This window comes from Equus quagga, chromosome 8 (assembly GCF_021613505.1).
Source record: "Equus quagga isolate Etosha38 chromosome 8, UCLA_HA_Equagga_1.0, whole genome shotgun sequence".
In the NCBI taxonomy this organism is placed as follows: Eukaryota; Metazoa; Chordata; class Mammalia; order Perissodactyla; family Equidae; genus Equus; species Equus quagga.
Window position 1 is genome coordinate 127,679,949 of NC_060274.1, and position 128,049 is coordinate 127,807,997.

Consider the following 128,049-nt stretch of genomic DNA (forward strand, 5'->3'; position numbering starts at 1 on the left):
AGCTAAGAAAGACGTGAATGCCACAGCCCAAGGACATAGGAACCAAAAGACTAGCATTTAAGACTATAGAAATCTTCCCCTTTCCCCACACCTTACCACCATGTCAATAGGCTCCCGTAGAAAAACAGTGGAAATAGCTGAAAGAGCTGCAGGAATAGACTTCAAGAAGGAGTCTCTAGGGAAACCCAAAGCCAACAGGGGAGACAAAATCAAAGACACGAGAGGAAATCGAAGACTCAGTCACCTACGACAACAGCAAGCATTCTTAGCCAGATTAAATAAAAACTCACACTAAAAATCTACTTACCTCCGTTCCTATAACCCCACATATCACGTCTAGCTTTCAATAAAAAATTAGAAGGCATACTAAATGGCAAGAAAAAACCGTGAGGTTGGAAAATCCCAGGAATGAATATAGACTATGACAAAAGAATCTAAGTGAATTACAAATGTATAAAGCAACCTCACTGAAGGGGATTGGGGCAAAGGTACACCCTTAGTAACTTTGGAAGTATCTGTTAAGACTGAAAGCAAAGGGTACTGCACTTGAGTATCATCTAGTTGATAACATTGTTTCCCACAGGGGTCTGGTTTAAATTTATGGTCCTGCTATAGATGAATGTATATATACTGGAATTGAATGGTTAAGTAAATGGATGGCAGATGGTGGCAGCCAGGTTTCTTATTGTTGGAGTGATTGATGTGGTAATGGATTAGAGTTGGAGACATTAGTAAGAACTCATGTTTAGGTTAATATAAATACAGATGATAAGATAAATAAGTATTTATAGAGATGTGTGTGGAGATACATATATGAAGAGAGAGAGAGAGATTAGTATACTCATAAACGACGGTCTGAAAGAAATGACACTATGGTAGCAATGAGAACATATAGCACCCAGATCTGCTTTTCCTGTAAAAGGAACCAGAGCTCCTTGGAGAAATGGCTGATTCTGGGACTATAGCAGGAAAGATACAAAATGAGCCTGGAGTGTCTTGTAGTGTTAACAGTAAGGAAGTGCTAAAAAAAAAAAAAAAAAAAATCCTCACATTGATGGAGCTATGCGAAAGGTGTACAAGAGGCAACTGAAGAAGCTCCCCATGGCCCAAGCTGGAACAGTTTGAGTGATAACATAAACAAGTAGTATTGGATTATAACCCAAAGTATAAAATAAATAGCCATGATTCCATAGTGATATAAATAAGTGATTGAATAAATTAATAATTGGAGTGGAAAAGACATATCTCCCGCACAGAAGGATTCCAAATAAATTATGGAGATACTCTTCTCTCAGGCTGTAGCATATCTCCCCACCTTTTGAGGCTGTGCATAGTGACTCCCTTCTGAGAGGCCGGTAAGGAAAGAGGGAAATAAAAGAGTCACTTTCCAGTGGAGAAGCCTGACAAACACGCCCTCAGCCAGGTGGTCAAAGTCAACATCAACAGTGATGTCATGCTGATAGTGTGCACCCTTATGTGACGTGATGAGAATGGCGCTTTACCTCTGTGTTCTTCCTCCACAAAACCCATAATCCCAGTCTAATCCTGAGAAAAACATCAGGCAAATTCCAGTGGAAGGGCATTCTACAAAACTCCTGACCAGGATTCCTCAAAACTGTTAAGGTCACCCAAAACAAGGAAAGTCTGTAAACCTGTCACAGCCTAGAAGAGCCTAAGGAGACATGATGACTAAATGTGACATGGTTTCCTGGGCGAGTTCCTGGAACAGAAGGAGGACAGTAGGGAAAACTAAGGAAAATTGAATAAAGTATAGATTTTATTTAATAATAATATTTTAATATTGATTTATTAAATGCAGCAAATATACCAAACCAATGTAAGATAATAATTGGTGAAACTGGGTGCTGGATGTATTGGAACTCTTTGTACTATTTTTCAATTTTCCTGTAAATGTAAAGTTATTAAAAAAAATAAAGCCTATTTAAAAATACATGCATACAAGGATGAGAATTTCATGGATAAAAACATAGTATCTGAAGTGGTAATTTAGTGTGTTTTATCACCTTTCATATTAAAAAAAAATGAGGGGTAAAGTGTGACAAATATCACAGTATGGTTACTAGTTATATCAGAAAATCCCAATAACTTTCGTGCTAAAAGTTAAACATTCCATATAAATTGTAAGTTCCACATAATTTATAAATTTATTTTTAAACTATTAGTGCAAAGAATATTCATTGCCTTGTTTAGATAAAGTGTAACAGAATTGGGAAGCTCATTTTTACCCACTTTAGACTCAAAAGTATTTTGTTCCTGCTAGTCTCCCCAAACCTCCTGTCAAGTTGAAATAGATAACTTTTCTTCATTTTTGAACTTAGCATTTGTAAGGGATAAATAATTGATTACCACAGGAATTCTGGGAATATATTCAGCTTCTGCTCAGCACTAAACTGTTTTTAAATGTCCTTAGGCATCAGCCCAAAATGTACATCAAAAAGATGTCAATTGGAATTGGGAAGTGAAGTGACATTGTGGATTAGAATTATGAAATGTGAAACGCAAGAAGAAGAACAGCAGTTGTCAGTTTCACTGCTAGTTAAACAGTCAATGTACCCTGCTATTAAAAAAAATCTCTAACTGTCTCTCTGGTAAGACCATAACCCCTTTGAGGGTAGAATCTTCCCTTCTAATTTCATCTGGTTAAGAGTAGAAACTCCAAAATGAATTGAAGAAGTATAATTTTAAAAAAATTATTTTATCATGATAACCCAACATGAGATTCACTCTCAACACATTTTTATGTGTACAGTACAGTATTATTAATTATAGGGACAATGTCGGGGGCTGGCCCAGTGGCACAGCAGTTAAGTGCACAGGTTCCACTTTGGCAGCCCCGGGTTCACGGTTCGGATCCCGAGTGTGGACATGGCACCACTCGGCAAGCCATGCTGTGGGAGGCATCCCACATATAAAGTAGAGGAAGATGGGCACGGATGTTAGCTCAGGGCCAGTCTTCCTCAGCAAAAAGAGGAAGATTGGCAGCAGATGTTAGCTCAGGGCTAATCTTCCTCAAAAAAAAAAAAAAAAGAGACAATTGCACTACAGAGCTCAAGAATTTATTCATATTGCATAATTGACACTTCATGTCTGTTGATCAACAACTTCCCATTTCCTCCTCCTGGCAGCCTCTGGCATCCACCATTCTGCTCTCCAATTCTATGAGTTTGACTATTTTAGATACCACATATAAGTGGAATCATGAAGTATTTGTTCTTCTGTGACTGGCTTATTTCACTTAGCATAGTGTTCTCAAGGTTCATCCATGTTGTCACATATTCAGAATTTCCTTCTTTTTTAAGGTTGAATAATATTTCAGTATATATATATATACACCACATTTTCTCTATCCATTCATCCGTCGATGGACATTTAGGTTGTTTCCACATCTTGGCTATTGTGAGTAATGCTGCAATGAACACTGGAATGCTCATACGTCTTCTAGATCCTGATTTCAACTCTTTTGGATAAATACCCAGAAGCAGGATTGCTGGGTCAGATGGTAATTCTATATTTAATTTTCTGAGGAGTCTCCGTACTGTTTTCCATAGTGGCTGCACTATTTTGCATTTCTACCAACAGTATATGTCTAAGCGTTTCCTTTCTCCACATCCTCACCAACACTTATCCTCTGTTTTTTTAATAATAACCATCCTAACAGCATGAGGTGATAGCTCATTGCGGTTTTGATTTGCATTTCCCTGATGAATAATGATGTTGAGCATCTTTTCATATATCTGTTGGCTATTTGTATGTCTTCTTTTGAGAAATGTCTATTCAGATCTTCAGCTCATTTTTTAAAGCTCTGCAACATTGTTTTTGGCAATGATTTCTTGGATATGACACCAAGAGCACAGGCAACAAAAGCAAACTAGACAAGTGGAATTATATTAAACTAAAAAGCTTCTGCACAGCAAAGGAAACAATCGATAAAATGAAAAGTCAGCCTAGAGAATGGGAGAAAATATTTGCAAACCATATGTCAGACAAGGGGTAAATTTCCAAAATACATAAGGAACTCCTACAACTGAAAAGTCAAAAAAATAGTAATCCAATTTAAAAAGGATAATTTTTAAAACTTGAATTTCTATACATTTATGAAAGAAGAATCTGTCTGAAAATTTTTCATTCATAAAATTATTTTTTATTCAGTTCCAAAAGTCCCAGGCCCCACCCAGGGTGTGTTGGTTTACAAACTGGCGCCATACCAGGAGAGATCAAAGAAAGTCAGCCCACTCAGAAGGGTAGGTGGCAGGTTTAAAAAGCAGGGAAACTTACTTGTGAGGTTTGTCTTGAGTGACCACAAGACAAGTAGATCTCTGCACTGCCTGCCAGAATCTTACAAGTTCATATAGAGACCTTAACGAGTTCAGGCAAGTATACCGTCTAGAAGGTGTCAACATACATTGTTCTCTCAAGGCTGTGTCCTTGAAAGGGTTCCCACTGTGGCAACAGTGGGCAGAAAGTACACTTCAAGGACAGGGAGGAGCCTCCAATTGCCCAGGGCCAGCTCAAGGGTCAATTGGTGGTCACATCCTCTCGATGACCTCCTCTAATAGGGTGTAACTGAAGTAACGCTATGAATACCTTAAATAGGATGAGCCTCAGTTCCCACATGCTCATGAAATAACCAAGCATCTTTTATTCCTCCCACCTCCACTCCCCAGGACATTTCTGGAATCTCTCAGGGTTGTGTCACGTCCTCAGAAATGGGTTCAGTCAGGCTCTTCTGCCTAGGTTCTTGTTGAGGGATCTTGCCCTGCCTTTGCTACGGGTGCCTTTGTTGAGTGCACAGCTTGACTGGGTCCAGCTGTCCCCTGCAGGTGGCCACACTGAGCCCTCAGAGGGCCGAATGTGCAGACCACGGGGGATTGACTTCCCAATTTTGCGTTGTAGTCTGCCAGCTGGCCCTCAGGACCACATAGCTCTCACCCAGAATTTTATCAGCTAGAGCCTTTTGGGACACATCTCTGCCACTTTCGGGCCTAACCCCTCAGTCAGTAGTGGCTGGGGACATGTGCCGGGCCACCCTTACTCTTTTTTTTTTAGGAGGATTAGCCCTGAGCTAACTGCTGCCAATCCTCCTCGTTTTGCTGAAGAAGACTGGCCCTGAGCTAACATCCATGCCCATCTTCCTCTACCTTTTTTTTTTTAATATGTGGGACGCCTACCACAGCATGGCGTGCCAAGCGGTGCCATGTCCACACCCAGGATCCGATCCAGGAAACCCTGGGCCGCTGAGAAGCAGAGTGTGCGAACTTAACCGCTGAGCCACCAGGCCGGCCCCCTACCCTTACTCTTTATCCTCATTTTACCTGTTCTCCCAAGGCATCCATGCACCCCCAACCCTTGTGCCCGTATCAGCCTCACAGACTAAAGCCTCTGTTCACACCAATTCATGCCAATAGAGCACCAGGAGGAAGCTCCAGACAACCTTCACCTGTACTCTGAATTCTAGTTTGAGCAGAGCTAGGACTTGTTATGCAGTTTTAAAGCAAAATCTTATTTTCTAGTTGTGCTGGAGGGGGACTAGACTAGCTCATATCATTGACCTGTATTCATCAATCAGTAAGTATATACTTAGCCTACCAAATGCGAGATTTAATTGAAGGCATAGGGAGGAATCTGAAGAGGACTATTTCATTATTCTTATCCTTGAGTATCTTAGAGAATATATGGAGTGGCACAAATGTAAAGAATAATTGTCATCTATCTATATGTTAAGTGCCAAGTGGTGGGGAGGTACTCCTGCTTTGAGAAGTCTGGAAGAAAGCCCTCCTAGCTCCACCCATAGCCTTCTGAGTACACGTCTATCACAGCGCTTTTCTCATTTGTAGTGAATGCCCAGTTCTTGAGCTATATCCTCTTCTTTCAAACTGCCCCCCCTCATTATTTATAGGGTTGATTTCCTAGCAATCATGTTTGTATTACCTGACCTCACCATTTGCCCCAAACTAACCATACCAGAAGTGAATGTCTGACCCAAGTAGGAATTTTAGAATTGGCACCTGTAAGATTGTCATTTAGTCCCTGTGTATGGCTGGACCATAAACTGTAAATTCAGAAGGTAGTGGGTGGCCACAATTGGCCTTGTAACTGGAAAAAAGAAATCAGTCTTCAGAAGGATAGAAGAATTAATGAGGAAAAGGGAAAGACAGTAATTTGTGGGTTCCTAATAATTTCCTTTATTCTATTTTGATCGTTTTCCATGCACAATGGCTTTCCATGGCATAATCCTTTTCCATAGCTTAAAATAGATGCGTTGTTGTCCTTGAGTTCCTTGATATATGCCAGTGTCTTTACAAAAGTCCTACTTTCTTTTTGCTCAATTTACATAAAGTTCATTTCTGGCACTCGTAATCAAAAAGCCAATTTTTATTAAGCAGTTAGTTAATATGCCAAGCTGTGTATGGTACTAAGTGTTTCTATATATTCACTGAATCTTCACAGCAACACTGAGATGTAGGGAGGTTTGATGGTCCGATACTGCATTGTAATTAGTGATTTCTTTTGGTTGTTTCTCTCGTTGACTGTAAACATCTTGAGATCAGTGACCAGGACTTATTTATCTTTGTCCTCACAGCACAATGTTGAGTGAATGGGTGAATTAATTGATTATGGCTTCACTATTTCACAGTGCAAATGTTTGCATCTTCTCTCCGGATCCATCAGTAATTCTCAAGTCCTTCAGGGGGCGAGGGGAGAGTATCCTATCGTTTGGGAGATGCCTTTCAAACTACACAGACTTCAAGTTCTAACTTGTGCCCTCTACTCCCACCTTCGTCGAGGAGCTCCCTAAGGAAACCACTGTTAATGATGGGAATGTGTCATACAACTCAAGTGTAGTAGAGTTGTTGAAGAAAAGGTTGAGAACCCTCACTGAGCTTCTTGCGGGAAGCACTGTGCCTTTTCTCTGCTAGCTCCCTGGCACATAATGGATGCACGATGGTTGAATGAATTCATAAAGTTTGCTTTTTATCAGATGGTTTCTAATTTATTCTTTTTACCACCTCAAAGATATTTCATTTCTTCTGGATTCCATTATTTCTATGGACAATTCTGCTGTCAGTCTTATTGTTTTCTTTTGGTAGTCCTTTTTTCTCTGTCTGCACTTAATATTTTTCTTTTTGTCTTTGGCTTTCAGAAGTTCTACTGTGATGTATCTAAGTAGGATTTTTTTCTCTGTGTTTGTCTTGCTTGGGGCTCACAGAGCTGCTTGTATCTGTAGCCTGATATCTTTCACCAATTTTGGAAAATTCTCAGCCTTTATTTCTTCAAATATTGCTTCATCCCCATTCTCTCTTTCCACTCCCTTGGTACTAGAATTACGCATATTTTAGTCCTTCTCTCTCTCTCTCTTACTTTCTCTTTTATGGTTTCCATCCTTTTGTCTCTCAGTGCTTCCTACTAGATATTTATTCCTGACCTATCTCCTGATTTATTTATTTATTTTAAAGATTGGCACCTGAGCTGACATCTGTTGCCAATCTCCTTTTTTTCTTCTTCTCCCCAAAGCCCCCCAGTACATAGTTGTACATAGTTGTATACTCTAGTTGTAGGTCCTTCTGGTGTGGGACTGATGTGCGGTGCTAGGTCAGAAGATATATAATTCAATCTTTATTATAATTTTATTCTTACCAGATAAGCTAATAGTAATATATATATATATATATATATATATATGTATTTTTTTTTCCCCCCCCAAATGTCATTTTCTGTTTCTTTACTCATTGGTAAAGATGTATTAAACCACTTTATAAATAACCGAGACACAAGGCAGATGGCCAAAGAAGATAAAGGAAAAGATCTGGTTAATTTCCAAACTGTGTAGTTAACCTGAACAATGGAGATAAAAGAAACATTCCCCAAATTAGGTTGAACAGACACTCTGCTTTTCAAAAGGCAATCCTATTTTCAGCATTTATGTGTTATTTGTTCCCTGAAGCAAATTTATCTTTATACAAAGCATAATGTAATCAGGTATTTCATCAAGTAGGACAGAACTTGTTTTTTACTTCCTGGATGACCTGGGGTTGTCCATACCATATGTCATGCCAGGAGTATAGGCAGCACCAGGTTGAAGGGGCAAGCAAGGCAGGTGACCTCATAAGAAAGATTGTAGCCAAGCCAGGGATCAATACTAACTACATCAGTCAAAGCCTGGGCCAGGGCAAGTCAGACAGGGTAGACATGCGCTAAGGAGGTGAGATGGCAGTGGCAGTCAGCAGGTCACGGTGCCTGGGGGAGGTCGGCAGACCTGAACAGGTCAGGAACAGCTGGCAAGGTCTGGTGAGGCACCATAACTGGGGCAGTCTGCTTTAATTTCCTTCTTGTCCAGAGCCAGCCTCCTATGGAAGAGGATCAGCCCAGAGGAATGCAAGGGAAGAGAATTTCACACTGGTTTCTGTGGGCAGAGAGGGAAGCGGAATTTTATACCTCTCCTGACAGAGGCAATTACAGCCACCAGAAGCAAAGCCCAGGCGGTATTTCCCCAGAGTTGATCCTATTTCTCTCCTGGGTTGACAACTACCTCAGGACAGGGATAATGGTTGTTGATAATATCTGCCACTGTGCTGATTTGAAACTAAACGAGGGATTAAATATACAAGCAGAAAAGCATAAGGAAAAAATCAAGACAGGCCTGTGGGCTTCTCTCTGCCTCTGATAACCACGGCTGATTCTGTGTTGCTGTGCATCTGAGAGGCTGACGCCCCTTCCCTCCTGGAACCTGGAAGGAAATGGGGGTGGATCAAGCCCTCCCTGCTTTCCCTGGCTCTCTCACCTCATCTACCTCCACCGACTAACCTATTCTTGGAATCTCTAAATTCAAAGGGAACTTAGCGATCATGTTGTGATCCTGTCCTTACCCAAAGCAGCAATTCTTTCCAAATATTGTTATCAACTGGTTGACAAGACTCTGCATAAGCACCATCACTGTCAGAAAAATTGTTAGGGCATTCCTTTTATTTTCATTTTATTGTCTATTAAAACATGTGCAGAACAGGGGCCGGCCCAGTGGCGCAGCAGTTAAGTTCGCATGTTCCGCTTCTCGGCGGCCCGGGGTTCGCTGGTTCGGATCCCGGGTGCGGACATGGCACTGCTTGGCAGCCATGCTGTGGTAGGCATCCCACGTATAAACTAGAGGAAGATGGGCACGGATGTTAGCTCAGAGCCAGGCTTCCTCAGCAAAAAGAGGAGGACTGGCAGTAGTTAGCTGAGGGCTAATCTTCCTCCAAAAAAAAAAAAAAAAAACATGTGCAGAACAAAAGCGTATGCCGAGCAGGGTAATTCTCCATCCTGCTTCAGTCCTCTCTGCGGCAACCATTGTTAAGTTTCCAAGCATCGTCACGGGAGGGTTTTGTACATGTGTTCATATGCCTGTAGCAGCCTTCCTTCAACCAGCACCGCACACGTTTTTATAAGAACGACAACACAATTCTGTATTACATTCCATTTTGAGCACTCTAATCGACAGAAAGTTTTATCTAAAACTGAACTGGAATTTTTGTGGATTTCAAACGGTGAAGTCCTTGTTTTGGTTTCTAGAACTTCACAGAATGAGCTGAACTCTTCTACGCAATGATAGTTCGACAATAATTTCAAGACAGCTATCACTTATCTTCACCAACCCTCCATCTCTCCCATCACCCACCCCTTTACCACACGATTCATTTCCGGCCAAAATATTGTGACTTTCTTTCTTTCTCCTGTGGCATTGTAGAATTAAAATAATTATATGTATTTCTTGCCAAAGAATAGCATTGAGAGTAGAAGGCTTGCTTTCAGTTAAGCAAAACAAGTTAAACACTTCTGGTGAAAGTTTGGTTTGCTTGTTTTTGCTATTATAGCATTAGTATGCCATTATATAGTATATATTATGCTATTATAGCATTGGGTTATAGACGATTACCTTATGAAAACTTTATGTATCTCAATTATCTGAATTTCACTTGTGACAAGTAAAAATGGCAAGCAATAGGATATATTGGAGAATATGAGGAAGCCATTTGGTATAAACCTAATTCGGCCTGACCTTGTCTTTCCAAAAGGGCCTGACCGAGGCCGTTGAGCATGCATTGTATATCTGCTTTAGAGATTCCCTAAGGCAAGAACAAAAGCCCTTGAGATAAAGGTGCAACTTCCCTCCCCCTCCCAACCTTGGCGGCTCCTTAAGGATTAAGCATCTTTCCTTGGGCTAGGAACTGATTGCTGCGCTCACCTGTGACCACCCAGCTCGAGACAATAGACTTGTCTCCTGCTACGCCCTCGGAGATAGCAGACCCACTACCTGCTGTGTCCATCAAGTGCTGTGCTGACAGGGCAATCTTGTGACTATTGTGCGAGGGACATTTCAATCATATGTGAAACACCCTGTTTGGGGGTGTATAACCACTCTGTGCACCCCACTTCTTCGGTGCCCTTTCTTCCTTTGGGAAGAAAGGCCCCGGGCCATGGTCCTCAGATTTCAGCTCAGGATAAACTCACCCAAATTTTCATTTATAGATTGGTTATGGATTATTTTCGTCGACACTTGCATAAGTAAGATGATCAGATACTCACATGAATTTATTTGCAGCTGGAAATGTAAAGTTTAAAAATCAAGACAACTTTTTAAAAATGTGTACAGTATATCTCCTAAAGTGGAAAAAAGTTTAAATGCATTTTATTGTATAGCATGTTTATAGATGTGCCAATGCAAAATTACCAATAACCATTCTATAGATAAGAGAAATAAGGTGAGTTTTACTTGAGCCAGAATGAGGATTATAACCTGAGAAGGCCTTAGAAAACATTCTGGAGAAGCGTGGTTTTCAATACAGCCTTATATTGTTTCAGAACAAAAAACACACCCAGGATACATTTTCATCAAAGTTTCAAAGAGGTATTTAGGTGCGAATTAGCAGGTCAACACGACCGTGATGTTGGGAAAGGGACCAAGCCAGTCTGCATTCTTACCTAGAGAGAGCGCACTCTTTAATGGTTAAAGCAGACGCACCGTGTGTTTGATTGGCCATAAGTCAGCCTTCTTCATTTCAAGCCAAATCAGCTGTGAACCCCAATACTTACCCCATATCCCTCAACGTGTGAAAATCTCTTGTTGGGTACTATCAAATTTACCTATTGAAATGAAAATAAAGGGATTAAACTGAAAGACGATTTAAATCCCCAGCTGTATAAAATCTCTATTAACTGGAAATTGGTTAACTGTAATAATTAATTAGGTTTCTTCCTCAGAGTTATGAAAATGGAGCTACTACAGGATTTATATTTATGAAAGAATTTATGCTTTGACTTAAAGATCAAAACACAGGATTATAGGAGATATTTTAGGATGGGAGGACTTTTCCAAATTCTTAAAATGTATGTGCAAGGACGAAAAACACTGGATGAGTCAGAAGACGTCGGTTTGTGTCCCAGATTTGCCTCTTGTTAGTTTTTGATCTGTTTGAGCTGCAATTCATCATCATGTAACCACAGGACCAGGTAAAGGACTTGCCACCCTAAAATATGCTTCTTTGGCATAGGGCTATCTTGAGCTGATAATTATTAAAAAAAACAGCAGATACAGGAAAAGCTCTGAAAACCTAGAAGTTACCCTTTTGTAAGGGAAATGTACATTTATAAAAGAAATCTCCATTTGTAAGGGGGCCTCCCTCCCTGTGCCAGGAAAAGGAGGATGACTCAATCTCTAGAAACTCTTATCAATGGAGAAGGCATGACTGAAATCTGCATGACAACTTTAGCCTGGTTTACCGTGCTTTTCCTGGTAACCTCCCTAACTGATCCCATCTTAACAACGTGATGTTAAAGCTATCTTTCAAGGGCGGAGAGCCAGCTAGGAGTGTGCACAGAAGACAAAGTTTTGATCTGCCAATCGAAACTCCTCCAGCCAGTGGTTCCGCATACCAGTGGGCTCTCCTTCATCCCTTAAACCGGGATTCCCCTCTTCCCTGCACCCGGGAGACAGATTTGAGAGCCGGTCCTCCTGTCTCCTTGCCAATTGATGGTGCAATAAAAGCCCCTCTTCCCTCAGACTGGTGTGCCATGGTATTGGCTGCCGTGAGCATATTTAGGAGCGTTTACTCTATGTCAACCCCTGTACAAAGTGCCTCACATAGACGACCTATGTAATCTCTGCATCAACCGTATGGTGTTCATGCTCTCATTAACTCTGTTTTTCAGATGAACAACAGGCTCAGAGGGGTTGACTAGCTTGCCTAAGTCACACAGCCCAAAGTGAGGGATTTGGAATTCACCAGCAAAGAGCCTGAGCCTCTCTCCCCTGACTCAGCTGTGTTTTGGGGATATTTCTTTTTTTTTTTTAAAGTGTTTCCTTGCTTGTATTTTCTTCTATTTCCTCTGTAGAACTTCCTACAAGATACTTCTCGGATACTTCTTTTCTAAAAGTCTTAACTGGCTCTTGACTTGCACACGTTAAACCCCACATTTTCTAAACTGACATCCAATGCCTTTGACAGTATGCTACAGCTCATCTTTCTAGACAGAGCTGGGCTTTACCTCCCACTGCCCCTTTAATGAGTTATGCTTTTTCTTCTGTTCATTTCCTCTGGTCTCTCAGGTGTCACCCTTTTGTGAAGTCACATTATTCCTGTCTGAAGGGATCTCTCCCTACCCCACCTGGAAATCCTATGGCATGGAGTGTACAATTCATATTATTTCCTAAAATACAACGTCAGATACAGTTGTTTGTATACGTGAATTATCTCCTTTAATATCCCTCAAGAAGATAAGAAACAATGTATAGCTCCTTCTGTACCCATCCTAGGAACTCAGGTATTTCCAGCAGACACAGATGGCTGGCTTTTTCCCTGAAATGGGATCAGGAGGGGTTTGTGTGCTTGTGAGGGTGGAAGTGCAGCCTGCTCCAAGCTCTGAGGAATAGCCTTGGAAGCTAGACTATTACTAGCTTTCTTCATTCTACTTTGTTTTAGCAACAAAGGAAAACTGTTAAGCCTCGGGCCTTAGGAATCAGGTAGAAACTTCCCTCTAGTCAAAGTCAGTGGCTTGGGCTTCATTGCATTGCAAATTTACCTGGAAAAACCCCCGAGCTCTTCTTCAGTTCCAAGACAGTTATTCACTAGAATCTCTTTTCAGCCTGTCTTCAAACTGAAATTCGACCCTGTGGTTTTAAATTGAATGAATTCTGTAATCAGTTAATAATGGCACCCTGCTGTCAAAATTACCTTTGCATTTTTCTTTTGCAGTGTCCTTCCTAAAGCTAACGTATTTAAATTGCTATGAAGTAGACGATTAAGAGTGTCCCCACACCTCTTTACAACAAACGTTCAAAGCACTTTAGCAAGCGGAACTGAGATAGAAAAAAAATTCCCTGAAACGTCTTTACAGACAACTAGACAACACTGCCTCCTAGTGTCTAATACAGACACTGCCTAACAAATGTGGTCGCGAAGCCATGGTGGGTCGGAGGGGAGGTTTTGGAGTAGGGGTGTGTGTATTTACCGGTCAGCATAAACCTTATGGATGTAAAAGTTGAATCACAAAATAATTCTAAACAAGGAACTTTTGACTTTTCATGACCAGGATTCAAACCAAGTCTACAAACTGATATGCTTTCATGAGCCTGGCATGTAGGAGTGAGGTCATGGGAGCTGTGGCAAAGCCACACCCCTCATAAAGACATTCACTTTCCCCAATTTTTAAAATGTCATGGGAGCCCAAAAACACGTTTGAGGACCACATCAGACTCTAAGTCATCAGTTTGCATAAAGGAGTCTAAATGGGAGAAAAGAGATTTTCTTTCTCTTGGCGTTTCTTTTTTCTTTTCTTTTTGAGAAAGATTAGCCCTGAGCTAACATCCGTGCCCAGCTTCCTCTACTTTACATGTGGGATGCCTGCTACAGCGTGGCTTGGTAAGCAATGAGTAGGTCCACGCCCAGGATCAAGGCTGGCAAACCCTGGGCTGCTGAAGCAGAACTTGCGAACTTAACCACTGCACCACCAGGCCAGCCCCTGGAGTTTCTTTTTTAGTCTACGAGGTTGTCAGAGCTAGTGAACTGGGCAACAGAGCTTGCAAATACAGGCTCCTTGTTTTCCCAGTGAGTGTATACCACAGCACAATATGGAAGACTGTGGTTCCGTAGCCACGGCCAGCTTCACAGGTGCACAGCTGTACAAACAGGGCCCTGCACTTAGGTGGGGTCCCATACTTGGTTCAACACTGTGGACACTATCTTGAAATCCTTAATACTTTCTGAACCAGGTCCCTCACATTTTCATTTTGCCCTGGGACCTGAAAATTATGTAGCTGGTCCTTCATTTAATAGAATTTGTACCTTTGCCCCTTTTCTCTTCTCCCTCTTTCCTGTGCATACTCTATGTTCTTGATGTCATTCTATGCCCTGAATCTGGCCAAGAAAAAGAGAAGTCTTGGTGGCTGTAGCCTGGACCCATCTTTTGGGTCCCTCCTGACCCCAGCATCTGAGACTAGGAGTGTGTGTTGACAAATAAAAATGGCAAGTAATAGGATATATTGGTGTATATGAGGAAGCCATTTTGTGTAAACCTAATTCGGCCTGACCTTGTCTTTCCAAAAGGGCCTGACCGAGGCCGTTGAGCATGCATTGTATATCTGCTTTAGAGATTCCCTATGGCAAGAGCAAAGGCCCTTGAGATAAAGGTGTAACTTCCCTCCCCTCCCAATGTTGGCATTTCTTTAAGGATTAAGCATCTTTCCTTAGGCTAGAAACTGATTGCTGCGCTCACCTGTGACCACCCAGCTCCAGACAATAGATTTGTCTCCTGCTACTTTCACCAAGATAGCCGACCCACTACCTGCTGTGTCCATCAAGCTCTGTGCTGACAGGGCAATCTTGTGACTATTGTGGGAGGGACATTTCAATCATATGTGAAACGTCCTGTTTGGGGGTACATAACCACTCTGTATACCTCATTTCTTTGGTGCCCTTTCTTCCTTTGGGAAGAAAGGCCCCTGGCTATGGTCCTCAGATTTCAGCTCAGAATAAACTCTCCCAAATTTTCATTTATAGATTGCTTATGGATTATTTTTGTCGACAGTGTCTTTTGAAGGGCGCCTGCAGTGGTCACTCCACACCCCGGACGGTGAGGCGCAAGCCTCATCATGGTTTGTTTTATTATCACTTATTGGATCCTGTCTCACTCTCATGGTTATTCTTGCTCCCCAGCTGTATCTTTGGTCAGTAACCCTGCTGGCAAGCCCAGGGATCAGGTACAAGAGAACCTGGGGCTGATTGCTGTTTGGCTTAGGGAATCATTCTGACACACGTCCTTTTGATCACAAATTTCCTTGCACTCCTCATCGTATCTTCTCTCTCTGCCCGTGTCTGGCAGGTTTCTGCTCTCCTATATGACCGTCTCTTACCTACCTACCTACCAACCATGCTGCCTGCCTAACTGTCTACCTGTCTCCCGTCCCATCTTCTTCCTACCTAACCGCCTATAAGATCACACGTTGAACACCAACTGTGTGCCAGACACTATTAACAGGTTCTATACATACACACCCTTTAATCTTCAAGGTTACGGTTTGTTTCTTCATTTTCCACTTGGCAGAACTGAAACTTGTAGATCGGTTAGGTGATTTGACAGTGCTGGAAACCGCTCGCAGGTTCTCCTGAATCCGGAGCTCATACTTCCTCCCATACACCAGGGGTTTTCGAAGTGTGATCCCAGACCGGCGCCTGGGAACTGGTTAGAAATGTGAATCCTAGCCCATGCTCCAGATCTCCTGAATCTGAGACCTTGCGTAGGGCCCAGCGCGTGGTCTGAGCAAGCCCTCTGGGTGATTCTGACGCACGCTGGAGTTTGAGAACCACTGTTTTACAGCATGTCGCATCCCATTCCTGTCTGCCTTCCCGCCTCTCTGCATCCTCGAATTGCCAACCAAAATTTGGGACCCTCAGACGCCTCCTAAGTTGAATCACGTCCTCTTCACCCTCTTCACGTCAGGACACGTCCACTGCAGAGGGCACACTGGACCCTGGGTCCACGTCCCTGCCTGTTTGTCTTCTCTCTACCTGGGTGTCCGCGCCTCTTCAAGGTAACATATCCCAAACCCAAACTGTCTTTTCCCACCTCAAACACGCCCCTCCCGCTGGTTCCTGCATTTTGGTTAATTATTTCATTTCTCTCTCATGTGCCCAAACTGAAAGCTGAAGTTCTCTCTAACTCTGTTGCTTTTGCTGCTCCATGTGGATCGTCTTAAAACATCTCTTTCATTCGTCCCTAATCTTCCAGCTCTAATAGCATGGTTTTCTAGTTTTCTCAGGTTCTCATTACTTCTGGCCTTCTCCCTCCTGTCTCTATTTTAATCAATGTAACAAACAGCTATAAGAATCATCTTTCTAAAGAGCAGTTCCTGAGCCCCCCAATCAGACATAAAAAATTTCAGTCTTTTGTTTCTCCCCTCCCCCATAGCCCTTTATACTTCCTTTCTGGCACCTTCCTTGAATTATAATAATTTGTATGCTTGTCTGATGTGATGACACAGTAAGAAAATGAGACTGGTTTCCAGAAGCCGTTCAATATAATCAGCTTCAGTTTTTTTCGTATGGTCACATCAACTGGCTGATTAGACATCTGCCATTGGAAGAGAATTTGATGGGCATTCCCAACATTTTTGCAGACCGATAACAAACATTCCCAATGACCCAGAACAAACTCCCAGTAACCCAGAAACCACTTTTCAGTGACTGCAATAAGAAAAGCTCTATGGTTGAAAGCGGAAAGCTTTTTTAATGACCATAGAATCACCTTTGGGAAAGCTGCCTTAGGGCCAATATAAGAAGTAGACAGATTCTCAGTATTAGGGTCTTAATGACACAATTACCACCACCCTCCTTATTTAGTCTGATTCATTAAGCCCTTGGGTTCCATTAACTAAATCCAGTCCTTTTGTTGCTAGTTGAGGTAATAAATAGTGAATGGCACCTTTCTCCAGCCACCCATTTGATTAGCTTAAAATGACCTCATACCAGTTTTACATACTAGCATGACTCAGACTGATGTCATCAAATCCTGCTAAATGACTGTTGATCCCCACGGCAATCAGCACCTTCCCAAAAGCTTCAACAGAGAAGATTCATAAAAGCCTTTTGTTCTTTTTTTTTTGGATGTTGTACAATGGGTTTTAGCCTTGAATTAATTGTCTCTGTTGACATATTAAGTCTTTAATTTTTAGTGTCTTGCATGCAAACAACTTGTTGAGAGTGAGCCACCCTTACATTTCCAGCTTTTAGTAAAAGCCGTCTTCTAATAAGACTCAATGGAATAAAAAAACCTTAAATCTAAGAACCAATTTACTCTGGTTAGAGAGTATTAGTCGGTGTTTCAGTTCATGAATTATTAATAATAACACCTGACATTTGTATCTCTCTTCTCATTTCGTCAGAGCACTTTCACATTTATTATCTCATTTGACCTTCCAATCATCCTTTCAGGTGGGTAGGGAAGGCATCGTTAGCTCCCCTCCTTGACGGCAAGGATGAATGAGTCGTCGATGGGGTCAATTATCTAGTGAGTAGCAGAAGGAGAACTCCAGTCTTCCTTCTACTTAAGGACGAAGTCAGTACTAAGAAATTTTTCTAATTATCAGTAAGTAACACCTTAAAATTTTTGTTAAGTGGACTGGTGATCCTGGGAAACTGAGGAAACAGGAGATAAGAAAAGGAGGAATGAGGGAAAAACGGAAGGAGAGAATGGATGAGAGAAAAAAATTCTATTCATGACGTCAAATCTCAACTCTGTGAACCAGTAGAGGAAATATATTAGCTGGTTTTACGAAATTAACGGGCGGCAGTTGTTTCAAATTTTCAACCTTCTCTTTTTACAGAAAACTTCTGGATTCTGTTAATATTACCATAGAGAACAGCAAGAATTTAAATGGTGGGGTTATTTTAAAAGTTAAGACGTATGAAATCAAAGAGACAAAAGCCGCACACGGCAAAAGAACATCTCTGTCCAACAGCCAGTCAAGTGACCTCAAGGGAAAAATGCTGCTCTGCTCCCTAGGGTTCCATCCACGGACTTTCAGCACCCCTGGCTGCTCCCATCTCTTTCTTCTCTGCTGGTACTAACCTGCGGTGGGGGCGAGAGTAGCCTTCCACCCACACGGCAGTGCCAGCTTATTTCTCTCTGACTTAATGCTGCGTGTCCTGGCCCATCACCCTGTTCAATAAATTCATCGTGTGTTTGCCTCTCATGTAAAAACTCTAAGGTTGATTTGGAACCTTAACAACCTCGACAGTTTGGTACTGGTGTTGACAATGAAATGTTTAAAATAAGTTTTACTCATTAGGTGTCTTTTTAGAGGTTCCTGAAGCAGCCTAGCTAGCTGGCCAGTGTTAATCAATTATTCAGCTGCTGATGAACATTTCATCTTGTGTTCTATGTGGTAACAGGCACTAGTTATAAAAGCTTACATTTGACAAGTGCGTCAGTGGTTTCTAAAGCATGTTTGTAATCGTTTCCCCACTTAATCTCATCGCCTCTGAGAGAAGTTGACGGCGTAGCTATTGCCCTCTCCCTCTGGCCTGGGAGGAGAGAGGCACACAGGATGAAGGCACTTGGCTAAAGCCTCCACTTGCCAGTTATTCACCAAGATATGCCAAAATATGAGCATGTCTACGACTTCCAGGGCCTGGGTGCTTCACCTAGAAAGGATGTTTTCGTTTTGTTTGCTTTGCTAGTCCTGGGATCATTTATACCTAAGGGGACGGGGAGGAAATTGCAGACTGTTGTTTCAAAGGGAAAGATAAGACAAATTGTAACAGAACTTTAACCCAATTTGTAGACAAATTTGTAGGGTAAATATGAAATGATAATAAAGAAATGAGTAAGAATGTATTAGCACGGTAGCTGAGGATTGGAAACTGTGGGAATGTATATTTAAATTCATTGGTTTTGATTTATACTTTCTTGTTTGGATATAACATACATTCAGTATAAACAGTTCGATGAATTTTTACATATGTGTACAGTGGAGTAATCACCACCCAAAACAAGATGTATAGACTATTTCCAGTATCCGAGAATGTTCTCTTATGTTCATACTTTTTGTGATGAGCTTCTTTTGCTCAATATAATGTCTGTAAAATTAATCCATGTTGTGTATAGCAATAGTTGGTACTTGTTAATTGTTATGTAGTATTCCACCGAATGACTACACCATTATTAATTTATCCATTCTACTGTAAATAGGCATTTGGGTTATTTTCAGTTTTTAGTTATCACAGCAAAGCCATCATGACCATTTTTGTATGTCTTTGGAGGATATATGTATTACTAATCTTGGATGTATACTTAGGAATGGAATTGTTGGTCACAGGGCAGACATATGTTAAACTTTAATCAATACGGTTGAACAGTTTTCCAAAGTGGCTGTACCAATTTACACTCATACCAGCAATGTATGAGATTTCTGGTTGTTGCGCAGCCTCCCCAACACTGACAATTGGATCCAGATGCTTGATCTGACTGAGATGTGATCCCTTTGGCAAGACTAGAGGTGATGTTGTGTTCTTTCATCAGGACACACAAAATTTCTGCTTTTCACTCTTCTTTCCTGTTAGCAGCCATTAATATGCAATGCCTAGATCCACTAATTCTTTAGAAGTTGCAAAATGATGATATTCTAATTTTATCTTTCGTTTTAATTTATAAGCTGACCCGCTTTCGTAAGAAGCCACCCCTCATCTGCTATTAAGTAACCCATTAGTAAAGTTCATACAGGAACGTCAGGATAAATGCTTATTTCCTTTTATTGACTCATTTTCCAAATAATGAGCTGGTTTCCTGTCATCCTCAGAAGATAGTCAATTTGTTTTTTAAATATTATTATGAACTCGTGAATTTAAGCATATTTGATGGGTTTTAATTCATTGTAATTCCTATCTTTGTTGAAACTCAACTTGTCCCATCTCTGGCCAGTGGGGGCCTCTTTAGATTGACTCTTTTAAGTCTTTTAGCCATAACCCTAAAATCTTTGATAGCCTCTTTGCTTTCTAGTATGACAAGCTATCTGCGGCTGATCTTGTACATTTCCTGCCCCACACCTAAACCAGGCATTTCTCCACGAAGCTCTGATTGGTTTTAACAGGGAATGGTTTTTGAAGACTATGATATGAGAAAGACGCATGCTCTTTGCTGCTGGGTTGTTCACAGTTTCTGGACTTTTACATCAGACAGAGCTAAGATTATATATTTAAAGATAAAATACCTTATGAGTTCATACTGGTATTTCCAATTCAAAATCAGGACTACAGGGTTTTCCCTTAATCTCTTCTATATTGCATTTGTATTGTATTTCTTCCACAGTGAGAATTTTGGTTCTCAAGGGATGGATGGAATTAGAATATCTCATATCTACTCCTGGAACCAACATACCTCATAATTACACACAACACTCTCTAAACAACAATAATTCTTCTATCACCAATCATGATTAATAAAACGGTAAAGAAATTATTTTAACCTCGACTATCCCAAAAGTCTCCCGAATTCCTCCCTTTTCAACTCACATTTAGTCTTAGTTCTACAAGTAAGTGTATAGTTAATGCTCACGATTCACTCCCATGTCTACCTCTCATCCAAAACTTGGAAATAGGGTCAAGAGGCAGTGGCATGTCCTTTTGAAGCCACAAAGGGGAGAAACTCTTCCAGGGGTTTTCTAGGAGAATGTTCTCTGACTCATTCTTCCTATAGATTACGCTTGAGTAGGAGGCACTGTAATAAATGTTTGGCACTTTGCAGGAATGTGCACTTAAAATTTTTCTTCAATTTCAAGGTATCATTTTTTTCACTCATTAAATTTTCTAAACACTTTACTTAAGGCAGTTATTTTTTTTTTCCAAAAGCTGTTATAAATTGATGGCGCACCTTGTGATTAAGGAAATATTGTACTATTTTAGTTGAATTTTACTATATCCTTGTAAGTATTCATATTAACTAATCAAATCTTCTAATTTTCCGTTTATCCTTCTAAGACATTGACCGACGGTGGAGTGATATCAATGGCTGACACCAGTCAATCAATCAATTATAAAGCATAATTATGAGAACAAGGCCCATAGGTCCTTTTTAATTTTCTTCTCCAACAGAGTGACACAGTTCCGAGTGCTAGATATAGTGAAGCAACAGACATGCAATATTTTGATTTTCACGGAGCATTTAAGTTTCATATTTTGAATAACACAGTTAGCAGCAGGCATAAATAAAAAATATACATATTAAATGCCTCCGGGTACATCTCTTTGTTCTAGATGTCATGGCATCATAAAGTAAGGGGAGTAAATGGTCCCTTGACAGTTACACTTGTTGATTTTGAGGCTGATTCAGGCTCCTCATTTCTCTTCCTCTTAAGAGCCAGCGGGGTAAGAGTCTAAAACCATTAGGACTTCCACTTGAACGTGAGCTGAGAAAATACAATAAAAGTAATTGAAAATTAACCTTAGTTTATCTTGCTGCTTTTTAATATTTCTGAGAACAGATGGTTATAATAAGCGATCAGTTAAAATGCATGTTTCTCCACCATTCCATGTTGATAGTGGAAAATGAGCTGTAAGGTTGTACACGTGTGAACATATTCCTGGTAGAAGGGAGCATTCGAGCAAAGACCTACGATTGCTTGTTCAGTGTTTATGGGCAGAAATGAAACCAGAGCCTTCGGGAAGTTTTCTTTCAGGAGAAGAGGAAAAGAGACTTGAATGTCTTTGTCCACATCTTCCCCAGGTTGTTTTTGCCCCGTCAGAGTGAGATGCCTACGCCTCCTGTGGACGTGTGGAGTTTCTGGCGGCAGCTCTGCATGAACTCCATGCCAGGAACTTGTGGTGTGCAAGACGCTGCAGGACGCTAGCTATTAGGAACCCAAAGTGGGAGGAGTTGGTGCTGACAGACAAATGCTCTGCTTACACTAAGAAAATGAGGAGAAAGGGTCTAGCTAGAGATTACGGTCCCGTCCACTTAACGTCAATTCTAAACATGTTCAGAAAGCCACCTGCAAAAGTCTTGGTTTTATAAAGGACCCTCTTCATCACACTGACCCTAATTTTCTTCTACAATAGTGACTAATTACTGGAAGAGCTGAGAACAGGTGTGCGATGTCGTTTATAGCAAACTTTTGCCTTTAAATTCTGAATAATACAAGTACTAGTAGGTTGTGAAATACTTGGAAATTATTGCTGTTAGGTTGATTTACACCACGGAAGAAACATTACCTGGGGAGTTAGCATGAGTGAGGACAATCCTTGCAGCAATTCTGAAGTCCAAAAGAGCTCTGAAAACAGGAGGGTTTTTGTGAAGTACGTGGCAAGCTTTTCTGGCTTGACCTGAACTGATGTGAGACTATTTTTAGTCTTTATCCTACTTAGCGTGAAAATTCATGTTTCACCACAGAAATATTAATGTGATTGATGATAGGGTGCTGCTCCAGGCCCTGCTGACGTGGCGTGACAGTCTGTGTGTGCACCATTTCTCTCGAAATCCACACAGTTCTGAATTCTGAAGTGCGGCTAGAACCAAAGGGTATGAATAAAGGACTATAGAAAAGTATTAAATATTTTCTCTTCGCTTTTTTAAAATAAAAGATTAAGAAGGCACAAATAAAATTTATGAATAATACTGAATTTACAGAGGTAGTTAGTATTGATCACCTTTTTATTTTGTAGACTTAAAGGATTTTTTGAGAAGAATCACCCGGTCTAACCCTTCATTTTTTCGTTTTTTGCCTGTTTTCTCATTAAAAAAATTTTTTTATTGAGGTTATGATAGTTTACAACGTTGTGAAATTACAGTTGTACATTATTATTTGTCAGTCATCTTATAGGTGCACTCATTCACCCTTTGTGCCCAACCCCCACCTCCCTTCCCCCAGTAACCACTAATCTGTTCTCTCTGTCCATGTGTTTATCTTCCAAATATGAGTGGAATCATACAGAGTTTGTCTTTCTTTGTCTGGCTTATTTTGCTTAACATAATACCCTCAAGTTCCATCTATGTTGTTGCAAATGGGATGATTTTGTCCTTTTTCATGGCTGAGTAGTATTCCATTGTGTGTGTATATGTGTATATATATATATATATACACCACATCTTCTTTATCCATTCATCACTTGATGGGCATTTAGGTTGCTTCCATGTCTTGGCTATTGTGAATAATGCTGCAATGAACAGATAGATGCATGAGCCTCTTTGAATTGCTGATTTCAAGTTCTTTGGATAGATACCCAGTAGCAGGATGGCTGGGTTGCATGGTATTTCTTTTTTCTTTTCTTTTTTTTTTTGAGGAAGATTAGCCCTGAGCTAACTACTGCCAGTCCTCCTCTTTTTTTGCTGAGGAAGCCTGGCCCTGAGCTAACATCATGCCCATCTTCCTCTACTTTATATGTGGGACGCCTACCACAGCATGGTGTGACAAGCAGTGCCGTGTCCACACCTGGGATCCGAACTGGCGAACCCCAGGCTGCTGAGAAGTGGAACGTGCAAACTTAACTGCTGCACCACTGGGCTGGCCCCATCGCATGGTATTTCTATTTTTAATTTTTTGAGAAATCTCCATACTGTTTTCCATAGAGGCTGTACCAGTTTGCACTCCCGCCAGCAGTGTATGAGGGTTTCTTTTTCTCCACGACCTCTCCCACACTTATTATTATTATTATTTTTGGTGATTATAGCCATTCTAACGGGTGTAAGGTGATATCTTAGTGTAGTTTTGATTTGCATTTCCCTGATGATCAGTGATGATGAGCATCTTTTCATATGCCTATTGGCCATCTGTGTATCTTCTTTCGAGTAATGTCTGTTCATATCCCCTACCCATTTTTCAATCGGGTTGTTTGATTTTTTGTTGTTGAGTTATGTGAGTTCTTTGCATATTATGGAGATTAATCCTTTGTTGGATATATGATTTGTAAATATTTTTTCCCATTTGGTGGGTTGTCTTTTCATTTCAATCCTGTTTTCCCTTGTCTTGTAGAAGCTCTTTAGTCTGATGAAGTCCCACTTGTTTATTCTTTCTATTGTTTCCCTTGTCTGAGGAGACATGGTGTCTGAAAAGATCCTTTTAAGACTGGCCTGGTGGCGTAGGGGTCAAGTGCACACATTCTGCTTCGGCGGCCCAGCGTTCACCAGTTTGGATCCCGGGTGCAGACATGGCACCGCTTGGCAAGCCATGCTGTGGTAGGCGTCCCACATATAAAGTAGAGGAAGATGGGCATGGATGTTAGCTCAGGGCCAGTCTTCCTCAGCAAAAAGAGGAGGATTGGCAGCAGATGTTAGCTCAGGGCTAATCTTCCTCAAAAAAAAAAAAAGTACGAATCTCAGAGAGCTACTGTGGGGATCAAATGAAATTGCCCACATAAAGCATTTAGCAAAGTGATTAGTAAGTGTCTAATAACGTTACCTATTTTTATTAGACAGCTCTTAACTTAGACATGGATTGAGTTCCAGAAGTATATTTTACATTCCGTTGTTTGAACTCAAAACATAGTTGTGCATGTAAAGAATATCAGACGTTCTGTTTGATCACTCACAAATACTGTCATAGTGTGGCCGACCGAGTACAGAGGACAGGCCTGGATTTGTGTCCCAGAGGCTGGCGCTCTGCAGGATGGGAAGGGAGCAGAGCCACAGCACAACCTCCCATGGCCCCAGGTTTTCTCCTCGGGCGCTGAGTCTGGAGCCTCGAGCTGCATCCGGTGCCTGTTCTAGGGGAGGTGTTCTGCTTCAACTTTGTTCTCTTCCTGCAGCAGTAATTCATCACGCAGTGCCTCTGGCCGTCATCCAAACCTTACGAAAACAAACTGCCTCCTTCTCCCCGTCACCCTTGCCCTCTGTGCCCTGCATCAAACACCCCATTTCCTCGGGAGCTGGCTCAGGAAAGCAACCACTAATTTATGATGATATGTGAATGCCCTCAATCCCTTAACCTTCCCTGAGTCGTTTACATTTTAAAGAAATGGAACCTACAATTTCAGGCGGTGAACCCAAGAGCAATCCCAGAATCTGTCCCAGTGGGATGTTAATAACGCCCTTCTTACAACGTTGTTTTGAGACTCAAGTGCTCCTCAGACAGGACCAATTGCTCCCTCTGTTTTCTTACAGAACACCATTACTGCCGAAGGTGCTTTGAGGCAGACCAGCTGTACCTGGAACTTCGACCTGGGATCCTCTCTCTTAAGCTCATCTCGTTTTCTTCGTGACTTCTTTCCTTCTTCCATTGCTTAGGCCAGTTTTTCTAAAAGCCCTTGGACTTTTTCAGAGATAGTTGCAAGGTGGAGGGACTCTGGTAAAAATTGGGATGTCTGCTGGGTAAGTGTCTTTTCAGTGACTAAGTCAGGGGTTGTGTATTATTTGTAGGAAACAAGAAGTATGTGCAAACCAGTAACAGAAAGTGTGGGTTAGGGATAACTGATGACTAAGGTACTCATATTGTCCAAGCCAAAAATTGTCACACATAAGCTGACAAGTACAAATAAATTTATGGGGACAATGGGACTGAATAATTGAAACTGGGATGCTTGCCAAAGATACGGCAGCTGAAAGAGCTGGGCAGACAAACTGGAAAGAGGAGACTTGCAAGTGCAGCGGGAAGGGTTTTGACATTTCTATATCCCTGTGTCACAGACAAGGACAAAGATGAACACCCAACAGCTCACCATGCCCCTTCCAAACACGACAGAGAGTTTGTAACATCCTTTTTATGGTCCTGGACCAGCAAACAGTGTCTGCCCTCTCTGCTCAGCTCCAGACCAATGTTTCCAACTGCTTCTTGAGCGTCTTTCCCTGGATGTTGCTAGAAGGGACTCAAAAGGAACCTGCTGGTCCTTGTTTGATCTCAGATCATGGCTTCGTCATGCACACAGCCATCCAAGCAAAAAGTAGCAATTATTGTGTCTTCCTCATATTTTTTTTAATCCAACTGGTCCATGAGAGCTTTTCTTTCTGTATTTCTACCACTGACATGTCTTTTCCATCCCTATTGCCATTGTGACTCTCTATTTGGACAACCTCCAGTGTCCTCTAACTAATTTCCTCCCATCCAATCTCGCCCTGCCCACTCCCTTCAATCAGACACACACACACTTCCCTCCCGAAAAATCTCTGGATATTTATTGTGTAGAATAAAGTACAAGTGTCATAGGTTAGTGCTGAAGCTTTTTCCCAATTTGATCTCAAACCCTTCTTCTTAACTTCCTCTCAACCAATGCACCCTGCTTCAACTCTGGGCCTTTGCAAATGCTGCTCTTCTTTTCCTACTTCTCATTATTTTATTTTTAAATGTTTCTCCCTCTGTTGAGCTTATCCCGGGTCTCGTAGTCAGAATTAATGTTTCTCCCCTCTCTGCTCCCTCCAGTGTCCCCTCTCTGTCCCAGCATGTTTACAGACTGACTTGCACAGGCCCCCTCCTCTACACACCCTTACAGGGGTTCGTCCTTACACTCCGTTACTTAGCCCACTGGCACCACCTGAAATGTACTTAATGACAAACGTGTAGAGTCAGAGCTGAAATCCAAACCCAGGCAGTTTGGCTTCAAAGCCTGTACCTTTTACCAATAGAGACCAATTAGGTCTGAATTACAAAATCTTCAGCAACATGACAATTAAGAGTCCTTGGTCACAAGGGAGAACTGGTAAGCGGACACGAATGAGTCAACACAGCTCACCTCCACTAGCAGAAAAACATCTCAAATCTTAAGTAATAGTAAGGATCGATCTATTTCAACCTTATTGAAAAAATTCCTTAATTATAATTCAAATAGTCAGAATAGAGCTATGTGATTGTGGCCACACAAATCTAAAGTCAAGAGAGCCACAACTAGAAGGACCCACAACTAAAAATACACACCCGGGGGGTTTTGGGAGAAAAAGGAAAAATAAAATCTTTAAAGTCAAGAGAATTACTAATCAGAGGAAAGCAGCTGCTGAGAATCAAGGCAGTAATGAGATTGAGCACTTCCCATGTTACAGTGCCTGGTATTTTTATAAGCTAACTTTAAAACTCAGAAAAATCCACCCATACACATAAGGAAACTAAAGCTCTGAGATATTAACTAACTAATGCAGAAACATATCTAAATTCCTGAGACAGGATTTGAACACAGTTCTGAAAGACTTAAAAATCTGCACACTTTCCATACCCAAACAAGTAAAATTAATTTTATAGTTTTTTTTTTTTTGGTATAAATGAATACAACTCAAAATGCCTGGATCAAGAATGCAGTGTGATTTTTAGCCTAACTGATAGCTATTTATCCTCAGTTACAATGATCAGGAACACAGTGACTACGTTTTTCTGCAAACCACTCTTGCTTAGAATTCATCTTGCACCTTGATGAGTAAGGAAGCACGAGAAATAGTAAGCTGAGGCGTGGAAACATTGTAATTTTGTACCCAGTTGTCAGATGCACATTGTTGCAACCCGAGTTTCAGCTGGGTGAAGAGACTGGAGCTCAGTAGGCCTGGGTTCTCCCTCTCCACCCTCCTGCCTGTCACTGTTCAGCTGTCCCACCTCGTTCGCCACCACCTCTTCGAGTTTCCCTGCACAATTTCTCCTGTCCAAAAGGACCAAGTCATTATTCGGTGATGCTATTTTGAAATGGCACAGTCTTGGTTCATTCATTCTATTATAATTACATAAGAGTTCTTGCTGTGCTGCTCTAAAAAAATGTTCTAGAATGAACATCAATAAGGAAAAGAGAGGCCCCTGGGAAGCCAACTCCTCCAAGACCTGTTGCTTGTGAGATTGCACAATGGCAAAAAACATTTGGACCTGGCTTTTGGCAGTACGCTCTGTCCAGATTGCCTGGCGTCCAATTACAACACTCAGCAGTTTTATTCCTATTGGCAAAAGAATTAGATTTTTATTGGATACCACTCAGTCTCTAGAATATATAGTGATCGCCTAATGGGAGTTCATGGGCATTTGTTATTGGAAATAGAAAACATTCAAGGTGAAGAGTTCACAATTTTCAAAGTATCTTTGAAATTATCAAAGGACCGGGTTTGTCTGAAGGACCAATAGCTGAGATTCCTTCTGTCTCTAATATACATCATACCTATGCTTCTCAGATGTTGGTTTTGCAACACTTTAGCATTTTCCTGTTTTCTCAAGAGGGCCTAAAGAAGGTGCCCAGAACAAAACTAGATTTTTAATATATTCTAACTTGAAAAGTAAGAGCCTCAGTTTTCTTATTTGACTGAGAGGTATTTATAATATCTACCCGATGGGATTGTTATGAAGATTAAATGTGATGATGTACTGAAAATGCTTTGTAGACTAAGGTATTATTGTAATTCAGTTCTCCCTAAGAATTGGATAGGAAATCGTTACAAATAAAACCGTAATACTGTTTAGAAAAGAAGACCTTATTTAAACGCATAGCTCCAGATTGCATTTCTAGATTCCGACTGGTCGACAAAAAATTAATGATTGATTCTGATTAGAGGTACAAAGAAGCAATTATCCTGTTTTGTTGAATGAATAAATGAAGTGGATTTGAATTGAAATTGGAAGGATGAGTGAGGTTTTTTTTTTTTTTTTTTTTTTGAGGAAGATTAGCCCTGAGCTAACTACTGCCAGTCCTCTTTTTTGCTGAGGAAGCCTGGCCCTGAGCTAACATAACATCCATGCCCATCTTCCTCTACTTTCTATATGGGATGCCTACCACAGCAGGGCGTGCCATGCTGTGCCATGTGCACACCCAGGATCCGGACTGGCGAACCCCAGGCCGCCGAGAAGCAGAACGTGCGAACTTAACCAGCTGTGCCACTGGGCCGGCCATGAGTGAGCTTTGAATGGAGTCTTGAAGGATGAGGAAGATGGAGCAGGTGAAGAAGAATGTTCTAGACTGAGAGGCCTGCATGAAGACTTGACAGTACAGGGCGTTGGGTGCATGGTCTGGTGTGCCCAGATGTGTCAAGGGGCATAGTGTGAGATGAGATTAGAAAGATAACTTGGGAGCAGATCACAGAGCACCTTGAATGCATAATAAGGGTTTGGATCAAATTCCATAATAACAGGGAGTCATTGAAGGTTTTGGGAAAAGGAGACTGACACGATGTATAAACTTCCTGTGTTTTCACATGATGCCACTCACAGGAGTATAATTTGCCCAAAAGATGTCCTGGATGGGCAAAAGCGAGGAGACAGGGTGGCTGGTGGGAAGCTATTGAGTAGTTCAGCAAGAGCGACAATAAGAGAAAAAGCAAGGCTGTAGACTCAAGGGAAGTGGTGGGATCAAATGAACAGGACTTGGCAGCTGAGTGGTGCAGGAGAGGGAGAAGAGGAGGGGAGTCAGGAGCAGTTTTTCAGCCTGAGTAATTGCCACGGGTGGCGGCAGAAACACAGCCGAGCTGATCTGAACACGGTCAGTGCTCTAGGTGATTTCCCTACCAGCCTCGTGGTTCTGGTTCCGGCATCTGCTCTCTGACACACTCTGGCTGGTCAACTCCAGCTTGGACCCTTTTCTCCCAGTGTTGCCAAGACCTCAGGGAGGTCCATTGAGTGCAGTGACAGGCCCTTCCTCTTAAAGGAGAATGCCAGCTACTTTCAAAGGAATGGGGCACTAATTTTTTGGTACTCCCTTCTCTATTTGCATCCTCATGGCAACAGAGAACACACAGATCGCTCCTGCCTACAGCTCTGCCCTTCAAGATTCACAGAGCTGCTGGGTGGGCAGTCTTTGAATACAGCATTCAGTTTTTGTGTTCCTTTTCCTTCTTGGCCCGGCACAACTAGTTAAATGCAGGAAATTAAGATCACATTGTCCGAGTGCTCACTGACTGAATCCTATTAGATTGACAAGCTCTAAGCCGTGATTTTGTTTTTAAGTTGTCTTCATATGCATAAAAACACATCATTACCAGCATCAAAAGGTGTGTCTTAACAGTTCATATGAGACTGGTGCTGGGTTATGCTCACTCAAGGTAGTCGTTATGAAACCGTCATACCATGTGCCACAGAAGGGATGCTGAATTCTATACAGGAAGTTTTCCAGTTTCCCTGTTTCTGCCTGTTGGGAGGGGTGGAGTAGGAGGGCAGTGTTGGCTAGAGGCTCAATAAAGATGCCTCTTCCTGCTAAAGAAAGCCCATTGAAACATTCCTCTCGTTACAAGCAGAACGAATAGAATTTTGCAGAGGATGTTGGAAGGAGCAAACCTCCTCAGCAATGTAATTACTGGAGATTGTACTTGAAGTGCTTCTAACAGAACGGGAGGTTTATTCTCCCATGGGGGTTTTGCCCTAGGCACTGTCAAAAGCGAAGCAATCCATCTTTGATCTATAGGAGTTTATGATCTCAGAAGAATAACAGAAGAACAGGTTGAGAATGTATAGAAAAAGGATAGAAACATTAACACAGAAATTATACATAACATTCATGTTATTTGCTTCATGATAACCAAAAAACAAATAAAAGCAAATGTTTTGTGTAATCAAGAGGTTGAAAAACTGCCTGATGATTTATTTATCCAATAGCCTTTCATTGAGTGGCTACGAGATGCCAGGTAGCGTCTGATGAACTGGAGATATAAACATGTAAAAGACACAGTTCTACCCTCAGGGAGGTCCTGGTGTGCGGGGGTTATAGAAGGGTAACCATTCTGATGCTATCAAATAAGAGCAGAGGTGGAAGGGTGCCTGAGGCTTTCTGGGCGTGCAGAGCGGTCACTTTTCTACGAAGTTAAGGGAAAGCTTCACAGAGGTGGCAAAGCTCCGGCTGAGTCAGTAAGGATGAGTGGTTTAAGTGACAATTCCAAGCAGAGGCTAGTGGAGTGAAAGGGCATAGAATGAGTGAGAATATATGATTTAATCAGGAAAATTACCACTGAGGCAGAAACTATTTGTCATCATTCCCCTTCTTGCTGAGCAAACCTAAATTCCAGCCAAGAATTGGCAGCCATATGCCCCAGACGACATGAGGCCCTTCTCCAGCCCATGCGAGTCATCTTTAATAGTCTAAGCCACTCGCTGTACACCAGCTCCCCTTACCAAGGGCTGCTTTTGGCATAGGCTGATGCTGAGTTGAACTGCGTCCCCTAAAAAAAATGTTGAAGTTCTAACCCCTGGTACCTGTGAAAGTGACCTTATTTGGTAACAAGGCCTTTGCAAATGTAATCAGGTTAAGATGAGGTCATTAGGGTGGGCCTTGATCCAACATGACTGGGTCCTTATAAGAAGAAGAGAACTCGATGTGAAATGCAGACACACTCAGGGAGAACACCATGTGACAGCAGAGGCAGAGACTGCAGTGTCACATCTATAAGCCAGGGCACGCCAAGGATTTCTGGCAACACCAGGAGTTCAGAGACAGGCATGGAACAGATTCTCCCTGGAGGCTTCAGAGAGGGCACGGCCCTGCCAACACCTTGACTTTGGCCTTCTACCCTCCAGAACTGTGAGATAATAAATGTCTGTTGTTTTAAGCTGCTCAGTTTGTGGTACTTTGTCACAGCAGCCACAGAAACTAACAGAGCCGGTTAATAAAACAAGGAGGGAAGCAGCTGGGGACTTCTGGGAAAGGGTGCCTCCCTCTCCCTCTTAGAAAGGAATCAAGATGGGGCATCTCCCCATCTGTCCACTACAGTCTTGGAGTATGGAGCAGCTGTAGCCATTGTGCAGGGGGACAAGCCTCAGGACAAAGGCCAACACGCAGAGCCTGGAAGAACAGAATGTCCAGGCCCACGATGACGTCATAGAGTGGGTGAATTATCTTGGAGTTTCCGGATTTCCTATCATATAAAATACTAAAATTTGCTCATTCCTTGTGCCATTTCTAGTGAGGTTTTCTGTTACCTGCAAACAACATCTCAACTGATACATAAAGGGTTAGCAGTGTCTAGAGGAAAATACTGAAGTCAGGAAATCTTTTACTTCCTACCAGCTTCTGACCATGGCCACCATTCCCAGTAAGTCCTATGTAGACAGGATACTCCCCACAGAGGAGATACTCCTTTATTACTGGCCAGTCCCAAATTCCCATAAGGGCTTCTTCCTTGGTGAAGTGGATTGGGCCACATGTGAGTGTTGATGTCCCCCTGGCCTTTGTACATGTTTCCCATCCTGGAGACACTCTCCCACTCTACATTCTCCTCCATCTAACTACTCTCTACCTACGCTCTGGGTTTCAGCTTAGAGACCAATGCCTTGAGAAGACTTCACTGACTCCTACGTCAGGGTTAGGTGCCCCCTTCATGGCTTTCTGGGCTCCCTGGACTGCCCCATCCAAGCATTACCACCCTGGACCACCGGGTCTATTTACTGTCTTTGTCTCTCACTAGACTCTACAGTCTTGGTGGCAGAGACTGTGAGTGTCCTGTTTACTGTTTCAGGCCCAGTCTAATACCAGGCCTGCCTCATCGTAGGCACTTGATAAATAAGCATCAAGTGAAGGAAAATAAGAAGCATGGCAGTGCTGATCTTCAGCAATCGAGAGTTCATCTGCTACATTCTGACTATGGCCATGAAAAAGTGGGAACTGGGCTGGGCCTGGGGGAAACACAAAGTAGGCAAATGAGTCTTTGCCCCTGGCCCCAGGGTCCCAAATGGGATTTTGTCCACACTCCTGACCTTTCATTTTCCTCTCATCTTCTACTTCTCTCTCCAGTTCCTTTGAAAATTTTCTAGGTCTGGGCCATGCTCGATGCTATAGGTGAAAAAACCCACAAAAACCAAAAACATAAAACTAACAATAATGGGTTACCGAGAGTGATAAACTAATCTATTACTTCTCCTCGGGGAAAACACAATGCTTTACATACCACTTAAACTACATGGAATTTCGTATCCAAAAATCTCCTAAAAACTAATGTCAAGAACTTATGATAGGGCAGGGGGCAGGAAGCAAGTGGGACTTTCAGTATCTATACAACATAGTAGGCAGGTGCTTGCCTACTTTGGTCCCTAGTGTTGGTAAGAACTTTTGGACGATCATCCCATCTTTGATACTTGAAAACATTTTCCCAGAATAATCTTGGTGTGGTGTTAACTCAATCTAAGGTCATTGATTCTTTACGGCTGGCCATGCATTTGTTTTGCAGATTTTTCTCCTATAGAGGAAATTTTGCAGTGTTCTGCTAGTTATAAAAATTCTAACAGTAATTTTTTTTCCTTTATGGTGTTTATTCATTTATTGGACAAACATGTGGGTTCTTCCCATGTATGCACCAAACACTGTGCAGTACTAGTCAGTAACCGGTAAGACAGACACGAGCCCCATTCTAGAGGCGCCTATAGTCCGGTCGGAGAGACTACAAATAAATATATATATTAAAAATTTGCTCCAAATGTTGCGAATGAAAGTATAGATTGTTGAACAGACGGTAAGGTGCGGGGGGTGGGGGGACTGGAGAGGAGGTAGGGTGAACAGGGACAACTTCCCTGAGAAGGTGACACTTGGCCGGAGACTTAACGGATGAGAAGGAGCCGGTCTCGGAAACCGGGTCAAGTTCACTGTAAGTCAATTAAAAATAACCCCCAGTCGCTCCGACAGCAAGGTGGGACCTACGGGCGAGAAGGCGTCGCCGCCAGCACTAAAGATGGCGGGCGCGGGGGCGTCCCCGCGCGGTGATTGGCCGGCGGGAGCGGCATCACGTGGGCGGCAGCCGAGCATCCGGGCTCCCGGCGGCGGTCTGCGAAGGCTCCCGGGAGCGGGCGGCGCGGGGCGAGCGCGGCGAGCGGACGGCGGCGGGGCCTCTCGGGCCGCCCGCGTGGCCGAGCGGCGCGGGTGCCGAGCATGGCGGGCTCCCTGCCTCCCTGCGTGGTGGACTGCGGCACCGGGTAAGAGCCGCTGGCGCCCGCCCCGCTCCCGCCGCGGCCCCGCTCCGGCCCCGGCGCCGAGCACCTGCCCCGCGGCGCGCCCTCTCACCTGGAGGCCGACCCGCGCCGCGCCCGGCGACCACCTGTGCAGGTGGAGGCGGCCGCCCCGCCCCCGGCCCTGTCCCGCGCGCCCGCCGGGGTCACGCGCGGAGGTCGCTCCCCTGGACAGGGAGGGAATGAGGCGGGGGAGCCCGCCGGCTCGCCTCGCCCCCGACCTCTGCCCTCGGCCGGGCTCCCCCGATCCCGCAGCCCCCCCGGGATGCCAGCTTTCAGGCGGGTTTCTGCAGACCCTCTGACATGTCTTCCTTTTACCCACCCAACGGTGCCCTTGCCTTCCTTCCAACATTCTTAAAACTGGCCCTCGTTCCGGGCCCCCCGTGCATGTCGTTTCCCCCTGCTGATGTTTCTTGACCACTTGTGGAGGCTTTTACATCCGTCTCCCCACTTGACATCTTTTTGCAGTCCAGTCTGCTCACTTCCAGTATGAATGGCTCACTCAGGCTAAGCGCTTGCTTTAATTTGCGTAGACTGGCCTTTGCACTTAAAAAACGATGCTAAAAAGACTCCATTTTGAAAAACAGTCTAAATTTGGGGAAGCCTATTTGTGGTGTAGTTTTTCCCCCCTTTACTTTTTGGGTGTGATTGCATTTTGATGTTGCTAAGATATGCATGACACCATAGGGAAATTCTCTGTACTTTGAGTGGCCCAAACTTAGCTGGTTTTAGGAAGGTGCTTACTCAATCCGTCTAGCTGGTAGTTTGGAAATTCAGGCTTACCTGCTCCCATTACAGGTGAAGTACTTAATAAAACAGCCTGTAAGTAAATTTAGCCTCGTAAAGATTTTTCAAGACGGGATTTTAATCATTTTTGCTTCAGAACATTCCATAGCATGTTCACCTTAGCCTCGATTCTTTTCCATAGAAAAATGGACTTGGTTTGGTTTCCTTGACAACCTTGTGGGGGTGTCTTTAGTTTGCTCCACTCCGTCTCCTCCTGATGGTTCTTTTCTTTTGCTGCTGAAGCCACTAGTAGTGGTTACAGGCTGGAAAAAACTGCCTCTTGGTTTGTGCTAATTCTTCTTTTTGAAATACATATTGTAGCAGAAGTTTTGTGGCTTTTTATTTTGGAAGTTGCTTTGCCACCCAGAACACAAGCCAAAATCAGTATTGATATGAACAACTCCCAATGGCTGGCTCTCTTATGCATCCCCTCCCCTGACAATCTGTGTTCACCCCATGCCCGCCTGAGGTCTGCTTGTGCCGAGAGTGAAGGCACCGGCTAAAAGTGTTTTTCATTTCCACATTTGCATGTGAGATTTCTGTTTCTGTGTTTTTGGTCTTGTAAAATGATTGAAATATAAAAGCATTTCTTGGTACTAGCAGTAAGATAATGCCCACAGAGTTTGTCATCCCTTTAATATTAGTAAGCCGGGGGCGTTACTCATCATTCTTGCTATAAATATCTAAAATGTGGTGCTCAGTTTTGACCTTTTGAGGTGAGTGATAAATGTAACTGCTCACTTGGAGATATAACATCAGTATATCGTTGTTTTTTTGGCCCAAAGTCATGTTATTGTCTTCAGGCTGTCATAGGCCTTGGACTTAGAAATGCTGGCAGGGAATCTTCCAGAGGGTTTTTCCTGGACATAGTCTGTCCTGGAGAGGACTCTGGTTAACCTGAGTCCCAGTGTTCAGTGTATAGCCAGAAGGAGCAGGCGAGAAGAGCCTAAGTTTATTTAGGCATATTAGTAGTTCTTATGTTTCCCAGAGAGCTAAATGGTTTTTGGGTTGACTTTTACCTCAAAAAAGGATAAAAAGAGGTAAAATGCAGGTAAAAATAACCAGGACCAAGGGCAAGAATGGGCCTGGGGAGTCACCCTCGACTGTAGGCCAGTGGTTGCTGTAGTGGGACCTCTCATTGGCCCTAGTCTTTCTGTCTGACAAAATTCTGAGAGTCGTTGTCAGTTATCTAATTCCCGTCATCTGGGAGGAAGAGAAATAGCTGTTTCTCAGGGAAAAACGCTTTTTCTAATTTTTAAAAGAAAAATTCATGTTGAATTATACATAATGGACATTAATGATTTAGTAGAAAATGCACTAAAATAGCAGATTTCATCCTGGTGGTTTAGCATCCTCTAATAAACCCTGAGACCAACTCAGTGAGCACAGGTGTGCTGGGGGCTGGGATAATACAGACAGAGGGATCTGCTTGATCCAAAGATAAAGCTTCGTTTATTTAGAGGAATTGCTAGGTTGCATAGTTTTCAGGGAATATTCCACAAATACTAGTCTCACTTCTCTTTTTTTTTTTGAGGAACATTAGCCCTGAGCTAACATCTGCTGCCAATGCCCCTCTTTTTGCTGAGGAAAACTGGCCCTGAGCTAACATCGTGCCCATCTTCCTCTACTTTATATGTGGGACGCTTACCACAGCATGGCGTGCCAAGTGGTGCCAGTTCCGCACCCGGGATCCGAACCGGTGAACCCCGGGCTGCCGAAGTGGAATGTGCACACTTAACTGCTGTGCCACCGGGCCAGTCCATAGTCTCACTTCTCTTAACCAACCTTTTTAGATGAGAACTTTTGTATTTTTTAACTACTGAAAAGCTGCAAGGAGCGTACTGAAAAGACAACCATATATTCTTCATCCAGTTTCACCAGCTATCAACCTTTGCTTTCTCATTCTCTTTCTGTCTGTACCTATTATTTTTGTAAACTGTTTGAGAGTAAGTTACATTGTGCTGTTTTATACCAAAATACTTCAATGTATACTTTCTGAGAACAAGGACGTTTTCTTTTATAATCACAGACCAATCATCAAAATCAGAAATTTAACATTTCTACAATGGTGTTATCTAATATGCAGTTTGGATTCACACGAACAGTCCCTTTTGTATCTTAAGGACTCTCACCTCCCTCCCTCATCTGCCACCATACCTGTGTTTGGTTGTCCTCACGTCTTTTAAGTCTGATTGAACTGGACCACTTCCTTAGCTTTTTCTGTCTTTCAAGACATTGACATTTTTGGCAGCCAGTTGTTAGGGATAATGCCCCTCAATTTAGGCTTGCTGGTGTTTCTCCGTAATAGATACAGCGTATGCATTTTTGTCAGGAAAACCACAGAAGTCAGGTTGATCCTTCTTTGTGCCTCCCATTGGAAGGCTTCCCCCGACCCTCAGCTTTGTTGAGAGGTAATTGACAGGCGACATTGTGTAAGTTTAAGGTGTACAAACACAGTAATTTGGTACATTTCTGTATCTCAAAATGACTATTGCCATAGCATTAGCTAACACCTCCAGCACATCCCATAATTACCGTTTTTTGTGGTGAGAACGTTTAAGATCTACTCTCTTAGGAACTTTCAAGTATATAACACAGTATTTTAAGTAAAATCTCTATGCCATCCATTAGATCCCTAGAGCTTATTCATCTTCTCAGAAGGCTTAGCATAGTGATTTGCCTCATTCTTGGTGATGATCTGGATGGGGCGGCGTCCACCAGATTCCTCCACCATGTGGTTACTGTCCTCTTTGTAATTGATGTCATTTGTGGAGAGAGACTTTGAGATTGTGTATATACTCTGTTCTTTCTTAAACTTTCCCCCATTAGCTTTAGTATCTGTTGGTGATTTTTGCCCTAATTGATTATTACAGTGATGGTTGCAAAATTGTGATTTTTTTTAAAAACTCCAGCGTTACCTGTATTTATTAATATTTTACCATAAGGATGCACTTTTCTATAGCCTCTGTCATCTGAGATATGGGTTATTATTTTATCCCAAGGGTTATAATCTAGTACGTCATTCTTACTCTAATCAATGGGTGATTATCTACTGCCATTATTTGTGTTGATGCTTAAATTGTTCCAGATTTGCACAACAGAAGCTCGTTCTAGATGTTTCTGGTGTTCTTTAGACATGTCTCCATCATTTTTTGAGCATTTTGCTTTTATCGAAAGACTGCAGTGATAGCCTGTGCCATGCATACATCTTTTTGTATTTTTTGCTGCAGTGTCTTTGGAATAGATTTCCAGAAGTGGGATTTCTGGGTCAAAAAGTAAACGCATATATGCTTTTGCTGGACAGTCTCAAATCCCCATTAGTAGTATGTATCTTCACCAGCAATGTATGGAAGTGATGTCTTCTTACAGACTTACCAACAGAGTATATTGCCTTTTTTAAAAAAAGATTTTTACTAATCTAGAGAGTAAGAAATGATATCTTAGTTTAGTTTTAATTTGAATTTCTTATATTATTATGTGGGAAGATGAGCATCTTTTTGTATGCTTAAAAGGTATTTGCATTTCTTTTTTCTGTCTTGTCATTTCTCTAGCCCATTTTTCTGTGGGTTTTGGTTTTCTGTTCTTTTATTTTTATTTATTTTTTAAATTTCAGTAACATTGGATTATAACATTATATAGCTTTCGGATGTACATCATAATATATTTTGAATTCTGTGTAGATTACATTGTGTTCACCACCCAAAAACTAATTGCACTCCATCCCCTCACATGCGAGCCTAATCACCCCTTTTGCCCTCCCCTCTTCCCCTATGGTAACCATGAATCCAATCTCCAGTGCTATGTGTTTGTTTGTTGTTTTTTATTTTTAGAAGCTCTTCATATATTAGGATGTGTTTAGGGTCCCACAGACCACTTCCAGGTTCAGTGATTTGCTAGGAACAATCACGGAACTATTGCAAAAAGGTACAAAGCAAAAACAGCCAAGGGAAAGGCACATGAGGCAGAGTCTGGAGGAAACCGGGAGCAAGCTTCGAATCCTCTCCCAGTGGAGTCACACAGAATGCTTGCTCAGCATCCGGTTGTGACAGCACAGCTGGGAAAGCTCTTTAGAGACTCATTGCCCAGTATTTTTAATGGGCTGGTCATGGCACCCTCTGCCTAGCGTATACCAAAATTCCAGAGTCCCAGAGAGGAAGCAGGTGTTCAGCATAAATGGTATTGTTTGCATGGCTTAGGCAGAGTGAACCACTCTTACCATTTAGGGAACAGCAGGAACCCTCCCGAAATCTAAGTTCCCAGAAGCCAGCCAGAGGCCAAGCTTGCAGGTAGGCCTTTCTAAGGATGGCAGTCTTAGGCTTGTTCACTCTTTTCTGCACATAGGGGTATTAACCCTTTATGATATAAGTTGCAAATATATTTTCCCTATGTATCATTTGTTTTTTGCCATGCAAAGATTTTTTTTTTTTAAAGCAATTTTTAAAGATTTGTTTATTTTTCCCTCATTGTTTCTGGATTTTGAGTCATAGTTAAAGTCCCCACCCCCATTCCCAGATTGTATGGTGGTTTGTAAAAATGGTTTCATTTTTTCGTTTAGATCTCCATTTGGAACTTTTCCTGGGGTATCGTATGAGGAATGGACCCAGTTGGAGCCAATTCTGTCTTTTTTCCTTTTAGCTATCCTGTTTATCTCAACATCATTTATGAAAAAACCCCCAGTGCTCGGAGATGCTGCCTTTATCATGCACAGATTTGTCCATGCAATTCTGTTTATTTCTGGATTTTGTTTAGAGTTGCATTAATCTGTCTGTTCATACACCACCACAGAGTTTTAATTACTGAGGCTTTACAATGATTTAATATCTCATGGGGCTGGCCTCCCCTGCCCATCCCATTCTTTTTTTAGGGTTTCCCCATCTGTTCTTGCTTCTTGTTCCTCCAAATGAACTTTATAATCAGCTTCTCTTGTTCCAGAGGGAAACACCTGATGGCATTTTTATTTGGATTGTATTAAATTTATAAGTAGTTTAATGAGGACTGTCATCTTTATGATGCTGAGTCTTCCCATCTAAGACCATGGTATTTTTCCATTAGTTCAAGTCTATTTTGTGTCTTTAGGAATATTGTGTTTACCTCAGGTAGACTTCTGAAGGAGTATTGTGTTTGCCTCAGGTAGATTTCTGAAGTTTACACCTAGGTATGTGGTTTTCTTTTTTGCTATCATAAATGGTGTCTTCTTTTTCATTATATTTTCTGTTTTTCGTGAATACATTGACTATTAGTTTTTTTATGTTGATTTTATAACCTGCTACTTTACAAAATGCTCTTTGTTTGTATGAATTTTTCTCTTGACTTTTAGGGTTTTCCAGAAACAAAATCTTGTCATTGGCAAGTAGAAATTGTTTACCTCTTCCTTTCCATTTCTAGGGACTCTAACTGCTTTTTTGTGGACTCACTGCGGTGGCTGTTACCTCCAAAATAATGTTAAATAGGAGTGGAGTTAGTGGGCATTATTCTTTTGTTCCTTGCTTTAGTCGGGTAGCTTCTGGTATTTCCAAAATAAGTAAGATGCTGGCTTTCAGGCGGCTGTGTGTGTGTTGCATACATGCATGCATACACACAAATATACAAACATATGCATACATGTGCATATGTGTATATATAGCATGTTAGGAAAGTACCCACCAGTTTCTGTTTTTTGGAGTGTTTATAACATGAACGAGTGTTGGATATTAGATACCTTTATCTTAAATGGAATGTGGTTTTCTTCCTTAACCAGTTAAATATGATGAATTAGATTAATGAATTTCCTAATATTGAGCCACTCTTGCATTCTGGAATAGTCCCCACTTGGTCATGATGCATTATTTTTTGATGTGTAGGTAGATTCTGTTAATATTTTATTTATTTTTTTTTTTTAGGTATTTTTTTGGTGGGGAAGATTGACCCTGAGCTAACATCCGTTGACAGTCTTCCTCTTTTTTTTTTCCTCCCTAAAACCCCAGCACATAGTGGTACATCCTAGTTGTAAGTCCTTCTGGTTCTTCTATGTGGGATGCTGCCACAGCGTGGCTTGATGAGTGGTGCTAGGTCCACGCCCAGGATCTGAACTGGTGAACCCTGGGCCTCCGAAGCAGAGCACGTGAATTTAACCGCTCCACCACTGGGCTGTCCCTCCTTTGTTTTGTTTTTGAGTAGGATGTTAAATTCACTTTTATTTTTCCTTTATATTGAAAAGGTATTTAATACTGAAAAATTTTTGCTGTTGCACCTTTACCTTTATGGATCTGTTAGATTTGGGTATATTTTTGCATTATTATTTTCAAGAAATTTTTGTATTTCTGTTTTGAATTTTTCCCTTAACTCAATATTTCTTTTCTTTTTTTCTTTTAAAGATTAGCACCTGAGGTAACAACTGTTGCCAATCTTTTTTTATTTCCCTGCTTTTTCTTCCCAAATCCCCCCAGTACATACTTGTATATTTTTTTTAATTGTGGGTCCTTCCAGTTGTGGCATGTGGGACGCCACCTCAGCATGGCCTGATGAGTGGTGCCATGTCTGCGCCCAGAATTCGAACTGGTGAAACCCTGGGCCGCTGAAGCAGAACCTGCAAACTTAACCACTCAGCTGCAGGGCCAGCCCCCCTTAACTCAATGTTTCTGTACCAGCATGTTTTAAAATTTTCAGATGGAAGGGCCTTTTAAAAAAAATTTTGTGTGTGTGTTTTTTTAAGGAAGATTAGCCCTGAGCTAACTGCTGCCAATCCTCCTCTTTTCACTGAGGAAGACTGGCCCTGAGCTAACATCCATGCCCATCTTCCTCTGCTTTATAAGTGGGATGCCTGCCACACCATGGCTTGACAAGCAGTGCCATGTCCGCCCCCGGTATCTGAACTGGCGAACCCCAGGCTGCCGAAGTGGAACGTCTGCACTTAACTGCTGCACCACTAGGCCGGCCCCCCAAATTTTGTTTTTAATTTCTCGGTTTATTACATCGTGGTCAGAGTGCTGTTTGCAGTTAATTTCTATTCTTTGGACTTCACTGAGTCTAAGATATGGTCAATTTTGTGAATGTCGTGTATGTACTTGAAAAGAGGTATGTTCTCTGTTAGTGTGTTCAAAGTTCAACATATATCCACATGAGCTATCTTAGTAATGATGTTGTTTAGGTCTCCCGTTTGTCTTTTGTCCACTTATCTCTCTGGGAGTGAGAATGGTGTCTTAGGGCCTCCTGTCATTAGTGCGTTTCTTGTTTATTTCTCCTTGCGTCTCTTGTAATTCTGCTTTATGAAAGTTACTGCTCTCTCACTGAGTGCCCCCATGCTAAAACTTGTATCTTCACTGAGTTGTTGCTTTAGCATTGTGAAGTGTCCTCTTTTCAGTGGTTTTTAGTGTGAATTCTACTTTGTCAGAAAGTCAAAGGATGGTCAAAAATATGCCAAACAAATGCAAACTGAAACAAAGGAGTATTGTTTACATGCAATGCAAAAAACTTTAAATGAAGCAAGTGGCTCATTTATTTATCTTTTGATTCACTTAAAATTTGTTTATTTTATCAAAGTAATATGCACACTACTTAAAAAAGTCAAATACTGTTCAAAGGCTTTTGTGAAAATACACGGGACTGTTCTCCCTACTTTTTTCTGTCCTTCCCCAGAAATAACTACTTTTACCTTTTAATTATTTGTCTTCTGGCATTTATAGATTTCCATATTTCTAAGTAATATGCAAATAATGTGTCTTTGATTATCAGTTTTTTGCATTATGTGTTGATTTACTGTTAGCTGAGGATTTAATTCTCTTCACTACCTTCCCCCCTGTGTCTCCCTCCCCGTTCTCCCAGTAGAGATGTAGTTTTACATTTCCCAGTGAAATCTGCGATCAATGTTTACATTATTATGCTTATGCAAATGCACTTCCTTACTCATTGAAGTGCACCATAATGATTTTTTCTCTTAAATTTTGTTTTTACTGAAGTTAACGAATACCCTATTTGTGCGTTTTGTTTTCTGTGTCCATTGCTAATTATTTTCCATGTTTTCGAGTAGCCGACCTCTCAGTACAAGTTTCTACAAGGTTAGTCACATTCAAGACTCTGTCAGAGTTTGTTTTCGGAGTCATCACTTTTGCAGACATCTGTCCTTCTGTCTGGCTGGTGGCATTCCAGCCCTGCCACACAACTGGGACTTCCCTTGCATTCTTCTGGGTATTTTCTGTGCCTGTCTCCTGGCCTGAGTCTCTGTTGCCTGCTTTCCTCCCTTGTGCTGGTGGTCCCCCAGTAAGCAGCTTTGTTGGGTGAAAAAGGTGACTCAGTGGTACAAGGCATCTTGGTGGCTGTCTTTGACATGTCTGTTCCCTGAGTCTCACGTCCTGTCTGGGGCACCTCTGTCATCCTGGGGTCTCCTCCACCATCATTCTGGGGGTTCACGAACACCTCTCCTCTTTAGTTCATGTCTTCTTCTTCCCTGGTTTTAGCCTTTGTTTTGGTAGAGGGCATCCTCTGGTAACTTTCTGAGAACTGCTATGTGGGAGGGAGGTAAATTGTTTTATTTCTTGTTTGTCTGAAAATGTTTTTTTTCTACTCCCTCGCTTGGTTGATCGTTGGGTGTAGTATTCAGGGTTGGAAATAATTTTCCTTCAGAATTTTAAGACACTGATTCTTTGTCCTCTTGCCTCTGATTTTGCTGCTGAGAAGTCTGAAGCCTGTGTGAATGACTGACTCCCCCACCCCTTTCCAGAAGCTTGTAGGGTTTTTTTGGTTGCTGATTTCTGATATTTCACAACAGTGTGCCTTGAAGTGGGTCCATTTTCCTCCATTTTGCTGGGCATTTTGTAAGCTCCTTCCATCTGAAAACTAGTGTCTTTGAATTTGGGGCAATCCTTTGGAATTACTTTTTCCTCTCCTCTGTGTATCTTTGTGTTGTCTTTCTGGAACTCTTGGATTCATGTGTTGAATTCTTGGGCTGTTTCTCTGATTTTCTTGTCTTTTCTGCCTTATTTTCTCTCATTCTTTCTTTTTTCTTTACTTCTAGGATATTTCCTCACTTTATCTTCTAGCCTTTCTCTTCAGTGTTTTTCATCCTTGCTCTGAATTTTTAATTCAGAGTTCTTTTTGTTCCCTAAATGTTCTTTTTTTATAGCATCTTGTTCTTGTTTCTTGGACATAATATCTTCTCATTGGCATGGATGCTAGTGGTGTTTGTGTGTGTGTGTGTGTGTGTTGGCATTGGTGGGTTTCCCCACGTGGCTCCTGTCTCCTCCAGGGTGACTTTGATGTGTGTGTTTTCCTCCCTGTGTTCCCTGGTAGAGGCCTTCCTCAGATGTTGGTAATCTCTGGCTGCCTGCTCATGGTTAAAAGTCAGGAAATTGAAAAGCTTGTTGGACTCCCTGAATGTGTGGGTTTGCCTTCTTGATTTTGAGCTTCACAAAGGGTGTTACAGGTGGGCTGTTTGCAGGGGACTCTCCTGGTCTTAGGGTCTTTAGGTGTTTCCTCAGGAACTGGCCAGTGCCCCTGCGAATATACCTCTGATCTGCTTGGAGCGGCGGGTCTGGTGCTGGTGTTCTGAGAGCTGAGTGGGGGAGAGAGGGGCCTGCGAGAGGGTGTCTTAGTTGTCAGCTTTTGTTGTGTGTTTGGTGAGGTAATCCCTTTGTTTTCAGAATGGTACTGTAGACTTCGAGTCCAAAGACACTTTGCTTTACACTCTGCAGAGAACTGACTTCTGGAGAATGCTGGGGTCAGGGAGGAGCGGTACCCTATCGGTGTGGGGCAGGGGAGGGGAATCTCCCCGAGGCTCCATGGCTTGGGCCCTCCACCCTTGCTTCTCGGCCCTTTAATCCCAGTTCCACAGGTGCAGTGCAACTGCCAATTCCGGAGCCTTTAAAGATCCCGGGTGTGTGTGGGGCTGGCTGTCAGCTTTTGCCTCTGCTGGTTTTCTTACATCTCCAAAGTCAGTTACCACCGAACCTCAACTATCCAGGGGCAAAAATTTGCTATTGCTTCATCTTCTTTTCTCTCTATTGCTGTGGTTTAATATATCTTAAAAAAAAAATCATTTTGCAGTTTTAATGGGGCCTTGGGACAGAGTGAAATTAGATTGTATGTTTAATCCACCATTTTAACCTGGAAGTCTCAGTTCACTTGATAATGCTCAAAATCCACAAAGAGGCCATACCTCGTAATCTTATATTTACCAAACAACATAGAGCAAAAAATGCTGCTTATAGAAGGAGAAGTGGACAAGTATATTAGGTAATGTAAAATTTACAGATGAAATAGACCAAAAAAAGGGTACTGATAAAATAATTAATAAATTTGAACTTATACAGTGAACTCTGTGTCCTATAAACAGAGACTGCCCTTCTCTATATGAAAACCCAAGGAACATTTGAAGAACTTGATCATGCATTAATTTACAGTGTGCAGTGTAGGGAGTGTGTATAATTTAGAAGTCTATCATTGGGATCTGGGAACAATTTTAGTTGTGTCAAAATCTTATTCTAAGGCAGTTGTCACATTTTTTTTTAACTGAGAAAGTCTTGGGATGGAATAGAGCTATTCTGGTTGCAGTTTGGGGTTTGAGACTGGACCTCCTAAGGGGTCTCAATCGAAAGGCTCTCCGTGCAGGATACAGTTTGGAAACACTGTTGTTCTAAGATGTGACATTTCCACTTTCAAACATAAATTAATTGAGCTTACATTGTCACCTTCTGCTCTAAACACATGGTTGTAGGAGGAATTTCAACTGTATATAGATATGTTTAGTTGACAGTAGTCAGATTAATTCTCCTGACTGCAGAACCGAAAAGTCTATGTCTGCTGCTGTTGCAAGATAGTGGCATTTAGCACGAAGAATTAAAGAAGCTTTGTAGAAGGACTGTTGAGAATGTTTGAGGCAAATAAGGATATATTGTATTTACAGGAAGTGAAATGGGAAGGATCCACAAGAAAAGGAGGTGGGTGGAAGGCAGAAATGGGGTGGCCGGGCGTAGGAGAGCGCGTGAGACTTCTTGACTCCCTTTTTATAGTGTTTTGAGGTTTGAATTATGAGAACATATTGGTTTAAAAGGAAAATAGTTGTAAACCATTGGTATTGCTTTATCAGCTGTTGATTCTGTTTCCATATCTTCTGTCTGTCCTGATTTCTATATGAGAAAAGGTCTCAGGTCAGGGGTTGCCTGGAAGGGGGCGTTGAGTTCGAGAATGTGGCTGGCAGGCTGTAAGTATAGTTTATGTATTTTTGAGAACAAAGCCTGCCTCCACCATGCTGCCTGTCCTTTTGGAAGATAGTATTCAAACAAACAAACAAGGGCTTTTAATGTAAAAGTTGGTCTTGATTCCTTATGTACACATGTTTGGGAAAATGTGGTTGATAGAGCTCTGAGTGAAAGATATACATAGAGCTGGAAGAGAAACAATTCGAAATTTTGGTATAACGAGGGACTTCAATTTAGAAACGATGAAGGAAATTATTCAGGAAAATAATTGGTAGATTTATCGCCTAAACTGTTTAAAACTTATCTTTCAGAAAATGTATAATTGAAGGTAAACCACAAAGTGGGAAAAATTAATGACACATATGAGCAAACATTAATATCCTCAGTATGTGAAAGTGCATACAAATTGATAAGATATTAAAACTCTAGTAAAGGGGCCGGTCTGGTGGCGCAGCAGTTAATTCGTGTGTTCTGCTTTGGCGGCCCAGGGTTCGTTGGTTCGGATCTCGGGTGCGGACATGGCATTGCTTGTCAAGCCATGCTGTGGCAGGTGTCCCACATATAAAGTAGAGGAAGATGGGCACAGATGTTAGCTCAGAGCCAGGCTTCCTCAGCAAAAAGAGGATTGGCAGCAGATGTTAGCTCAGGGCTAATCTTCCTCAAAAAAACCCAACCAAACAAACAAACAAAACTCTAGAACAGTTCATGCAAGAAATACAGATCTCTAGTATACATCAGATAACATTCAGTAAGTAGTAAAGTAAATAAAATTATTGAATAATGAGATCCCTTTGCTTTTTTTTTTTTTAAGATTTTATTTTTTTCCTTTTCTCCCCAAAGTCCCCCAATACATAGTTGTATATTCTTCGTTGTGGGTCCTTCTAGTTGTGGTATGTGGGATGCTGCCTCAGCATGGTTTGATGAGCGGTGCCATGTCCGCGCCCAGGATTCGAACCAACGAAACACTGGGCCTCCTGCAGCGGAGCGCGCGAACTTAACCACTCTGCCACGGGGCCAGCCCCCCCCTTTGCTTTTTGAATTAGGAAATATTGTCCAGAAGTGGTAATGTCTAACATCGAGATAGGGATCATTATTATTCACCTTTCATGGATGCAGAGAGTGAAGTATGGAGCGATTAATTTACTTGCCTGGAGTCACGTGGGTAGTGCTGCATTTTGAACTCCCTCAGACCGTAAATATATACCACTTTGCAACTACTTTCAAGCTATATTATAAGCTATTTATGGCAGTAACTATAAATTGGCTTCATTTTTGATGGTTGTATAGCATTTTATTGAATGGCTATAATATAATTTATTTAATATATCCTCTATTGATGGCATTTGAAGGTTGCCAGTTTTTTGTTGTTGTTTTGCTGTTCTGTGCTGTAGCCAACATCTGTTGTGCATATCTTAGCATACATGTAAAATGCTTCTGTGGGTAAATTCCTAGAAATGTGCTATTGGGGCAGAGGCCATATGCACTTAAACTATTTGGACTATGGGTATGTGCACTTAATATTTTGATAATGTGATACTTTCCTTTATAATGACTCTTCAACCTTTTACTAACACCCGTTTACTACCACCTTCTTCAGTATTGGCCCAGGTTTTGAATGGTTTTGCATTACATTTATAGATAGATTTAGTGAAATTTGATGTTTCTTTTAACATATTGACTCTTCCTATGTAAAAGTAAGGTATGTCTCAGTTTATTTGACTCCTATGTGGAGCTTTCTTCACACATATCATATAGTTTATTCTTAAGGGTAATATTGTTCTGTGTTGTTGCCATTGTGAATGGGTTCTTTTTATCCAGTATATATTCTTACTTGTTATTGTTAGGTAGGAAAGTTGTTGATTTTTGTGTCTTTGTTTAGTAACTGGCCATCTTACTGAATTCCCTGTTGCTTTTAGTTTTTCGCTTAATTTCCTTAGATGTTCCAGGTGTGAAATGATCATTTACAAATAAATTTTTGTCTCCTCCTTCCCAGTATTATTCCTTTTATTTAGTTCTTTGTGATTTGTATTGTCTGGTTTTTCTAAAACAGTGTTAAATGGGAGTAATGATAGTGGGTCTCCTTGGCTTAATTCTGACTAATAGGGATCCTTCTAGTTTTTCTCTATCTTTTGGTTTGAGAGATTTTTTTCCCCATGATCATCTCTTCCTAAGGATTGAATGTTTTTGTTTTGCGCCTGGGTGTTTTTCACTACTCTATAGAGCCTAGTTTTTTTTTTTTTTTTTTTTGCTAAGCATTTCCATTTGTTTCATAGGTGACCCAAATACACAGTGTTCTAAATAATAAGACTATAGTGGTACATTTGAGTACTTTTTTCTGAACTTCTGACTAGTATTAAACTTCAGTATTGTCGGTACATTTTATTTGGTAACGTGGTGGTGGTAGGTGATGTGGTTAGAACATGGACGTGAGGGTGGGGAGCTTGGATTCTATAGAACTTTTAAAGTGGTCGCATGTGGTGGAGTGCAGTCAGCGATTCCTGAGTGCGGTGGTCGACCGTCAGAACCATGTGGGGACAGGCAGGGAGTGTTAAAGATACGGATGCCCAGATTCCCCTTAGTGATTCAGGCTCAGGCCCTGGGAATCTGTTGAGAAGCTTCCTGGGGGATCTGATCAGCCAGGCTTGTTGCGTTCTTTCTCAAAGCCTAATCTTAAACATGCCTGCCAGATAAAGTAGGTCATGCTACAATGAAAAACTCCATTTGAAATCATGTTTCTAATAGGTGAACGTTTGAGGAATACTTCGAGGCTTGGGGCCATGCCCCCCCCCCCGCCCCCCTCAGTATCCTGGGTATCCTCCCAGTATGCCTGCTACATTGTTTCTAGCTAGTAAACTGGTGGAAATAAAGAATGCTTCTTTGTTTTTATAAATGGCGTTTTGAACGGCTTTCCACATTTACAAGTTGTGTTTTACTTGTTGATTTTGTTTTGGCTCTGCTCTTCATGTCGTTGAGCTGTTGTAAGGCCATCTCTAACGAGGCACGCCAGACTCACACTGGACCGTCTGCCGAGGAGACAGTTTAGGATGAGCACTTGTTAGGTCTCATTGACAGTTTTTATTTAATAGGCTCTCAACTAAGTTTGATAGGAGCCTGTATTGATGAAGATTTATTAAAATTTTAAATTTGAATGTCTCTTTTTAAAAAATCTTGTTAGACATTGATTACATTGTGGTCACTCAAAGTAACAAAACCTCAGCTGTATTTGATGCTGTTTAAGGAATGGCACAGGAAAATTTAAAGATAGTAAATCACCATTAGGTGATCTGAATAGTTTGTGCTTTTGCTAGTGGCTTTTTTTTTGTTCTTTTGGTGAGGAAGATTGGCCCTGAGCTAACATCTGTTGCCAGTCTTCCTCTTTTTGCTTGAGGAAGATTGTTGCTGAGCTAACGTCTGTGCCAGTTGTCCTCTATTTTGTATGTGGGGCACCACCACAGCATGGCTTGATGAGCAGTGTGTAGGGCTCCTCACAGGATCCAAACCCCTGAACTGGGCCGCTGAAGCAGAGCATGCGAACTTAACCACTACGCCACCAGGCTGGCCCCTTTGCCAGTGTTTTTAATAGTTTCAGTTTTGCTGGGAGAGTAAGGAAAGATCTCACAGTAGGTTGTTAATACATAAGAATATTAATATATCCCAGCGTTAGTTTGCCTCAGTCATGAAAATCATTGTTTGCTTACTGTTACTGGTGCTACGGTCCCCGAGTGACTCTGACAGAAGGCCTCCTTTGAGGGCTGTGCTGTCTCAGGGGTCACTGCGGCTTCAGCATCTGAACGCCCCAGCAGCTGGTGCAGAGTGGCGGGTGGTAGCGGCATCCTCAGCATTCAGTTGAATTTTAGAGCTGTGGGGCTGAACACGCCCCCGTCCACTTCTGCAGTGTGACCGTGTGCTGCTGTGGGCCTTTGCTCATGACATCAGGGTCCGAAACTTTGAGATGGAGATGAGACGTGGTTGTTGAAGGATGTCTGGTATTTACTAGGGCCACCATTTGTGCATTTTATTTCCACCGCTTCAGAAATCAGTGTGTCTGTGGTGTATGGAGTGGTGTATGACAGAAAGACTGAACAATATGACTTGGGACACAGAGCATACTGTTTTATTTTTTTTTTAACTTTTCAAAATTTTAAATTTTGAAATATTTCAAGCACAAGAAATAATAGTAAAAAAATAATGAAAACATATAGATAGCACTCTTCTAGTTTTTTCTCTATATATTTACTTATATATTATAGATATTACTCACTAACCCCTAGGAGGTAGGTTGTATTATTATCTCCATTTTACAGATGGAAAAACTAAGATAGAGATGGGTAAAGTAACTTGCCCAAAGTTATACACCTGGCAAAATAACAGAGCTGGGATGCTAAGCCAGGCAGTTTGGTGCCAGAGTGCATGGTCTTAACAATGCAATACACTCGTTTGCCTTTCAGAAATGCAAAAAGTTATATAACAGACATGAGTGATACTTAGCACCTAATTTTAATAAATGTTAACATTTTTCTGTATTTGTTTCAGGTTTTTTTTTTTTTAACTGTATTACACAAAATAAATATTTTCTCATGTGTAAGTGAGAGATTGTATTAGACAATGTCTTTGGTCTTTTCTGGTTCCATCAAATTGGTTTTCTGACTTTCAGTGTCCCCCTTTCAAAGCTGGTCCTTTCCCCAGCACTTTGACGGTGATGACCTGTCCTTACATTTGGTAACAACTCATTCAGCAGATACGTATGGAGTGTCTGCCACGTGCCAGGTGCAGTGCCGGGAGTGGAGATATAATCAAGAAAAAGGACCCTATTCTGGTCGTCATGCAACTCATAATCTAACACCCTGGGAAGGTGGATTTATTTAAGTGCAAGGTGCATACTTCTTTTGGTGAGTGGGTAATGTGGCCTGTTAAAAACCCAGACTTAGATCTGGGGTTTTTAGTGACTTCTGGCCTGCTCATTACATTTTGTAGGCTTCTTTAGCTTTGGGTCAGTAATTCAGTTTATTTATATTTATTGTCTGGAATATACTGCCAGAATGATGGTTGAATTGGGGATGATGCAGAATTTTTAAAGTCTGGTCTGTGTTGCCCTCCTGTCAAGCTCCGGTGCCCTGGGTTGGCTCTGAAACCTCCTGGTGAGTCTGGAGAGCCCTGGAGTGGGAACTCGTGGGTCTACTTGGTTTGTGTACTCTGGTAGCTTGTGGGGCTTAGGGGGGCTCTCAGATGGGTCTTGCCTTGTAGAAACTCCTTATAGGGCCCAATGGGTCTCAGGGCCTGGCCTTCCCCAGGGTCTTGTGGCACAAAGACTTCAGAGCCTTAGAGACACAGCAGTAAGGCATGATTTAAGTGGAGCTGATTTGTTCTTTTTGTCTCTTCAGACCTTACGTTCACTCTGTGTTCAAAAATAGTAAAATTAGCATATGGTAAGCTATATTTAAATATCATAAAATTAATTTATTAGAATTTGGAATGTATTACCACATCAAAACATGTAGTATCAAGCATCTTGACATAATTTGTAAAATAGAGTGAATTAATAAGTTACTTTCAACACCGCCAGGAAGTGTTTTTATCCGCTGAGGCATTGCTGGAGAAGGCTGGCGAGCATGCCTGCTGCTCGGCCGGTGCGGTGGGCCTGGGAGGGAGGAAGGGCCCACGGGTCTTTTCAGTTTTTAGTCTCCAGCAGATGGTTCTGAGTGGTGGTCCCTCCCCCCCTTTTTTATATATTTAGGAGATTAGCAGATGCTTTTGGAACAGATACTAGTATTTTGGCATTTGTTTTAGTTAAGACTTTTGGAATTCATCATACAGACTGTCTTGACAGAAAATGGGCTCGTTCTGAAATGAGATGATAAAGAGATGCTCCTGTCAGATATTCTCAGGAGGTGGCAGTAGCTGTTTCTAGACATATGCCATGACATTTTAAGAAAATTATATAATCATTTCCTAACCCCCCCAAAAGTTCATGAAGTTTCAGAAGTAAGTGCACTTCTCTGAGCGCCAGCCCTGGAATTAGAGCCTGCATATTTAGATTTGGGTTCTTTTCCTGTTCACTGGCTGGCTGGCTTCGGGCAGCTTAATGAACTTCTCGGGGGCCTCATTTTTTTCTTCTGCAAAATAGAGATAGTATTTACTTTCTTCACAGCATTTTTGTACAGATTATGAGAGTATAAAAGCACTTTTAAAGTTATTAGGGATACACGAATGTCATTTATGTATTAATATATATGTGCAAGAATTTTTCCAAAAGAACCAAGCATAGTATTTTAAGTTTTAGTAACTGCTTGCTTATTTGAAATTAGTGTTTATTCTTAGTCAACAAGTGTTTTCTCTTTTTTTAAAAATTTCAAGGGACTATTATGAGGCTTGATGTTTGAGAACTTGGAGAGCTTATAATAAATGACATGAGTGGGATACAGAGGCGAGTATTATTGTCTAAACCTGTGTTGATGACTTTGTGCTTTTAGGTACACCAAGCTTGGCTACGCAGGCAACACTGAGCCCCAGTTCATTATTCCTTCATGTAAGTAAAGCTGCCCCGCGGGTTTCTCAGGGATGGTGTTTCTCGGAACTGTTCTAAGCATTCTCATTCTGTTTTTCAAGGTCTATTAATTTACTTGCCGTCTCCTTTTAGAAGATTGTTCTGGTTACCGGGGCGGGTTATTTATTTTGACACCTCGTTCTTGAATATTGCAGTAGACTGTTGCTGTTACTAAAAACCCCACCTTTGTAATCCTTGGATTTTCTCCTGACACAGCCGTCTGTCACTGACACTGGAGTGTGAGCTCGGGTGGTGAGCAGGGGCCTGTCCGTCCGTCATCAGTGTCTGAGCTGCTTTGAAGGAGTGTGTCTGGTTCTTTAAGGTTGATTTGTAATTTTAAGTACGCTCAGTTTTTTAAGTTAGCCGCTTTGTGGACTGACCGTCCATTGTCCTGACTGTTTACTCTCTTGAAGGACTTTTTTTTTTTAATTGAGAGGGCTGATGACTGTTTTATTATGTTCAGAAGTGTTCTGTTTTTGTTTAAATTTTAGTCAGTAGAGAATGATAACCTTAAAAGAAGAAATGTCCTCACATTGGCAGGAGTGCACCCTACCCACTCCTTATTTCCCACAGGAGTCTCCAAGGTCAGGTCAGTTTTTTCTAGGGTAGAATGCTTCTCTGAAACTATTTACATTCTGGGTCACTATTTGGAGACAGTTTACCGAACAGTAGTGTAATCAAGAGTCAAGTGAAACCCTGCCTCCTAAATGTACCTCTGGTAAGATAAATCATGCTCTTAGAATCTGTAAGCTGTTACAGGGCTGGTGACATTGTAATGACAGGCTCTTGTGACCAGTGTGGAACCTGGACAACTGAGGAGAGCCGGAGGGAGGGAGCTTAGCAGGTATTTATTCACGGGAAGACCGAAGCCTTATTTGGTGACTATGGGTGTTCAGATCACCAGAAAGTGTACTCCAGATTCCTTGAGAGCATTTAATTCACCTCATTCCAGTCCTTTCTTGCCGGATAGCTGATCCTGAATTTGATTTTCTAGATCTGAATGCTTTGATCCTCCACAGCAGGCATGATGGTCTGCTGCATTTTAAATTCGTGGCTGGGTACGTTAGTTGCTAGGGCTGCCGCAGACTGGATGTCTTCAACAACAGAAATTTATTTTACCACAGAATGGAGGCTCCAAGTCCAAGACGAATGTGCCATCAGGATTGGTTTCTGGTGAGGCCTCTCTCCTTGGCTTGCAACTGGTGCCTTCTCACTGTGTCTTCATGTGGCCTTTTCTCTCTACAGGGCCGAGAGAGAGCTCTCTGGTGTCTCTCCCTCTTCCTGTAAAGACATTAGTTCTGTTGCATTGAGGCCCCACCCTCGTCACCTCATTTAACCTTTATTACTTCCCGATAGGCCTTATCTCCACATGCAGTCACACTGGGGGTAGGGCTTCAGTATGTGAATTTTGAGGGGACACAATTCAGTCCGAAACAGTTGGCGTTCTGTAGGAGAGATCAGTCATTTGTGAGTTTTATTATTGCGAATGTCACAGAACTTGATCATTCCACAATGAATCGATAAGTTGGACTTTCTGACTTTTCAAAGCAGATGAGATTTTAACCTTGTTAGGGCCCACAACTCTGAAAGGCTGACCTTGCACCTTTTGCCTTAGTGCTTTGCCGTGTAAAACTGTCAGCAGCGTCAGCTGGCTGCCCCATTTACCCTGTCATCATTAATAGAGGGGAACCGAAGTCAGTTATTAGCAGGGTTTCGTTCAGTGTCAGGAGGCACGGCAGCTCTCAGATTGGCGCTGTCAGAACTTCAGCGGTGGCAGAAGCTGGGAAGATAATGAAAATGTCAAAGAGGTGGGAGTAAAAGAACAGTTATGTTGTTGGCTGAATTTGTTACAAGAGATAGAGAAGCCCCAGGAGGCAGGGTTAGAAGACGTTTGGACAGAAGCGGGGGTGTTGGCAGGTAGGGGGCCCTGGTGACCTTGGGCAGTTGTCCACTGCTTGTCCTCGTGCTGAGAGCTGAACCGTTTTTCTGGTTATGAAGGCTCTGTTCGCAGTGTGACGATCAAGACGTATGTGCTAAAGTGGCATCCAAGGAGAAAAGGTGGTGCTTTTGTGGATGTGTGGATGTCTGGCAAGTGCTGGAACAAGACTTTTTTTTCTTTTTTAAAGATTTTATTTTTTACCTTTTTCTCCACAAAGCCCCCGGTACATACTTGTATATTCTTCGTTGTGGGTCCTTCTAGTTGTGGCATGTGGGACGCTGCCTCAGTGTGGCTTGATGAGCAGTGCCATGTCCGCGCCCAGGATGCGAACCAACGAAACACTGGGCAGCCTGCAGCGGAGCGCGTGAACTTAACCACTCAGCCACGGCCACGGGGCCAGCCCCAGGAACAAGGCTTTTTGACTCCCGTGGGCGTGGAGGCGAGGTGCACCCGGGGCATGTGAAGAATTGCCACACTCTGACGGTACCGGACTCACGGCTCCCAGTAGAGAGCGGCAGGGGATGTGGTTGGAAACCTGCGGAAGGGCCAGATGACAAAGGCCTTGGAACTGTCCTCTTAAGGAATTTTAATTTCATTTTGCATAGCAGGAATTTTCCTGTTGTTTCTGAGGCTCCCTTGGGGGCCTGGTCCCCAGACCAGAGAGGCGCTGAGCCCCGTGCCGCCCCACCAGGGCAGCTCTGCTTCCACCTGATTTCTTGAGCTTCTGTGCAGAATTCGCTTGATTGTTTTGAGAAAGTTTTTCCCTTCCTTTTTTTTTTTTTTAAAGTTGTTGGAGAACATTAGGAGTCGTTGAGAAGTTTCAGGCAGAGGAGTGTGTGTGTGTCCACAGAAAGAGGATGTGGGGGGCAGGGAGGGGTCAGGAGAAAGGAGGGACACTTTAGACGTTGAGCGTTTGAAGAGTTCAGGAGAAAAGGTCCGGTGTGCAACCGGGTGAAAGGCTGAGGGCTCTGCACAAGGGTCTAGGCTGGACATGGAGGTTGAACCCAGAGGCATTTGTGTTTTTTTTATTAAACAGAATTCTTTAAAATTTTTGTTCTGGCCAAAAAACAAAAGCAAAAGATAATGTAACAAAGACCCACGTACCCCTTATCCAGAATGAACCAGTGTTGACATGATTCCATCTTGTAAAGGGTAAACACACGTGTCCATCGGCATGGGTGTCAGCCCCGTCTCCATCTCCCGTCCTGCTTCTCTGTCGCTTGTCTCCCTGCCCTGGTCGGTGTCTCCTCTGTCCAGTCCGTGTTGTATCCTTACCTTCCAGATACGAGCCCACAGTCATGATACGTGGCATTGTTTTGTGAGTTTAAACACTTCCAAAGTGATACCATACTGCAAATAGTTTTCTGCATTGTTGTTTTAAAAAACCCTCAGTAGTGTGATTTTCAGACTCATCAGTGTTGATACAGATCTGGATCAGAATTCTAATATGTGAATCTGCAACAATTTTTTTTCACCTGGGCATTTTCCAGTTTTCTCCATTACCCAGATAGTGCAGTAACTATCTCCTTGTCCACGTGTGCTAGTTTCTAAAGAGAAAATAATGAGAAATGGGGTCGTTTCGTCTTTCAGGTGTGCACCCCTTCAGCTGTATCGGGTGTTGCCAGGTTGCTCTTCCCGGTGCCTGCACTGACTTGAGTGCCTGTTGCAGTGGATGGGAGCATCTGTTTCCGCACCTCCTTGACAAATGGATGTTGTTAGACTTCAGTTTCTGTCAGTCTAATGAATGTAAAATGAGGTCTCATTTTAGAAATTTGCATTTCTCTGATTACTGGGAAGATGGAGTACCTTTCATTGCCTGTTCATGTCTTTGCACATTTTTCTAACACATCTTTTGTCTTTTTTATGGAGTTATAAGAACTTGTGTACTCTGAATACTAATTCGTGGCAAATATCTTCTATTCTGACATCTTTTTTAAGTGATTTCTTTAAATCTAGAAACTTAAAATTTTGATATAGTCAAAATTTTGTAATATATTCCTATTTTAAAAAATGCATTTCTACTCCAAAGTCATAAAAACTTTGTGTTTTCTTCTAAGAAAATTTGAAGTGTTTTTGAATGTATTGTGAGAGAGATAGTTAATTTTGTTTTCCAAATGGAAGGCCAGTTGTCCCAGCACCATTTATTGAAGAGTGCATTCCAATTTGACATGCCTCTTCAATCATATTGAGGTACTGTATATGGTTGGGAATATTTGTGGTGTTTTAATTTTGTTTCATTCATGTGTTTGTCTATCTCTGTTCCAGATTTGCACTATCTTAAGTACTATTGCAGTAGTCCCACCTTATCTGCAGAGGATATGTTCCAAAACCCCCAGGAGGTCCTGAGACCACAGATAGTTCCGAAATCTACGTATACTGTTTTTTCCCATATATACACACCTGTGATAAAGTTTACTTTATAAATTAGGCACAGTAGAGGATTAGTGGCACTTTGGGGCCATTATTAAGTAAAATTAGGGTTACTTGAACACAAGCACTGTGATACCTTGACAGTTGATCTAATAACCAAGAAGGATGCTAAGTGACTAATGGGCATGTAGCATATACAGTGTGGATACGCTGGACAAGGGGTGATTCATGTCCAGGGTGGGACAGCAAGGCATGGAATGAGATTTCATCCTGCCACTCAGAATGCCACGAAATTTAAAACTGATTGTTTATTTCTGAAAATTTCCGTTTAATGTTTTTGCACCCGGTTGACTGCAGGTAACTGACATTGCAGAAGGTGGAGCCTTGGATGAGGGGGGCCTGCTCTATGTTAGCATGTGGCTCGAGATCTGGGATGGCCGATACCTCCTCCCTCCTCTTTCCTTCTCAGAACAACCTTGGCCACTCCTAGGCCCTTACTCTTTATTGTAAGTTTTAGAATCAGTTTAAGGTCCATGAAAAATTATAATGGGGTTTTGATTAAAGACACATTCAATTTATAGATGAATTTGGGAAAAATTTGACGTCTTCATGAATTGTTTTCCTTTCCATGAATACGATAATGTGTTTTATTGTTTATTCATGTCTCTTACGTTTTAGTGGTGTTTTGTAATATTCTTCAAAAAGCTCACACACTCCTTTTGCTAGATTTGTTTTTAGGTACCTTTATGTTTTTGATGCTCTTGTGAATTTTTTTAAATTACATTTTCTAATTAATAGTTGCTAGCATGTGGGAATGCTAGTGAGTTTTTAAAGTTGTTTTTGAATCCAACAAACTTGCTGACCTCTCAGTTTTGTTGTAATAGTCTGCAGATTCTCTTAAGTTTTCTATGGAGACTATTGTATTAACTGCAAATAATGGTTATTTTGTCTCTTCCAATCCCGGTTCTTCATAACTTTTTCTTGGTCTTTTTGCACTGGCTGGAACTTCTACTGCAGTGACTAGAACTGGAGGGAGCAGGTGCTTATCTCTCTGACTTTAAAGAGAATGGTGTTACTGTTTCTCTAGTGATTGCTCTAGGTTTTTGTGGAAATGCTTTTTTCAGGTTAACACAGTGCTCTTCTGTTCCTAGTTTACTAAGAGTTTTTTTTTTTATTGAGTTATTGATAGGTTACAATCTTGTGAAATTTCAGTTGTACATTAACGTTTGTCAGTCGTGTTGTAGGTGCACCACTTCACCCTTTGTGCCCATCCCCCACCCCACCTTTCCCCTGGTATCCACTAAACTGCTCTTAGTCCATAATTTTAAATTCCTCATATGAGTGGAGTCATACACAGATTGTCCTTCTCTCGCTGGCTTATTTCACTTAACATAATTCAAAGAGTTTTTTTTTTTTTTTTTTAAATGATGAATGGATATTGACCTTTAGGGCGCTCTGTGTATCTATTGAGATGATCATATGGTTTTGGACATTTAAACTCCTAATATAATGAATTACATTAATATACTTTCAAATATTGAACAGTCATTTATTTCATTCTTGAGGTAAACCCTACTTGGTTATGAGATATCAAGTACATGCTGAATTGTATTTTCAAGTTTTGAGGGGGGGATTTTTTACATCAGTGTTCAAAAGTGGATTGGTCTATAATTTTCCTTTTTTGTACTGTTTTTGTCTGGTTTGTATATCAAAATTGTACTGGCTTTCTAAAATGAGTTTGTTAGCTTGCTTTTTCTCTTCTCTGGAACAGTTTATATAAGATAGGAATTATTCCTTGAATGTTTAGTAAAATATATGACCTTTTTTTTTTTTTTTACTGAGGAAGATTCACCCTGAGCTAACATCTATGCCAGTCTTTGTCTGTTTTTTAGTATGTGGGCTGCCAACACAGCATGGCTGCTAACAGGGGTGTAGGTCCGCGCCCAGGAACTAAACCCGGTCCATTGAAGTGCAGTGAGCGAACTTAACCACTTGGCCAGGGGGCTGGCCCTATACTGGATATTTTTATTTTAAAAATTAACATTATCTGTCAACTGCTATAACAAGTGTTCTTAACATACAGAATTTATATCTAAATCTTTATGCATGCTCTTCCTTAGATATGCTCTCCCTGATAGTCTTCTTTAGCTTGCCCTCAGGTGAATTTTTAGCATTTGGAAAATACCCTGTCTCTTCTGTTGCACACATTTCTGTACCCATACAATTTTTTTTTTAATCTGTAGAATATTTACATTGTTCTTTATTACGTTTAATCTTGTTATTTTTGATTCATAATTACAGCTAATGGAAATGTTTTATTTTTTAGTTTGTTTATTTACAAACTATATTCATCTTTAAACTATTTTATTTTGAAATAATGATAGATTTACAGGAAGTTGGAAAGACAGTTTAGTGAGGTCCTATGCACCCTTCTTCCTGCTTCCTCCAGAGGTCACATCTTATACAGTTATAGTACAATGTCAAAACCAGGAAGCTGACATTGGTGCAGTGTGCACGTGCAGTTCTGTGTCGTTTTGTCCCATGTGTGGATTCCTGCAACCATGGCTGCAATTGAGGTTAGAACTGTTTCATCACCACAGAGATCTCTCCCATGCTGTTTTCTTATAATTACACTTACTCATCTCCCCTGCCCCATTCCTACCCTCTGGCAGCTACTAACCTAGTTCCATCTCCGTAATTTTGTTATTTTGAGAATGTTATATGAATGGAATCATACAGTATGTACCCTTTTGAGATTGTCTTTTTCATTCAGCATAATGCTCTTGAGATCCATCCAAATTGTTGCATGTGTCAATAGACTGTGCCTTTTTATTGCTGACTAGTATTCCAGTGTGTGGATGTACCGTAGTTTGTTTAAACATTCATCTGTTGAGGAACATCTTAGTTATTTCCAATTTTCAGCTGTTAAAAATGAAGCTGCTATAAACAGTTGTGTACAGGTTTTTGTGTGGATGTAATTTTCAATTCTCTGGGTAACTACTGTGTAGTGCAGTTGCTAGGTTTAGTATTTTGAGGAAATTCCCATAATGGCTGTACTATTTTGCATTCTCACCGGCTGTGTAGGATAAAGCCAGTTGTACCACATCCTTGCCAGCATTTGGTAATGTCACTTTTTAATTTTAGATGTTTTAATAAGTATGTAGTGACGTCTCAGCGTGGTCTTAATTCTCATTTCCTTAATGGCCAGTGATGTTAAACATCTTTTCGTGTGCTTATTTGCCGTCTGCATATCCTGTTCCGTGAAACGTCTCTTCATTTCTTCTGCTCATTTTCTAATTGGATTGTTTGTGTTTTGCTGTTAAGTTTTTAGAGTTCTTTATGTATAGTAGATAAGAGTCCTTTGTCAGGTATGTGGTTTGCAAACAATTTCTCCCAGTGTGTAGCTTGTCTTTCATCTTCACAGGGTCTTTTACAGAGCAACAATTTGAACTTTTGATGAACCAGCTTTTTGATTCATGGATTTTTCTGTTTTAAATTTTATTGATTTCTTCTCTTTATTTCTTTCCTTTTTCTTGTTTTGGGTTTGTTTTGCTCTTTTTTTTGGGTTCTTAAGGTGAGAACTTAGGTTATTGATTTGAGACTTTTTCTCTTTTCTAAAGTATGCATTTAGCGTTAAAATTTTTCCTGTTAGCACTGTTTTAGCTGTGTCCCATACATTATGATATTCTCTATTCTCATTGTCATCCTGTTCATGTAGATTTTAGTTTCCCTGAGACTTCCTCTTTGATCCATGGATTTTTTAGAACTATGTTGTTTAGTTTCTAAGTGTTTGGGTGGATTTTCTCGTTATCTTTCTGTTACTGATTTCTGGGTCAATCCCATTGTAGTCAGAAAGCACACTCTGTGTGACTTCAGTTCTTTTAAACTTTTTGAGGTTGGTTTTATGGCCCAGTATAAGGCTTATTGGTTGCATGGATGCTTGAAAACAATGTGCATTCTGCTCTCGTTGGGTGGAGTGTTCTATACATGTTGATTAGATTCCGTAGTTAATGGTGTTGTTGAGTTCTTCTGTGTCTTTGCTCATTTTCTGTTTATTTGTTGTTTTGATTGAGAGAGAGGTGTTGAAGTCTGCAGCTATAATTGTGGATTTGTCTTTTCTCCTGTCAGCTTCTGATTCACGTATTTTGCTGCTCTGTTCTTTGGTGCATACACATTTAGGATTGCTCTGTCTTCTCGATGGATTGACTTTTTATCATTATTTAGTGTCCCTCTCTATCAGTGGTAATTTTCCTTGCTATAAAGTTTACTTTTTCTGATGACGGTATAACCACCCATGCTTTCTTTAAGGTTTGCATAGAATATCTTTTTCCATCTTTCTACTTTCAGCCATCGTATGTCATTACATTTGAAGAGAGTTTCTTGTAGACAGCGTAGAGTTCAGTCATTTTTTTTAATCCCCTCTGCCAATGTCTGTCTTTTAATTGTTATGTTTAGACCACTTATGTTTGTTGTAATTATTATTATTATTATTTTAAAGATTGGTATCTGAGCTAACAACTGTTACCAGTCTTCTTTTTTCTTTCCCTGGTTTTTCTCCCCAAATCCCTCTAGTACATAGTTGTATATTTTAGTGTGAGTCCTTCTAGCTGTGGCATGTGGGACGCCGCCTCAGCGTGGCCTGATAAGTGGTGGCATGTCCACGCCCAGGATCCAAACCGGTGAAACCCTAGGCTGCTGAAGCGGAGCGCTCGAACCCCACCGTTCAACCATGGGCCAGCCCTGTTTATTGTAATTATTGGTCAGTGCTTTTTCTGTTTGTTCTGTTTTTTATTTCTTTGTCTTGTTTTACCTAACTTCCCGTGGATTACTTGAGCATGTTTTAGAATTTCATTTTGATTCATCTGTGGTGTTTTTGGATACATGTATGTATAGCTTTTTAAGTGGTTGCTCTAGCTATCACGTTAAAAAAACATAACTTCTTAGTCTGCTGGTGTCAACATTTTACCAGTTTCGGTGAAATATAGAAACCTTACCTCTCTTTATGTCCCTTTCCCCTCCCCTATTTCTGATATAATTGACTTTATTTCCTCTGCATATGTTGAGAAGCACATCAGTGTTATAATTTTTGTTTCAACTGCCAGACATAATTTAGAAAACTCAAGAGAAGCAAAGTAATTGTGATTACCCATTTTTTTTTTTTCTTTTGCCGAGAAGGATTAGCCCTGAGCTAACATCTGTTCCCAATCTTACACTTTTTTTCTCCCCAAAGCCCCAGTGCATGGTGGTGTATCGTAGTTGTGAGTCCTCCTAGCTCTGTGTGAGCTGCCACCACAACATGGCCACTGAGAGGTGGTGCCGTTCCACAACCGGGAAGCGAACCCAGGACTCCGAAGTGGTGAGCGCCCAACTCCAACCACTGGGCCGTCGTGGCTGGCCATGATTACCTGTATTTTTGCTCTTTCCATTGTTTGTTCTTCCTTCCTGATGTTCCAAGATTCCCTTTTTTTGTTTTTTTATCATTTCCTCCCTGTTTAGAGAACTTTCTTTAGCCCTTCTTTTAGAGTTGATATGCTGGTGAGAAATTCTGTTAGTTTTTGTTGTTCCGAGAACGTCTTGATTTGCTCTTTACTTTGAGGGATATATTTGCTGAATATGGGTTTCTGAGTGGCAGCTCTCTCAGCACTTGGTAGATGTGCCCTTTCCTTCTGGGCTGCCTGCTTTCTGAGGGAGATTTGCAGGAGGCTTTCAGAATTTTCCCCTTGGTCTTCAGTTTTTAGAAGTTTGACTGCAATGCATCTTGGCATGGATTTCTTTGGTTTTATCCTTTTTGGGGTTTGTTCAGTCTTGAATCTTTAGGTTTATTTATTTTTTTTTCCAAATTTGGCAAATTTTTAGTGAGTATTTCTTTGAATACTTTTTCAGCCCTGCCTCCCTTCTCTTCTCCTGGGACATGGAATGTATGAATGTTAGAGCTTTTGTGTAGACCCCACATGTCCTGGAGGCCCCATTCATTTGTTTTTCAGTCTGTTTTCTCTTTGTTGTTCAAGTTGGGTAATTTCTCTTGTTCTGTCTTCAAGTTCACTGATTATTTCCTCTTTTTCTGCTGCTGAGCCCATCCATTGAGATTTGTACTTTAGGTATTGTGTTTTTTAGTTCTGGAATTTCCATGTGGTTTTGTCTTTATATCTTCTGTCTTGGCTGTGACTTTGTGTTTCCTTCCTGAGACTGTCTTTTATTTTCCATTTGTTTCAAGTGTGTTTGTCATAGCTCATTGAAGCGTTTTATGATGGCTCCTGAAATCCTGTTTGGTAATTCTGTTATCTGTGTCATCTCAGTGTTGGCATCTGTGGATTATCTTTTATCATTTTAGTTGAGATGTTCCTGGTTCTTCCTATGGTGAGAGATTTTTTTTTTATTGAAAGCTGGATATTTTGGGTATTACATTATGAGATTCTGGATCTTATTTAAATCTTATGTTTTAGCAAGTCATTTCTTTTCTTTTTTTGGATTGCTTATTTTTAATTATTTTTTAATTGAGGTATAATTGACATACAATATTATGTTAGTTTCAGGTGTATGACATAATGATTCAATATTTGTATATATTGTGAAATGATGACCACCATAAGTCTAGTTAACATCCATCACCATACATAGTTAACAGAAATTTTTTTCTTGTGATGGGAACTTTTAAGATTTACTCTTTGCAACTTTCAAATACGTAATTCATTATTATTAACTATAGTTGCCATGCTGTACATTACATCCCTATAACTTATTTATTTTATAACTGGAAGTTTGTACCTTTTGACTCCTTTCACACATTTTGCCACACCCGACCCCCTCCCTCTGGTGACCACCAGTCTGTTCTCAGTATCTATGAGCTTGTTTTTCTTTCTTTTTAGATTCCACATATAAGTGAGATCATATGGTATTTGTCTTTCTCTGTTTGACTTATTTCATTTAGCTTAATGCCCTCAAGGTCCATTGATGGTGTCACAAATGGCAATATTTCTTTCTTTTTCATGGCTGAAGCAAGTCATTTTTGTTGTTGTTGTTGTTTGAGGAGTTAAATCTTTATTTTCCCCAATTATTTTATTGAAATCATAAAAGTTTGTAACATTGTGTAATTTTGGGTGTTCATTATTATTTATCAATTTATGTATAGACTGCCTTTTGCTCATCACCAGTAGTCTAATTTTTATCTGTCATCATACACATGTGCCCCTTTACCCCTTTTGCCCTTCCTCACCCCCTTGCCCTCTGGTGACCACTATTCTCTTCTCTTTATCCATGTGTTTGTTTATCTTCCACATATGAGTGAGATCATGCAGTATTTGTCTTTCCCTGTCGGGCTTATGTTGCTTAACATCATATCCTCAAGGTCCATCCATGTTGTTGCAAATAGGATGATTTTGTCCGTTTTTATGGCTGAGTAGTACTCCATTGTATATATGCACCACATCTTTATCCACTCATCAGTTGATGGGCACTTGGGTTGCTTCCACATCTTGGCTGTTGTAAATAATGCTGCAATGAACATAGGGGTGCATAAGTCTCTTTGGATTATTGATTTCAAGTTCTTTTGATAAATACTCAGTAGTGTGATAGCTAGATCATATGGTATTTCTATTTTTAATTTTTTGAGAAATCTCCATACTATTTTCCATAGTGGCTGCGCCAGTTTGCTTTCCCACCAGCAGTGTATGAGGGTTCCCTTTTCTCCACATCCTCTCCAACATTTGTTTTTTTTTTGTTTTGGTAATTATAGTCATTCTGATAGGTGTAAGGTGATATCTCATTGTAGTTTTGATTTGCATTTCCCTCATAATTAGTGATGTTGAACATCTTTTCATGTTCCTGTTGGCCATCTGTGTATCCCGTTTGGAGAAATGTCTGTTGATACCCTTTGCCCTTTTTTTGATCAGGTTGTTTGTCTTTTTGTCGTTGAGATATATGAGTTCTTGATATATTTTGGAAATTAACCCCTTGTCAGATATATGACTTGCAAATATTTCCTCCCTGTTGGTGGGTTGTCTTTTCGTTTTGTTCGTGGTTTCCTTTGTCTTGCAGAAGCTTTCAGACTGATCTGTATCATTGGGATACTGGTTGGGATTACATTGAATCTACAGATTGCTTTAGGTAATATGGACATTTTGACTATTGCAATCCAAAGCATGGAATATCTGAAGCAAGCCGTTTTTGATATGGCTCCAGCAGGGGAAGGGGGATGCCCCTTGTTAATGCCATGTTGAGGTCGGAGTTCTAGTTGTCCACTTGGCCTTTGTTGAAACTCAGTTGGGGAGGGGCTCCATGTTACTGCTGAGTGGGAGTGGGAGTTTAGGCTCCCCACTAGGCCCCTGCAGATAGCATCCTGGCTGGAAGGCGAGGGGCGCCTTGTTCTGCTGGTGGTGGTGGAAGTCCCGACTTTCTGCTAGACCTGCTCTGACAGAACCCCATCGTGGAAGCAGAGGGGCAGATTGTTTCTGCTGGGTGGGATGAGTCCTGGCTCCCCACAGGGTATCCACTGGCACCGAGGGTGGGGCTTTGTTTTTCTGTGGTGTTTGACTGGAGTCTGGTCATTGTTTTAAAGTTTTCTATCTTTTCAGGGTGCCCCTTTCATCTCCTTTGGCTGGAGATAGGCTTTTTGGGGGACCTTTTTTTGGGTGCTCATTGGTGTTCCTGGGTTCTTGGCTTCTCCAGGACCCAGTATAGGATATATGAGACAAAAAGAAAATCCAGAGAACTCACCACTGTGTTGTTCCTAGGGTCCTGAGGTCCCTAGTCAGTCTGCCATCTTCTCTTCACCTCTCAGCATCTTTTTATGTTCCTTTAATATATAAAGTCCAGGGATTCTAGCTGTACTTATTGAGAGGAATAGGGAAAAGTGTGTTTATTCCATCTTTCCAGAAGCAGAAGTCCAAATTTAATTTATATTGAGTAGGTAATATATTCATGTGATAGAAGAGTGAAATGGTAATAAACAATGAAAATTAACTTTGTCCCATCTACTTCCCCTCTTGGATGGCAACTGCTCTTTCTGATTTCTTTTGTATCCTTCCTTAGATATGCTCTGCATACACCAGCAAACATGCAGACACATGTTTTTACCCAAGCAGTGGCATACCGCAAGCACTGTTTTCCACCTCGCTTTTTTCCTCATACCACATCTTAGTGATCCGTCTAGGTTAATACAAGAAGAACTGCTTCGTTCTTTTTCATGGCTTCGTGATATCCCAGTTCATGGAGATGCCACATATATGTGGCCAGTTGGAAGGTTTAAATGTTGATTCTGTTATCTGTTATATTTATTGTCCTTTCCATCGTAGTGTCCTCCGTACATTTCTTGTCTTCTCTGTTTATACCTGACTCAGAGTTCTGTAGTGTGCTGTGGTGTGCTGGAGATAGCTGCTGGAGTGACATAGGTCATTATTCTGTGATGAGTCATGTAATCTGTGAATGCTGTTAGATAGTCATTGGTAGCTACCCTCTTAGACACGTCTCCATCAAGCTCGTAAGGACTGTTTGGACTACATTTTGTTTTTTGTAGGTATAAACAAAATATTTTGAATGTAAGCTCTCTGTATTCCTTTACTCTCTTTCCTGGACTCAGCTACTTCCTGTATAATAGTTAAAAGAAGTACACTTTATGGTTTTTTGTTATTTCTAAGGGCCACTAAAACATAGATCTACTGTGATTTGGGATCAGAGTACTTTGATCTACCTTTTTGGGAGGGATGAGGTTTACTTTGTTGTCATTTAAATTTTGTGGTAGTTTAGGGGCCGGCCCCATGACTGAGTGATTAAGTTTGCACACTGTGCTGCAGGGGGCCCAGTGTTTCGTTGGTTCAAATCCTGGGTGCGGACATGGCACCACTCGTCGAGCCACGCTGAGGTGGCATCCCATGTGCCATAGCTGGAAGGACCCACAACTAGAATACACAACTATGTACCTGGGGGCTTTGGGGAGAAAAAGGAAAAAAAAAAAATTTGTGGTAGTTTCATTCTCAATAAGTTTAGCATTTTTTTCTTTAAGGTGGTGATTTTTCTTTTGGTTAAATATATTGCCCTCAAATTCGTGGTAAATGTGAATGATGTCATAGATGGCAGAATCTTTTTGCCTTTGTCTCTTCACAATCTTTTATATTTGACTTGACAGTTTAATTCTAAATTCATCCATAATTAAGTTTGATCTTGCCTAGAGGATAGAATCTGTGACTTGTGCTGGCACACTGTGTCAGGATTTTTGAGGTCTGCTGCAAGCCATCTGTCCAAGGGCCCTTTGAAATACCTAGTTTGTGCGTCAGATGATCCTGTGTGGTGTGGTCAGTTTTCAGAGGTGGGTTAATTTATTTCTACAGATTGCTTTGGTAAGTTATGGCCCACCAGACTTTTCTGTCCCTATTCTCAGCCTCATGGCCCCTGACACGCTCACTGCTCCTGACTCGGACGCTCTCTCTAGGCTCGGTCCCCAGCATTTCCACGTCACACCTGCTTCCTCAGTCCTGCAGAAATTTTGTCCTTTAGGGTTTGTGCCACCTTTTGTAGCCTGCAAACTTCAACACTAAATGTGGCAGTGAGTTGAAGTGAGAAAAGGATGTCCGTCCTGCATCTTTTTCTTTTCACCTCTTCAGCCTGTTAGTTCAAGATGCCTTTCTGGGAAAAAGGATTCAAATTCACTCTTATACCATTGTTGCCATTCTTCATTTGGGTTAAACAGGGATTTCAGATAATTTACTTTTAAAAATAATTGTACGTGTTTACTAATTTGTTTTGGAATAAGTTTGATGAAGGTGAGTTTATGGGAACTCAGAGTGTGACCAGGAGTTAGGAATTTAAATGGAAACTTGAATCTTCGTGAAGCTTTCTACGTTTCATTAGATGTTGAATTCTGGAGTGAAGTTTTATATGATTATTTACTGCTAAGTATATTCCCACGTATCAAGATGAAGCTCTTATTAAAATAATGTATCATAGAGCCACTAATATTTTTACATAAAATGGTTGCTTGATTATTGCACTTTTCTTTTTGCAACAGATGTAAGCCAGCATCCTCCTAGTTTTCCCTTTTAATGAGAAATCACTTTCTTTTCTGTAACAAGACTAAAAATATATTTTAAATCTATCTGGTGCAGAGTTTTATTAAAATGAGAGCATATAGGCCTTATTTTTCAGTTTACTCTCCTCTTCTGTGTTATATTTTTAATTTTGTCTCCTATATTGTATTTTAAAATTTGGAACCTGCTTATGCTCCTTGGGTGTTTCACTTACTGTCCTAAGGGATTTTTCCAGGTGAATCTGAGAAATTTAGTTGTGTAGCTTCTGTCAGCATTAAAAGCAGACCAGCCAAATTCCTTTGTGCCGTTCTGAAAATAATACTGCAATGTAATGACTTGTTTCTGTGTTATTTTATGCGCTCATTGATAGTGGCTTTTCTGTGAACAGCCTTGACCACAGATAAAACCCTAACATTGCAAACTTACTTGTATATACACAGGGAATATATTATCCTTGCTTGATCCTTCAGATGTGGATATTGATGGGCATCTTGTGGTGTTTTTTTTAAGGTATTGCCATCAGAGAGTCGGCAAAGGTAGTTGACCAAGCCCAGAGGAGAGTGCTGAGGGGCGTTGACGACCTGGACTTTTTCATAGGGGATGAAGCCATAGATAAACCCACGTACGCCACAAAGGTAGACCTCTGACGGGCATTGCTTCTTTCCGTGTATAGCCAGGAACAGAGCAGTGGAATGGATAATGCAGAATGGTAGATTATCTAGAAATTGTGCTTGTGAGTTATGGAATGTATTTTCATTCTTAGGTTTGGAAGGAGGTTTTGTTGTTGTTTTTGAATAGGGTATTTTTGATGTGGGGAATCAAGCAAATTTACGAAGTCCTGGAATGCAGGATTCGCTCAGGCAGTGCTGGGTTAACACATGACAGCAAGCCCTGTGCCTGGGTAGAGTTGCAGGTTGACTGATGAGTCTGTCAGATACGGAAAGTTGCAGATTGATTAATTAAAAAGAAGCGCTAAAGTTATTTAACTAGACATTTTTTCTAAAAAAAAAATGCTCCAGATTGAATGGGATGGTAGATTAGCTGCACTTTTCCATCTGTCACCCATTGTTAAGACGATTCTTTGTACTCAGAAAGGGGTGGAGTAGAATATAAACAGTAATATAACTTGACCTTTCTGGGAGGGTGCCTGTTGTTTCTGTACGTGAGTTAACATTCACTTGGTGCGGAGAGGACCCTATTCTCTGATAATTCAGCTTCTTCCAGGCCAGCGCTGGTAAACTGTTGCTCTTGCTGTTGTGAACTGGACCTTGACTGACTTTGGTTTCTCTTGCTTCAGTGGCCAATAAGACATGGAATAATTGAAGACTGGGATCTTATGGAAAGGTTCATGGAACAAGTGATTTTTAAATATCTTCGAGCTGAACCTGAGGATCATTATTTTTTAATGGTGAGTAACTGGGTCTAAGGGGAGTATATCTCTGTAAATTCCAAATTGCTTAGATTTTAAACTCAAGATACTCTTCCCTGGGGAGTTTTAATTCCTGCTGAAGCTATTTCTGTGGATCAGGATGCTTCTTTGGCAAATAACAGAAGGCTCAACAAAAATGTCTGAAAGCAGAAGGGGTTCGTTGTCTCACAAGGCAGGAGGGGCAGAATCAGGCGTTTCCAGGGCTGGTTCTTTCAGCAGCGTGGCAGTGGAAGCAAGGACCCCGCTTGTGCACTCGCTGGCTTGGCCTCCTGGGTCAGTTCCCCTCAGGCCCCAGAGATGGCTGCCCAAGTTTCTCTACCACCTCTTGGTGTATTTGCTTTCAGAGGTAGAAGCACTTTTTAAGAACTGAGAATCCGTTTCTCAGAAACCTTCCCAGCAGATTTGCCCCGTCCATCCATGCCTAATTCTGTCACTAGCAAGGGGAATGGAATACCTTAACAGGTTTAGATTAATCAGGATCCTCTCGCTGGGGCTGGGGAGGGGACCCTCTCTGATCACCTGGCCCCAGGAGGGTAAGCACCTACACAGGTCTCCAAGAGCAAGGAAGATGGAGGAGCAATAGATTGGGTAGGAAACCAGCCTTGTACTCTGATATCCTCGTGAAGTAGCTGGGTGCCTATGACTTTATGCTTCTTATAGCAGAGGAACCCGAGTCAAGGTGTTATTTTGCCAGGGTTTAAGTCTTAGTGTGAAATACGCTTGAGCTGAGTTACGAGCCCTGATTATGGTACTGTAGTCCCCCTCATCCGTGGTTTCAGTTACCCGTGGTCAACTGCGTCCGAAAAGAACGCTACATCACAGCGCTTAGTCATCCATCTCACTTCGTCTCATCACATGGGCGCTGTGTCATCTCACTTCACAAGAAGAAGGGTGAGGACAGTACAATAAGGTATTGTGAGGGAGAGAGACCACATTCACATCACTTTTACTGCAGTGTATTGTTCTAATGGTTCTATTTTATTATTAGTTGTTAATCTCTTACTATGCTAATTTGTGAGCTAAACTTTATCGTAGGTATGTATATGTAGGACAAAACATAGTATACATAGGGCTCGGTACTGTCCGTCATTTCAGGCGTCCCCCGGGGGTCTTGGAACATGTCCCTCATGGATAAGGGAGGACTAATGAACTTAACTGGTCTTGTTCAAACAAAATAAAACATTACAGAGCACAGAGAAGAAATATTTCTTGGTTGTGGAATCTGTTCTATTGTTCTACTCAACGTTATGTGTTTCCTTCCATGAAATGTTCTTTGTAAGTTAAAATTAATTACCTGTACACAGTGCTTGCTTTATAGAGAGCAATTGCATGTAACATAAGCTGCATATTAAAACCTCCATAATTTAGCTTTGGATTTTTTCCGTGCAAGTACATTGTCAAAGGGTCCCCAATCCATTTATGTAATTCTTTCTAATGTTAAATATCGAATGTCTCTTTAGACCTCTCTGGCTTAAAATATGTTAACCACGAGGCTATTAGGGTAGTTAGTGGAATCCATGTATTTAATATCTATTAAAACAAGTCCTTGAAAGTGCTCTGATCTGTTTTTCTGGCTATGTCTTCACAACTGGAAATTGCCCAGTATGAGTACTGCGTTTTATACGCCCCTGTGTCTTTTCTGTCCTGTGCTTCTGCAGTGGGTTGTGTAGAGTAAACGGAGCCAGGAAGCTGGCAGTGTGTCTGAGTGGTTTTGTCTTTATAGCCAAACAAATCTCAGATTCCCACCTGTCACATTTGGCATTTTTCCTTCTCCAGCACATCACATAACTACCTGTTGTTGGATAGGGTTTTAGGACCAGGCACCATGCCCAGCTGCTTCCTTCTGTCTGCTTCAGCTCGCCTTGCCAGGAGCTCTCCCTCTTAGTCCATGTAGAGGGATGTCTGATCTCAGGCCTGTGGAGCAAACGCACACCACCAGGACACAGCTCAGAGGAAATTTCTCCTGAAAGAAAGGTTTTTCTGATTTAGCTGGCATACATAGGCTAGTAAGATAAAACCACTTGCTAGGAAGGAATTGGAGATATTTGGTGTGAACATGGAAAAGCTGAAGTCCATTTGCCAAAAATGAGTACCTGCAATGAACATTCAGAAAGAATCAAATTTATTAAATTAAAGACAAGAAAATATTCTATTATATGTATTGTGCTTTGAAGTCTGCAAGTCAGTTCATTGCATGATGTGATCGAGGAGGTGATGAGAATGGTGAATTTTTCAGGTTTACACCCTTAATTATCAGTTAATGGAGTAGTTAAAGGGGGGTAAAGCAGGTGTACAGATTTGTGGCCAGTCATAGAAGTTAACTGGAGGCATTTACTGACCTGTACGTCAGAGGAGGCCTCTTGGTAGAAGAGAGTCTAAGAGGTCTGAGTTATAGGTCCCTTAGTAGCTCACAGAACTGTCCTTTCTGACTACTGTGACTAGCCATCTGCACATACAGGGGGAGAATGAGCTCATTACGGCTCATACTTTTCAAAAAGTTTCAGAGACTCAGTTCATACTGGTCATGTGGCTCGAGCAGATAGCAAATGAGAATCATACTATTTTCTCCCATACTGAACTGCCAGAATCATATATTTGAAAGAATTGCAGTGCTCTTAAATGAAAATTGAGTTGTAACTTCAGAAGAGATTTGTAAACTTTTGAATGTGAATCAAGCAAGAAAGAGCAAATGGCGTGTGCTGCTCAAGAAGGCTCGAGAACCAGGAGCTCCAGTGTCCGAGAGCAGGAAGGATGGATGTCCCAGCTCAAGGAGAGAGAGAGAAAATCCTCCTTCGTCTTTTTGTTCCATTCGGGTCCTCAGTGGATTGGATGATGCCCATCCACACTGGTGAGGGCAGAACTCTTCACTCAGTCTACTGAATGCTAGTCTCTTCCAGAAACACCCTCACAGACGCACCCAGAAATAATGTTTTACCGATTATCTCTAGGTCGAGTCAAGTTGACACATAAAATTAACCACGACATGCAGTATGCCCTGACTTACTATAATAGTTCCCTTCCTGGTTCCTTTTTTTTTTTTTTTTGATTCTTCTTTGTCTTCCCAAATCCCCCAGTACATAGTTGTATATTCTAGTTATAGGTCCTTCTGGTTGTGCTGTGTGGGACGCCACCTCATGTGGCCTGGTTGAGCGGTGCCACGTCCATGCCCGGGATCCAAACCAGGGGAACCCTGGGCTGCCAAAGTGGAGTGCACGAACTTAACCACTTGGCCATGGGGCCGGCCCCCCACTTCCTGGTTCTTGAGAATGATTTAGACCTACTCTGCCTAATTCAGTAGCCACCAGCCAGTGCAGAGGTTACTAAGTTAATTACTGCTGGCCCATGTGCTTTCCAGCTTCTAGGATATTGTCATCTCCTCTCCTGTTCGCCCTTCCTTGAGGATTTATATTTTTAAAGGGTTTCTTTACCCTTTAAAAATGTGAATGTAGGGGCTGGCCCCGTGGCCGAGTGGTTAAGTTTGCACACTCCACTGCAGGCAGCCCAGGGTTTCGTCAGTTCGAGTCCTGGGCGCCGACATGGCACTGCTCATTGAGCCACGTTGAGGTGGCGTCCCACATGCCGCAACTAGAAGGACCCACAACTAAGAATATACAACTATGTACCTGGGGGCTTTGGGGAGACAAAGGAAAAAAAAATAAAATCTTTAAAAAAAAAAAAAAAAAGTGAATGTACTCAGTGCCACCAAACTGTGGAGTATGGGAGTGGAGTGATATTAGGTACATGTGTTCTGCTTGCTGTCTTTATCTAGAAATATGGATTGGTTTTTATGATACTGATTATTTTTGAATCAATATCACATGATATTTTACCATTGTTATGAATAAAAATGTTTGTGTAGCTTGCAGTTGTATGTTTTAATTGTGTCATTCAGTATTGAGGAAAAGTAAGAAACTCAATACCTCTAGTTTAGACCTTATGATAAATAATGGTTTGGGAAATTTTTATTTAAATCGGTCTTCTAAAAGAACAGTTACTTGTAGTAAACATAGAAGAAATGGAAGATTGAGGAAGAAATGGATTTATGGTTATGGTTCTCAGAACCTGTGAGGATATGCCCGTAATAATGCTGAGTTTGATTCAAGAACCAGGAGAACCTACTTATATTGTAAATGTTCCATTAAATGGAAGTACATAGATTTTAATGTAAATTCTTGACAGATGGTGAATTGTTTGGCAGCAAGTAATGGAAGTGTAAAAAACAGTAGTTTAAACAAGTTAGGGGTTTTATTTTTCTTAAACAAATTGGTAGTAGGGAGGCCAGTGCTGGTATGGCAGCTCTGTGCTCCAGTGTCTTTAGCATATGGCTTCCATTCTAAGGATGCCCCACAATCACAAGTTGGCTATTGCAGCTCCAGTCATCACCTCTGTTTTCCAGGAAAGTAGTTAAGGGCAAGAGGGAGTCTATTACTTGAGTCTGCTAACCTTGTAAGGAGCTTTTCTAGAAGTCATCAGCTTTTGCTTCTTATTGGCCAGAACTTACTCACTTAGCCATCTCTGTCCACAAGGAATTCTGGGAAATGCTTTTCCTCAGGGCCTGTTGCCTCCTCCTGTGATTGACTTGTGGTTTATCAGTAAGGCAGAGGGAGAGTGGATACTGGGTAGGTAACTTGCAGTGCCTGCTGTAATGATGGGCCCCTAGATGTGAAGACAGTGGCAAAACAAGCATTCAACCGTTTTTACAACTCAGACTGAATTCTGCCTGCGTGCAGAGTGTCATCCACATTGGGGAGCCGACAGGCCAGGGAAAAGCTGTGTCAAGGGCTGCTGCTGTGTGTCCTGCTCTGTGTTGCTGTCTTGCTTCTGTCAAGTTTCTCTCTCTATGGATAAACAGGTCAGGAAGTTGTATGAGGAGTCTCTCTTGTCCTTTCCCACAGGCCGTAACCTACCCCATGTAAAGACTTTTTCTCATTATAGAACTATTAGTATGATAGAGGAAATTTGGAAGCTGTTTATGGGACTTTTCACAATCCTATCACGTTAATGTGATTGTTACTAACATTTAGTAATTTTCATTTAAATTTTCACCCATGTCTCTGTATGATTTCACACTCAATATTGTATCCTCCATCCATCCCCCCATTTTCATACACAGTCTTCATAACCCTCATTATAATGGCGGTACAGTCGTCTACCCAGTTGTCTACCCAAACAGACAGGAAATATCCACTGTGCTCCACTTCGGTGGCCCAGGGTTTCTCTGGTTCGGATCCTAGGCGTGGACGTGGCACTGCTCATCAAGCCATGCTGAGGCGGCATCCCACATGCCACAACTAGAATGACCCACAACTAAGAATATACAACTGTGTACTGGGAGGACTTTGGGGAGAAAAAGGAAAAATAAAATCTTAAAAAAAAAAACTTTCTTTCTAATAAAATGTACATACCCTAAAATTTACCGTTTAGCCACTTTTGAATGTCCAGTCTGGTGACATTGAGTACATTGATATTGTTGTGCAGCCATCACCACCATCCATCTCCAGAAGTTTTTCGTCTTCCCAAACTGAAACTCTGTCCCCGTTAAACACCAACTCCCCTTTCCCCTCTCCACGCCACTGGTGCCCTCCATCCTGCTTTCTGTCTCTATGTGATGTAAGTGGAATCATAGTGTACTTGTCCTTTTGTGACTGGCTTATTTCGCTTAACGTAACATCTTCAAGGTTCATCTGTGTAACATGTGTCCGAATTTCCTTTCTTCTTAGGGCTGAGTAATATTCCACCGCATGTCCGTGCCATGTTTTGTTTATTCTGTGAACTCTTTCCTGTGATACGTAGGAAGCTTGTGTCAGCAGCAGATTTTTTTTCTCAGTTGATTTTTTTTTTTGCCTTTGTAGGTTATATTTTGCACATCTATAATAATTTTAAATTTTTATGTAGTAAACCTATTTTCCTTTCATGTTTATACTTAATCTTCATCCATCTAGGATTTATTTGGGACGTCACTTGATGATGGACTTAAACCCATGGAGCATCCAGGGAGCCGGGGTTGATCTAATCCTGTTGGTAATGTCTTTCTGTAGGCTCGCTTTTTGCTTCAGACCAAGCAGGCCGCTCTTGGCTGCAGGCAGGAAGCGTTCCTGACCGTGCTCTCACTTTCATTCCTTTCCACCTTTCTCTCTCCATCCTTCTCCCCTCTGCTCAGTTTAAATGCTTTGTTTATAAAGTTAACTTACTATTAAGGTACTTGGGTTCCTATTCAGGGTGAGAAAACTTTCTAGATCCCTACAGTCAATGTGTGAGGTCCACTGTTGGTAGTTACGGGGATGTGGACTGAGTGCTTGCTGTGTGCCCAGCCCATGCCCTCCCCGGGAATTCACTTGCCTTCACTCATGCCTGTAACCCCACCGATAGCCCTGCGGAGGCAGCTGTTAGGCTTGCTTTTCATATTCATAGGAGGGACCTTGACAGTTTATCGTAGCCAGTGCTGTGCAATCTCATGCGCTTTAAATGAAAGGAATCGAAAATCATTGCTAACTCTTAGAGTGCTAACTGTGTCGGGCACTTTACAGGTATTAAGAAATTTAATCCCAACCCCTTGAGGTAGGCGCATATAAAATAAGTAATACGTGGTTGAGTGGCTTTGAGATCTCTTATTTACAACATGCTTTTGAGTGTGATGTCATTATTCCTCTCCCATGGTTTAAGATTGCTTCTCTCTCCCATCCAGGGAATATATTCAAATGGTTAAAGCCTCCTTGGGGCCCTGTGGTTGAGCTTAGCATCAGTTGCTACACGAGAGCCCAAACTAAAGCATAAGCTAGCTGATGGCCAGGTTTGTCTGTTTGACAAGATAATACACAGACAGCACAGAATTCAGAAGGTGCAGAAGGATTTCCAGGGCAAGTCTGCCTCATCCCACCTCTGTTCTGCCTCCCAGATCCCCTTGCTAGAGGAAACCACCTTTACCACTTCTTGACGGGTTCACGATTCGTCTTTCCAGACATAATTGTGTACAGGCATATGGATTATGCATAAACTTTTGTTTTATACAAATGATAACAAAATATACATACTGTTGAACACCTGTTTTTTATTAAAAAAAATTGTGTGGTGGCACATTGGTTAAGTTTGTGCGCTCTGCTTGGCGGCCCGGGGTTTGCCAGTTCGGATCCTGGACATGGAGCTATGTACTGCTTATCAAGCCTTGGTGTGGCAGATGTCCCATGTATAAAACAGAGGAAGATGGGCATGGATGTTAGCTCGGGGCCAGTCTTCCTCAGCAAAAAGAGGAGGATTGGTGGCAGATGTTAGCTCAGGGCTGATGTTCCTTGGAAAAAAAAGTTGTGGGCTAGTCCAGTGGCCTAGTGGTTAAGTTTGGCGTGCTCCACTTTGGCAGCCTGGGTTCGGTTCCTGGGCACAGACCTATACCGCTTGTCTGTCAGTGGCCATGCTGTGGTGGTGGCTCACATACAAAAAAGAGGAAGATTGTAAACTCAAAATGGATCAAAGACCTAAAGATTAGGCCTGAAACAATAAGTCTTCTGGAAGAGAATATAGACAGTACACTCTTTGACATCAGTTTCAAAAGAATCTTTTCGGACACTATAACTCCTCAGTTGAGGGAAACAATAGAAAGAATAAACAAATGGGACTTCATCAGACTAAAGAGCTTCTTTAAGGCAAGGGAAAACAGGATTGAAACAAAAAAACAGCCCACTAATTGGGAAAAAATATTTACAAGCCACTTATCCGACAAAGGGTTAATCTCCATAATATACAAAGAACTCACACGGCTTAACAACAAAAAAACAAACAACCCGATCAAAAAATGGGCAGAGGACATGAACAGACATTTCTCAAAAGAAGATATGAATATGGCCAATAGACACATAAAAAGATGTTCATCATCGCTAATCATCAGGGAAATGCAAATCAAAACTACACTAAGATATCACCTTACACCCGTTAGATTGGCAAAAACATCCAAAACCAAGAGCGACAAATGTTGGAGAGGTTGTGGAGAAAAAGGAACCCTCATACACTGTTGGTGGGAATGCAAACTGGTGCAGCCACTATGGAAAACAGTATGGAGATTTCTCAAAAAGTTAAAAATAGAAATACCCTATGACCCAGCCATCCCACTACTAGGTATCTATCCTAAGAACCTGAAATCAGAAATCCCAAGAGTCCCTTGCACCCCTATGTTCATCGCAGCATTATTTACAATAGCCAAGACGTGGAACCAACCTACATGCCCAGAAACTGATGATTGGATAAAGAAGATGTGGTATATATACACAATGGAATACTACTCAGCCATAAAAAAAGACAAAATTGGGCCATTCGCAGCAACGTGGATGGACCTCGAGGGTATTATGTTAAGTGAAATAAGCCAGTCAGAGAAAGATGAACTCTATATGACTCCACTCATAGGTGGAAGTTAGTGTATTGACAAGGAGATCTGATCCGTGGTTACCAGGGAAAAGGGGGAGTGGGGGGAGGGCACAAAGGGGGAAGTGGGGTACCCACAACATGACTAACAATAATGTACAACTGAAATCTCACAAGGTTGTAATCTATCATAACATTAATAAAAAAAAATTAAAAAAAAAAAGAAGATTGGCAGTGGATGTTAGCTCAGGGTGAATCTTCCTCAGCAAAAAAAAAAAATTGGTAAAAACCTAATATGAAATTTACCCCCAACCATTTTTACCTGTATAGTTCAGTACTGTTAACTGTATTCACATTGTCATGTAAGAGATCTCCAGGACTTTTTCATCTTGCAGAACCAAAGCAATAGAGATTATTATAGAGACTGTTTTCATATCAGGACATACAGAGCTCATCCTTTTTAATTGCTGCAAAGTAGTCTATTTTATGGATGTGGCATAATTTCTTTAATCAGCTCCCTAACGATGGGCATTTAGGTTGTTTCTGGTCTTCTGGTGCTTGTAGACAATGCTGACTTCTGACCTCTGCCAGCCCCTGGTTTGAGACGTCTCTTGCCTGTAGAATGTCATTTGATTTTGTTTCTTGGTCTTAGCTGAGAGACTTTTCCTTTTCAGTTGGTGAGTTTCTCACTTGTGTTTGCTGATGATTTTAGTACCAATAACCCTCCTTCATCGAGCACATTCCGTGTGCCAGGTGCTGCTGGGAGCACGTAGACCCCCTTCCTGTTTCCACCTCTGTGCATAGGTGCTGATCGTACACAGAGACGAAGTCACTCCCCAAAGTTAGTGAAGTCGAAGGCCGCGATGTGACCCAGCGGGTTGGACTTCAGAGCTCCCGTGCTGACCCCCGGTGTTGCATGCCACGTGTGGCGGACATGCTCGGTCTTAGTGCAGCCATTTTACTTTATGTCGTGCTGTTTGTTTTTACTGTGTTTTATTCATGTATTAGTATTTTTAAATTCAGGCTTGGTTTTCTCTTTGCTTTGTATTGGGTGTGTGTTCTTTCTGATAATTTGGTGTTTTTTTTTTACGTGTTTTATGTAACTATAATTGCATATAATATGTTTACCATATATTTGTTTAGGGGTGATTAACTACTTTCTGCTGTGATTAGTGACCAAGTGGGTACATTTCCACATTTTCTTTTCTCCTCTTCCTTTCTTCTGCCACCTGCTTTTTGTTGATTATGTTACTAAACTGATGGTCATTTTAACATTTATAAATTTGTGTATAGTGGTGCCTCTTATATAACAATACCTTTTGATTCCACGATAAGAGGATATCAGTGTCTTTCTATTCTCTCCTCCTTTCCGTCTACACGTCTCAACTTGATATTATTTCTACTGTTTTAATTTATTACATGTACATTCTGTTCTGTAACTTTAATTCCCAGAAAAGAGAAATCTTTGGTCTTACATCTTAGATGGGCTAATTGCTCACTCTAAGTCTTTGGCTATACTTTCTGCTTTCTTCTTGTTTGGTTAAAGTTTGTCTTCTAGTAGTTAATTCATGAAAGGCTCATGGAAACCAAATTCTCCAAGGTCTTGTATATTTAAAGACGTTGTGTTTTTGCAACATACTGGGTTGGCAGTCCGTTGAGATGTAGACTTCTTAGGTCAGGCCTTTCCGCCCTGAACCCTGTAAGTGTGGCCCCAGGGGCCCGGGGCTCCAGGGTCTGTGCTGACGGCCCGCGCTGCCTGTGCTTCTCCCGCTTTAAGGTTGTCTCAGCTCTAACTGCGGGATTGAACTACCATCGGCTGGGGGCTTAAACAACAGATGTTTGTTTTCTCACAGTGCTGGAGGCTTTGCGGCCCACATCCAGGTGCCGGTGGAGTTGGTTCCTGGTGAGGCCTCTCTTCCTGTCTTGCAGGTGGCTGCCTTCTCGCTGTGTCCTCCTGTGGCCTCTCCTCTGTGTGCAGTCCCCTGCCCTCTTCTCGCTGAGTCCTCCCATGGCCTCTCCTCTGTGTGCAGTCCCCTGCCGTCTTCTCGCTGAGTCCTCCCGTGGCCTCTCCTCTGTGTGCAGTCCGCTGCCCTCTTCTCGCTGAGTCCTCCCATGGCCTCTCCTCTGTGTGCAGTCCCCTGCCCTCTTCTTGCTGAGTCCTCCCATGGCCTCTCCTCTGTGTGCAGTCCTCTGGTGTCTTTCCCTTTTCTTACAAAGACATCAGTCCTGTGGCGTTAGGACCCCACCCTTATGACCTCGTTTAACCTTAATTATCTTCTTGGAGGCCCTGTCTCCAAATGCAGTCACGTTGGAGGTTGGGGCTTCAGCATAGGAATTTTGGGGGCACTGTTCAGTCCATAATAAAGGGTAATGTGGGCTTTTTTTTTTTGCCAGAAGGCCTGGAGAATTTTTATTCATTCTTTTGTTTTTGTTTTTGTTTTTGTTTTGCAGCTTTAAATATGTGATGCGTATCCATATTTATTGACATGGAAAAATGTCCACAACATATTGCTGAATGACAAAAAGCAGGTTTATTTATTCTTTTAATCTTTCTGTAATCCTTTCATTTCCTCCTATTTGATAATGGTTATTATTTAAAAATAGACGTTTGAATTTTTTGAAATGCCTTTGGTCACGATTTCCTTCTGCTTTGTTTTTATCTTTTTCTGGGTGTATGTTTTTTGTCTGCCATTTGTTTTCCTATTACTCTCCTCTCTCCCCTCTCTTCTTCTTTTAGTATTTCATATGGTCTCTCGCTGGTTTCCTTATGCTCTTTCCTCATCTTTGAACGAGGGGCATTCTTCCTGGAATAGCAATGTTCGAGAGTTCAGGCCTGAGGGCAGGGTGGTATCTGGGTGAAGCTGCTGCTGCCCTGGACTCTGCCTTGTGACTGACGGCAGAGGTCTTCCGTCTCACCTTGCCTTCTGGGCGCAGGTGGCAGGTGGGGAGTGGGAACGCTCCTGCAGCTGTGCTGCTCAAACTGATCTTCTCGTCCAAGCACGGGCTCACTGCTTTTGCTCTTCTGTGGAGAGCTCTAATTCGCCTGGGATCTGAAGTCGCCAGTATTCTGTTGCGGTCTCCTCGCTTGTCTTGGTTGGGTTTTCGCTGCCCTTGGCAACTTGCTGCAGGTCTGTTCAGTTTCAGGGTGTTGGTGTTATCCAAGATAATTTTCTTTTCTGTGACTTGTTCTTGTTTTGGGGTGATTAATAAGAGCAGAAGTGTTCTGAGAGGTCTTTACTCTGCCGTCTTAAAGCTTTTAAGACTCACAGCCAGATTTCTTTAATTAATCACTCTGAGTTTATCTATAAAATTAGGGAGTTGTACAGCATCCTGATTAAACTGCTTTTAGCTTAACTTTTTTATGATTCTAATGTAATTACATGAAATTTGGGTGAATGGTAAATATAGTGAATTTTTGTTTTCTTATAGACAGAACCTCCACTGAATACGCCAGAAAATAGAGAGTATCTTGCAGAAATTATGTTTGAATCATTTAATGTGCCAGGACTCTACATTGCGGTTCAGGTAAAATCAAAGTGAATTTTACGATTCCCAAAGGACCATCTACTGGAAGAAATGGTGATTCCAGAGGCTCTCTGTTAAGATCATGCTGCGTGGTCTTCCTTTTTCCACTCCCTCAAAACACGCACACACACATGCACTCCGCCCCCCATTCCGGTTCAAACATTTATACTGTTGGTATAAAATTTGTCCGGCTTTATCTTTTTATGTACATTAAAATCTAATGCACTTTTCTCTGGGTGATAAGATCAAGATGTAAAGTGAAAGCTTCTTTCACTTCTGATCATAAAAAAAAAAGATACTGTAGAACCTGTTAAAAAACAAAATAAAACAAGGTTGTAATCTATCATAACATTAATAAAAAAAAAAAAAACAAAAAACAAACAAAATAAATACCTGTAGAGAGGTCCTCCGTATGGACTTTGGGCTCCTGTGGGTCCATGAGTTTGCAGACCTTCCTCTGAAGCTGTTTGTTCTCTTAGTCTGGGGATTTTTGTTGGTTTCAGTTGTTACAGCTCTGCCACCCTATATAAGGGAATGGACTGAAATATTTTGGAATAAATGAAATAGGTGTTTTCTAAAATGTTTTCTGTGTAACACTAGTTCCTTACTCTTAAGAAAAAGGAGGAGTTGCATAGGAGGATGATTTGGGAGACGCCCCGTGCGGTGGCCCCTGCATGGTGATTCACAGTGCACACGGGCATAGTAAAGGTCTGAGAATGCCTGCATTAGAGAAATCTGTTTATTCCAACACTTCCAGAAATCTTCCCCCTCCCCTAGGTTGTTTACCTTCCTCAGAATAGGGAGACACTTTAGAAAACACTGGACCAGTGGTTCTCAAAGTGGTCTGTGCATCAAGTCACCTGAAGAGTGTGTTTTAAAAGTACAGATTCTCAGGCTTTATCTCAGACCAAGGTTTTCCAGCGTCAGTACTGTGGATTGGGCAGTTCTTCGTGGCGGGGGCCATCCTGTGCATTGTAGGGTGTTTAACAGCATCTTTGGCCTCTTCCCACTAGAGGAAGCACCGCCTCCAGCCTGCCCTCCCCCAACTGTGACAGTCAAAAATGGCGCCAGACATTGCTGGATGTGCCATGGGGGGCAGAAGCTTGAGGACCACTAAAGTAGACCTACCAGATTAGAGTTTCTGGGCGTGAGGCCTAGTAATCTGTCTTCTTAGAAACTCCACAGATGATCTTACTGCAGCCTGTCTGTGGGCCCACAGTGGGAACCAGTGGATTAGAAATTAAAATCTTCTTATTCCATAATAAAATTCCTTTGTGGCTTTTCTTTGTAAAAATTTGCTTTATTTTATTGAAAACTTGACTCCTGCAGTTTTAGGTATACTAAATTTGTGTGTTAGGTGTTCATCTTGGAATTTGAATTTTCGGGAGAAGATAGAGGTTAGGGAAGGGAAAGAGTTATGCAGACTTAGTAAGAGAGAAAGAGCTCATTGACTGAGTCTGAGAACGAGCAGGCAGAATCCTCCAGGAAAATTTCCCTGTATGCTGACGGTTTCTGTGTCTTTTGTCCAGGCAGTGCTGGCCTTAGCGGCATCTTGGACGTCTCGACAAGTTGGCGAACGTACGTTAACAGGGATCGTCATCGACAGCGGGGATGGGGTCACCCACGCTATCCCAGTGGTAAGCAGAACGTTCAGTGCTTCTCTCTCTCTAGGCCTCACCTGACTTGAGGTAAGGGAAGAAATTAAGAAAATACCCTTTTACAACTAAAATACCGCATTAAAGGCATATCTCTAGTTAGGAAATGTAACAAGAACTTTTAAGCCCAGGTGTGTGAGAAAGAAAAAGCTGCTGAGCGCCCGTGGTGTTGACGATGTTAAATTCCAGTGGCACATTCTGCCGTTGGGGTGCCAGCGGTCATTTGGGGTCTCCGGGGCCTCTGCTTGATCCCCTGGGGTGACATCCCCAGCAGGACCTCCCTGGCTTCTGTTCTGAGCTGTCGGGGTAGACATCGGCTTGGGTATCAGATATCTGGGTGTGGTGCATGCCCACTTGAAGGATGATCTGTGTGTTCTGCGACAAGCCGTGGATAGCTCTCACCAGCTCATGCTTTAGAGAATTGCTTCTTGCTTTTAAAAATATATTTAAGAGCCAAGAAGGAGAGTGTACATTTCAACTTGCAGAATTCTCTGCAATGTCACTTTTTGGTTTTAATTTTCAAAATATTAGAGAAGTGATTCCTAATTCAGGCTTCAAGAGACATCTCTATTTTTCTGTCGGTCCAATGGACTGCATACCTAAATGCTATTTAAAGTTTTTTTTTGTGAACATTAATTGAAACTGTCCAAATGGGGGTGTACAGTGGAAGGTCAGACTTGCTCTCTCCTGATCTTCCTCCTCGAGGTCCCCTTCTCAGGCATCCCTGTTACTAGTTAGTTATGCATCTTACAAGTACGTTTTCTGCATATCTGACGTGTATGTGTGTAGCTCCTGTTTAAAATGCAAACTAGGGTTTTTTTTAAACAATTCATTTACTTTAATTGAAAAAATGGTCACCATTTCAGTTCTGGAAGTTAAGGGAATGATATACTAATATGCTAATGATTTGGTTCCTTCAAGGTCAGAAATCACTGGAGGGGAAGGATTAGTGGTTGATGTGCCTACAGACAGGAAGGAAAAAGCCAGATTCCTCCCAGGCGCCATCCTTGTGCCCCTGCCGGTGTGCCCTTTGCACAGGGTGGGGCAAGGAAAGGGGGCAGGCGTGAGTGATGCCCTGCACAGCGTTCTCCGTGCTGGGAGCACCCTCAGGCGGGTCTCACAGCACCGCCACCTCTTGTGGGTCACTGAGAAGTGTTAGTGCCCTGACATGTAATGCTCACGGGGAGATTCCGGCTTCTGGCTTCTTCCCTGAGCAGTGCAGATGAGATCCAGGGAGAGGGGCTTGTGGGCCTGCCCCTCTGCCCTTCTCCTGTGTCTGATGGAGGAGAAGGAAAGAGAACAAATTTCACGGGGTGTACAGGCTCACAGAGAAAGTTGTTTTTAAAATTTTCATCTGTATCTTAGTTCAGTTATTTTCCTGATTATAAAAATTACATTTGTTGTACAAAATTTGGATAAAATAGAGAAATGTGAAGAAGAAAATAAAACGACCTGCAAACCCACCCGGAGAACTGTGTATTGTACTTTTGGTCGTGTAGCTTTCTAAGCTTTTTTTCTTAGACACATGTGTGTACACGTTGTAAGCAAAATTGGAATATCCTACATCTGGTTTTGTATTCTAATTGTATAATATAATCCTAAAGTTGTATTTTGTGTATTGATTTATCCCTGATATTTTTTCTTATGGTTAAATATTCTGTGAAAAAAAATTTAATAAGTATATAATAGCCCATCATGTGGGTGTTGCATAATTCACTGAGTTAGTTTCCTACTGTTGGACATGTGGGTTGTTTTAATGTTTTTCATGCTGTGATGAAGCTGATACTTATTTAACACTGGTTGAATTAATTATAGAAATGTTATATATATTGCGTAGAATGTAATAATTGTGAATAGTTTGTGGTGGAGAGCTAATATTCTTATGAGTTTAAGTTGATCTTTACTATTTTAATAATTTGTGCATATCTTTTATCTCCATCATAAAATATTTTACAAATAATTTGGACTCTGGAAAGGCCAGTTCTTCTCTTACTTCCAGAAGTTGGCTACATCAGAAAGAAAGATGAGAGGAATTCCGTAACTTGTCCTGCAGCTTTATAATCGTTAGAACTAGTGCGTCTGTGAGGTGAAGCCGGCAGTTCCCTCCAGCGCCCGCTGTCCCACTGGACGGGTGGCACAGAGGCCAGTGCTGTATGTGCGAGACCCGAGTGTCTCCTCTTCATCTGATGAAACTGTGCTGGGAGTTACCCCCTCTGCCCCGCAGCCCCCATAAGCACGCTGGAAGTGTGCCAAGCCTGTGGCTATCGTGGTGTGTTGTGCCCACAGGAAGGTGGTGCGGGGGCTCGGGCCGGCTGTGAGCTGCAGGCGCGTGAACTCATGGCCCCAGCCCGCTGGCGGTCGGCCCCAGCTCGTTTCCTGGCTCTGGGAGGGCAGTGGAGTGCAAGGAGCTGAACTCGTGACCGACGAGGTCTCAGATAGCGTGCTGTGTAGGTTAGCTTCTCAGAGTTGTTGCTAACAATACAGCACCTAATACAGCCAATGGAACCATTTCTCGAGTCCTTTGTACCTGCCAGACAAGTGCTGTGTGCTTGACCTACTGCATTTCACTAATTCTGTATTGGAAACCCACGGGGTACTACTACTTGCCCCGTATTTTTTTTTTTGAGGAAGATTAGCCCTGAGCTAACATCTGCTGCCAATCCTCCTCTTTTTGCTGAGGAAGACTGGCCCTGAGCTAACATCCATGCCCATCTTCCTCTATTTTATACATGGGACATCTGCCACACCAAGGCTTGATAAGCAGTACATAGCTTATGTGGGACGCCTACCACAGCATGGCTTGCCAAGCAGTGCCCTGTCCGCCCCCGGGATCCGAACTGGTGAACCCTGGGCTGCCGAAGCAGAACGTGCGCACCTAACTGCTACGCCACCAGGCTGGCCCCACTTGCCCCGTATTATGGGTGAAGGTACTGAAGCTAAAACATGTTAACAGACTTGTCCACGGTCACTCAGCCGACAGAGGTGGAACCGGGATTTGAATCCAGGTCGTTAGAATCTAAGTCATGCATACTTAACCAAATTGTTGACTTTTACAGATAAGTAGACTTATAGTTGGTTTAACGACTTACAGATAAAACATTTTCCTTTTTGTTAGAGGAGCAAAAAATTCGATTGGATTCTGTGTTCTGACGGACAGCATTACTGTTTGGAAGTGAACTGTCCTGAGTGGTTTTCCTCCTCATGTTGCTCATAAGTGTCAGTTTGTTTCTGGAGAGTGTCAGGTTACAGTGAGGGATTGTGTGCTCCAGTCCTGAGCTTTGCAGAGCGGGCTTCAGTGCATGCTGCCAGTGCTGGGTGCCGGGAGGGCAGAGGTACATGCTGCTGGTGACAGTGCCGAGTGCCGGGAGGGCGGGTCCAGCTCAGAGTCCCGGGAGTTGCTCACGCAGTCCCTCTGCTCCTCTTCTTCCCCAGGCGGAGGGTTATGTAATCGGAAGCTGCATCAAACACATCCCCATTGCAGGTAGAGATATTACGTATTTCATTCAACAGCTGCTAAGGGAGAGGGAGGTGGGAATCCCTCCTGAGCAGTCACTGGAGACCGCAAAAGCCATTAAGGTAAAAACAGATGGGAAACGGGCCGGTTTGGGGGTGAGAGAGAAATGGTGTCTGGACACTTCCCCTTGCTGCCATCACCCTGCCCCCGCCTTCCTTCCTCTCCCCTCCCCGCGAATGTGGGTCTTGATCTGTTTACCACTTGAGTTAAGGGGCTGAAGGACTAAAGCTTCGCCTCTTCCTCTGAACGTAAATGCTTGTGGAGGTTCCAGCTGTAAATGAGAACAGCCTGACAGCCGGTGTTGAGCCCCGGCTGCACGGTACAGAATCATTTAATTGGAGCCTAATTGGATAGGACCTTCAGTTAACTGAATGTGTCTTCCACATCTCCCTCCGTGCTTCATTTCTAGAATAGGGAGCAAACAGCAGCAGCAACTGTGACTGTTAGGAATCCTGGAGGTGACCAGTGTTCAAACTGACTTCCAACATCTGTCGTGTGCAGTTCTGTACCCTGAGAATTACACTGCAGGATAGTGCCATTCTAGGATCCAGAATCACTAAACAGAATACGCCAGTGTTTGCTAGACTCTAGTTACCATGCTCGAAAAGTTACAGGAAGTTTTAAAATTAGAGAAGTGAGAGAAGGAGAAAAATGGCTGTTGGTCCTGATTTAAAATGTTCACCTGACTAGTCTCTGTATTGCTCTGTACGTAGCAGTTGACTCTTTCTAAAGAACTTTTATTTTCAGGTTGCAAAATCAGGGCAAATGATTATTCTTTTAGTTAGAATGTAAGAGATTCTTAGTAATGCAAGGATAATTATTTATAGGTGAAGAGGGAAGGATTTTGTTTGTTTTTGGAGGATTTAAGTGTGGGGTGTCACATGTGACCCCAAGCATCTCCTTTCTCTTAGAACACACAGTTTTTGAGCTGCAGAGGAGTTTAAAGGGAGGCGAACCTGACTCCCCACCCCGACTGCTTTCCTCCCATCCCAGCCCCCGTAGCTGAGGCTGCTTGAAGGAAAGGAAGCATCAGAGATGACGCCCGCACTGTGCATGACACTCTTGGTAAAAACGGGTATTTTTAGGACAGGGTGCACTGGTATAGGTAGGGCTCCTGCGGGCAGGGTGGCAGCTGCTCCGGTGTTCCCGGGCCTGGAGTTTCCAGGGATAGGGCACTCTGCGCTGGAACGGTGCAGTCCTGGGCACGCTGGAAGAGCTGGTCCTTTTCCTCTTGGGAAAGTTTACAGAAGTATCAGAAGACTTTCTTTTTAGACTAAAATATTTGCCAGGATTTCCCCTCTCCCTTTCCTTCCCTTTCTTCAGTGAAAGAAATTTGAATATTTGATCTGCCGTCCCTCGCCGCCCCAAATCTGTTACAGATGTGAATCAGAATTGACCCTCTCGTTCCGATGCTTGAGTCGATCGGGGGAGCGCGAATGTTCCCCTTTTCAGTAAAGATTCCTGAGTGTGGTCACTCGTGGTGTTGCTTTCCTGGTCCTCTCGTGGCATATACTTTACTCACTGGCTCTCTGGGCTCCAATTCTGACCCTGAGTTCGGAGCTGGCCCGTTCAGGTGATGACAGCATATCGCTCAGCTGTGGAGAGACTCCTTGTCTACTCCACACATCGGCTGCACTGCCCCTGCTGTGTGGGCTAGCCTTGCTCTCAGTGCTCATCTCACCTCTTTCTGTAAAGGAAGACATCCTGGAAAGAGCGGTTTAGAGTTACCCCTGGGTCATGTTACCACCATGGCCGTCTCCTGTGGTCGTGAGCAGGGCTGAGGCCGCGTAGATCATGGCTCATGCCATCCTTGCTGCATGAGCCCGGAACTTAAGACTAACACTGCTGCACTCCACTCACCGTCCTGGAGGCACTTCCTGCCATCAGCTAAGCTGGTGGAGATGCCATAAGAAATGGACCAGGGCTCTCAGACAACTGCATGTTTTTGTCTCCAGCCTGGTAGATTTAAAGTTGTATCGACTGACTTGCTGTTATCAGGGAACACAGGGTTGTGTAACACATCTTGCCCATTAATCTTATAATTCTGCTAGAGTTTATCAAGGATGGTATTAGAATGTTCAGGGATTCTAAGAAACTTTTAATATCACAAAAACACCTTCAGAGGTACTTCCAAAATGTGTTATGAGCACCACTTATGTGCCTGACAACAGTGCCAGGTGTTGAACAGAACCCCCCTGGCTCCTGCCCACGGGAAGCTTGCTTTCAGAAGCTGGAACCCAGGTGCCACCTGCTGCTTTGCTGAGGTTAGCTCTAAGGACAGATGGTCAACCCAATTAAGCATCACCTGATGCTAAGGAGACAGTTCGCACATCTCAGGCTGGTTGCTGGTGCCCAGGTGAAAACCATTAGCAAATTATCTTGCAGGAGCAACTCCAGTACTCCTACCCAAGTCTGCCTTTGCTTTTTCCCGTGGTCTCTAGAACCTTAGAACCTACCACGTCATTTACTTATTTGTTGTGGTTGTTGCTTACTGCCCGCCTCTCAGCCAGAGCTCATGCTCCAGTGGGCAGGGGTCAGGGTGTGTTTGTCACTTATGCATCCCATGTGCCTAGGCACTTAGTAAATACTTGTTGTGGAGCCAATGACTGTGCTGTGTTAGACTGCACAGCAGGTTAATGAACAGCTGATAGACTGTGCTGGGCGTCAGGATGACATCTCCCACATTCAGTGGATTGGCTGTGTGCAGGTCTGCTGGTCCAGAGTGGACGGCAGTGAGTGCCTGGGCAGGGGCCACGTGGGGGCCTAAGAGGAATAAGGAAAGAGGAAATGGAGACAAGATAATTAGTAGATCTCTTTAGACATTATTTCAGATAATATGGCAAAATAATTTGATAGAGTAAGGCTGAGATTAATAGCCAAGTTGCAAAGAAAGTAGACTTAATGTCCAAAATCAGAGCATGGTCACGTCTACTGTGACCATGCTGTCCACACTGGAGTTGTGGTGTGTGGATGGGACTCGTTCCAGGAGTGTGTTCAATGCTTGGGGTTACTGGGTATTTATCCGAGGGAAGAGACTCTGGGTAGTTATTAATGACTGGTGACGTCTTTGTGTGTGTGCATGCAGGAGAAATACTGTTACATTTGCCCTGATATAGTCAAGGAATTTGCCAAGTATGATGTGGATCCCCGGAAGTGGATCAAGCAGTACACGGGTATTAATGCGATCAACCAGAAGAAGTTCATCATAGATGTCGGCTACGAAAGGTTTCTGGGACCTGAAATTTTCTTTCATCCAGAGGTAAGATGTTTGCTTTTTGTGTGCTGAAGTATGGCATCTGTGGAGTGATACTGCCACCTGGTGTGCATAAAGATCCGTTCTCTGTGAAGGTCGCTGAGCAAGATAACTGCCTTCGGTGAGGACGACTGGTGTGGGTCACTCTGCAGACTGGTACAGCCTGTGGGCAACGTCTGCTTGATTGATTGTTTCCATTTGCCTCTCCGTAGACTTATCTGTTAAATAGTTAACGATTGATTATACCACGAGTGGTTAGGAAGAAGTTTTAAGAGCAATAGAAGATAATGGAATGGAAATTAATCTCATGTTAATATGAAAACTAATTAATCTCAGGGGCCAAATGAAAGTTGCCTCTGTATAAAAGGGGATAACATAGAACCTTTCCGTCTTTTCTGATCATCCTTCCTCATCCCACTTGTTACGTGAGGACAGTTGGTCCTGCTGTGGTCCCTGCTGCAAGTTAGTTGAAGCTTCTCTCTGAGGACCAGCCTTTCCATTGTTAGTCTTCAAGAGTTACAGATAGCATCACTGTAACTAGTAGTCAGAAAGAATTATTGCTACTTTTCCAGAAGTGGTAATTGAGGCAAGATTTTAAGGTTTAAATAAAATGCATTTTATTGGTATTTTGTATTTTCCTGCCTAATTCAGTTTATATTCAATAGGTGGGTTACAAACTGCTGCCTGTTTTTAGATGTGTATGTGACTGTTTTGTACAGGGAAGTGGTACAGAATGTCTGCTGTACTGTAATCTAATATACTCATTCACTCATGCCTTTGCTATTATTGATTTAAAACAGACATAAAACCGACAATGGCCAGTCAGCAACTGGATGTTAGCTTCTTCCCTCCAGGCTATTGTACATTAAAGCTTTCCTTGATTTTAAAATGTACTTAAAATGTCAGGTAATTGAATTGTTTATGCTTTAGCTTATTTAACTTAAGGAATTGAATCTAAGGCTATTGACTCAGTAACGTGATAGTTATCCTGTTGATTGTTTCATTTGAAAGCCGCCACCATCGAATCCCCCTCCCCGAGTCTTCTAGCTCAGCTTACAGTGATTTTTCATTGATTGTTTTTTTCTTATATCCTGGCTAATTTTTTCATAATATTAATGTTCATAAGTGATATACTCAGTGTTTCTCATCACATATCATGTACATCATGCCTGTGCTTTTTACAGTCTCTTCTTGGCATGATTCACTGCAGATTCATGACACAGGGCTGGCCTGTCTTTGTTGCTATTTGATATTTTTCCTTCATAAAACCCACACGTTTTCATCTCTTGAGGGGACATATGTTATCATCACTCCATGCACACATATTCTCATGGGATTCATTTGACTTATCGTTCATTCCAATGTGAAGTTTTTAAAGGTATAGTAAATTCTGTATTTGTTAAAGTTACTTTTTCAAAAGAGTTTTGTCTTATTGAGAGAAATGTGTCATGTTTCTTTTATATTTGTATATTAGTTTGCCAACCCAGATTTTATGGAATCCATCTCAGACGTTGTTGATGAAGTGATACAGAATTGTCCCATCGATGTGCGTCGCCCGCTGTATAAGGTATAAGCTGCCTGGGTAAGGTACTTTGATCTCCTTCCAGAGCTGAAGGCCCGTCATTCTTAGACTAGGTTATTAACGTCAACATGCAGACTGTCCTACTTTACCTCCTGTTTCGTAGGATTTGTTAAAGGCCAGTGTAATGGTAAACTGTTTTTCTTGGGGTGCGGATGACTTAAATCTTTGGAAATATGACTCAGTTAACTAGAAGTGTTTAATTTAAATCTTCTAGTATCTTTTATTCTTATCTGGCAAACTTTATTTTAAATTGGACAATTTTAGCCGTATGTATTGACTGAGATATCAAAGTGATACTTCCCCTCCGGCTGTCCACGAATTCCACTGGTCTTGTTTCATGCATATTTAGGTTCACTGCCAAATGTGGTGTTGCCAGAAAGGAGTTAGAGCCTGAAATGAAACAATCAAATAGAAAATGCTCATGTAATATTCTTTCCAGAATTCTTTGATTGCAATGAATTTTGAAACTTGAAATGAGAAAAAGCCAGTCCATGTCATTGTAGGATCAAAGGAAGTAGTGCTGGCAGCCAGATATCGAGGGCAGAGCGTGACGCTCAGTTAGGCTTCCCTTGTCCTTCCTTAACCTCTGCCTGAGTGAGTTGTGTCGTCAGCTCTCAGCCTCGGGAGTTCGTCTTACCTCCCTCACACTCAGGTAGCTGAATTTTAAAGAGAGAGAGTCAGGCTTAGTAAAGAGGGCTTAGTAAATTTTGTTTCATCTATACAGTGGCATACTATGCAGCCTTTAAAAAGAGTGAGGTAAATCAATGTAAATTCAAATGAAAAGCTGTGTATCCTATATATTGTTAGTGAAAAATCAAGTTGTAAAATTTACACGGCATTATTTCACTTTATGTAAAAACATAGTTTGCATATATGGAGATAAGAAAAGATTTGAATGATAAATGTTAAACTCTTAAATAAAATATCTTTGGGGGTGGGAGATGGATAACTTTTACTTTCTACTTTTAGTGTTTTAAAATTGTTTGAAATTTTATAGTTAAATGTTATTTTTATTATTGGAAAAAATTTTCCTATAAAGCCAGCTTTTTATGGATGAAAATGAATTATAATTCTACTTTTATTTGTTGCATATCCTTTAATTAATTAATTAACACCTCTTTCCTCCAATAAAATGTGCATGAAAGGGAAACTAAAGACAGACTGGAGTGTTAAAGTTTAGTAAAATAGCGTGTCTCATTCTCCACATTTCTTAAATCTCACTTTAACACTAGCTGTGTCGTCTTGTCCCTGAAAGCAAGGGACAAGTGTACACTGCTCAGTCTTCATTTCATCATAATGGATGCGAAACTTCTGCCAGCGGTTACCGATTGCTCATGGTGGGTTGAGATTTTTCTCATTTGACAATTTAGTTCACTTTCGGTGGATTCGTAGGACTCTTGAAGTAGGGAGTGCCTTGGAGAGTGTGTAGAGTAGATGACGACAGTGAGCCCGGAGATGGGAAAGGAGGCAAAACTAGGGTGCTGGGTCAAAGGGAGCAGACTGGTCTTGCACTTTTGTTTGGTCTTGCTTTCTCTCTCGTCACTGGACAAGTTCCTTCACCTCGGCGATTTGGACTGGTAGATTGGGCAAGCCCACACAGTCTCTGCTCTTGGAAAAGATGAGTCTTTCCCTTTGCTGTTCCTTGTGCAGGGTACCCTGAAAGAGGCAGCCTCGCGTGTCTTCCCTTGTAGGGCATCCACTCCTTCTTGCCTGCCTGGTAATTCCACTGCAATGCCATTTTCAGTCTTGGACTGAAAGACTAAGTCATATTCTCTCCCCACTTTTAATCCTTCTTGTCTCTAATGACTCTTTCCCAGGTTTAGGTACCAAACCCAATATACGGCCTTGGCCTCAGGTGGCTTTCTACCACGCCTACATCTGACATGATGAATTGCACATGAGTGCAGTTTCCACACTGTCACATTTTTCTCTTGTTTGCTTGCCTTGTCTCACTAGTTTATAAAGCTTCCTTGAGTTCAAGGTTAGTATGTTTCATTTTGCAGTTAGCACAGTGTTATTAATAATTTAATAAGTCCAAGAAGGATTAAAAGTGGGGAGAGAATATGACTTACAGGGAGAGGAGAAAAGAGGAGTTTTGGGGGCCTAGAAACGAGAAAGTCTTCTGCAGAGGCTGCTGAGGTACGGTTACTGTGCCTGAGTAGATTTCCCTCTTCACCACTCTTGGGACATCTAGCCTTAAATTTCCATCTGCTTCCTAGACACTTCCCAGTGACTGCCTTGTAGTCACCACAAAAGCTGTACAGGCATACCTTATTTTATTGTGCTTTGTAGATACTGTGGTTTTTACAGATTGAAGGTTTGTGGCAACCCTGCGTCGAGCAAGTCTGTCGGCGCTGTTTTTCCAACAGCATTTGCTCACTTTGTGTTTCTGTGTCAAATTTTGGTAATTCTCGCAATATTTCGTTCTTTTTAAAGATTGGCACCTGAGCTAACAACTGTTGGCAATCTTCTTTTTTTTTTTCCTGCTTTTTCTCCCCAGATCCCCTCAGTACATAGTTGCATATTTTAATTGTGGGTCCTTCTAGTTGTGGCATGTGGGATGCCGCCTCAGCATGACCTGATGAGCCGTGCCATGTCCGCACCCAGGATCTGAACCGGTGAAACCCTGGGCTGCCAAAGCGGAGCACGCAAACTTTACCACTTGGCCACGGACTTTACCACTTGGCCACGGGGCTGGCCCCTCTCACAATATTTCACACTTTTTCATTGTTACTGTATTTGTTATGGTGATGTGTGATTAGTGATCTTTGATGTTACTATTGTAATTGTTTTGGGGTGCCACAAACTATGTCTTTATAAGACTGTGAACTTAATAAATGCTGTGTGTGTTCTGACTGCTCCATCAGCCAGCAGTTCCCCCATCTCTCTCCCTCTCCTTGGACCTTCCTATTCCCTGAGACACAACAATATTGAAACTAGGCCAGTTAATAACCCTACAGTGGCCTCTAAGTGTTCAAGAGGAAGGAAGAGTCGTCCATCATTCATTTTGAATCAAAAGCTAGAAATGATTAAGCTCAGTGAGGAAGGTATGTTGAAAGCTGAGATAGGCCAAAGGCTAGGCCTGTTGTGCCAATTAGCCACATTGTGAACGCAAAGGAAAAGTTCTTGAAGGAAATTAAAAGTGCTACTCCAGTGAACACACAAATGATAAGAAAGCAAATAGCCTATTGCTGACATGGAGAAAGTTTTAGCGGTCTGGACAGAAGATCAAACCTGCCACAGCATTCCCTTAAGCCAAAGCCCAGTCCAGAGCAACGCCCTAACTCTCTTCAATTCTGTGAAGGCTGAGAGAGGGGAGGAAGCTGCAGAAGAAAAGTTTGAGGCTAACAGAGCTTGGCTCACGAGGTTGAAGGAAAGAAGCGTCTCCGTGACATAGAGGTACAGGGTGAAGCAGCAGGTGCTGACGTAGAAGCTGCAGCAGGTTACCCCGAAGATCTGGCTGAGAGAATCAGTGAAGGCGGCTGCACCAAACAACAGATCTTCGATGCAGCTGCAACAGCCTTATATTGGAGGAAGATCCAGCTAGGACTTTCACAGCTGGAGAGGAGAAGTCAATGCCTGGCTTCAAAGGACAAGCTGACTCTCTTGTTAGGGGCTAATGCAGCTGGTGACTTTGAGTTGAAGCCAGTGCTCATTTACCATTCTGAAAATCCTAGGGCCCTTGAGAATTTTGCTAAATCGACTCTGCTTGTGTTCTGTAAATGGAGCAACCAAGCCCGGATGACATCACACCTGTTTACAACATGGTTTCCTGAATATTTAAGCCCACTATTGAGACTTACTGCTCAGAAAATTCCTTTCAGAATATTATTAGTCATTGACAATGTATCTGGGACCCAAGAGCTCTGATGGAGATAGACAATGAGATTAATGTTGTTTTCGTGCCTTCTAACACAATATCCATTCTGTAGGCCATGCATCAAGGAGTAATTCCAACTTTCAAGTCTTATTTAAGAAATGCGTTTAGTAAGGCTGTAGCTGCCGTAGATAGTGATTCCTCTGATGGATCTGGGCAAAGTAAATTGAAACTCTGGGAAGGATTCACCATTCTAGATGCCATTAAGAACATTCATGATTCCTGGGAAGAGGTCAAAATATCAACAGTAACAGAGTCTGGAAGAAGTTGATTCCAACCCTCATGGATGACTTTGAGGGTTCAAGACTTCAGTGGAGGAAGTAACTGCGGATGTGGTGGAAACAGCAAGAGAACTGAATTTAGAAGTGGAGCCTGAAGAGGTGACTGAATTCCTGCAATCTCATGATAGAAATTTAACGGATAAGGAATTGCTTCTTATGGGTGAGCAAAGAAAGTGGTTTCTTGAGATGAAATCTACTCCTAGTAAAGATGCTGTGAAGGTTGTTGAAATGACAACACAGGATTTAGAATATGACATGAACTTAGTTGAAAAGCAGCGGCAGGATTTGAGACGATTGACTCCAATTTTGAAAGTTCTACTGTGGGGAAGGTACCATCCAACAGCATCGCATGCCACAGAGAAATTGTTCATGAAAGGAAGGGTTGATCGATCCTGCAGACTTCACTGTTGACTTATTTTAAGAAATCCCACAGCCACTCCAGCCTGCAGCAACCACCACCCTTACCAGTCAGCAGCCATCAACATGGAGGCAAGACCCTCCACCAGCAAAAAGATACAACTTGCTGACGGCTCAGATGATGGTTAGCATATTTTAGCAATGAAGTGTTTTTTAGACATAATGTGATTGCACACTTACTAGAATACAGTATAGTGTAAACATAACTTTTATGTGTACTGGGAAATCAAAAACTTTGTGTGACTTGCGTTATTGCGATATTCGCTTTGTTGCGGTGGTCTGGACCCGGGCCTGCGATGTCTCTGAGGTGTGCGTGTATGTACGCGATCCCTGCTTGTCATTTCGTCTCTTAAATTCAGTGCTCTTCTCCCAGCCACCCTAACTAGAAACGTTCGGCTCCATCAAAAGCGGCTGCCCAGGGGTCGGATCTAGAGACACTCATGGTGTTACGTCGTCTATTTAGGGGACACGAGCTAGTGGTTAGTTAAAAACGTTGCTTCAGAGTCATTCTTCTAGTGGGTGTACAGGAGAGAGTAGGAAAGGGGTGTGGCTTGTCTGCTTCCCTTATTTGGAGTAATTATTTTGGGCACCGATGGATGTGTACATTAGCAGGTTCCTGTGGTTCGTTGGCTGTAGGAGGTGAGAGCAGAATCCAGGGTAGAGAAGGTTGAGAATGATGGGATGAAGAAGCCAAAATGAAAATGTGGTTTGGGCGAGGATCAGGAACGGCAGCTTAACAAATACATGGGCATTTAACCCGATTGACTTCATTTCCTAGTATTTTTAAAGCCTTAGGTTTCTATCAACTCTATACTTAGGAAGTTGGAGAAAATGACCGAACTTCTAAATGTAAATTTTTAATTTTTAAAATTTTTTTAAACGTTTTTTTCTTTTTTCCCCAAATCCCCCCAGTACATAGTTGTATATTTTAGTTGTGGGTCTTTCTAGTTGTGGCATGTGGGACGCTGCCTCAGCGTGGCCTGACGAGCGGTGCCATGTCCGCACCCAGGATCTGAACCAGTGAAACCCTGGGCTATCGCAGAGGAGCATGTGGACTTAACCTCTCGGCCACAGGGCCGGCCCTTCAATGTAAATTTTTCAAATGATAAGAAATTTCGGATTTGCTTTTTTGTGATCACTTCCTCTCCAGGTGCCTCATTATCGTTGTTCAGAAACAACCTTAAGTGTCTCCATTTCTGAACAGGTTTTCCTTGAAGAAATCATGTTGTTATTCACAGACTTTGAAAAGATCCTTTATTAAATAGCTAGAATTTATTTGAGTGTTTGTATGTGTCAAGAACTGACGGTTTCCTCACCACCGTCTCATGAGGGAGCTGCTGTTTCTGCCCGTTTCCCGGATGAGACTGATGGACACTGCCTGAGGTGCGCTCCGGTCAGCGCTGCTGTGTCTCCTGAGGCCTCTCGTGTGCAGGGACTTTGAGAGGAGCTTGGAACGCGTTGCGTCTTTTAATCCTCACACACGTCTGTTGAGGTTGAGGTTGATAATACGCTCCTTCTTTACAGATCAGGAAATGGAGTTTTGGGGGGTAAGTGCTAGGTGAGATCACAGCTAGCTGCTGGGTGGCCCAGTAGACCGTGAGTCCATTTCCCACATAGTTGAAAACTCACGCTTTGTCCACCACGTCACACTGGAAATGATGTAAAATGTGGAAGGAAGCTGATTCTCCAGAGAGGGAAGCCCTGACTACTTCACCGTTAGGATGGTCATTTCTTCGCTGTGGTTTTGGAAGAGTGTTAGCCTTGCCCTGGTTGTCAGGTTTGTGCCAGTAAGTCTCGAGCTCCGTCAGCTGTAAGAACTCGTCTGTGGGGCCTCTGCAATGTTACTGCACCCCGTAAGTGACTGAGGACTCCAATAGATTGAGAGGGGAGGCCTGAATGTGGGAGTTGACCATGTTTTTCTCCTTGCCACGTGGCCAGGCTCCGTAGCCCGTGGGAAAGGAGGGACACAAATGGGACCGCCCCCTTTGCCACCTTTGTAAGAAAGCAAGTGGACTAGAACGTTACCGGAAAAATGAACCCTGACATCTCTGTGCCTAACAGTGGAGGTGTGCTTCCTCGCTCACGGGACAAATCCATTGTGAGGTGGCACCCCCAGAAACGTCACCTCGTGGGTCACCCTGCCGGGGAGCCAGCTGGCAGGCCACCTCAGCTGTCCTCCCTGGGCGAGCACTGTCACAGGGCCCAGCCGCACTGCCGGGCCCCGGGACTAGGGAGGTGACGGAGCATCTGCTGGGCACCACTGCCTCGGCCACAGCCACCACGAAAGGGACTTGTTTCCAAAACAAGGGGCTTGATTTGCTCAAATTGAAGTTTCATATCGAGGCCTAGAAATGGCTTTTTCTGCATGTTAACCTGCCAATAATGGCTGTTGTCATAGTGCTTTTTCCCCAGGTGATTTTAGATGGGGGATGGCCAACCTTTTCTGCGAAGAGCCAGATGGTCAATATTTTCGGCTTTGCGGCCTGTTAGGCCTCTGTCACACTTACTCGTGCTGCCGGAGTGGCCGTGGACGACATGTGAGCGACCAGGAGGGGCTGAGTTCCTGGGAACTTTAGTGACGAAAGCAGGCAGCCTCTTGTGGACCTGTGAGTAATGACTTCGGGAACCCAGTTCTACCACTTGCCAGATTAGGCCTCATTGAGGCCGTGCGTGTGAAGGCAGGACCTCTGTTCATCGCCCGCGGTCCACGCTGCTTTCAGGAAGGACGGCCTAAGAGTTACTGTCGGACTCCTTTCACTTCGGATTCGTGGCTCCGCCAGCAAAGGGCAGAGTCACAGACTGCTCGGCCAGCGCCCTGCCAGCTCGCTTTCCAGAGGCCGTCCCCCTTTTTCCCAGACGGGTTCACACTGCGTGGGGTCGTGGAGGGCGCTCCTGGGGCGTCTTGGGCTGCGGCTTCGTTGTAGGATTCTCTCTGTTCCTTTGGTCCTGTCTTCCTGACTCCGACTCCTCCTGAGCGTGGACGTGAGCTTGCCATGGAAAGAACCTTCCACTTCAGCTTCTGTGTTCGTGAGGCCTACAGATGTGTGGGTTCGTGGGGTTTTTAATAATTCTGAGCCACTCTTCTAGTTAGAAGATGTGCTGCGATCTGCTGCGGAGCGTGCGTTGCCGCACTCCATAGAGCTAACGTTTCCGTGTCTTCAGGTGGCATATCTTTCCTTTCCAGTCCTCTTATCACTGTCACCCTTGTCTCTGTGACTGATGTTTCTTCCTACCTGCCAGGCCCACTCTTGTCAGTGGCCCTAGCACCTGCCACCGCTTAAAAGGTACTCTGTAGACCAGTAGAGAGTCGGAAGCATGGTCCCCGCGCCCAGACACTCGCAATTGAAAACGGGGAGCAGCATGCCTGCTGAGCCTTGATGCATTCCCGGGACAGATGAGGTGCCCCCCAGGAGTGTGGAGGCGGCTTCCTGACCTCTGCCATCGTGTGCGACCCCAGGTCCCCACAGCCTGCTATGAGAAGGTGTGGTGGCCAAATGGGCTCGAGTGGAACCCCAGAGACCCCACAGGAGAGATTTCTGAGCCAGCTCCTTGGTGCCCTGAGGGACTGCTGTTCGCTGTAAGGGAAGTCGTCTCTGCTTTGCAGAGCCTGCTTCTAGAGGCACCGTGTAGACAGTTGGGCCAGGACGTCTTAGATTTTCCAGACTCCGTCTCCGTAACTGTTGGTGGAGTTTGTTAGGATGAGGCTATCGGAGGAGGCTTGCTTTAGGCTCTACTGGAAACTTCTGAGACCTTCCTGGTCGTCGCGTTAACCTCACTCAGGCTAATAGACAAGAAAGCGGAGGTGGTGGAAGAGAGAATAAAAGGTGGCTTTGGGGCTGGCCCCGTGGCCAAGTGGTTAAATTTGCATGCTGTGCTGTGGCAGCCCAGGGTTTCGCCGGTTCTGATCCTGGGCGCGGACATGGCACTGCTCATCAAGCCATGCTGAGGGGGTGTCCTGTATGCCACAACTAGAAGAACCCACAACTAAGAATATACAACTATGTACTGGTGGGCTTTGGGGAGAAAAAGGAAAAAAATAAAATCTTAAAAAAAAAAAAGGTGGCTTTGAAAATTTAGAATCTTTAAAAAAGCAAAAGAGTTTTTTTAGATGAAAGTAGTCATAATCTAATTTTTACTTCAGTCTGGCCCGTAAGTAAGAAGGATTTACATGCCTCCTTTCTCTGTTCAGCCTCTCAGTATATTGGAGGCTGGGGCTGAGAGGACTCATGTGTGAGGGCCAAGTCTTGGTAGGCCTGTAGTTTCCCCAGGAGGCCCAGTCATCACAAGGAGCAGGTGCTGCTGGAATCCAGGTCTTTTCAGCCTGGCCGCCCATGGGCATCACCCCAGGAGATCTTAAAAGCTCCCTGGATGATGCTCATGTGCAGCTAGATTGAGAACCACTGTTAGCAACTAGTTCACTCGTGGATTAGTCGGTGTTTGGTGGCTTTCCTGCGTGTGAGGGCAAAGCTGATTCTGAGCTGCTTGGTAACGCAAGTGGGTGTCTTTTCCTGAGTTCGGTTTATCAGGTATTGGAGTGCTTACTAAACACAAGACACCATTGTTGTTAAATGAGAGGATTTAAGTATGTATGAGAGGCGGTTCTTGTCTTTAAGAGCTTATAAAAAAGCTAAAAGTAATACCGAAATAATTCTAATGGGAGCCACTACAAGCTAAATGTCACTACAGCGAATTATGCAAGTCACGGTAGCTGAGAGGAGGGCAAATGTGTTTAATAGAGCGGATTGGGAAAGGCTTCCAGAAGGCCGCATCTGAGCTGAGTCTGAGGGCTTGGCCTGCAGAGCTGAGGTGGGGAGACAAGCCAGGTGGAGGGAACTTGATGAGCACAGGTGGCGTCGGAGCAGGGCAGCTGTTCCAGAATCTGTTAAGGTGGAGCCTGAGGCGTATGGAAGGTGGTGGGGACCAAATCCAGGAGGGAGGGTGCGGCCAGCAAGGAAATATTTTAAACACTGCTTTAACTGTGGGGTGGGAGTTGTTGAAAATTCATATTCATTATGTTTGTCAAGCAGATGTGAATACATCTTGATATAGTTCAAAGATTGATTTTTTTCTGTAAGCAATTGCTTGAATTAGGTATATATATTGTAATTATGTTAATGCCTTTAAATCAGAAAGCATGTTGCAAGGTAAATGACTTCTGTTATTTTTTCTTAATGTTGATAAGTTCAAATCTCTAATATTTGAGAGAGAAAAATACATATTTTAAGATATCATTGGTTTTTTCAGCCGTTTTCAAAATAGGCCTCTTATTCAGATGGAATCCTGATTAGAGCCTAGTGTGTGAACAGGTGAGAGAGCTGCTCTGTGTGGGGGGTGGACAGAGCAGGTCCAGAGCTCTGCTCGTTCAGCCCCGACTCCATACTCGTATTTTCCCCGTAACTCTTAACTGACGCTTTCCGCTGCTGGAGCCAAAAGTGGCCCGATCTTTGTGTTCCTGGGGAGGGAGAGTGCGGCTGACAACTGAACGCTGACTTGCCAGTTGAGAAGAACTTTCAGGGCTTGCTCGTTGTTAATTGTGACATCGCCCGTGACCAGGCTGCTGTTTAGAGCCCGCCCTGAGGTCCGCGGACTTTCCTCTGGGACACCGTGGGGCATCACACAGCCCACATTTTAGAAATAGGTTTGTTCTAACTTTGCTGGGATTGTAGGCCTTGGGTTAGTTTCAGAGTAAAAAAGCTCTTGTCCCTAAAGAGAGACAGCCTTTCCAGAATACGGTATAGAGAGAGTTACCAGGAGCTTCTGATGGAGTTGTCTTAGCCTGTGGCGAGTGTCACGTGGCGACTTCTCCGTGAGCAGGTGACATCGCGCCTGCAGTTAACTGCGGGGTCCGTTAGAGTTGCACGGGGTGCTGGGTAGGTGGTACCGTGCGTCCGTCAGATTGGGTTAAGAATGAGAATAGAGCCTCCAGCACCAAATATACTTGGCATTAAGGAATGGGAATTTGTTATTTTTAATACCATATTAGGTATTAGTTAAATGAACTTACTATTAATATAGACCTTATTGTAAGTCTTTCTGACTAGACATCAGGTGACTGACAGGCTGTGTGTAGTGTTAATACTGTTGTGTGCTACGGCATTCCTTACTAGCATAAAGACAGGCCCTCTCCGTTTTTAGAGGTGGTTTACAGTTGAGACTTTCATTTGACATAATGAAGTAAGCACTTGTCCTGTTGGAATTGTCGAGGGCGACGGAGGAGTCCAGTCGGCCCGTGAACTTGAGTGACAGGTGGAGCCGTGCGCGGAGTGAAAGGCGTGCTTGCAAACAGGCCCGCAGCCGTTCCGCAGGTCGGGGGAAAGCAGGGAAAACAGTTTACTGCAGAAAGTCTGGACTCTACAGATGAGCAGACTATTGTTTCTAACTTAGAATGCATTTAGAAAATATGAGCATTACCAAAATCTTTGATGAAGAAAACAGAAGTCACTCCTCTCTAATCACTGCATATCAGTTATGACTTTGACTGTCTTTCTCTTTGCTTTTTGAAATATAAATAGGTAGATATATCATGCTGTGTTTATATTTTGTATCCTATATATTAACTTAGCATTATGTTGTGAACAGTTTCTTAAGTAATTAACATTAACATTCTTTTTTTTTTTTTTTCCTGGTGAGGAAGATTGTCCCTGAGCTGACATCTGTGTCAGTCTTCCTCTATTTTATTTGTGGGACACTGCCACAGCATGGCTTGACGAGTGGTGTGTAGGTCCATGCCTGGGATCCAAAACCACGAACTCAGGGCTGCTGAAGGGGGGCACTATGCCATGGGGCCCAGAAATGTTCTTTTTAATGAGATCTAATGCTCTATCCTATGTGTGTTTGAGTAGCCAACTCTTCTCCTACATTTAGATTTGTGATACTTTTCTAGCTTAGGTCAATATTTCTTTCTTCCCCAGGGTGCAATCCGACGCCCATGGCAGTGTGTATTTCATGATGCTTTTGGGTTGGCTTGTTCTGATTTGCGAGTTTGCTGACTGACTGGAGCATGCTTTCTGGCTGAAATGCTCACCTGGGTCAGCAGGTCTCTGAGCACTTTTGAATTTCCGGTCAAAAACCCTAAGTGGGCTTGCCAGAGGAATAACCTGGGGCATTGGGAGAATGTCTTTCCAGAGGATTGCTGACTGCTAGAACTCTCACCCCGCAAGTATACTGGCTGCTGTCGTTCCGTGTGATCAGGAAGCGCTGGTCTGTTTTCTAAGTAAACTGCCTTTAGAATGAATCCCATTGAACTTTGGCTTTTGTTTAAAGTTCCTTGAGAAGTATTATTTTTATATCATAATGCTTAAGAGTATAGGTTCCAGAGCCACACTGTGGGGTTTTCTTCTTGCCTGAGCTACGTACCAGCATGGCGACTGTGTGGGGTTGTGCGGGCTCTTGGAGCATCTGCTTCCTGGTGCGAGGTGGGGTAATTAGCGTAGCTGTCTCATAGAGTTTCTGAGAGGATTCACTTAGGTAATCCTCACTGAGGCAAAAGTGCGGTGCTGGTGCATAGGAAGTCCTAAGTAAATATTATTGTTACTGTTTTATCATATTCTGTGAATCCCATGGCCACGAGCATGGGCTCTGAGTCAGACAGATGTGCAGTTTACCAGCTGTGTGGCTTTGGGCACGTTATTTAATGCTGAGCGTTGGTACTTTAATCTGTAAAATGGGGTAGTAAGTTTACAGCTGGGAGGCTTAACTGGGACAGTGACTATCAGCATCGTAACTGGCACCTGCTAAACGTGTTATTGTTGTTTATAACTGTTCATAGTGGGATAGACCAGGAATTTGAAATGACGTAGTATCAGTTTAGGTTTAATTCAGAGAAAATGCTACAGTTTTATTTTATTTTATTCCAATAAAGTAGGTTATGAAATGTGTGTTTTTCTTGTTTGAATTCAGTTAGGAGAGGAGTTCTGCGATTTAGTAAATCAGTAATCAGATGTGATATGACTCTCAGTGGATTAGTGCATTCGGAGTTTTTCCTTCTTATTACGCCATTCTAGTAAAGACTATGCATTTTGAAAATATAGGGAGAGAGACCTCCCCCAGCTGAAGTTGGTTTATTGGGGTCCAGGGCAGGAGTAGAGGCTCTTGCTGGTGGAGGGAAGGGTTGTTGAGGCGAGGGAAGGGCCTGAGTGCAGACATTTAGTTGGAGTGAGCATGGCTTCTGTGTAGGCCCTGTAAGGTCCATCAGTTCATTTACTCATCGAAAGTGTTTATGGGGAACCTGCTGTGTGCTGGTCGTTGTCCTGGGCACTGTGGGGTTAGCTATGAGTAAAACTGGAAGAAAATCCCTGCCATTGTGGGATTACACTCTCGTGGGGGCAATAGACAAAAATAAATGAATGAGTGAAATACGTAGTATAGCGGTAGGGAGGAAAGTTGCCAGGAAAAGGAGAAAGGGAGTGCGGGGGTTTGGGAGTGTGGGGAGACTCAGTTTCCCCTAGGTGATGGGCAACATTTGAGCAAAGACTTGAGGGGGTGAGGGAGGAAGCCATGTAGATGTTGGGGAGAGGGCAGTCCACACAGCATCTAGGCAGAAGCCTCAGCAGCCCGGAGGCCTTGAGGTAGGGGCAGGCTCATGTGTTCTGGAAGTTTCAAGAAGGCAGTGTGAGTAGAGCGGAGTGCCTAGCTGGAGACAGGAAGGAGACGAGATTGGAAGAGGCAGAGAGGGCCTTGTGGGAGCCCCCACCCTCGGAGGGCAGGGCCACCACGGTCTAAATCCAGGGCACAGGGCCAGATGGCAAATGTCGTCGACTGCCTGAGCAGGGCTGTCTTCAAATGAAACTATTTGTGGACACTGAAATTTGAATTTCATGCAGTTTTCATGTGTCACAAAATATTCTTCTTCTGTTGATTTTTTCCTCTAAACTTTTAGAAGTGTCAAAGCCATTCTTAGCGTATAGGTTGTACTAGAAGAGTGAGTGGCCCAGATTTGGCCCATGGGCGGAGTTGCCAAGTCCTGGTCTGAGTGAATGGCAGCCCTGAATTGTGCAGTGTGTGGCCTCTGTGGTGGCTGTGGGTCTTGTGAGCTGTTGGGAGGGCTTCGGCTATGCCCTGAGACTTGAGAAGCCGTGGGAGGGGTTTGAGCACAGGAGTGACGTGCTGTGACGTGTTTTACAGTGATAATCATGGCTGCTCAGTTGGAAGTAGATTGTGGAGGACAGAACAGAAGTAAGGAACCAGCTGGGGGTTCTCTCAGTAATCCAGCAAGACATAGTCATGGAGGCTGAGAGAAATGGTCAGATTTTGCTTGTATTTTGGAGATAGAGCCAACAGGATTTGCTGAAGGAATAGAAGTGGTGCAAGAGAAAGAAAAGAGTGGGTGTGACGTTAAGCGGTAGGAAGGCTGCACTGTCATTGACTAGATGTGGTACCAGTGGCTGCCTCGCTGGTGAGAAGTCCCAGAGGGGTTCATGTCCCCTTCCAGCTGTGGAGGCCGATGCCGTGAAGTGTTGTTTCATGCCGTCACTCTTCAGAAGACCTGCCTCTAGCTCTTGTTGCTCAGGGCACATAAATTACTATCACACGTTAGAAAAATCTCTTGGTATTTTTGATTATTGATAATTATATTTCAGCATAATTGGCTTCCTTTGTAATCCTCCATATTTTATTTTATGCATTTGAGAGCATTACTGTGGGAAGGGGTCCTTGGCCCACAAAAGGTCCAGACCTCCTGTTCTACCAGCCCCTCATGCCCTTACCTAAGGCTGGCCCTCCCTGGGGATGCCTGAGGATGCCTTCCCTCCGAGCATTGCTCCTGTGGTCCTGCCCTCTGAGCATCGCTGCTGCAGTCCTCCCTGCTGAGCATCGCTCCTGCGGTCCTCCCCTCCGAACATCACTCTGGCAGACCTCTTCTCTGCCTTCCTCCCTGCGACCCACCCTTCTGGCTCAGAGGACCTTCGCTGGCTGTCTCCCTCTCCCTCGCTGCGTGCTGGTCCCAGTGCCCTGTGCCGCTTCCTCCACGCCACCTCCTCTTCCTCTTCCCCTGGGATGCGTCAAGACTGTCCCTGACTCTCTTCTGTATCTCTGTCTGTTCCCTTGTGGTACCATCCAGTCACATTAAATATAAATGCCCTTTGTCCTCTGAGAACTGCAGACTTGATGTCTCCAGCCCAGACTGCAGGCCCCTAGGTCTGGCAGTCTTCTTCCATCTCTGGGATGTGGGCTAGGCCTTCCAACTCCACATGCCCTGAGCTGAATGCTTCATCTTCCCCTACAGACCTGTTCCACCTGTGGTTTGTGGCACCTCCACCCTTCCAGTTAGTTTTTAGGCCAAAAGCTTTGGAAATTGTCTTCTTGACTCCTTATTTCTCTCATACTCTACGTCAACCCTGTCAGCAAGTTCTGTTGGTTTCATTCTCAAACATATCTAGAAGCTAACCATTTCTCATGACCAAACCTGCTGCTGTCCTGGTTCAAGCCACTGTCATTTCCTGCTAGTGTTCTTCCTGCCACCTCCTAACCGGTCCCCTCAGTTCTTCCTTAGCCCCTCGGCGCGTAGCCAGAGCGACTCTGTTTTCTCAGTCAGCTCAGCCCTCCAGAGCCTTCCAGCTCACCCAGAGTCCAGCCAGTGCTGTGAGGGGCTGCACTGCCCGGGGTGGGCTGATCTGGTAATTCAGGACCTCACCTCCTGCTCCTGTCTGCCTCCCTTGTTTCCTCTCTGCTGTTCCACAAACACACCAAGCTCAGTTCTGCCACAGGTCTCTGTCCCTGCTCTCCTTCTGCCTGGAACACTCTTCCAAGGGTCTGCCTGACTCACTTCCTCGGTGCCTTAAGTCTCTGCCCGGATGTCATCTTCCCAGGAGGCTCCCTGACCAGCCTGTTTAAAAGGCGTGTCTGCCTTGTCCGTTTCACTCTGTGTCACCGTGACTTGCTTCAGTGTTTCCTCTGCATGTTTGTGGGCTGTGTGTCCCCTGTTTTGATATGTTAGGTTCAGTGCTGATCAGCAGGACCCAGAACGGTTCCTGGCACTTGGTAAGCACTTGATAAATATTGTTGAATGGATGGACAAGAGTGTGGGGTGCTTCGTGAGCTCTTACTCCTCACACATGAGGCAGGGAAAGAGCTGTTGTAGATCTGGAGAGACGCAGAGCGGCAGCCTGTCGGGCACAGGTGACATCGTGCGCCAGTGTGCAGCATCTGGAAGAACCTGGGGCTGTAGGGCCAGGGCGTGGCCAGGGAGAGGGAGGACGCAGACTGGCTGGAGAGTGGAAGGGCCTGTGTCTGCTGTCCCAAGGAGTCTGGGCTTAATTAAGACCAAATGTAGGATCTTAGTGAAAAAAATATTTTGAAAGGTAGGCTCAGAGCCCGCCCTGGTGGCCTGGTGGTTAAAGTTCGGCACGCTCTGCCTCGGCAACCCGGGTTGGGTTCCTGGGTGCAGAACCACACGCTCCTCTGTGAGTAGCCACGCTGTGGCAGCGGCTCACAGGAGAATGAGAAGGACTCACAACTCGGATATACAACTGTGTACTGAGGCTTTAGGGAGGGGAAAAAAAGATCTTAGCTCAGGGCAAAACTTTCCCAGCAATAAAAAAGTAAAAAGAAAGGAAGGCTCAGTAACTATTTGTTAAGCTGTTAGAATAAACAATCATTGAGTTCAGAGTCCTATTTTAAGAGATCGCCTTGCCTGTGCTTTACACACAGTGAAATAAAATGGTGGTATACACAATTTTTGCATTATTTTGAAAACTGTTAGATAAATAGGGCATTTGAAAATGCTTTCTCTGTGCTGGGCTTTCTGCTGGAAGCTTTCTCTACGATTCTTGCGATAATCTGCCTCGTGAGTCTGATTCTTTTCTGTAAGTAAGGGGTTTGTTTTAGAATATTGAAATTTTATTATTTGTGATATCTTGTTTAAAGGCTTCCTTAGGAGGATATTTACTTACTCTTCCATGTGGAAACTGCTTGAGAATACTATTAGGCTAGCTGTTCATATTTCTGAGGTGCAGAATCATTAAAGTAAGCACTGTTGCTTTACTTTGAAAGAAGACGAAAGAATACATTTATTGATAATTTCACTTATTTCTCTTTTTCTGTTTCTGTTTTTTCCCTATTCTGAAAGTGAAACAATCATGGGTAATGAAAAACCAAAGCAGATGATGTCTATAAATCAAATTTAAACTGTCAGGATGTTTCTGAACAGTCACCGGGTTGAAAATAATAAGTTCAGGTAACATTTTAATGCTCACAAAGACTGGTTCAGAAGCCAGTTGTATTAAGCCCGTCAGAGAGGAGGAGGATGAGACAGTGGTGGGTGGGGCAGACGGCCTTCTCGCTCCCTGTCACCCTTCCTCCTCTCTTGGGCGTCTCCAGAATCCAGTGAATGCCCTTTAGGAGTGAAGGGCAGACTCTCCACCCTGTCACTTCTTGGAGAAAATGGGATCGTGGTTGGTAGTGACGCCTGTGTACTGAGGCTGGTCTGTGGTGGGCACAGCTGGGGGCTGGGGACGGGCTTCGTTGTGGTTTGTTTTGTAATCTGTTCTTGTGTTTTCAAGCATAGAATAGCATGCTGTCGGTGTAGGGGGCCAGGAGGCTGCAAAGTGGGGCTGTCTCCTTTCGTTCCTTTGTGTAACAGAACTTTTCCACTGAAGTTTTGTGTGAAGTTTTGTGTTGAGATGAGAAGGTTTTCCTTGCTGAGTTACTGTGACACTTTGTGTTTGATTTCCTGTTTGTGACGTGCGCCCTGGCTGGTGCCTGTCAGAATGTGTTCTGTCCCTTTTCCCCAAAGGGACTTTAAATGGAGAAGTGCTTCCTCTAGTTCCCACTGCCTTGGAAGTCGTGCTTTTACAGCCGCGTTTGTTTTGCATATTGGAGATGGTGGGTCATCTGACCTCCATTGGCCCCGGGGCAGGATTCCCTTTACCCAGCTGGAGTTTGTTTATATTGTGAGCTGCTGTACTCTGCTGCCTTCCTGGGGATGTGTTCTGGGGTGGGGTGTGAGGGCACGTCCTGAGAGCTTGTTAGCACATTCCGCAGTACATCCAGAGAAGGGTTACTGGAATACCGGGAGGTCTTGGGGTGGCTGAAGGAAATGGCATTGTGTGACTTGAGAAGACTGATTAGGGAGCACGGAAGGGCATTTTGGTGGAAGAGGGTGGGCAGTAGTGCCAAGTGGCAAAACCAGGGCCAGTGGGGGGGGATTCAGCTCAGCACAGCGGAGAGCTGTCCGTCCAACCAGGTGGGGTCGGAGTTCTCCGTCACCACAGGGGGCAGTGTGTCCAGTGCTTAGAGTGTGGTGGTGCGCGTACTGCGGGGTTTGAGTGCCTCTACTCTGCTTGTTGGCTGTGTGACTGGCAGGTTGCCTCATCTCACTGGGCCTCTAATCCCCATCAGCAAGTGGGGTAATGGTGTCTACCTCATGCCACCGTTGGGAAAATCCATGGGTTGATCCATGGCAATGCTTATGACAGCGCCAGGCAGACAAGCAGCGTCATCCTGCATTCCATTAAATGACTGTCAGTGACGTTCTAGATGAGGTTCTGCATTCAGGGCCACGTTACCCAGGGGGCTTCCAGCTGATTGACTTCTCTATTCTTTAAGTTCCCAGGGATTTTGCTGGTTTCCTTTGCTGTCTTTTTGCAGCAGCCGCTGCCAGTTGGGGTTGTTGTATGTGCAGGGTTGGCTGCAGAGCCGTGCACCCCTTCCCTGGCGCCTCGTCTTGGCTGGTGTACAGGCCCGCCCGGGCAGGGCTCGGAGCTGTCCACGTTTGGGCCAGGTTGTCCTCTCCTGTGGGGCCAGCCTGTGCGCTGTGGGAGGTTTAGCAGCAGGCCTGGTGCAGCCAGTGGGTGCCAGGAACACCCCTCCCCGGTCTGATGGTCAGAAATGTCTCCAGGCGTTGCCGAATGCCCTCTGGAGGGCAGAATCGCCCGGTTGAGAACCGGTACACTAGGGGGAAGCATGAGGAGATTACTAAGGTTCAAGAACTTACTAGAAATTATTAGTTATTCTCGTTTGTGATTCTTGAATTACTTTCAGGGATCCTTTTTCCTTTCCTTTCCCCCCTCTATTCCAGAGTCCAGTAAATCAAACCTCTGTTGGCTATTGGGCCCCTTGTTCACCCACAGACATTTGTCGAGGACCCACGGCTTACCGTGCACTGGGCCGATAGATGGGGAGGGGAGGCAGATGGCGGGGGGTGGGCGGGCCTGCCCTGCCCGGTCCTGTGTGGTGTGGGTGGGTGCTGGGTCCCCCCAGGGTGTTGTGAGGACTAAACGAGAGAGTGCCCACTGCAGATGCCCGCCCCGTGCTGGGCGCTGCCCGTACGTTGCCTCCCTAGTGTCCTCAGAGACCCTGCGATGTGCCTGGCACTGTTCTTTCACAGATGAGGGAACTGTGGTCCGGAGGGTGAGAGGGTCTGCCGCCTGCTCAGGTCTCGAAGCAAGTAGGTGGTCGGGGGGTGCAAGCCCCCTTTGGACTGTCCCTGCTCTAGCGTAGTGGGGCAGAGGTCAGGGTTCAGGTGGGGAAGGGTTTGGAATGCTGTGTCAGGAAAACAGGATTTTAGGTCAGTGTTTCTTTATCTTTTTAAAAGCTGGTCGTCTTCTTGTTTTCTTGCTCTTACCTCATATTCCTGGCAGGCAGGACGATTTCACAGAGCCTGGCTTTCTGCAGTGCCTTTTTTTTTTTTTTTGAGGAAGACTAGCCCTGAGCTAACTACTGCCAATCCTCCTCTTTCTGCTGAAGAAGACTGGCCCTGAGCTAACATCCATGCCCATCTTCCTCTACTTTGTACGTGGGACACCTACCACAGCATGGCATGCCAGGCGGTGCCATGTCCATACCCGGGATCCGAACTGGTGAACCCCGGGCCGCCGAGAAGCGGAACGTGCGAACTTAACCGCTGCGCCACCAGGCTGGCCCCCCTGCACTGCCTTTTAACAGGAGCTACGTTCCTCCTCCGTCCCACTCTGGGAGGTACCCTCTTCCCGTGAGAGGCTCTGCTGGGTGGTGGGAGTCTGGGAAGGAGTCACACAGGGCCAGAATGAAGGTGTGTGATGGGCGTCAGGCTCGGGCCACCCAGGGGCAGCAGAGGCCTCATCAGTGGGACATGTCAGCCGGGCAGCTCTCTGCTCTGACCAGCCTTCCCACAGGACTAGTCACCTTAGGCCATGTCCATGCAGGGACCTTTCTAGCCTGGAGGCTGGAGTTCTTCTGCAAATAGAGCTTACATTCAGAGGGTGAGCCAGAATGGCAGCATGAGAGAAACAAGAATAGTTTGCCTAGTTAGGGATGTGCAGGAAAAGTTAGCAATTCTGTGCTGTTGCCAGGCCCCAGACCCACTGATTCTGTCACATATGTGTGGCCTGCGCACATGTGGATGGAACCACCGTAGCTGCGGTGTCCAGCAGGGGCCAGACCTGAGAGCTTGACCTGTTGCCTGGCCTGGCACCGGAGGCTTGGGCCTTTCTCCAGGGTTTCCTCTGTCGTGAGTGTGTGGGAAGGAAGGTGCTTGCTGGTGGAGGCGTTAGAGCAGAGGTCCAGGACGACAGGTGTGTGTTCGGAGGCAGAGGGGCGGGGTGGGCAGTTACTGTGCAGGCGAGTGAGTCGAGATCGAGGGTTGTTCCTCCTTCAGTCCTAAAGAGTCTGGTGAGTTTACTGGCTCACGTCTGAATTTTGGAACCCAAAGCAAGGCTTGGACGTAGGGTGAGCGCTGAGCTTGTTTCTGGGGAAGGCCTGGCCCGTACTGCCGCTCTGTTCTTCTGTTCTGCACAGCAGCTGTCAGGAGGTAAGTGTTAAAATGTTAGTACATTTGGACCATCTGGCTCTCCGCTCACTCCCTCGTCCAGGTGGAGTACATTAAGAAAACAGAGTCAGCGTGTGCCGTCAGCGAGGGTGAAGGCCCTCCTTCCGCTTCCTTCCCGTCGTCTGGGCTCAGTTCAGCTGTCACCTCTTCAGTGAGGCCTCCTCCATCACTTCTATTGTATTGCCCTGTTTTTAAAAGTTCAACTTTGAGATATGATTTACATACAATAAAAGAAGCCCATTTTAAGTGTACAGTTTCGAGAGATTTGACACATTCCTATATCCATGTAATCACCACCAGTTAAGATACAGAACATGCCATCACCTGCAGAAGGTCCCCTTTGATTCCCAGTGATTATTAAGGCAAAACAGCTAACGATCCAGTGTTACTTTGGCCTTGGATTTCTGTGACGAGTCAGCGTGTCAGTGTGTGCAGTGTGTTCTGGCCTCCTGGTCGCTGACGAGCTTCTGCCTTGCCCAGAGGGGGCACGCGGAGCAGCACTGCTTCAGGTCCTCACTGGGTTACGACCGAGGAAACGTGCAGTTTGTGACCCGGGAAGATCAGCAGGAGGCGCACTTCGCTGATAGCGTTAATTTTGCTGCGATGGTTCTCGTGGAGGTTGAAGGGCGTTGTTCCCACTCGCTTGGTGAGGGTGGGAGTTCTGTTGTGGGCGGGTTCCTGGAACAGCGTGGGAGGACGATTCCGTCAAAGGAAACCCTGCTTTGTGTCTTCTAGAATGTCGTTCTCTCAGGAGGCTCGACGATGTTCAGGGACTTTGGACGTCGACTACAGAGAGATCTGAAAAGGGTGGTGGATGCCAGACTGAAGCTCAGTGAGGAGCTCAGCGGGGGCAGAATAAAGGTAGGAGGCTGGCCGGGCCGTGAGGAGGTGGCGTTTCTGCGCCCGGCTGGCTCGGCTGACCCTCCCTGGCGCGAGGCTGAAGGAGCTCACTTTGTGGGTAGTGGGGAGTAACAATGAGCAGGATCGCTCCCAGCCACACTGTGAGGTGGCTTTCCGAGGTGTGTGGCCTGATCTCGCAGGCCTGGGGATGCAGCAGCAGGTGTGCGCTCTCGCTGACCCGCGTTTCCAGCGGCTGCTTTTGTGCTGTAAGGGATCAGGCGTGTAGTGTGGCGCCCACTGTCCCAAGGAGATGGGATTGTTTATGGTGAGAGTCTTCACTGTCCTTTGGAAATGTTCTCCTTAAACTACACTAACCGATATGAGCAGGGAGTTACAGTGTGTTCCTGGCTGGTGATCCAGCTGGGCTTGTAAGGGAGATGGCGCGTTGGGGTGGGGTGTGAGGAGCAGCGTGTGTCCTCACCTGGGGAATCACACAGTTGGCAGATGTAGTTTCTTGTAGTATTTTGGGGACACTTACTGTTATTTGGCGTTATCTCTACAATGCTGAACATCTAGTTAGTTTAGTAAAAAGATCAGTTGGGTTAGGTGCTTAGACTTTTGAGTCTTTCAGTGCCTCTAGTTGTGAAAGGCCCCCCTCGGTGATGCGCCTTGTTCTCTGCACGGCCCGGGGTGGGGCCGGGGGTATTGGCATTGGGAGCGGCTGGGAACCTCCCTTCAGAGGTGGTGTGTGGCTGATGCCCCACAAAGGGGTGTTGGGGGGATGGGCCAGGATGGGGGCCCGTGTTCCCAGCGTTTCGCTGGGCTGCCCTCTGTGCGCTGACAGTGATGGCCATGGACATGCATCTGCACCGCTGAGTGACACACGTTCCTCTCTTTGCAGCCCAAGCCTGTGGAGGTTCAGGTGATAACGCATCACATGCAGCGCTACGCCGTGTGGTTCGGAGGCTCCATGCTTGCCTCGACCGTAAGTCCTTTTCTGGGTTGTTCTGGACCTTCATTTCTGCGTTCTCTGTTGAGTCTGAATAAACATTGTCTTATGAAGGTTAAATAGTGTGTGTTCTGATTGTGTATGGCTCTAGACGGTCACACATTTAATTCTGTGAGATATAAATATTTTAGTGATCATTTAAATTGCATGGTTAATTCGTACATATCCTGGCTAATTAGGGGTTACAGAGAATATAGATAAGTGAAATCCAAAAATAACCTAAAACATCTTGCATTAATCATTAATGCCGGTGACTTTTCCAAGTAATTATTACTTTTCCTCCTCAAATTTGTGGATAGCTAACGAAGTGCTAAATTAGGGCCAGCACATAGTTGGTCCTAAATGAAGGCTGAATAAATTTTTAAAAAATGAAGTAAAGTCTCATTTAGTAGTTCAGTCCTTCGAAGAGGTCAGAATCTTACAACAGAAGTCAGGAGAAAGAGTGGAGGTTTTGGATAAGGAGAGTTTCTCGTTTGCCCAATAGTTGACTTCACTTTGTTTCCTTTCTGGAATGTTCACCTGTCCCTTCTCCTCGTCGCCTCCCTCAGCCGGAGTTCTTCCAGGTCTGTCACACCAAGAAGGACTATGAGGAGTATGGCCCCAGCATCTGCCGCCACAACCCCGTCTTTGGAGTCATGTCCTAGTGTTTGCCTGACATCCTCACCCGGTCGTGTCCTGCTGGTGAGCAAGTGTCCTTCAGAGCCCGGAGAAGACCGCAGCTCCTGTAAATAGTGGCATCTGGTGTTGGTGTCGAGAAGCGTGCTTGTGTCGCCGAGTGCATGAGGCACCACCGAGTCAGTTCAGTCAAAGCCATTTATGTGCCCACGTTCGATGCCCATTCCTTCTTCCCCCACTCCCCTCCTGTTGCCCTGCTCTCTCTCCTCCTCGCCTCCTGAGCTTCTAGCTGACAAATATAATTCTGAAGGAATTCAACTGCGACTTTGAAAACTGTTAGGAAAAATCCCTAGAACACGGCGCAAAATAGATCCCCCCGGAAGGAATATGGGGCTGTGAACCCTCTTCCTCCCAGCCTATTTTTGTAAATAAAATGTTATAGACTTGAAATACAAATTGATGTTTATATTTCCTATCATTTTGTATTTTATGGTATTTGGTACAACTGGCTGATACTAAGCACGAACAGATATCGGTGTCCGGAGTGCTGTCATAAAACGTTTGTAATCGTGAGGCATGTTCTGATGTGTTTGTAGGCAAAGAAAACAGAGCAAACTTTTTTGCCACGTTTGCTAGAACATGATTACACTTTACTGGAGTGACATGAAGTTTAAACACTAAACAGTATTGTATGAGAATTATTACAGATAATGTATCTTTTGTTTTCTTGTTTGAACTTTCTGGAACTGTTTTATAGAAGATGTTGGTTTGCTGTTGGTGAGTGTTGGATGAAATGCCACCTTGCACATAATAATAAAAGCAGTGAGACTCTTTATACGGACTTCCTGGTGTGGTGTGCTGGCCTTTGGATTTTGTGCCTTGTGCCTGTACTTCTTTTAAAGAATATTGAAATTTATTTCACAGTGGATGACTGCATGATTAATACCAAGTTTGTGGAAGGAAATTTCCTAAAACGGTGTGGACTGCCTGTCCTGCAGTGACAACTCCGTCACTGGAAGTGGTGTGGCTGACCATGTGAGAGGTTTGGGGGGACGGGGTAGGGGTGGGGTGCTCCTGATGATTTCCCACGTCCTTCTTAGAAATTCAGAATTTGTTACTTTAAGCTTTCAGTAACTACTCTGACATTTGCCATGTAGATTGCTGGCTTGAAAGGTAATTCACTAAATTGAGAGATTTAGTTTTATTCCATTCTTCATATAATACTTGTTACTTTTTAAACTGTTATGTCTATGGTATTTCTTCTAAGTCATAAGTATGTTTTATTCTCTGAAATTCTGCCTTCATAAAGAAATATTTGGTTCTGTTATTTAAGTTTAGAAACAAGTGTAGGAATAATAAATTCTCCCCTCAGTATCGTGAAATCGGGGTTTCCCACACTGTAGGTGATCCCTGCCCCTTTCTCCTGATTGTGAGTGACCCCAGCCCTGCCATCTCCCCACTGGAGGGTCTCAGACCACTTGTTATTCCTCTGTCCAGACTGACTATTTCTCTGCTCTCCCTCTGGCGTTTGCTCATTCTCAGGATCGCTGGACTCTTGGTTTCTCATGGTCTTCCAGCTACTTGATCCAGGCAACAAGTTCTGGCCCCGGCCTGTCTGCCTTCAGGCACAGCCGTGCATCCTACACGTGGTACAAGAGTAACCTCTCCCAACACCGCTTTCATCTTCTTCCTGTTCTCTTCAGGAACCGTGGTTCCAGCCTGGGGCCAATCTCGCTTTGTGCCACCTTCCCATTTGGCCCTTTGCCTCACCGACCTGAATGTGCTTTGTGTTTTCTGACAATGAATGCACCATTTCTGCTGCTGTGCTCTGCGATTCCACTTTCTTTTTTTAACTTGGTCAGGTGCTTTGTCAGCAGGTGCATTTCCCCTAAACTCCTAGAATAATGTGCTCCTCGTTTGTCGGTACTGGTAACAGGCTTCAGAGGCGATGTGCTCACTTCCCGTTTTGGGCAGCTCTTCAGATGACCCTGTGTCAGGGTCCAGTCTTACCAACATTGGCCAAACTAGAACTAATATAACCCGTTCTTGGACCAGATTGCTTCTAAAACTTCCATTGTCCTTGTTTAGGACAAGATTATCTTTGAGATTGTACTTATGTTTGTCAACCTACAAGATCTCGATCAGAGCATTTTGTTTTAAGCATAAAAATTTATGTAACAAAATGACACAGTAGAACGTGACCGGTATGGTGCAGGGGCTCCTGCCTCTGGCTGGGGCCCGTCCCAGCTCAAGTGAATCAGAAGGGGGCCCATGGGAAACAGGGAAGGCACCTGTAGTGGGGGCTGAAAACCCTGGTGAGCAGAAGGAAGGGCTTTGAATGGAAAGATCTGAATCTTGAGTTCTGGCTGTTCCTCAAGAAAATGATGTCTTCACCTCTGTTTCCTTGTCTGAGAATTGCATTGGCCCTATTGCTGTTAGTAGATTGGAGTTATTATAATTTTTTGTTTTCTCAGTAAACCTGCCAGATTATGTAGAAATGAGTTGTGATTCTGCAATGTGCATTGGTTACTCTATATGGAGGAAAAATGCCTAGGATTATGTTAGTAATTTTAAGAAAATCTGCAGATCCCTTTTCATCTAGATCATAATAGAGTAATGAGTTAAGTACTACTAGAGTTGACAGGTAAATTCAACCCTCTGTGATAAAATGCCTTACAACTCTCAGTGAACAGTTCTCTGTAAACAACATTTTGACAAGTGCACACGTTAACAAACATTCTAAAATTATAAGTCAATAGTTTTTAGAATGGTTAAACTTTAATAGTATAGAAAGTTGCTTCACCCTATTTAACAGGTGTCGACATAAACTCAATTTTATGATGATAAGAATATTATGGGGAGGCTTTAACTTAAAAAAAATCTGGTAGCTGGCCTGTGGATATTTGTCAGTGTTACCTTTCTAGCAAGATGTGGCGGCAAGCTCCGGGTTGCCCTGTGTGATGCATCTGTGGCAACAGCTGCTCATTTTTACCTAGGGATCTTTGCAACTGCTCCTGAGGGCTTCAGCTTCTGCCTTTATTAATTTTCTAGCCAAGACTGGATTAAAGAACAGGAGGCTTATGATTTTGTTTCTGCATCTGTGGAGGGCAGGGGGAAAAACACAAGTGAGAGAAATTGAAGCTGCCGAAGGGGGAGGGGTCGATAACTCTTCATCAAGGCCCCTGAAGAGGTGAGAAGTGATACGGTCTAGAGCAGAGGGGAGGAAGGAGAGACCTGGCAAGCAGCAGGTGCTTGTAGTGCAACAAATCCACGTGGTTGCAGGGTTCTCTCCAGTTGCTTCCATGTAACCCAGATGGAAGAGGGAGGAAGGCAGCAAGTTGGCCTTCTTCGTATTTTGCCAGGCAAGTGTGACACGGCAGGTGTCCTGGGGGTACTCTGTAGATAGGGGGTCTCTGCAGTTGAAGTCTCTATGAAGTCGGGATAGGGTGGGGAGTAAAGGGAAATGAGAGGTTGGGAAGAACAGAGGGGTCTGAGGCCTGGAGGACCTGAACTTCAAGGTTGGGAGACAGGGGTCACAGAGAAGGAGATCGGTGTTTAACAGTTCAGAGGGGAGCACTTCTCAGTGATGACAGGATCGTTGAAGTAGAGAGGTTGAACTTGTCGCAAATGAAAGAATTTAGGGAATTTTGAGACAAGGGTGTTGGATATATTGTCCGGTGGTGCGGGTGTCATCCAGATGGGTATGGGACCTTGGAGATGAGAGCAAGACTGTGTTCCAGTCGGCAAGGTCCTGAGTCACTGTGGGCAATGGCCGTAGCTGAGCACTGACCGTGTGCCGGGCACTGTGCTAAGTGCTGACTACACATGGCCTCATTTAATCTTAACAACAGCCCTATGAAATTGGCATTACTGCCATCCCTGTTTTCCAAATAGGAAACTATGGCTGAAAGAAACTCAATAACTCGCTCAAGATCACACAGCTAGGAAGCAGAGAAGTCATTATTTGGTCTGTTCTAGAATATGCATTTGGAGCCATTCCTGTAGAAGTAGGTAGATAACAGCATCCAGGTGGGAGCTGTGTGGTCAAACCCAATGATACGAGTCTGCAGAATGGTTTCGCCAGGTAGTGGAATAAAAACAGCTTGGAAATGGCAAGGAGGGGCTAGAGGAAATTCCCCCTCTAATCCAGATCCCTTGGTATGGAGTGTGCTCTAGGAAGCTACTGATAGAAGATGTTTTGATGTTGAATTATTTTTGTTCATAAGGCTTTACCAATATATGTTTTCTCATGTGTACTGACTTTATTGTATGTTACAAGGAATAAGATAAAAGACAGTTGTTAATGTGAACACTTAGAGCCATAATGGTCCCATAGTAAGCGTTCAATAAAGTTTAGCCATTATTATTCTGTTATAAAGCAATTGTGTCCTAAGAGCCCTAGTCATCAAAATTGTATTAAAAAATAGTTTCAGGGGCCAGCCCCGTGGCCAAGTGGTTAAGTTTGCGCTCCGCTTCGGTGGCCCAGGTTTTCACCAGTTTGGATCCTGGGCGCAGACCTAGCACTGCTCATCAAGCCATGCAGAGGTGGCGTCCCACATAGCAGAACCAGAAGGACCTACAACTAGAATATACAACTATGTCCTGGGGGGCCTTTGGGGAGAGGAAAGAAAAAAAGATTGGCAACAGATGTTAGCTCAGGTGCCAATCTTTAAAAAACAAGGGAAAAAAATAGTTTCAGTGGGGGAAAAGAGAAGTTTAGGTTCATGAACTATATGGCCTTTAGGAATTTCAGTAAAAATATTTTTAAAAAGGTATTAGTATATAGTTGCAGAATCTAAACCTCACTGGGCCTTTTCTTATCATGACATTGCTGGTATGATGGAATCACTGTTATCATCCACATAATACAGAAAGCCACCCTGTGTTGCCTGCGCAGCAGCTGCTCCCCAGCTAGCTCCATGCTGTGAGCCGTCCTTTTATAACCAAAACGAGGATATCTGCAGTTTGGGTTATGCATGTTCCATAGACATGCTTCAGCTGAACGCACTGGAATTTCGAAAATTGCTCTTGGGTGTCACTCTGTTATTTCGGCGACAGGATGGTGGATGGTACCCTCCAGCGATCAGCCTCCAGAGGGGTCCCTTTCCCTGGTCCTCCCTCACCTGTGTGGCGAGTTCACCCTTGTCTCCAGCATCACCTCTGTATGAAGCCGCCTCTGACCTCCCCCACCGAGTCAGCCTCCCCTAACCCATGCACCACTCATGCCCTATGTCTTTCGCCAGATTGAGAATATACGGAGCTTATCCTTGTACGCCTGGGACCTTCGCAATGCCTGGCACATGGTAGGTGCCCAGTAAGTATTTGTTGGATTAAATTCCTATTCATACAGAAAACTCCATCACTGGTTTTTCTAGGCTGTGTGCTCTGTACTGAGAAGCATTGTGTGTTTGGTGAACCTTTGATGAAAGCTGTGTCTGGGATCTTAACTGTCATTACCTTAGGACTTTTAATGGTATAACATCTAGCTCTGCAGTTGTGACGTCAGAAGGTGTTCCATGTCCGTGAAGGGTGGATGTGTTGCTGTAGCCCATCTAGTGTGAGTGGCTTCCCTCCACTCTGGGTACTGTCTGCATCTGATCAACAAGAAAACCCAGCGGAAGAAATTACCCCGCAGAAATCTTGAAGACGTAAGTATATTTTATGGTAGTAACGGCCACTTCATTCTCCAACTTAACTAATATGAATAACGAGCTCGTGTGTGACTGGAGTACCGATCGTTTTGTGATTAATCTTTCTTTATGATCCCTGCGTTCTATCTCATTGTAAAAATTACGATTGTGCTAAACAAGCTCGTGAGGTTAATCAAGTGCACAGCTTATTTAAAACCACGGGAGAGCCCCATTAAGAATATTTATCTGTTAGATAATTCTTTACTAAATTGGAGAATATTTCACAGTGTTTCTTTTAAAAGTAACTGTCAGCCTTTTTAAATAGAAATATAAATTGATTAGCAAAATAATTGTGTGGGGCTCTAATTGGCAATTACATCAATTTCACGTGGTCAGATGGAAATAAATCTTTTTAAATAGGCAAAAAACCCCACTATAGCTTGATATTGGTATTGTGGAAGGATTTTTCTGATGTTAAAATATTAGTTCTTTCTACCCTGTCTCGTGTCTCAAAAGTAAGCAGCTGTTTCTTCCCTGTGGGTTGACTTCTCAGGGTTTACTCTTTTGTTTTCAGCTTGGGGCACTGTGGATTACAGTCACGTGTCGCTTAGCGATGGGGATACATTCTGAGAAATGCGTCATCAGGCGATTTTGTCGAGCGAACATCATAGCGTGCACTTACACAAACCTAGATGGTACAGCCCACTACACACCTAGGCTCTATAGTGCTAGTCTTATGGGACCACTGTTGTATATGTGGTCCATCCTTGATTGAAAGGTCATTATATGGTGCATCTTGACTGTATTTCTGGTTATGAGTGTGTGTACAATCATTAATATATTTTTCTTAAGTTGGTAGTTGCTACTAAGGATTTCAAAAATTTTTAATTGATAGAATATAGCATTAAATTATTAATGAATTAATAATTACAAACCTAAGGGTTTGTGATGTCAAATTTAAAAGATATGCTGTTGGCTATATATTCAATATTAAGGGGTCAGATCAGCTGTAATAACTGATCAGAGCTCCGTTTAATTCACTCTTGGCTACGTTAGCAGCTACTGCAGATAAATTCCGAACAGTTTCACATCAGACACACTTTGGCCTTGAGTAGTCTGTCTCCATGCTTCTCGTTTTTGATTGGCAGTGGTGACCAGGTGATGTTTTTCGGTGAGTTGCACTTTGCGTCATTTGTTCATCATGGTGTAGCAGAGCTTGGGGGATAAGCAGAGAACAGGACATCTGGAATCCTGCCTTCAAACTCTGGCGTGCTATGGGCTTGTCATTGGTCCTTGTTAATGTCAGTTAATTTCTATCTCTGTCTCCTGTCCTTCTCTTTACCTAGTGAGAGAATGGTAATACATGCCAGTGGAGTCAATGGTCATGGGATCCTATGTTACTGAATGACTCAGCAAATGAGAGTTTGGAGGAAAGATGAGATGTGAGGAATGACTGAGGGAGTTGGGATGCGAAGGAAACTGGACACGAGGATGTAGTACTGCTCTCATTGGACAACTCCAGGGGAGCCCTTCAGACTGTAGTCTGTAGAAACCACACCCTCTGGATTGGTGCAGTTGATCCTTCTTGCCTCAAGTTTTTGTTTCTTTAAACTGAGAAACACCCTCATTTGTTGAATGCTTGCTCAGTTCTGGGTACTGTGCGAAGCCCCCATTTCATCAAGGCACATTTGCTAAGTGTCTGTGAGCCATGGTGTGCCAGTCTGAGGTGCACTGTCCACGGACACAGAGATTCTCTTCTAGTGGGAGAGATGGATGTGAATCGGATAACCACATGTGATTACGGATTGTGAAAGGGCCATGAGAGAGAAGTGCAGGTGCGCTGAGACACACAATGGGGCTCTGAACGAGGGTGTGAGCCAGTGGAGGGGTGGTGCACAGGCTTCCTGAGCAAGGGACGTCCAGCTGAGATCACAAGAGTGTAGAGGCTAGCCAGGAGGAGCGCGAGGGGGAAGAAACGGCGACTTCAGATGCTTCACTGATACCAGCGCCTGGTGTGGGGGGCAGGGAGGTAAGGGTGTCCAAGACGGGGCTGTGTTAAGAATTTTGGTCTTCCTCTTAAGAACAAAATCCTTCAGCATATAAAAATATTTTAAACGGAAGAGTGGTGATCAGATTTGTGCAGACATGCCTAGAAGTTTCTACCAAGAGCTGTAGCTTTTCTCTGGAGTCTCTGAGCCGACCTGGAAGAGGAGAGATGAAGTCAGCTAGCTGTGAATACCGCTCTGGAGCTTTCCGACGGGCAGCTCCAGGAAAGTGTTCCAATACCTACGAGATCAGACAGTCTGGTAGCTATTGCCAGGGAAGACAAGGTGGAAGTTTTGTGTCTTACTCTGTCAAACAATGGGCAAAATTCATAAGGAGTGTGAGGAGGGAATCGGAAATCAGGACGCCGGATACTAGGATCTGTAGAAGAAGGGAGGGAATGGACTTCGTGAAGTTTAGTATAATAAAACGTATGGCTAGTGGATGCAGTTTTCAGTTTTGAAATGGAAGGACAATTTCTCCTGCTGAATTTAGAAGTAGTAGGTCTTTTTTATTCTTCTTAGCACTGTGCTTTATTTCTTTTGGAGAAAAAGAGCTACTGTGATTTGCCCATAATCAGTGGTATTTGAGAACTATTAGCGAAGAACTTACGATGCAGCACAGTGTAGAGAAAGTGCTCTTAATAATAATTAGAAATAAGCTATCTAGAGACAGAAGTTTGTGGGCTGTGAAGGTACAAATGACTAGTTGATATTTTCCACTGATGTGTCTTAATTAGGGTGGTATACTGAACTTGCATTTCTGATCATATAATCATTTTCTTGAGCTGAATTAGTGTGTTTTAACCCTTATTCATTAGGTCTTATATCCATGATAAATGAAACTTTATAGGTAATCAAAACATTGTGTGATATAATTACAGCTCTCTGAATTAGAGTTTAAGGATGTTACTGCAATGGTATATACATAACTTAAATCTCCCCTAATGGCAAAGATTAATAGCAGTGTAAACATTCTGGTAACACGCAGTTCATGTCCGGGTTGGTTTACAGTTGGGTCACTTTTAAAGAGCTGACAGCACTTGTGCTGAAACTTTATAAGCAGCATCATTTCCAGGTGGGAACGTCCCCTTTAGTGCTGATCACTAAGCCACTCACAGTGATATGTGTGTGAAGTGTGTTGTGTCAGTGCCTGGAAAAGTCATTATATTCATGACAGAGTAAAGCAGGTGCCTGCTTTCACAAAGACACATCAGGAAATTAGCTACATGGAAATGGAGTAGCAATTTTGGTAGGGCTTAATAGCCATACCCCAGGACAGTTTTTCAGGGTTTTTGTTTTTGCTTTTCTTTTAAAGAAATCACTGACACCTTCACAAAAAGGGACATACATTTTTGAGCATTTTTTTTTCTTGAATCTTAAACTCCCCATTACAGTGGATTGCTCTCGAAAGCCTTGGGCTGTGAATATTGGAATTACATCTATGAGTCCCTTACTCAGAGGTGATGCTCATGGCCAGTTTGAATAGAGCAGGACACGGACCTGGTGTTCTTTCCCCAATCTTAGAGATGGACTTGCAGGGATGACAAAGTTAGAGACCCTTAGACCAACCAAGTTCACCTCCCCCCCACCCTCCCCCATTACTAGGACCTCTTGATGACATGCGGTGAGAAGTGGCTGATGGCGACCAGAATTCCAGTCTCTATCCATGGGACGGTGTCAAGCTTGCTGGCTTATCCAGGGATCAAACCAGTGTCCCCACAGAGGAGGCCAATGAAAATCATTGAGTCCTGCTCATGAGTGAACTTTGGCTGAATACTGAGCAACTGCTCTGAGTGTGCTTGGCACAGCAGACAGGTGAAACACAAGTTCCAAGGTCGCATATATTTAGGGACCCTTGCATTAAAGGAGAACCCATTTCTTTACTCGGAGTTGATGAGAACTGTTAACACGCTGCGCTGCTTCGTGTCCGTGTCAGCGGGAACACAGAGTGACGTGGTAGGCAGCCTTTCACATCTGCCACTCCCTCCCACCAGTAACATCTCTTGGCACCAGTGGTCCAGAAGACAGAGTTCGGGAAACCTGTCCTAATGGGATCCCGCTGAGACGGCTGCCTTCAGAGGGCTGTCGATGGAGGAACGTCTGTATTCTTGCTCTTGATAGACTGTGGTAAGTGAGAGAGAGAAGTTAAGTTTCTAAAAAGGATTTTTGTTTTTGCTTTGGAATATTACTTTATCTTACAGTGAACTGAAGAGAAATGATAATTGTGCTTCTGAAGGCCATTGGTGATAAATAATTAGGGAAAAGTTACAGAGGGTATTTGATACTTGCAGAAAGACTGTAATGAACACAATGGGCCGTTGGCGTTTCTTTTTGTAATTTTTCATTTCTCATGCTCACACACATCCTCTGAGATGATGCAGACATTCAATCTGTTACTCTCTTCAGACTGCAGCGAGGCAGACGTTTTTCCTCAGGACGTAATTGCCCTCTGTTGGAATTCTGTTTCAAATCTATTCACATGCCCCTCAGGGAAAGGACTTAGAGGTGCGGCCGTCACTGCCGTGTGACCCGGGTGGACATTGATGGTGTGGCCATCACTGGGACATCTCATTTCTGTTTTTTACGGAAAACAAACTCCTTTCATGAGAACCACAAACCTTAGAGTAATGTGATGCTGTACTGGCATCTCTTTTGTCCTCGAGTGAGAACCCCATCACTCTGTATGCCTTGGGGAATATTCTTAAAGAGGAAGATAATTTCTGTTCCTTTAGTAGTTTTGGTGGACATCATATCTGTGGTTAGGGCGCAGAGTTTCCAAATGTCAGTTACTCCCAGACGTTGTCTTGAGTCAGAACTTCAGAGGTGCGGTCAGTTCTCAGGTGTTCAGGCTCTTTCAATCATCCAGGTGGAACTCTGATCCTCTGGCTACCTGCCCTTAAGCGGTTTTACTTCATGGCAGCATCTTTTCTGGAGAGTGCAGGAGAAAATTAAAGATGAAAACTGCTTACCTTTTAGTTTTGGGAAAAATAATTTGTGGTAGAGAAGATAAAGCTATGGTGTATGGAAATAAACGAAGAAGCAAATGAGAACAAGGGGAGGCTGTTCTTTCAGAGGTCGCTGGAGCACTGGGATCGCCACCATGCCCCGTGCTTGGCAGGGACTCAAAGGCAGGCGGGGGTGGGACAGCTTCACAGTGGGAAGGTGGGGGGCTCGGCTGTGCCTGATGGAGGCTGTGGACCGGGGAAGCTGGGCGGCTATCTAGAAGCCGGGCACCTGTGTGATTGGTTAGGGGAGCATCATTAGCTTCCTCCGCTCCTAAATTGGAGGTGGTGGCAAAAATTAGGAAGCTGGCTGATACTGATCAAGTCCTGACCATTTGGGACCACTTACTACAAATTACGGTTTGGCTTCTTGGGCTGGTTGCTGCAGGTTGTGGTCAGAGTTCTGCTGTCACATATGGTCTGGCTGTTGTCCCTTCATATAGTCTCCCAACTGGAAACATAACATTTTGAATGAAGTGTGGATGGTCCAGTTATGTTTTTTATTACCCAAAACACAAAAGTTGGCCATCGCAATCCTGAGTCCATGCTGTCATGCTGCTGTTCTTTTATTTAAATAAACCTGTGAAGCATTTCTACTATATAACACATTTTTCCATAAAGGTTCCCAATTACGGCCTCAGGGGATTGCGAAAAGAACCTCAGATGAAGACTGAGTTCTAATCCCCACTCTGCTCCTCGTGGGCTCATGGTGCCAGTGAATCCTTTCACTTCCCTGGGCCTAAGGTCGTGTTGGCGTGGATATGATGAGGCCCACTCCTCACTCTCCCTGGAGTATTGTAATGATACAACAGAAACCTTGACAACAGTTGAGGAGACCCTGTACCAGTCTCCTGCGGCTGCCGTCACAAAACACCACCAACCGCGAGGCTTAAAACAACAGAAACTCATTGTCTCCTGGTTCTGGAGGCCAGAAGTCCAGGATCAAGGTGTTGGCAGGGCCAGCCCCTCTGAAGGCTCCAGGCAAGGATCTGCCGGCCTCTCTCCTGGCGTCTGGTGGGGCCTCGGCTGTGGCAGCAGAGCTGCAGTCTTCACACAGCGTTCTTCCTCTGCGCCTGCCGGGGGCCACACTTCCCCTTTTCATGAGAACACCAGTCACGTTGGATTAGGGGTCCTCCCTAATCCCGTGTGAGCACATCTCAACCAATTACATCTGCGATGGCTGAAGCTCCAAATAAGGTCACATTCTGAGGTCCTGGGGTTAGGACTTCAACACATGCATCCTGGGGAGGCAATTCAACAGTTCAACCCATAACAAGATCTCTGAACACACGGTGTTAATAGCAACCACACAAGCCCTGTGGTTCCTTGGAACTGATGGTGCCCACGTGCTCCTGGGTGGACTGAAGCCACAGCTGGGCAGCTCTGGCCACACCAGCCACTCTCTCAGTGTGTTTCCTCACCTGTAAAAGGGGGGTAATGACGCATACCTCAGCAGCTGCAGGGATTAAGCGGGAATACGGGGAAAGGGCTTAGCACACTTCCTGGGATGTGACAATCCTGTTATTATTAGTTATCAGAAATGCACCTGATACCCACCCTCTTCATCTCGAGTTCATGGGCCCAACGCCAGTAAGCCAATGGCTGAGACACTGGTGCTTGGAGATGGAGAAAGCTTTATTCAAACTGGCCAAAATGAGAAGGTGAGAGGATGAGTTCTCTCATATCTGCCTTAATGAAAGAAGAAATTAGGGGGTTTATAGAGCTAAGGGGCTTGGCAGAAGGAGTTTCAGAGAAACAAAGGGGTAATCCTGTTTCTTTCACTCCAGATAAAGCCCTCGGGTAATCTGACTTCTGGGCCTCGACCTCAGCAGGGGGCTGGTTATCTGTGATCCTAACTTCCTTGAGGGCATTCTCTTCTGTAAAGCGAGCTCATAAATCCTTGTAACCCTTGAGTCACCCCTCAGGTTAAACAAGAAAACAGCAAATTGACAAGATTAACTTGCTTTCATAACCAGGTTGAAAGGTAATCTTACTGAAAATTTGCAGTCACCCTCAGGTGCCCGGCTTCACGGCCAGAACCCACCAGTCAGCAGGGCTGCGGGGATAATACGGGGAAAGAGGGACACGCGTGTCTGAGGAAGGCACTGTCGAAGTCGGGGGGAACCTGCTTCCTGGCCTCTGCCCGCCTCCCTGGGGGGCCGAGCCCGCCCTTCTCGGCCTCTCTGATAAAGCTCAGCCACGTGGGGGGCTCAGCTGGGGCCTCCTTCTCCCCGGCGGTCTGCCATGTTCCTGGAGGCCTTCCGGCGCAGACTGGCTGCCGTGGGGCTACCTCCTTGTGCCTCTGCTGACCCTCCGCCTGGGGCCGTCCCCAGGGCAGGCCTCGCTATGAGCCCGCCCCACGCGCCCCACTGCCCACCTCGTGGTCAGGCCTCGGGACAAGGACCCGTGGACCCGGCGCAGGCCCAGTGCGGTCCCGATGGAAGGGCGGGGCCCCTGCGCGAAAATCGTGCAGAATCGCGGGCGCCGGCAGCGGTGGTTCGGCCCGAGCGCGGGGTCCTGCGTGTTGGCGCGGGTGTTGGTCCAGGAAGCCGGAGTTTCCCAGAAACAAACATTCGAGGATCCTTAACGCCCCAGGGTACAGAGGAGCCGCGGGGACAGGAGGCGGAAGCTCCGGGCTGCGCCCGGGCCTCTCCCCTCGGGGCCACCGACGCCAGGGACCCCTCCCCAGAGGGAGGCGGCGCGCCGGGACCCCCGATCTCCTTGCGGTTCCCGCGTTCCCCTCCGAGGAGCCGGCGGGGGCACCAGCAGCCCGTGGACGGATATGCCGCGCGGCCGTGTTTACTGAGTCCTGAGTCGTCGCGTGAAGCAGAGGAGAGCAGCAGCGATTATGTGCCGAACCACGTTTTAACTTCTCAAGTGTGTCCGTGAGGCTTCTGCGCGTGAAGAATCCGAGCGGCGCAGGGAGGAGCCTTTGCTGTGCTGCCCGCTGCTCGGTCCTAAGTCCAGGGCAGCGCTCTCCGCACCACCTCCGGGACAGCATTCGGCGCCTGCGTCACACCATGTTTGCTTGTTGTGCGCAGGCGGAGGATTGACCCCGGAGGGCCTGGCCTTGCCCGGGCTCCTGGTGGGGATCCCCAGGCCCCTGGCAGGTCCTCCTGATGGAAGGTCTTGTTCTCCCGGGCCCTCGGGCCACACCAGACGCTGGGTGCTAACAAGGGGATTTAGGGTGGGGCCTTGGGTCACAGGCATCAGCTGACCTCCGAGCGGCTGAACCGCCGCGGGTCACGCCTGTGCCCCCGCCCAGCGGAGTCTCCGGACGGCAGGGCTTGGGCGGCCTTCTGGCCGGCAGCAGGCTGTGGTATTGCCCCACGTCGGTGCCAGGGGTTGGCACTGTCCGTCTCCACTGGGCGGGGACAGTGGGAAGCCCCACACTCGGAACTGTCCTGGACCCGGCTCCCTGTGGCTCTTCCTGGCCGATTTTAATCTGCATCCTTTCACTGGAGTGAACAATGGCTGGGAATATAGCAGCTTTCAGTGGGTGCTGTGAGGCCTTCCAGTGAATTATCAAACCTGAGGGTGGTCTCGGGGACCCCTGAACGCTTCAGTAGGTGTCAGAAGTGAGGGTGGTCTTGGGGACCCCCCTGAACCCCGCAG

The 128,049-nt window shown here is 43.7% G+C and overlaps 1 protein-coding gene across 3 annotated transcripts; it reads left to right on the forward strand.

Annotated features, from left to right (window-relative positions):
* The first annotated feature begins 33,661 nt into the window (after positions 1-33,661).
* On the forward strand, positions 33,662-114,592 carry ACTR3B (actin related protein 3B). Of its 3 annotated transcripts, XM_046669959.1 has the most exons (12): positions 33,662-33,808; positions 52,269-52,324; positions 68,180-68,304; positions 68,967-69,077; positions 80,877-80,972; positions 82,502-82,609; positions 86,060-86,203; positions 89,227-89,400; positions 90,869-90,961; positions 112,029-112,154; positions 113,035-113,118; positions 113,691-114,592. In XM_046669959.1, the coding sequence occupies exons 1-12, from the start codon at positions 33,765-33,767 to the stop codon at positions 113,784-113,786; spliced, it is 1,257 nt and encodes a 418-aa protein (XP_046525915.1). In that variant the 5' UTR covers positions 33,662-33,764; the 3' UTR covers positions 113,787-114,592. The 3 variants fall into 3 exon arrangements, with proteins under 3 accessions (XP_046525915.1, XP_046525916.1, XP_046525917.1); XM_046669960.1 differs by lacking the exon at positions 86,060-86,203; XM_046669961.1 differs by lacking the exon at positions 52,269-52,324.
* The last annotated feature ends 13,457 nt before the right edge of the window (positions 114,593-128,049 follow it).

What these genes read in the sequence shown, in the direction of transcription:
- ACTR3B (XM_046669959.1), top strand. Translation starts at nt 33,765, where the DNA reads ATGGCGGGCTCCCTGCCTCCCTGCGTGGTGGACTGCGGCACCGG. An exon ending in AGGATCATTATTTTTTAATG is followed by an intron (nt 69,078 to 80,876) that starts GTGAGTAACTGG and finishes GTTTTCTTATAG; the next exon opens with ACAGAACCTCCACTGAATAC. An exon ending in TGCGTCGCCCGCTGTATAAG is followed by an intron (nt 90,962 to 112,028) that starts GTATAAGCTGCC and finishes TGTGTCTTCTAG; the next exon opens with AATGTCGTTCTCTCAGGAGG.